The sequence below is a fragment of the Porites lutea genome, chromosome 12 (assembly GCF_958299795.1).
Source record: "Porites lutea chromosome 12, jaPorLute2.1, whole genome shotgun sequence".
NCBI classification, from domain to species: Eukaryota; Metazoa; Cnidaria; class Anthozoa; order Scleractinia; family Poritidae; genus Porites; species Porites lutea.
Genome location: NC_133212.1, coordinates 228,701 through 370,004, shown reverse-complemented (window position 1 = coordinate 370,004; position 141,304 = coordinate 228,701). Strand labels below are relative to the sequence as shown.

At 37.1% G+C, this 141,304-nt stretch overlaps 10 protein-coding genes and 1 long non-coding RNA gene across 14 annotated transcripts in view; 6 read left to right on the top strand and 5 right to left on the bottom strand.

Moving 5' to 3' along the window:
• LOC140953535 (intraflagellar transport protein 74 homolog) overlaps nt 1–9,610 on the top strand; it is a 14,168-nt gene extending 4,558 nt beyond the window's left edge. Inside the window, exons 7-29 of the mRNA XM_073402941.1 lie at nt 8–56; nt 540–638; nt 955–1,015; nt 1,206–1,265; nt 1,373–1,434; nt 1,933–2,011; nt 2,350–2,409; nt 3,104–3,166; nt 3,325–3,474; nt 4,618–4,658; nt 4,874–4,953; nt 5,159–5,212; nt 5,356–5,396; nt 5,712–5,768; nt 5,960–6,013; nt 6,098–6,164; nt 6,630–6,670; nt 6,771–6,833; nt 7,266–7,325; nt 7,739–7,793; nt 8,369–8,439; nt 8,756–8,816; nt 9,183–9,610. Coding sequence (XP_073259042.1) covers nt 8–56; nt 540–638; nt 955–1,015; nt 1,206–1,265; nt 1,373–1,434; nt 1,933–2,011; nt 2,350–2,409; nt 3,104–3,166; nt 3,325–3,474; nt 4,618–4,658; nt 4,874–4,953; nt 5,159–5,212; nt 5,356–5,396; nt 5,712–5,768; nt 5,960–6,013; nt 6,098–6,164; nt 6,630–6,670; nt 6,771–6,833; nt 7,266–7,325; nt 7,739–7,793; nt 8,369–8,439; nt 8,756–8,816; nt 9,183–9,289 — 1,535 coding nt within the window. The 3' untranslated portion in view covers nt 9,290–9,610. The remainder of the gene's footprint in view (nt 1–7; nt 57–539; nt 639–954; nt 1,016–1,205; nt 1,266–1,372; nt 1,435–1,932; nt 2,012–2,349; nt 2,410–3,103; nt 3,167–3,324; nt 3,475–4,617; nt 4,659–4,873; nt 4,954–5,158; nt 5,213–5,355; nt 5,397–5,711; nt 5,769–5,959; nt 6,014–6,097; nt 6,165–6,629; nt 6,671–6,770; nt 6,834–7,265; nt 7,326–7,738; nt 7,794–8,368; nt 8,440–8,755; nt 8,817–9,182) is intronic.
• Nucleotides 9,611–11,663: 2,053 nt separating this feature from the next.
• LOC140953543 (neo-calmodulin-like) lies at nt 11,664–17,261 on the top strand. Its single transcript, XM_073402951.1, has 5 exons — nt 11,664–12,002; nt 14,331–14,358; nt 14,861–15,004; nt 15,440–15,682; nt 16,340–17,261. The coding sequence occupies exons 1-5, from the start codon at nt 12,000–12,002 to the stop codon at nt 16,381–16,383; spliced, it is 462 nt and encodes a 153-aa protein (XP_073259052.1). The 5' UTR covers nt 11,664–11,999; the 3' UTR covers nt 16,384–17,261.
• A 47-nt stretch (nt 17,262–17,308) lies between these two features.
• LOC140953542 (calmodulin-alpha-like) lies at nt 17,309–21,384 on the bottom strand. Its single transcript, XM_073402950.1, has 5 exons — nt 21,298–21,384; nt 20,099–20,126; nt 19,068–19,211; nt 18,349–18,585; nt 17,309–17,782 (listed from the first exon to the last, which is right to left on the bottom strand). Exons 1-5 carry the CDS (start codon nt 21,298–21,300, stop codon nt 17,619–17,621), a joined length of 576 nt encoding a protein of 191 aa, XP_073259051.1. The 5' UTR covers nt 21,301–21,384; the 3' UTR covers nt 17,309–17,618.
• A 19,304-nt stretch (nt 21,385–40,688) lies between these two features.
• On the bottom strand, nt 40,689–46,083 carry LOC140953546 (uncharacterized). Its single transcript, XR_012167463.1, has 3 exons — nt 45,948–46,083; nt 41,136–41,245; nt 40,689–40,795 (listed from the first exon to the last, which is right to left on the bottom strand). It is a non-coding gene; the product is annotated as an uncharacterized lncRNA (long non-coding RNA).
• Nucleotides 46,084–49,118: 3,035 nt separating this feature from the next.
• On the bottom strand, nt 49,119–54,750 carry LOC140953545 (target of EGR1 protein 1-like). The gene is made up of 7 exons (XM_073402953.1): nt 54,622–54,750; nt 54,190–54,230; nt 53,147–53,435; nt 51,163–51,425; nt 50,878–51,040; nt 50,038–50,164; nt 49,119–49,653 (listed from the first exon to the last, which is right to left on the bottom strand). The coding sequence occupies exons 1-7, from the start codon at nt 54,739–54,741 to the stop codon at nt 49,244–49,246; spliced, it is 1,413 nt and encodes a 470-aa protein (XP_073259054.1). The 5' UTR covers nt 54,742–54,750; the 3' UTR covers nt 49,119–49,243.
• An 87-nt stretch (nt 54,751–54,837) lies between these two features.
• LOC140953541 (U2 small nuclear ribonucleoprotein A'-like) lies at nt 54,838–61,226 on the top strand. Its single transcript, XM_073402949.1, has 9 exons — nt 54,838–55,064; nt 56,385–56,425; nt 56,717–56,823; nt 58,060–58,138; nt 58,304–58,350; nt 59,175–59,277; nt 59,800–59,876; nt 60,041–60,128; nt 60,550–61,226. The coding sequence occupies exons 1-9, from the start codon at nt 54,986–54,988 to the stop codon at nt 60,685–60,687; spliced, it is 759 nt and encodes a 252-aa protein (XP_073259050.1). The 5' UTR covers nt 54,838–54,985; the 3' UTR covers nt 60,688–61,226.
• A 1,041-nt stretch (nt 61,227–62,267) lies between these two features.
• Nucleotides 62,268–69,611, bottom strand: LOC140953539 (uncharacterized). 2 transcript variants are annotated; one of them, XM_073402946.1, is made up of 5 exons: nt 69,331–69,611; nt 68,868–69,245; nt 65,371–65,655; nt 64,396–64,692; nt 62,268–63,603 (listed from the first exon to the last, which is right to left on the bottom strand). In XM_073402946.1, the coding sequence occupies exons 1-5, from the start codon at nt 69,389–69,391 to the stop codon at nt 63,509–63,511; spliced, it is 1,116 nt and encodes a 371-aa protein (XP_073259047.1). In that variant the 5' UTR covers nt 69,392–69,611; the 3' UTR covers nt 62,268–63,508. The 2 variants fall into 2 exon arrangements, with proteins under 2 accessions (XP_073259047.1, XP_073259048.1); XM_073402947.1 differs by having other exon boundaries at nt 62,268–63,600.
• A 12,877-nt stretch (nt 69,612–82,488) lies between these two features.
• On the top strand, nt 82,489–109,168 carry LOC140953533 (receptor-type tyrosine-protein phosphatase S-like). Its single transcript, XM_073402939.1, has 28 exons — nt 82,489–82,790; nt 87,488–87,751; nt 88,156–88,428; nt 89,022–89,279; nt 89,916–90,176; nt 90,642–90,935; nt 91,931–92,230; nt 93,221–93,610; nt 93,987–94,213; nt 94,666–94,741; nt 95,646–95,754; nt 96,436–96,584; nt 100,787–100,902; nt 101,311–101,398; nt 101,520–101,596; nt 101,728–101,764; nt 101,911–102,008; nt 102,234–102,353; nt 102,912–103,075; nt 103,355–103,490; nt 103,568–103,717; nt 104,086–104,176; nt 104,909–104,985; nt 105,477–105,611; nt 106,263–106,391; nt 106,839–106,990; nt 107,352–107,487; nt 107,709–109,168. The coding sequence occupies exons 1-28, from the start codon at nt 82,640–82,642 to the stop codon at nt 107,781–107,783; spliced, it is 4,533 nt and encodes a 1,510-aa protein (XP_073259040.1). The 5' UTR covers nt 82,489–82,639; the 3' UTR covers nt 107,784–109,168.
• A 717-nt stretch (nt 109,169–109,885) lies between these two features.
• LOC140953544 (ATP-dependent DNA helicase PIF1-like) lies at nt 109,886–114,443 on the top strand. The gene is made up of 7 exons (XM_073402952.1): nt 109,886–110,700; nt 111,327–111,595; nt 111,892–111,998; nt 112,124–112,370; nt 112,706–112,793; nt 113,359–113,504; nt 113,948–114,443. The coding sequence occupies exons 1-7, from the start codon at nt 109,920–109,922 to the stop codon at nt 114,182–114,184; spliced, it is 1,875 nt and encodes a 624-aa protein (XP_073259053.1). The 5' UTR covers nt 109,886–109,919; the 3' UTR covers nt 114,185–114,443.
• Nucleotides 114,444–114,459: 16 nt separating this feature from the next.
• LOC140953538 (alpha-1,3/1,6-mannosyltransferase ALG2-like) lies at nt 114,460–117,759 on the bottom strand. Of its 2 annotated transcripts, none has more exons than XM_073402944.1 (4): nt 117,299–117,759; nt 116,200–116,502; nt 115,585–116,012; nt 114,460–114,891 (listed from the first exon to the last, which is right to left on the bottom strand). In XM_073402944.1, the coding sequence occupies exons 1-4, from the start codon at nt 117,753–117,755 to the stop codon at nt 114,781–114,783; spliced, it is 1,299 nt and encodes a 432-aa protein (XP_073259045.1). In that variant the 5' UTR covers nt 117,756–117,759; the 3' UTR covers nt 114,460–114,780. The 2 variants fall into 2 exon arrangements, with proteins under 2 accessions (XP_073259045.1, XP_073259046.1); XM_073402945.1 differs by having other exon boundaries at nt 114,766–114,891; nt 115,537–116,012.
• A 136-nt stretch (nt 117,760–117,895) lies between these two features.
• LOC140953536 (DNA methyltransferase 1-associated protein 1-like) lies at nt 117,896–128,899 on the top strand. Of its 2 annotated transcripts, none has more exons than XM_073402943.1 (18): nt 117,896–118,114; nt 118,285–118,376; nt 120,841–121,036; nt 121,811–121,849; nt 122,609–122,679; nt 122,871–122,928; nt 123,114–123,173; nt 123,522–123,635; nt 124,044–124,177; nt 124,413–124,482; nt 124,740–124,805; nt 125,759–125,831; nt 126,228–126,279; nt 126,556–126,627; nt 127,157–127,200; nt 127,608–127,642; nt 128,063–128,128; nt 128,729–128,899. In XM_073402943.1, exons 1-18 carry the CDS (start codon nt 118,034–118,036, stop codon nt 128,792–128,794), a joined length of 1,389 nt encoding a protein of 462 aa, XP_073259044.1. In that variant the 5' UTR covers nt 117,896–118,033; the 3' UTR covers nt 128,795–128,899. The 2 variants fall into 2 exon arrangements, with proteins under 2 accessions (XP_073259044.1, XP_073259043.1); XM_073402942.1 differs by having other exon boundaries at nt 128,060–128,128.
• The last annotated feature ends 12,405 nt before the right edge of the window (nt 128,900–141,304 follow it).

The window sequence follows — 141,304 nt, the reverse complement described above, 5'->3', positions numbered from 1 at the left end:
CACACAGGTCCCCAAAGAACAATCTACGATAAGTCTTACTACATGGGACAGATCCGGTAAGTGTGGGTAAAGATACACCTGTCAAGACCGTGAGGGAACAGCGCGGGGATACCGTAAAATTCCGGAAATAAGCCCCTCCATGTATAAGCCCCTCCAAATATAAGCCCCCCAAACCGGTAATGCAAAAAATCCTCCATTAAATTGCCCCTCCAAATATAAGCCCCCCAGGGGCTTGTACTTGGAAAATTGCCCTCAAATACAAAGTAAAACAAAGCAAAAACGGTAAATTTACTTCCAACTATAAGGCTAGCCCAGTGGATTTTGAAACACAAATTTCCCTCCGTAGATAAGCCCCTCCAAAAATAAGCTTCTCAAAAAGGGCCTTTGGGTTATTTGTAGAGAGAAATCTTAATATAGGGATGAACTCATGAACCTTCCTCAGGAGTCATATATAATGGAGCTACCTCTAAACAGTACACTCCATCAGCAATAGAAAAGATTAATACTTGAATGTACATGGTATCCTTTTTCATTTTCAGAGCAAAGATGATTGACTTGGCAGCAGAGATATCAAAATTGCAAAAGGAAGTTGACTCATTTAACCAGGAAAATGCTACATTTCTCACCTATGAAAAGCGGTAACTAAACATTCATAATTGTTTGTTGTCTGGTAAAGTAACAGTAAAATCACATGTACAACAGAAAAGACATTTAGGTGAAGGTTCAAATGTGCTTATGCTACATTGAGACAAAGTCATGCATGATAAATATTATTAATAGTTTTTTCAGCAGCTTGCTTGCACTAAAATAAATGGTCAGAGCCCTGTAGGAAGATTTGTTTGAAAGAGCAATGCCAATGTATTTTGTTTTAGAATTTTCATTTATATTATAATTTATTATTTCTATCTAATAGTTAAAACAGCAATACATGTTTCCAAAAATTATTGCTTGCAGAGCGGAGGGCTTGGCAAATGAAATCAAAGAACTTCAGGGACAACTAGCTGACTATAACACGGTAAAAATTAAAAATAAGAAATAAGAACAAAAATTTTCATGAATTCCCAATCTTCAAGCCTGCATTTTGATCTTCTTTGAAAGTTTCATTTTTTTCCATTGTTATTCACAGTCATGTCCTCTCTCTTTGTCATTCTTATTTTTATGCTTATTTAAAATCTCATTATTGTTATTTTTATCTTTAATAACAGCTTTTGGACAAAATAAATACAGATACTGAAATGGATGATATTATTCAAGATTACAATGCAGTAAGTGTTTTAGGTCTTATTTGACAGTAACCAAGGAGTCTTGGGAAAAAATTGTCTACTTTAACTTTACATGTATCAATTGTTTTTTGTTTCATCTTTTTTTATAGCTAAAAATGCAGAATGAACGTGAACAGAATTCTATTGACGAACTTTTCACTCAGAGACGAGAGTAAGTTCTGAAGATTCTAGGTTGCTTTTACTTCAGATGGAGCCTGTTTACTGCAGCCAGACTAAATGTACATGTATGTTAACTGCACGCATGGCACTCCCCCTATGACTTTCTTCAAGTGATAACTTGTGGATGAACCTTGTGGACATTGAGGATACAAAAACATTGTTGGTGATGCAATGAAAATATTTTTGTGTAAAAAAAATTTTCTTCTGAATCCTGACCCTTATTTACTTAGACATCTTAGGATGTCTTGCAAACACATGTAACTTATTGTTAATAGCAACCTTTTGTTATGCAACAATACTTTTAAATGAGATGACCAGTAGGTTAGAATGACATCAGGGCCTGATTTCACTGGAGATGGTAATTGTTAGCAAGAGACTAAAATATTGGAGCTGATTTGTATAATTTACATGTACCTCAACTCATGAAATTTGTTTATGGAGTAACAGTGTCTAGTAATTCCTTGTTATTTTCAATGTTTTCTCTTAAAAGCAAAGAACACCAAATTAAGCAGCTGGAACTGGAACTTGATCAAGAAAGAAGAATGGCAGAGAGTTTAGTGGAAGACATGGTAATTAAATAACATTGCTTAACAAAAGTAGTGGGTTTCACCCTACTTTATTTTTAGAACACACATAATATTTATATTACCTAAATTATTGAATACAGAGGCCAACTTAATAAAACTTTTGAAATTGTAACCACTGTTTTAGAGTCTGAAAATAATAGCTACACTTGTAAAATCTGTAAAAGTTTTATAAAATTGATGCCAAGTTGGACTGGCTACTGAAACTAACTTTTTATGACACTAGCCTTGATGTGGGTGGATAGAATGATCACTTCAGCAAGTGGGAAGAAAAGAGTTCCACCAATGCTAACAGTTGTTGATAACTTTTTTGTCCATTTTAGCCTCCTGATCAAAGAGCAAAGTATGCTAAACTAAAGAATGTTAACAATTCACTCCAGTTGGTAAGTTTTTTTTCTTTTCCTCCTTGCTTGGTTTCTTTTTCCCTCCACTTCTTTGTTTGTACCAAAGATGAGTTCAGACTTCAATAGTAATAAAGACAAGGACAGGTGCAATAATGAAATACTGACATGGACATTGCTTCCTTCTCAAGACATGAAACAGAGGGTTTTGAGAGGCATATGTAACTCTCCTAAGAGGGCCTCATTTTACATGTAGTTAAGATTCTTTTAAAAAAGAAAACAGCAGCAAAACTTTGTTAGCGCATGGCATAGCAATTGGAAATGGACAATAAGGTAAAGGCGTACACAAGCCAAAGGCCCAAACGGCCGGAGCTTATCCCGGTTTCATTAGCATGAAGCACCTAGGAGTATTGCTACTCCCCCATGGACGGAATGCTAGTCCATCGCAGGGTTACCCCCCAGCATTATGTCGCCCGTACCCATTAATGTTATACACTTGGGTGAAGAGAGACAAAGTGGAGTAAAGTTCCTTGTCTAAGGAAACAACGCGACGGGCGAGGTTTGAACCCCAGACCTCCAGATCCGGCATGCAAGGTGTTAACCACTCGGCCACACACGCGTTCACAAAATGGACGATTATTCTTAGTAATTCTTGTTGATTTTGTTGATTGTTTTTTTCTTATACTCTTCCATCATTGTATGGTATATTATTACAGTATATTCATTTCCGTTACAGGATCTTGAACGAAAGCAACAGGAATTAGATGCGCTTACAACTCGCATTCAAAACCTTGAAGATGTAAGTAGTAACATTTCCTAACTTCAAAATGAAGGGTGAACAATCTTCTGATACAACATTGTGTGCCTCTCTACATGTAGCTCATTGATTCTACGCAAACAGTTTACCTTTCTCATGAAGTATAATTACTTGTAATTTTTGTATCAAATGTGTAACAGGAAGTGTCCAGCTCTCACATCAAACAAGAAGCAGTCACACTGTATGAAAAACTGAATGAACTTGGAGAAAAGAAACAGAGTTTAGTTGATGAGATGGAGAAGGAAAATAAAGGAACTCCTGCAGAAGAAAGAGAAAGACTCCTAAAACAGGTACAATAGTTAGGATCATGAACTGTTTATCAATTATTATTCCTCGACCCCGAATGGGCTCTAAGTCAATAGCCCATGAGGCCGAAGGCCAAATGAGCTATTGACTCAGAGCCCATGAGGGCAAGAGAAATAATTGTTTTAGTAAAATCCAACTAGTTGGTCAAAAATATCAAGACAAAATAACTTTAGCAAGCAAAACGTGATTCAGCCGCCATTGTTTTGGTTTTCAAAGCCAGTGCTTTTTGCTTCTAGTGGGCTATAACATATAGCCTAGTAGTAGCTCAACCAATCAGAACACAGCATTGATAATAGCCACTACTTGGATTTTGGTAAAAATTACAAAAATGAAAATAAAAAACCTACATTCTCAGCAGATCAAAACAGGGCAGTCGCATGTTTTCCCCTTTTGTACAAAATGAAATTCTCAGTTTTCGCAACTTATTCTTGATGGCTGTAACTACAACCGTGGTCAAAACGGCTTGGGACACTTGAGGAAATTAGGCACAAAGATGCACTTTGCTAAATTAACTCATATTCTACCTCTTAAAAAGCTTGGGGATGTTGTTATAAGGGGCTATTTCTGTTCTCCCCCTCTCCCCCAAACAGCGTTGATTGTGTTGAATTAAAACGTGAATACATAACGTCAACACTGCACCGAGGGGGAAGGGGGAAGGGAAGATGCCTCAATTTGACAAGCTATTGCGTTAGTGTCCCAAGAGTTTTGACCAGGGTTGTACCACCCTTGTTGATATTGTTTTTATTTCTCGTCACTAAGAAATGTACACCGATGATTATCTATCAAAATAGTGGTCTAAAGGACTAGCCGTCCTTTAGTCATCCATTACGATGCTTTAACTATAACTGTTAGCAGCATTAGTTAGTTCCTTCAGATTTACACTTGTGAGAGCATTGGTTGTAGAAAATTTAAGTGTTAACTGACATCCCATCATTAATTAAAAGCATTTAATTCTAATAGCGTGTATCTTCCATTAGTTCTGTGAGGACCATTGCTGAAGAAGAACATCACTCCAGTGCTTAGTTTAATATCTCAATGTGGTGTGGACTCTGGAGTTAATGGGAGAGATAGACAAGTCATGTAGTAATTTAATAATTTATTTTTTAATTTTATTTCTTTGCTTAAAGGTGAAAGAAGACAACCAGGAGATTGCCAGCATGGAACGAAAGTATGTGACCATTCTTTAATCGTTTTAGTTTTCACAGTTTATATTAACAGTCTTTTGTAGAAAACGCTCACCCAAAAACAAAAAACCTACAATGTTGGCAAAGCGCTAGCTTGTAAGATAGTTTTCAAAGCTAAAATCAATAAATCTGTCTTTGAATCCAAGTAAAAGAACCTTGCATACAACGAGGTTTTAAAGCGTTTTTGTCGTTTGTTTAGGACTGCTGAACTTAGAGAGAAGATTGAAACATTGAATGGAGAGATTCAACAGTTGGATATGGACCTTGAAGAACACCAAGGTAAACATTTATCATTGCAGCTTGAGTTTTCTTTGTTCACTACAGAAAAAAGAATATGATTTTTCAAATAAATGAAAATAAATGTCAAAGTAGGTAGCTTGCAGGAAGTCGTAGCAGTTAAGTTTGTTTTTTCAGTGAATTACATGTAGACAATGCTTTTTCAATGCATTCAAGTGAATTAACAAAAAATTATTTTTCTTTTCAGGTGAAAGAAATGTCAAGTACAAGGAATTAAAGAAGAGAGAAGAAACGATGGATGGTAAGTCTGAACTGATCAGTAGTAAAAAATAAAAAAAGTTAAAGTTTTAATTAATTTCAACCTAGCCATTTTCTGCAATTCAAGATTTTTATGCAATTAGGAGAGTTAAATTTGGAAACGAGTTTGTTCTGTTTCCTTGTCAGATTTTCTGGATACATTTGAAGAGGTGAAGGCAAACGAACAGGTTAGTCAGCAAATTATTTCCTGGTACCCAAAAATAACTTTATTTTGTCTCCACCATTTACCACTGATTTTTAATGATAATATCATTTTAATGTGTGCAAGTCATATGTGTCATGCAGTTCCCCACCACCCTTCCCCCTATGTCCATCACCTGTGTTACTGGTTTAGCCTAGTACATCATGTGTTAGAGTCCATCCTGCTGTTTTTCCACCAAATGTGCCCCAAAGTTGGGGGGGAGAGTTAGGGGGGCTTTGGTCAAAGTAAATCGTAAATGGCCATAGCGTTTGACTTAGCTCTCATGACCTTCTTTTCACAGACGAGGAAGCAACAATTGGAGAACACAATTGTAAACATTCTGGAACACATCAGCAGAGTAAGTAAACTGTTGTATCTTCATATTAAGTACTGAGAAACAGGCGTCGGAAACTTGATGTCCATAATGCTCTTAGTCTTTTAAGTCAGGCAGTTGCAGTACTTGCAATTCACTTAGTGGAGTGTTCAAATAAATACTACAAACGTGGAAATCAGATGCCAAAGTTTCATTTATTGTTCTGTTTGTTTCAGGGAATGGTACGAACGAAGCACATGCCCAGTCCGGCAGAACTTCAACGAATGAAGGTACTTTCTCAACAGACTAGGAAAATGAGAGATATCATATTTGTCACCATCAACGTCATAATTTTATTTTCTCATTAACTTTAGGATGACTTGAATTTTAAAGAAACAGAGATGCACAAGTCGCAGTCGACTGCTGCCAGTTTAGGTTCAGGTAAGTCCTGCCTCGCTTACACGTAAGAACTATTTCACTTTTAATTTGCGATTTATAGCAACAAGATGAAAGTTATTGCAACTTCAAAAACTCACGCCGTGCTTTAGAATGGTCTCGTGAAGTACAATCACGTAACGTAGATCTAACGTTTGGATATGGTGCTTTGGAAAGGTCTTGTGATGTAATTATGTGTCCTAGACCTGTTATTTGTACACGACGCTTTGGAATGGTCTCATGATGTACGAGCACGTGACCTAGATACGGCGCTTTGGAATGGTCTCGTGATATACACTGTACAATCACGTTACCGATAAGATCAACCGTCTGTGGAAGACGTTAAGATAACGCCAAAGTATATCGTTTCACTGACAAAAACTTTGCTTCGAGTCCGTATTTTTTCATTATTTAATATATTAATGTAACTTGCGGTTCGTTTTTATATTCGTTCTTTTTCCCGGTGATCAGAACACACCCGGCTGCAGATGGATCTGGAAAAAGTTGAACAGGTTAGAATTATATTGTAATGCCAACAAACACTTGTTTTTGTAAAACTTTTGTTATAATAGCGGTATTATAACATGAACTTTATTTCCACTCATTTAACAGTTAGAAACAAAAATAACAACGGAACTGGAATCTTTGAAAGAGAGGATCGACACAATGACTCAGGTGAAGTTATTTTTTCAAAACGTTCTTCATATAACATAGCTTTGGTGGAGGAAGATCTACCTTGGGTTCCAGAGGCTTTGTCATGCGCGGTTTCCGGTTTCGGTCAAGTCTTAAAAAGTGACCCGCGCGAAAAGCCTCTGGACCAGAGCGCCATCCCTTTGATAGCGCCGAGCCAATTACAACCCTACGTACACCAAAACATCCAGAATCTGGATGTTTTGCTGATTGGTTCCTTGGAGATATCGAATTTTTCAAATGCTCTGAATGGATTACAATCACAATAGGCGCGTGCTCGGAACGCGGCACGTCTTTGGCCGAAGGCCGAAGACGTGTTGGCCTGTGGCCGACGAAGCTCCTCGTCGCACGCGAGAAAAAACCTCTGGTACCCATGGTAAGGAAGATCAGATTAACGTTCCTTTTTTTACTACTTAGGAACTTGAGACGTACAGTGACTTGGATACTCTAAGAGAACAGTCTGAAGAAAAGAAACGGGTTAGTTAACAATCCCTGTGTACGGCTGTCTAGAAAACAACCGATTTTGTAATGTAAGTGTTAAATAATCAATCCATAATTTCCTCCCTCTTAGCTACCTCTCTTACCGTGAATTGCACTCGGGGGAGGGGAGGGCGGGGGGACACTGGACATTATTTAGGGGAGGTTTACCATCGATAGTCGAGACTACGTGTCACGTATCTTTGTTGTGGGCCAATGTTATGTTTGGTTTAAATTCTATTTTGGGGTATAGTATTGTTTGATGATAAGAACAAATGAAACAAATACGAAATTGGACCACAAGTGAAAAGAAAGAGGGATTTAAATTTGGATTTAAACGTCAAGGTTTCAAGGCCTTACGATCAAGGGTTACTTAGATTAAATGTCTTTCAATTTTTTGATTTCTTTGCCAGCGTCTGTACGAGGAAAAGAAAGTATTGTCATCAAGAAAGGAAACATTTAAACAACGTAAGTCTCCGTTGTTTGTTTTTCTTTTTCTTCCGCTTTCTGTTTTCAATCGATATCTGTGGATGAATATGGTCGTTTTTCAGGGCAAGTTGATGCTGGGTTTTCAAAGAATCAATCTTTTTCACGTTATGTTAAGAAACTGTCAATTCAAGTGCATTGCATCATGGATAATCCATGATTGCGTGTGCCTTGCTGAAAGCATAAATAAATGTGTGGAGGGGAAATTTTACATTTATCAGAAAAAAGTTCTGGAAACCTCGGGCTGTGGCAACCATGTCTGGGCAGCCTTCGATAATCATTATTTAAGTAGGAAGTTGGTCGTTCTGAAACTCGTTAAATTTCAATTTCATTGCACTATTGTTGTTGTCAGGGTGAAGTCCATTGTAAATAGCCTGAGCTGTTTACGTACAGTAGTTTAGGGTTCGGAGTCAAAAGGGTACGGACGATAAGAAAGTGATTATCGTGAGGCAAACGATGAACTAGACTTTCGTGCATGAAACACAATATTATTTAAAATAAAAACTTTCGTTATATAAAAAGGAGATTTATCAGTCCTCTTCTTCTGTATCATTCAGATGTCCAGCGACTGTCCTCATTCTATGATGCCACAAGAAGCAAACTGATGGAAAACGAGACACATTCCCAGGTATTTTTTTGTAGACGAGACCAATCATTAATTTTTGCATCAAGCGGTGTTGACTCGTATGATTAGCTTATGTTCCACAGTAGCTTGGATGCCATGCTTCTTTTACCTGCTCAAATTTCGTGCTCAACCTGAAGATCTTCTTAGTCTCTATTGTCTCTTTAAGTGCAGTACTTCAATAACAGTCGCTTAAGCTTCGCAATATACCGATGTTTCCCCGCCAGCAGACTTAAAGAGTAACAGACAAACCTGTTCGTACTGGTTTGTATTGTATCCCCTCTTTTCAGTATCATAAACTTTATCATCGTCTTGTTTTCAGCTTGGTAATCTGGAACGGAAGTGGCAGCATCACGAACAGAACAACTTTGTAATGAAGGAGTGTATCCTTTTATGTGTCTTGAACATTGTCACCCGTAAAATAGGTGCAGGAAATCCGCGTGCTGTGATTGGTTTATATAATGATTATAGTTTTTATTACACCAAAGATACACCTTTGACGTTATAGTTTTTGTATGGTTTTCGTTCTGAAACTTTTGGTGGGAAACAGGCTCCTTTATAATTGTCATGTGATTTTTAACTAGCCAATGAGAGCGCGTGGGGAGGGATTTCAGCTACCTAAACAAACTCTTTAAAGCACAAGCCTATGTTTAAGTTGTACGCGAGTCGTGCAGACATCGTACATTATCATGTTATATACCATGAAATAAAACAGTTTTTTGAAGTATAAAATCCTTAGCTTTGATTAGTTATCGCTCAAAAGAGTATGGAGAGCGACTATCGTCCCATGAAACAAAATGTGACCGAGCAGTTGGAGGATATTAACAAGCTTTTGATTCAGTCTCTCTCTAAATAACTCAGCGTAAACACACGGCTTACATGTTATAACTCAGCCTAGTTGGAGGATATTAACAAACTTTTGATTCAGTCTCTCGCTAAACAACTCAGTGTGAACACACGGTTTACATGTTATAACTCAGCTTGAACGCGTGCTTTGTACATATTATTTAAAGAGTTGTACGTGTTGTGTCATGTTACTTTCGGCAGTTTTGTGGAGTCGAAAGCGTGTTTCACCTGTCATATTCAGTTGTATATATCGCATAACATCCTGTCATGAATGACTTTGGCAACGTTTATTAAACTTTCCTCACTCCTACAGCATAAAGCGTGTATTTATTTGTTGTTGTTGTGGTTGTTTTCTTTTCTACAACTGCAATTAGGACTCTTCTGTTCTCTACAATTTGTATTTGTATCGTTTTTCAGTGGGTGAAATTCGCAGAAAGAGTTGTCTTGAATGTTATACACTTAATGTCAGGTCCCAAGGGAAACAGTTAGTTTTGTTTTCCCGAGAGTCCTGATGTTTCCCGAGACGAAGTCGAGGGAAACATCAGGACTCGAGGGAAAACAAAACTAACTGGTTTCCCGAGGGACCTGACATTAAGTATTTTGTTATATTTCTAGACTTTCACTTCAACAGCAACAAAAGAATAACCGGAGCGAACCAAAACAGTCGACTCGGTACTTATAACAACACAAATTTAATTCTCAAAACCACTGAATGAATGATTTACAAACAAAAGTACTTTCCTTATATTATCTGCATCTTTTTCCTCCACTAGCTGCTGTTTTTCTTCTGCGAACTTCTGGGATAACTTTAAAAATCGTTGCTTTTTAGCTTGAGGCTTCGTGATTGTGTTGTTGTGTGCATTCACGAAAAAGAAAACTGGCAGGACCTGGCGGTGTTTTTGCCGCCTTTTGTCACGCCACTTTCCACCATGCTTTGATCACGTGCCGCAATGTATCCCGAGCGGGGTACATTGCTTAATGTATCACGATCGGGATACATTTGATTTTAGTCAAGGTCATGTGACCAAGAATCAACCAATGGCAGTCCCTGTTTAGTTGAGTGAAAGTCTAGGAATATAACAATAATGTTTGTCCCTTGCGTGTAACGGGACCTACCACCGGCTTATGGTTGCCATATACTGTGAGGTTGAAGTGGCAGCAGTTGTTACGGCATATATCATCATCATTACCATCATCATCATCATCATCATCATCATCATCATCATCATCATCATCATCATCATCATCATCATCATTATTATCGTCATCATTATCATATACTTGGGCCGTAGTTAATCCGGGCCAGCAAAAAACTAATGTGCAAGCATTCACCCTTAAAACATGCTTGGCGTTCGGAATTCAATAATTGACTTACTTTATTATGAAAACAACATAATTTATGAGCCGGCAGCTACTTAGAGGCGCATAGCGCTGGTGCTTTAGAGTCCGTTTGAAGGTTTTTGGCAAAATTATAAACAACGCTCAGGAGATCAAGATTGTGACTAATGACTAGTAATGTGTCCGCGTTATGTTTGATTTTATATGAAGGGTGCGGGGACAAAAATTGAATGCACATACAGGGCTAAGCCCCACCTGCTTTCAATTAAAATAAATACGTACGTGCCGAGTGTTTTTATTTTTCAATCAGTATTCATTTTTCAAATCCACCGAGAAATGATAATTGCGTGTACAGACCGCTTCCTAATTTGTTATGAGAAAAACAAAATTGGGAATCCTCGCCATTTTCACGTTTTAACTATGTGAGCATACATTCTACGAAAAAACATGTGATGCCACACACGAACCGCAGTTTATTTTCATTGTTATTTTAAATCTATTTTAGGCAATGAAAAAGACTTCATCATTTCATGCACGTGCTTTTAATTAATAAGCCTTTAATGAAGTTGCCAAGGGGCGTCCGTCAGACGCCTTGTTTTCCTCAAGAAATCACTAAAATACTTGCTTCTACGGGAAGAGGTGAGTTTTGCATCCTTTGCATTAATTTTAAAATTTGCTCCTTCACTCTTGATCTGCTATGTAGCCGGCAAATGTAAGAATTGCTACACTTCGAAACAGAGAAACAAATAACGTAACAATACAAAGCCGCAGTTAGAAACTAAAAAACTGCAAATCCCATAGCGGAAACATTGTTCGAAAATTTTTCACAAGAGAATGGGATTAAATCGTCCTCAACATAGCCGCCTTTTTATACGTTAATCATTGGGAGCTTAGTTTTGTTCTTAATATTAAATCTATTTGTTTATCTGCCATTTTTAATCTTCAATTATTGTACAACGCATAAATACTTATTTTAATATTAGCTATTATTTATTTTTAATGAAGTATTGGTTATTTTTTAAGATATCTTCTAAGATAAGACTATTACAATGGTTTTAATTGAAAAAGACGATTGACACCTTAAAGAGGCGATAACGTAATAGCTATATCTATAATTATACCATTTCGAGGCTATATTGCTTTTATCGAGTGCACAACATTAAATGAACATCAACTGTGGTCTGTGTTAAAGACGATTTACACCAACCAATTAGAAAAGCGAGTAGCCAGAGGGTCCTGCCGACTTCATATTCGGTAGAAACACTCAATTCTTTCATGAACGCTGCTTACTTTGCACCAACCTTTAAAATATTGCTGGTACTAACCAAATTTTTCCACGAATTATTAGCTTCCTCTTGAACACCTCGAGGAGACACAACATCATGGTAAGTCTCCACGACAGTGTGGTAAGCTTCAAGTATGTAGATAAGCAAAGTTATGTTTAGTGTTTTTCTCCTCTGTCGAATGCGTTTCATGATACATCCCTCGCCATGGTTTTAACTTTTGATTCTGTGGTCGTTAAAAGGTAACTAGGGTTTAGTTCTGCTTGCTAAAGATTGTTTATTACAGGTGATTTTGTCGTTAAGTTTTGGATGTACGCTTTACAAGAACAACTTTCCGTGCATATGGAAATGAAACACCCGTTTTGTGGGGTAGCAGAAAAAAGCGTTTCACGTTCAAAAACGTAACAGGGATATTATGTCATATTTCTAATCCGCTGATTTTGTTTTTTACTATTTTCTCAACTGTCCAGATAGAATTACGTTTTAGACCATCAGACACAATAAATAATAAAAAACATTCTCATTCTAGAAGAATTGCGTTTATTGGAAGTGAATCCTTGAATGCGAATATTAAAATTCAACGTGTTTAATTTGATCGATTCACTGCTTGTAACAACCAAATTACTCACTACCCTATGATAAGACGTGTTCACGGCCTACCTCACCCAATATAAATTAATACATATGCGATGTTAGATAAAATATTTTATTTTTTTCCCTGCCTAGTTAATGCTAATTTTGTCATGTTTCAGAGATCAACGGAACTGTGACGAACTGCCAATCAAAATCGAAAGCAGATGTAAAAAATCAAACTCTAAATTCGTCGTTATTGTGTTTTTTTTATTACTTTAACAACAAACCATTACTGATTATAACTTCGCTTTGCGTGGTACTCAGAGAGTTAAAAGTTAATTTTCTCCCTCTTTCTCACTCTATCTCTCTTTCCTTTTGCCTTAAGCGCTTAAAAAACTAAGTTGCCGATTGCTATGAACAGCTGCCTGCGTAAATGGAATATGATTATTTTTCGAACGATTATATGGTCTCGATGCGACGGAAATTACCAAAGAAAAAAACGCATTTTCGTCATAACGCATTCAATAAGCTTACAATTAGGGCACAGGATGGCGGCCATAAACAATAATGTCACTTGTTTTTGTTTTGTTTTGTTTTGTTTTGTTTTGTTTTGTTTTTCGTCTTCTTTTTTATTGCACGCTTTTGAGTATAACATGTCCTACATACTATATTTAGGTATAATATAAGATGCGAATGTAAGTGTTAATTTAAAATTTCAAGACCAGTCAACCAAAATATTATAATGAAACAGCATACAGAATGAAACATTCAGTAACAGAAAATTGCCATTTGATCATTTCACGCACAGCAATAACGGATCCCTGCCAAATGTGTATTTGATTAAAACCATGTGCATATTAATTAGCTAATTAACTTAAACAGGGTGGATTTCCACTGTCAGGTCAGAATGTTTATGCGCGTACGCGCAAAAAAGTTTTATACGTAAACAGAGGCCATGTATGCGGTAAGGTCGCGCGCAAACGTAAAAGTTGACCGAGCAACCTTAAATAAATCGTTGAATGCGTGAAAAAAGTAAACCATAGTAATTCTAGTTGCCTTAGATTTTAAAACTTCTTTTGTGTGATTCCATGAATGCTCATTCTTGACCATACTTTTCTGTATTATTAACACAAAAGTAAGCTTGGTGTAAGTGATCTTTATATCTGCTTCAAGTGAGGTTAGGATTCATCTCAATATTATCTTGGTTTGTATGAAATAATAGCCGTTGACGTGAGAGAGCTGGCGCAATGTCGTATCAAAACTAAATCAACCTCAGCGGGCATTTTAGTAGCCTCCCACGCTGACGCAGGAACGCGTGTCAACCCCTAAGATCGTCTGCGTGGGAGGCTAGCTTTATAGTGGAATCTTATGCGCCATGTAGTCCCCTTTGCTCTTCTATAAAGAATAGTATGTTTTACCCCCGATCGGGGCATCACGAGATAGAATTTCCCATCACCACCCTTTGCGCTCGGTACATAAGTGCGTTTTGCAAAATTTTAGCCACATTAAATTTCTGTCTTTCGCACGTTTTCGCGTCGCAAAAATGTTTCATTCTCTCCGCCTCAAGATGCAGAAGGCTTTCGCGCTGTCTGCCAAACTTGTCCAGTTTTATGGTGCTGTTTCTGGCCATTCCAGCTCCTTGAGTCTGTCTTTACCCTTTCTCTCTCGGAAGTCCTCCTCCAGGTCGTCATCGATCTTCCGGTCGCTTCCAACGTAGCGTTAATACATAATCGCGATGGTTCTTAAACAAAGTATATTACTTGCATTTAGGCAGATGATGACTAACTGATACTGGGTAATTTTATAGCAGCCATTATTATCTTTGTACATAACTAACGTAATACACCTTTTATTCAGGAGAGGCTTTCTGATGAACAAATTGAAGGTAATGTCAGTAGGAGTGAGCCGGCCCCAGCCCTCTCCCTTCCTTTATCTCATATGAGCCCTGGACAACGAGTTAGATTATCAGGTTATGTACAAGTTGCTGGTTTGTACATGACGTCATGGCGGCCATGTTGATGGTCAAGAACAAAAGCATTTCTTTCCTCTGGGAACTAAACTCTATTTTCATATAAATTTTTTGAGAAAAAATTCTATTCTACTGTATTGACCCCCAACATGGGCACCTTGTCACGTGGTTGCAAACCAAGAATACGTCCTTTTCGTGAAATGAACTCTCAGCCAATCAAAGCAGTGAAGAAATTCGAAGAGTGGAGTATAAGATCAGTGAAGTTTTTAAGATTTCATCAAGATAATATTAAGAAAGGATTTAACAGGGATTAGGCAGAGATAAGTCACGATTGGGAAAATAGTTTTAAGTGTGTGAAAGTCTGCCTTGAGGTCGTTTGTACTGTCATGATGCCAATAAACATTTGCCATTCACTTAGAATACAAGGACGCCTTCTCGTTGTTCGATCGAGATCAGAATGGCATTATCACAACGCGAGAACTTGGTGCCATAATGAGATCCTTGGGATTCAACCCGACTGAAGAGGAATTACAGACGATGATCAACGAGGTCGATTATGATGGTGAGTGAAGGGTCAGGTCTTTAACTATACCAATCCCCCTTTCTTCCTTTTCTACAAATACTTTACGAGTGGTATTCGTTAGTAATGGCTCAGCACGGAGCAACTGTCTTAATAAGAAAATCCAACTTCGTCCAAGACAACCTTTTTATATCTTAACTGTCATTCGCTCAAGTTGGTAAACTCGATCTCTTTAAAATAAAATCTCTCATGCGGTGTTGGCAGATCTAATCTGAAAAAAGATCTTACTCGTGTTTCACTTTCAGTTCCGCGTACGAGGGGAATTTTTTAGTCATAGTAAGGCTTCGATATTCTAAATCGGGAATGTGGTTTTGTCTCGATTATTAAACCGCACCTATACTCTGAGGAAGAGGTATAAACAGGAGCATGGCATGATTACTTGAAGATAATGTTCATTAGTTTAACTTTTTGTATCAGGAAACGGAGTGATTGACTTTCCCGAGTTTGTGAAATTGATGGAAGATCAAAAGAAACCAGACGAACGAGAAGCCGACATGATGTTGGCGTTCAGAGTGTTCGACGCCGACAACAAGGGGTACATCGAGTCAGCGGAGTTACGCTACATTATACTAAATATGGACAAAAGAATACCACGTGACGAGCTTGACGAGCTTATAGCAATTGCTGACTTAGAAAGAGACCGAAAAATAAGCTATCAAGGTAGGGGAGCTTAATAATCTTATAATTATTCATAATGTTTTTAAACTAGCACCTCATACGTTCAAACTTTGCCTCTAGTTCACAGCGTCACAGTTTCGCCTTAAATCTGACGTGCCATTCGCCTTTAACCATTCGCGGACATTTTTGATCGCCGTCAAAATGCTGAGAAGGCCTGAGCACTAATCATTATCATTACGCCTCCACAAAGATGTTCGCCTTAAATCTCTTGTACACAGTAATATTTGTTTTTAATTTTTATGGTTTTTAACTTTTAGAATTTGATTTAAGGGCCTACTGGTAACCAGACAGGTAGTTAGTGTTGACTGGTTCTTTCAACGGTTATACTGAAACCAAACTAAATCGTGATTGGTTGACGCGTGTTTTTCTCCCGCTCAAACAAGGGAGTGTGCACCTGTTTTGAGATGTGACTGGCTCATTTAATAGCCAGCACGTATTGTGCTTGACCAGATATTACTCTTGGTTTTAGTTTCCCAACGGTCAATAGAAAACCTTTATTTCTAACCAAATATGGTGAACACCCTTGAAGGTATTGGATCCCAAACACACTGTAAACTACAAAAAAAAGGGTGGCAGTTGGCAGCCTGCAAATAAACTTTGTATATTCCTCTTTCCTCACTCTCATGATAATATTTGCAGAATTCCTTGATCTGGTAGAGAACCATAGTGGAATTTTCACCTGATTAAATTACAAGACATCGCCCGCTTTACAAAGCCTACTGATGGCATACACAAATACTGCGTCAAGCCTAGAACCGAACAAGACAATTGGTTGTATATAACGATTTCATGCTTCCGATACAAAGAGCGACTTTTTCACCCAAAAAAGACACTCTAATGATGTCTTACTTCAAGTCTAAAGTAATGAAAATCGCCCGCTGACTAGCTCACGGATCCATGACGTGTGGTCCTAGCTAATTGCTGCGATGTCTACCTGAGTGTGTAACTAATGCATAGTATCAAACTGCGTGAAAAAGTATGGGGTGCTACTGGACTAAGGCATTGATAACATTGTCATTCAGAAATCGCTGTTTCTGGTTAATCTTAAGAAGTTTAGCCCGGTGCCATACATACTGACGTTGTGAAAATACAGCGTTTAGAGGTTCTAGTACTCAGAAGAAGTATATTCAGGAAATTCTATTAATTTACTCCGCTCACGCCAAGAAATTCGTTTGCTTCTCAACGCATCTGCTGCATCGTTTTCTGGAACTGACTGGTTCGGCCTAGGAAGCACTGTGCGATGCATCTTGGGAAGGATGAGAAGTGCTAAGCGAGCCCACTGTAGAGACAATATCCACGCAAATCGCATAATAAAATGAGCGAGGTCATGCGCCGTAGAGAGAAGTGTTAAGTTAACCGTATAACTGGACTAAAAAAAGTGTTTCAAAACAATCTACACAGCCGCTGCTGATCAAAATACTTTTTGAATTTGATCGCTTTTTTAAGCTTTAAAATGTCGTAAACAGTCGAATTCATTTCAATACATGCTAGAGGGGAGATATATTCGGAGGTAGGAGCTTATAGCCGGATGTATTTTTTTGTTTACGGGTAGATGGGCCTATAAATGGGGGGAGGATTATAAGTAGCGGGGGAGGGGGTATAATCGGAAGTTTACGGTATCCCATATTAAGATTTACCGCGTTAGAATCTCCAAATGTGAAGATTGGATCTCCCTATTTCTGACTCTAGAAAAGATGACTTCCGTAATCGTTGTTTTCACTTTCTTTCTCATAGTCCAAGTAATTTTCATGACAAGAAACAACCATAACAGAGTTTAATTTATTAAGAAGCTGAAAAAAAAAAATACAGGCAAGTAAAAATACCCGACAACTTCAGCTGCCTTAGATTTACTTGTTGTACAAATATCTACACTTTTTAGTAACAACAAATGCTCCAAAAAACGTAATAAATATTTAATTTATAACTTCGTGAGTGAACTTTCTTCAGAAGCACTTTCTTCGGAAGAACTTTCTTCAGAATAAATAATATTGTCTCTTGAGCTGTGCCAGCTCCGTCTGTCGCCATGGTAATAGCGGCCTCTTTTTCTGCTGAAGATGAGTGGAACAAGGAGAGCGGAGAACTCTGGGTAATGGAACGAAAAAAAATGTCTCGTGGTAAGTTTATCTCAGAGGATGCGTAGTAGAGTGGATGGTAAGCATGAGGAAATGGTGGCAAGAGACTTTTTAGCTTATTTGTTTTTTTTTTCCATTTTAGACCACGTGATGATACCCCAGAGAACACTTTCTATTAAATGTCGTCTCATCCACGTACATACGCAGGGGCGGATCCAGGATTTTTTTTAGGAGGGAGTGCACTCGCCTCTTGCTCTACTTCAACACCAATAAACCACATAGTTTTTGGCAGAATACTAGTTGTATTAGAAAACCGCAGGTCATCTCAGGGGGGGGGGGGGGGCGCACCCCCTGCACCCTCCCCCTAGATCCGCCCCTGATATGTATGCATAATTTTATATGAAAGGTCAAAAGGCGAATTCCCTGAATTCATCTGCAGCTATCTGATAGTTCTTAAGCTACAACTCGAGTAAAACCTTTAAAACTCTTTTTAATGGATTAAGCATTTCATTCACTTACGCTCTGAAAATAAAGGATCAGCAAAACATTAGTTCTGGTTAAACAAAATATCCTAACCTTCCAAAGCAAATTTTCTATCATCTGTGATTCTTGCGTTTTGTATTATGTCTTCTATTTCATCTGGTGGAACATCGACTAAACTTTGCAATGATCTTTTGATGTGTCCTCCGTCAATATATCCATTATTTTCAGGATCGAAGACGCCAAAAATCATGAACAAGTTTTCGTCTTCTTCGATGCTGTTTTCGTCCTCAATTATAGTAACAAATTCGTCAAAATTAATAGTACCATCACCTGTCGTTTAAACAAAAATTATTGTAGGATAAGTGCAGAACAAAATCGTAAAAGAGATGTACGTCTTGCGGATTGCGATCTTTTTCTTTACTGATGTAAGGTGGATAATTCTGGAATGAATTACAGAATTATGTTGAGGGGAAAGGGTTATATAGTTAAGTTAATCCTTTTATACATAGTTTGTCACCTCACGTTAAACTTCAAACACTAGTCTTGGTGTTTCATAGCTTGTAAAAAACATGAAGAAAAAAAATGAAAAACACGAAACCATAGCTTTGAGATTTTTAACACTGTGATGAAGCACTGTGACCCGTGTTTCAAATAACTTCTAAAAGTGATTTTGAAGGAAGAGTTAAGGATTTGAGTCACGTATTGGCTAACTTTGTCTGGCTTTTAAACTTAGCTTGAGAACGTTATTATAGGGCGTTTAGTGGTTCCAATCCCGTCACACGGTCAAACAGCACTGCGCTGTCGTATCTTACCATCAAAATCCTTGGCATTCACCAACTGCTGTATCTGAGTATCTGTTGGGTTTGATCCGAGCATGCGCATAGCATACTTAAGTTCCTTAGTTGACAGTGTTCCATTTTCATTGAGATCAAAACATTTGAAAGCTTCGCGATATTCTAAAAGAAAACAAAATAAGTCTGAATCAAGAACTTAGTCATGTATTTAGTGAGTTGAGAACTGTTCATTAATGACAGTATTCCAGAGCAGGACTCCTGATGACAGTAATCGACGTTTTGTCAAAGTGAATGAAGACCCCAGAGTTAAAAACTTTGATTAAGATTTAACCATCAAATCCAATGGCTAAACGTATCCAACCAAATATTCTTTTGGCAAATACGTAATACTCCTTTATCCAAATATTTGAACCCTGTAGACAATGGACATTTCTCGATATTACTGACATTTTTCAGGATATAGTTATTATGGAATTCCCATAAATTTGGTATTTTCAACGTATTTTTCTTATTTAATGGCGACATGGACCACACAATGAAGCGTTGGATACTTAGCAGCAAGCAGGCTATCCAAGTTTCCATGTTGTCCCTGACGAAATGCGAGCGAATGTAACAAAAGGCAAGAATTTGTAACGATCTTGTAAAGGACAAGATATATAATGGACGCGTGTGGTTTAAGGAAATGAAGTCTCAAACATGGCAGTAAAACGATTAAAATCATAGTCAACTAGAAGAAAAGTATTTGAACAGCTAATTTAAAACGTTCCTTCACTGCCACGAGAATAATGACAAAATGAAAAAAAAAAACAAGAAAATGTATTTGTTGAATGAAACAGGCGATAAAACAATTGAAATTCCTTAAGCATATTCACTGAAATGTGGCTTGAGATCAGTCAGGTTGTGCGATGTTTACCCGTCAATACAAAAAATAGTAGGGGTCTGTAACTGTGCATCTTAAACTATACACAGCGTGAAATCGTTGAAAAATAGACCAAAATTACTTCAAAAATAATGGAAAATATTCAGAAAAACTATACATTTTCCGTTACCTCCAAGTTGTTCTCGAGTCAAGGTATCCTACGAGAGGAGAAAATGAGTAAATGAAAAGTGGTAAAAAACTACATATAATTCTATTCGAATCCCTTTGTAGCTTGGTTAATTTGAATAAGGATGAGCTAAAAATTGTTACAAACACTAAGATAAGTAGCTTATTTTTGCTACATGTTGATCTATCCAAAAGGTTATTTTTGTGCAAAAGAAACGTGTTAGTTTTTTTGCAGTTATTGACTTTTATAACGTCGAAGCTTTTTCGTGAATGTATTGTAAATAACGATAGAAAATACCCGAGCTGATTGGGCGAAAAGGCCCGTTGCTATTTTCTGGAAATAAAGCTGTCACTGAAACATCAATTATTAATTACGGTCGCAGTATTTTAATGTTTTTATTCCAAAGCACAGTTTGATAATAAATCGAGGCAGTTTTTGTAGCTAGAAGATTATCCTTTATAGTGAGCGTTTATTTATATGACATTTTTACGACCCAAAAAAAATATTTAGAATCTCAAAACATAAGGATTTTGATCGATTCATTCACTGACAAGGAACTTTAAATATTTTAATTTTCGATTTGCTGTGCACAGAATTTGATGTAATGAATTCTATGCATTTTAATCGGCCTTAATTATGGATTTTGTGTTCCGGGTAAATTAGATCTTGTTAACATGAACACATTCAAAGAAATGTTAGAGCATTTTTAGAAGACTGTGAACTTTTCTTTGCACTTCAATTAGCCTCTAGAACCAGCGAATAGTTTTATATTAGCCTACAAATATAAAAAGGCTATGATGAGTGATAAACGAACGTTGTTCATTAATGTTCGTAATAGTTGAAATATTAAAATGCCTCGATACGTGTCAAAAGATATTCTCCTAGCTAAAAATTTGTTCTGCAACCAAAGACGCTTTAACCTGTCTGAAATATTCCTTACATAACTTGTTCATCATCCGGGTTTTGAGTCATGATTGTGCACAGTGTTGACAAGACATAAACCTAAAACGACGTTTATGTATTCATTGTCCTCCTACACGACATGACCTAACTTGCTAACCATTTTCACCTTTAATTCTCAAAGACAAACCTGTTTTACAGTGCCTAATCATTGTACAAGCCTTTAATCCTTTCAAGTGCGAGAATCACCCTCGAACGTCTCAGTATTTGTTTAAAATATACAAGAAAATCTATAAACTTACCATTTTCAAGTGAAATTCTGCTTGTTAACAAACAAAGAAAAGATTGGCCCCTTGAAAATGTTAATAAATATTCTATTTCATGGCACCTGTTGTGTTGGCCCCCTTTATTGCTATGGTAACGGCTAAAAGGAAGTGTTTTTAAATAAAGATGCCAAAATTCCCACCATGACCCTATTTACCTTAATAACAAAACATGAGCGATTGGACCACAACATCAATTTTGTGTCATGGAAAATGATAGATTCTTTCTCAATCCCGCCTTTCCTTAGGTCTTATAACTTTGTAAATTTTTAAAAATTGTCTGAAAACTGACTGATTGTACATTATACTTTCTGCCAAGAGCAACATGGCCTGAATGCTCAGACAGGTCTATACAAAGCAGGCAATTACGGGATTTATTAAGTAGCCAACATTTCCATAATCTCAATTCCAATTTCCAAGTTTCCATAACCTTAGCTGTACCCACTGTATTTTTAGAAGTGTAAATGTGAACGAAATGCTAATTTATATCTTTTTCGGTTTATACCGAAACAGATTTAAGTTCCCATTACTTGCCAATTCCAATCACGTCTAAAGCGAATATCTTCAACAGAGTCCGAGATGTCTTACTATGTAAGCGGAAGACACAATGCCTCGTAAAAAATGAAATTAACCTGCCTCCATTGCTTGTTGTCATCACAGTCGATTAAACTGATCTTTGCGAATGACGATAGTTAACAAAATCTTCCTGCGGCAGAATTTTTTAAGTCGAACATTAATGATTCCATATTTCTTGATTTATTTCTTTGTTACATCGGACGTTTTTATTTTTTTAAATTTAAAAATCCCTAATTGTTATCGCAATGTACGACAACAAAAAGTATTGAATCACCTGTCATACATTTGAAAGAGCGTTACTCTCTTGAACGGATGATTGGCACCTGTCATTTCGAACTCAAGAAGTTTGAAAGGCAGTCCAAGCTTGTGAAACGACTCGTAGGCTTTTGTACACTATGCTTTTGCTTCCCTACTAAAATGCTCCACCTTAATGCTCCATTTTTCCCACTAAAATGCTCGGTCTCCCCAAAAAAGTCACTAAAATGCTCGGATAATGCCATTATACAAACGGTTTTTTTAATTAATTTCAAAGTTTACACTTACAAAAACGTGCAAGTGTTGAGAGTTACAACGACAACGTGTACTAGTTCATAAATACAGCCAAAAAAAACAGCTGTATTAGGTTTTTTGTGAATTTTGAATTCTAGTCTTCATTTTGCATGGGCTCCTGAAAAAAGTTAATTTCTATTTTATTTTCTCGGAAAAATTAATTTTCCGGGGAAAATGCCACTAAAATGCTCGAATAATGCTCAATGCTTTTGCGTCACTAAAATGCTCGAAAAAATGCTAGCATAATGTACAAAAGCCTAGAAACGAGTCCCTAAACAGCTGTTTTAATTCAGAAAATACAGAAATTATTTATAACCAACGTTTATGAACGATTTACTCTTGACCACCGCCTAATATCTCTGGCTACAGTCGTTTGTCGTCTTGGTTTAGTGTTGCTTCTCTTTGGATCTTGATTTACGACGTTATGGTACTGTCGCGCTCTGTTGAACATCCCGCTTTTACCTGGGTGTCTTTCGGCTTCTATCTTGCATGATGATTCTTCCATTGACGTCTGTGGTAATCTTTCATTTGATGGAAGTTCTAGTAATAAAAGGGTAGCAACAAAAGCAAATAAAGAATTAGTGTTTTCGCTTCTTCTCCTTTGCGTGTTTTAATTTGATTATGGGATAGAAAAATTTTTAGCCATCATAAAATTCATTAGATAGTTTTTCCCCTTGTTTTGATAGGTTAGTACCACTTCTAGAGATACTGAAGAACTCGAAATAGTATTTATCATCATTGTTTTTGTGCTTGGCCGGAAAACCTGGAACTGCTACAGTCTTTTCTTTTTCTCAAAGGCTTGCGCTCTAACAAAAATAATTTTGTTTGTAAACAGTTGTCATCTTTGTGTATACGTTGTTTATCACCTTGAAGGTTTTTCTTGCAAAAGATTTCACCCGAATGTGAAAGCGCCCTGCTTCTGATGTGAAGGTGTTCAGCTGTGTCTCCTTTATCATTCCATGCTGAAAGGCGTTGTAGATTTCTGCGACAAGTTTCTATTGCGGTCACTGACTGAGCGAAAGGATCCCATGGTAGTCCTAATTTTAACTGTCCACTCAAGCACTCTTGTGACAGCGTTAACGTTTTTAAGGCCACTTGAACTAAAGTCATGGTGTGTCCCTTTCTTCTTTCTCGTGAAGTGCTAGGTACTGGAAGAGAAAAAGAAAAAGATAGAGTATATAGTCATTAATGCCTGTACGTGTCTACCTAAGCGCCTTACTTAAACTGATACCGTATGGTGACAAAAGAGCAGATAAAAGAACAAATGGCTAAAAAATGTTCCTAAAGAGACATAAGCGACTATGAGGAGGTGAAAAATATATCTTTTAATAAAGGGATGCTCATGGTTTCCCATTCTTTGGGTTGCTTTCGAGCAGGTCAGTGAGAGCCTTTTATCTAGCTAATATTTGAAAATTTATGTGAAAATTAATGCATGCTCACACATGATTATGTACATACCAGGAAAGACCATCGCCAAATGTTCATTAAAGAGAAGTTTCTCATTCTCCCATATGCTTTGGACACACTGCGATAACTTAGTAGCGCGCGCGTGGGCGGAGCCCCATAGCTAAGGGAATCTACCCATCGAAGAAAATTTGGTAATCACGTGACCGTACACCGAACGAACGAACGACCGACCGTCCGTCCGCACCACAGGGCAACCAATGTTTACTCTCACACTGTCTAGTGAGTTTGGGAGCCCAGGAAAAAACTAATTGCGCATCAATGTTGTGATCAATTAACAGCTGTCAAAACAGGGTATCCGCTGACCAGTATCACCTGACCGTACCGCGGGCTCAAGTGTCGACCCATCGAGGTCGAGTCTTTTTTTGCAGTTATCCGTTGACAAATTACCAGTTTCAAATGATCGCAGGCTTAAGTTTATTTTTTCCAGTGATTCACACGAAATTTGTTGTGTTTATGTCATTATGGCCCCGTACTATTAAGATTTTGATTTCAAACTGACCTCGGACGCGAAAATTCAGCCAGTTTTTTTAAAAATACAGGCGGAGAAGACCTTTCTTACCATGGTCACGCGTTGGTCACGCTCTACGTCGAATTTTTATGCTCTGATTGGTCAAAGTTTGACAGGTGAGTTCATGCGGAAAATTTATGCAGCATCTTGAAAGTTGTTTACTTTAACAGCTGAACCTGACAGAGTTTTGTGTCAACTTGTGATGTTTTTAACTGCCTTTTTAGACCGGATGTACAAAATGAAATACAGCTTCTATCAAGAGTCTTCTGTTATTCATGGCTGGTTTGTTTATTGGGTTTTTGGTTGAGAAATGCGTCGCTTGTCAAAATTCGGTAATTCGATTTCGGATGGCATCGTTTTTGTTTTTTACCTTGCTTAACGCGTAAGAGGGTTTAAAAGTCTCAACCAACTGTGGCCTTCCTTGATAGCTTTCAGGAACTGAATCTCGAATGGTAAGCCTGAGTTATTATTGTATTTGATGTTTGTTTTTGTTATATCTAATTTCATGAAGTCGAGCACAGTTTATGCGGCAAGTTTATGCACGTTTGTAAGATTTGAGTCAATGATCTGACATAGTCTCAGGTTTGATATAAGCTTACAGGCAGGGGGGGGAAGAGACGAGGTCTGGGACCGAGAAACGATGTTCTCACAACTTGCAAAGCGGTCACCCCACGTGGTGGTCAGCGGAAAATTGCAATACTTTTCCCACAGTAAATATTTTTAGACTTTTTAGAAGCAAGAAGCGACCGGCAGAGGAAATCAGAAATGCTTACTGAAAAAATAAAAATTGAAAAAAAATAATATCATGCATCTTTGTTTTTCTTTCATATCGTATTTGTCTTTCGGTACTGAAATTGCGGGGGAAACCGTGTTAGATCTTAACCAACAACAATGCGCTCGATCGATTTATAGGTTACATCGTTTTTGCCGGGTAAGGATAACTTGATGCTGATAAAAATTACTGGAGAGAGTGTCAAATTTATCGGAAGCAAGTAATTCAGAGAGCTTTATAAATATGAGCTTACAGCTCTACAATCATAACTGAATAAACATTCACACTTCATATCATTTCACTTCGTTTATTACGATCAGTCAACACCTTGAATCCAAAGTTAAAATTCAAAACGATCCTAATAAACAAATCACAACTACTACTGAAAGCTCTGTACCTTGAAGCGACTTTAACTTTCCTAAGGTTTGCAGCAAAATACTGCTTGATAGCTCAACTCTAGCTCTTCGGCGGTTCTTATCAGCTGTACGGATCGAGCTATAAGTTGCATATTCCAAACTCTGCAGAGGGAAAATGTTTAACAGAAAAAGAAAACCACACACTATGTCTGAAAAGCGACATAAAATCAATAAATTTGCGAATTACCAAAATATAATCGTGAGAAACAGTCCCGCCTTCGATCGCCATGTTTTTGTTTCTTCTCAAGACCGTTGATCTATGGTTTTTGACGTAATGCGCATGATCAGTACACAAATCCGCTGGCAAGACCTTTGCTGATCGCTTTGCAAGTTGTGAGAACATCGTTTGGATTTCATTTAAGAGAATGTATGGGAAGTAGCTTACCCCCCCCCCCCCCCCCCCTGCTTACGGGACTTTAAAAGGCCTTCACAATATATTTTCTCACCGCAAATAGAAAGAAAACGATCCAAAGAATATTTAGTTGTAAATTTGGCTTTGAAAGAAAACTTTGAGCGATTTTCTTGCTTCGAGGAGTTCACCTTCGAAAACAGTAAACACCGCACCGGGAAGCCGGCTTAAGCTTTACGCTTAAAGACTCAGGATTTTTAGAGACACTTTAATACTTGTCTTCGTGAATGAAAATTGTTGCCTCTGTAAATGTTTCACCGAATTATATTTTTTTTATTGATTGTTAGTAGTCTCTCTTGCAATTTTAATCGCTTGTACGTGCCGGTTGTTTTCATCGTTCATGAACATCGCTTGCAGGAGTACTAAAAAATGTCGCGCGTATCAAACGCTTTACAAGATTACACATCGTTATAACTGAAATCATTAAATAACAAAAAATAATAATAATAAATTCGTTATTATGTTGAAGCGTAACTCTATTAAAGTTCATTCAAAAACTCGACCACACTGACAGCTCGCACTACAAATGCCGAGAACCGGCTGGCCGTATGGGTGATTTGAACGGTTTCGCTAAAAGCCCACGATTGATCGTCCTAAATATTGACTAAGTGCAATTTGTCTTGAAAAATTGTGAAATGCCGCATTCTGTCCGAGGTTCGTATGATAAAGAGTATTGTTTCACCTCAGATGTGATGTATATTAAAAGAGTATGAAAGGTTGGTTTACACACCCTTAGATTTGTTGGCAAGAATTTGTAAAGTAAACCTGTCCAACGCAAAAAAAATTCGGGCTGATTTGTTTTCCAAGAATTTGTTTTCGAGGCCTAATCTACTGTGATCAAGAGCTATTATGGCTCTTGAATGTGATCGAACATGTTTGCTATTTTTTGGGTGTACATATAAGGCTATCAACTCGATGTAAGATGTTTCACTCTAAAATAACTTAGCCTTTCCCTCAAAAGTCACATGAATGTGCCCTTAAGTTAACCGATTTGTGGATTACAAGTTTATTGTTTGATTCAAATTATAAATTTATTAATGGGAGCTTCGCTTTTAGCCCTGGCTAAATCTATATATTAGGTGTCATTGGTTGGCTGCAATAGGAAAAAAAGGCACTGATTTTGAACTTACTGACTAAACGTAAACATATTTGAACAAAGGTAAGATTTTTTTCAGTTTTAAACGCGTTTTAGGGTGTTGAACTGCAAATGTTAACTTGCATTGGGCCAGAGTAACTTGTTGTTGTGTCGAATAAACTCTGATTACAGTGACTACCTTTCAATGTCCGTCGACAAATTGAACTTTTCCGAAGCATTGATAAACCTCCTGCTATTTTCGTCAGTAACGAGGAAGGTTGGGAGGTGAGATGGAGATCCTAATAGCTGTTGTTCCTTAACGAGATCTTCAATTTTGGATTATCTTCTAATAATCAAAAACAAGTCCCATTATGGCTCTTGCCAAAAATTGAGACGAAGCAAAGGAGATAATTTTTATCTATCTAGTACAGTACAAGAGGCGTTGTTATGAATGTTAATTAATGAAAACATTTAAAGTTACCCCTATTCAGTGTCACAAAGTCATTCTTTTTAATTGTGGTCTTCGTTGTGTCTGTAGCTATATCTTATCCAAAAAGGGTTCAACGTCTTCAAAAGCAATCTGACCCACTTATAGTAACTCTGATTTTTCTACTGGAAATGCATGAAATATAAGTAAAGGAACCAACTGCTGAAAGAGTTTCTTTTTTTGAGTATTCTTGGTGAGCTGAATAAACAGAAGAATAGAATCTTCTGGCAAGGAGCGAGGTGGCTGAAACAGGTCACTGTTTTGCTGGTTCGACGCATTTACCTTTAATCTCGTATCCAGATGTCTTGTTGACGAGCCGAAGGCGAGCTTTGTCAACAAGATATTTGGGTACGAGATAAATTTACCTTGGGAGATTTTTCTTCTGGAGAGGGTTTCCTTCCCTGTCCAGTAAAAGAGGATCTTCAACAGGTTTGGTTTTTAATCTTGAACATAATGCCTTGACTCTAGTATCCTCTAAAGAATCTCATATAAATAGTCTATGCTTTCCATCTCCTCTAATTTGTCTTTCATGGCATCATCTGTCACTGAGACAACAATGCACAGAATATATAAATATAAACGTTTGCCGCTTTTTAGACCACGCGCTAGATATAAAGGAGGAGAAATATTAACATAGGCAAATCAAGTTCTTGCTGGGATCCTTTCTGCCTTTGCAACAGAACTCACCGACTGATAGGTCATATGCAACGCTGTCATTAACAAAACTACATGTTCTTCTTTCGCAGGGGCTAGAGCGCTGACAACGTAGTTTGCAACCTCCTCTTCTAGATCGGACCACAAATCGAAAGATACTAAAGGGTTTGGGCTTGGAACTATATCCTCAACGGTTCCGGTTTGTGAACTGACGGCTCTGGAAGTTGAACTGAGCCTGTGAGCTGTGACAGGTAGTCTACATGCTGTTTACTGGACAGCTTAAAGGCGCTTCCTGAAAAACATTCAGGACTTAAATTCCAGAAAAAATGAAATAGCATTGATGTCGTTGAAAATCTAGTTTCCAAAATGTGTAATATATCTTGCTTTGAATTGTTGTTGCAGTTTTCTAGAATTTCTTTTTCCTTTGTGGATGTAGGAGACAATCATTTCGTGTAAATGAAAATTCATGAAAGTCCAAAGCTTTTGATAAAGTATCTGTTCAGTGGAGATAACGTAGTTTACGAAAATCAGAGCCGGTGTAATTCATTTTTCACTTTCTTTGTTCTTTACAAATTTATTTAGATATTTAGTCATGTAAAATTTAGATGAAGAATGGGCGAAAATAAAACCCAGATACCCCCTCCCCTAGATTAATAGAGATTTTAAGGAACGACACGGTGATGGCAAAAAGAGTTTAAGCTAAGAGTCAAGCTAGATAAAAACATCACTGAAACGAGCAGCCTATCTAGGTTTAAGTCTCATATTAGATGTAGGGATTTTACTGAACTGATAAATGGCATCTTTAGTTGTGCCCGTGTTCCTAGAATTGTTTTGATTATTTTAGCATATTGTAAATGCATATAAAATATTTATAGGATTATACTATAGCTACTTTTATAGCTTTTTTATTTCTTATCTTTTATTTAGCATATTATTCATTATTTACTTTATCTTTATGTTGTGTCCCCAATTAGCGTCAGCTAAATACATCCACACATGAATAAAGCTAATTATCATCATCATCATCATCATCATAATCATGGTTTTGGTCAAAAATTGGCCATTTTCCCATCTTTTACTTTCCGGCAATATAAACCAGGAAAATATCTTTTACGATTGTCTAGAACAAAAAAACGCCTTTCTAGGCTATAAAAACAAGAAGTTCAAAAAGTCGAAAAACTGAAATTTTTCCAAATGGATTAACCGATGGTTTTGGTCCAAAATGGCCATTTTTTCCAACTTTTTTTTATAGGCAATATAGGCCAGGAAAATGTCTTTCACCATATTCTACAACAAAAAAGCGCCTTTCTAGGCTATAAAAACAAGAAGTTCAAAAAGTCGAAAAATTGACATTTTTCCAAAGGGGTTAACCCATGGTTTTGGTCCAAAATGGCCATTTTTCCAACTTTTTTTTTTAGGCAATATAGGCCACGAAAATGTCTTTTACGATATTCTACAAAAAAAAAACGCCTTTCTAGGCTTTAAAAACAAGAAGTTCAAAAAGTCGAAAAATTCACATTCAGTTCCAAAGGGGTTAACCCACGGTTTTGATCCAAAAATAGCCATTTTTCTACCTCTTTTTTTAGGCAATATAGGCCAGGAAAATGTCTTTTACCATATTCTACAACGGAAAAACGCCTTTCTAGGCTATAAAAACAACAAGTTTGACAAGTAGAAAAATTGACATTTTTCCAAAGGGGTTAACCCATGCTTTTGGTCCAAAAATGGCCATTTTTCCAACTATTTTTTTTAGGCAATATACGCCAGGAAAATGTCTTTTACCATATTCTAGAACGAAAACACGCTTTTCTAGGCTATAAAAAAAAGAAGTTTAAAAAGTCGAAAAATTGACAATTTTCCAAAGGGGTTAACCCATCGTTTTGGTCCAAAAATGACTATTTTTCCAAACTTTTTTTTTTTAGGCAATATAGGCAAGGAAAATGTCTTTAACGATATTCTAGAACGAAAAAACGCCATTTTAGCCTATAAAAACAAGAAGTTTAAAAAGTCGAAAAATTGACATTTTCCAAAGGGGTTAACCCATCGTTTTGGTCCAAAATGGCCATTTCTTCCACCTTTTTTATTTAAGCAATATAGGCCAGGAAAACCTCTTTTACCATATTCTACAACAAAAAACGCCTTTCTAGGATATAAAAACAACAAGTTCAAAAACTCGAAAAATTGACATTTTTCCAAAGGGGTTAACCCATGGTTTTGGTCCAAAAATGGCCATTTTTCCAACTTTTTTTTTAAGGCAATATAGGCAAGGAAAATGTCTTTTACCATATTCTACAACGAAAAAACGCCTTTCTAGGCTATAAAAACAAGAAGTTCAAAAAGTCGAAAAATTGACATTTTTCCAAAGGAGTCAACCCATGGTTTTGGTCTAAAAATGACCATTTTTCCAAACTTTTTTTTTTAGGGAATATAGGCAAGGAAAATGTCTTTTACGATATTTAAGAAAGAAAAAAAGCCTTTCTAGGTCATAAAAACAAGAAGTTCAAAAACTCGAGAAATTGACATTTTTCCAAAGGGGTTAACCCATGGTTTTGGTCCAAAAATGGCCATTTTTCCAACTTTTTTTTAACGCAATATAGGCAAGGACAATGTCTTTAACGATATTCTAGAACGAAAAAACGCCATTTTAGGCTATAAAAACAACAAGTTCGAAAAGTCGAAAAACTGACATTTTTCCAAACGGGTTAACCCATGGTTTTGGTAGAAAATGGCCATTTTTCCAACTTTTTTTTTTAGGCAATATAGGCCAGGAAAATGTCTTTTACCATATTCTTCAAGGAAAAAACGCCTTTCTAGGCTATAAAAACAAGAAGTTCAAAAAGTCGAAAAATTGACATTTTTACAAAGGGGTTAACCCATGGTTTTGGTCCAAAAATGGCCATTTTTCTACCTTTTTTTTTAGGCAATATAGGCCAGGAAAATGTCTTTTACCATATTCTACAACGAAAAAACGCCTTTCTAGGCTATAAAAAAACGAAGTTTAAAACGTAGAAAAATTGACATTTTTCCAAAGGGGTTAACCCATGGTTTTGGTCCAAAAATGACCATTTTTCCAAACTTTTTTTTTTTTAGGCAATATAGGCGAGGAAAAGTCTTTAACGATATTCTAGAACGAAAAAACGCCATTTTAGGCTATAAAAACAAAAAGTTTGAAAAGTCGAAAAATTGACATTTTTCCAAAGGGGTTAACCCATCGTTTACGTCCAAAATCGGCCATTTTTCCAACTGTTTTTTTTAGACAATATAGGCCAGGAAAATGTCTTTAACGATATTCTAGAACGAAAAAACGCCATTTTAGGCTATAAAAACAACAAGTTCGAAAAGTCGAAAAATTGACATTTTTCCAAAGGGGTTAACCCATGGTTTTGGTCCAAAATGGCCATTTTTTCAACTTTTTTTTTTTTAGGCAATATAGGCTAGGAAAAATTCTTTTACCATATTCTAGAACAAAAAAACGCCTTTCTAGGCTATAAAAACAACAACTTCAAAAAGTCGAAAAATTAAAAAAAAACGCCTTTCTAGGCTATAAAAAGAAGAAGTTCAAAAAGTCGAAAAATTGACATTTTTCCAAAGGGGTTAACCCATGGTTTTGATCCAAAAATGACCATTTTTCCAAACTTTTTTTTTTTAGGCAATATAGGCGAGGAAAAGTCTTTAACGATATTCTAGAACGAAAAAACGCCATTTTAGGCTATAAAAAAAACAAGTTTGAAAAGTCGAAAACTTGACATTTTTCCAAAGGGGTTAACCCATCGTTTACGTCCAAAATTGGCCATTTTTCCAACTATTTTTTTTAGACAATATAGGCCAGGAAAATTTCTTTAACGATATTCTAGAACGAAAACACACTTTTCTAGGCTATAAAAAAGAGAAGTTTAAAAAGTCAAAAAATTGACATTTTTCCAAAGGGGTTAACCCATGGTTTTGGTCCAAAAATGACCATTCTTCCAACCTTTTTTTTTTAGGCAATATAGGCAAGGAAAATGTCTTTAACTTTATTCTAGAACGAAAAAACGCCATTTCAGGCTATAAAAACAACAAAATAGAAAAGTCGAAAAATTGACATTTTTCCAATGGGGTTAACCCATGGTTTTGGTTCAAAAATGGCCATTATTCCAACTTTTTTTTTTAGGCAATATAGGCCAGGAAAATGTCTTTTACGATATTCTAGAACGAAAACACGCTTTTCTAGGCTATAAAAAAAAGAAGTTCAAAAAGTCGAAAAATTGACATTTTTCCAAAGGGGTTAACCCATGGTTTTGGTCCAAAAATGGCCATTTTTCCAATTTTTATTTTTAGGCAATATAGGCCAGGAAAATTTCTTTTACCATATTCTACAGCATAAAAACGCCTGTCTAGGCTATAAAAACAAGAAGTTTTAAAAGTCGTAAAATTGACATTTTTCCAAAGGGGTTAACCCATCGTTTTGGTCCAAAATGGCCGTTTTTTCCAATTTTTTTTTTTAAGCAATATAGCCCAGGAAAACCTCTTTTACCATATTCTACAACAAAAAACGCCTTTCTAGGCTATAAAAACAAGAAGTTCAAAAACTCGAAAAATTGACATTTTTTTAAAGGGGTTAACCCATGGTTTTGGTCCAAAAATGGCCATTTTTCCAATTTTTTTTTTTAGACAATATAGGCAAGGAAAATGTCTTTTGCGATATTCTAGAACGAAAAAACGCCTTTCTAGGCTATAAAAACAAGCAGTTCAAAAAGTCGAAAAATTGACATTTTTCCAAAGGGGTGAACCCATCGTTTTGGTCCAAAATTGCTATTTCTTCCAACTTTTTTTTTTAAGCAATATAGGCCAGGAAAGCGTCTTTTACCATATTCTACAACAAAAAACGCCATTCTAGGCTATAACAACAAGAAGTTCAAAAACGAGAAAAATTGACATTTTTCCAAAGGGGTTAACCCATGGTTTTGCTCCAAAAATGGATATTTTTCCAACTTTTTTTTTTTAACGCAATATAGGCAAAGAAAATGTCTTTCACCATATTCTACAACGAAAAAACGCCTTTCTTGGCTATAATAACAAGAAGTTCAAAAACTCGAAAAATTGACATTTTTTGAAAGGGCTTAACCCATGGTTTTGGTCGAAAAATGACCATTTTTCCAAACTTTTTTTTTTTAGGGAATATAGGCAAGGAAAATGTCTTTTACGATATTTAAGAAAGAAAAAAAGCCTTTCTAGGCTATAAAAACAAGAAGTTAAAAAACTGGAAAAATTGACATTTTTCCAAAGGGGTTAACCCATGGTTTTGGTCCAAAACTGGCCATTTTTCCAACTTTTTTTTTTTAACGCAATATAGGCAAAGAAAATGTCTTTCACCATATTTTACAACGAAAAAACGCCTTTCTAGGCTATAATAACAAGAAGTTCAAAAACTGGAAAAATTGACATTTTTCCAAAGGGGTTAACACATGGTTTTGGTCCAAAAATGGCCATTTTTCCAACTTTTTTTTTTTTAGGCAGTATAGGCCAGGAAAATGTCTTTTGCGATATTCTAGAACGAAAAAACGCCTTTCTAGGCGATAAAAACAAGCAGTTCAAAAAGTCGAAAAATTGACATTTTTCCAAAGGGGTGAACCCATCGTTTTGGTCCAAAATGGCTATTTCTTCCAACTTTTTTTTTTAAGCAATATAGGCCAGGAAAACGTCTTTTACCATATTGTGCAACAAAAAACGCCTTTCTAGGCTATAAAAACAAGAAGTTTGAAAAGTCGAAAAATTGACATGGTTTTGGTCCGAAAATGGCCATTTTTTCAACTTTTCTTTTTTTAGGCAATATAGCCAAAGAAAATGTTTTTTACGATATTCTAGAACAAAAACACGCTTTTCTAGGCTTTAAAAACAAGAAGTTCAAAAACTCGAAAAATTGACATTTTTCCAAAGGAGTTAACCCATGGTTTTGGTCCAAAAAAGGCCATTTTTCCAACTGTTTTTTTAAGGCGATATATGCCAGGAAAATGTCTTTTACGATATTTAAGAAAGAAAAAACGCCTTTCTAGGCTATAAAAACAAGAAGTTCAAAAAGTCGAAAAATTGACATTTTTCCAAAGGGGTAACACATGGGTTTGGTCCAAAAATGGCCATTTTTCCAACTTTTTTTTTTAGGCAATATAGGCAAGGAAAATGTCTCTTACCATATTCTACAACGAAAAAATGCCTTTCTAGGCTATAAAAACAAGAAGTTCAAAAAGTCGAAAAATTGACATTTCTCGAAAGGGGTTAACCCATGGTTTTGGTCCAAAAATGGCTATTTTTCTAACGTTTTTTTTTTTAGGCAATATCGGGAAGGAAAATGTCTTTTACGATGTTTAAGAAAAAAAAAACGCCTTTCTAGGCTATAAAAACAAGAAGTTCAAAAACTCGAAAAATTGACATTTTTCCAAAGGGATTAACCCATGGTTTTGGTCCAAAAATGACCATTTTTCCAAACTTTTTTTTTTTAGGCAATATAGGCCAGGAAAATGTCTGTTACCATATTCTACTACGAAAAAACGCCTTTCTAGGGTATGGAAACGAAAAGTTCAAAAACTCGAAAAATTGACATTTTTCCAAAGGGGTTAACACATGGTTTTGGTTCAAAAATGGCCATTTTGCCAATTTTTATTTTTAGGCAATATAGGCCAGGAAAATGTCTTTTACCATATTCTACCACGAAAAAACGTGTTTCTATGCTATAAAAACAAGAAGTTCAAAACCTCGAAAAATTGACATTTTTCCAAAGGGGTTAACCCATGGTTTTGGTCCAAAAATGGCCATTTTTCCACCTTATTTATTTAGGCAATATAGGCCAGGAAAATGTCTTTTACGATATTCTAGAACGAAAAAACGCCTTTCTAGGCGATAAAAACAAGAAGTTCAAAAAGTCGACAAATTGACATTTTTCCAAAGGGGTTAACCCATCGTTTTGGTCCAAAATGGCGATTTTTTCCAATTTTTTTTTTTAAGCAATATAGGCCAGGAAAACGTCTTTTACCATATTCTACAACAAAAAACGCCTTTCTAGGCTATAAAAACAAGAAGTTCAAAAACTCGAAAAATTGACATTTTTCCAAAGGGGTTAACCCATGGTTTTGGTCCAAAAATGGCCATTTTTCCAACTTTTTGTTTTAAGGCAATATAGGCAGGGAAAATGTCTTTTACGATATTCTAGAACGAAAAAACGCCATTTGAGGTCATAAAAAAACAAGTTTGAAAAGTCGAAAAATTGACATTTTTCCAAAGGGGTTAACGCATGGTTTTGGTCCAAAAATGGCCATTTTTCCAACTTTTTGTTTTAAGGCAATATAGGCAGGGAAAATGTCTTTTACGATATTCTAGAACGAAAAAACGCCATTTGAGGTCATAAAAAAACAAGTTTGAAAAGTCGAAAAATTGACATTTTTCCAAAGGGGTTAACGCATGGTTTTGGTCCAAAAATGGCCATTTTTCCAACTTTTTTTTTTGGGCAATATAGGCCAGAAAAATGTCTTTTACGATATTCTAGAACGAAAACACGCTTTTCCAGGCTTTAAGAAAAAGAAGTTTAAAAACTCGAAAAATTGACATTTTTCGAAAGGGGTTAACCCATGGTTTTGGTCCAAAAATGGCTATTTTTCTAACGTTTTTTTTTTTTAGGCAATATCGGGAAGGAAAATGTCTTTTACGATGTTTAAGAAAGAAAAAACGCCTTTCTAGGCTATAAAAACAAGAAGTTCAAAAACTCGAAAAATTGACATTTTTCCAAAGGGATTAACCCATGGTTTTGGTCCAAAAATGACCATTTTTCCAAACTTTTTTTTTTTAGGCAATATAGGCAAGGAAAATCTCTTTTACGATATTTAAGAAAGAAAAAACGCCTTTCTAAGCTATAAAAACAAGAAGTTCAAAAAGTCGAAAAATTGACATTTTTCCAAAGGGGTTAACGAATGGTTTTGGTCCAAAAATGACCATTTTTCCACACTTTTTTTTTTTTAGGCAATATAGGCAAGGAAAATGTCTTTAATGATATTTAAGAAAGAAAAAACGCCGTTCTAGGCTATAAAAACAGGAAGTTCAAAAAGTCGAAAAATTGACATTTTTCCAAAGGGGTTAACCCATGGTTTTGGTCCAAAAATGGCCATTTTCCAAGTTTTTATTTTAGGCAATATCGGCAAGGAAAATGTCTTTTACGATATTTTAGAACGAAAAAACGCCTTTTTAGGCTATAAAAAGAAGAAATTCAAGAAGTCGAAAAATTGACATTTTTCCAAAGGGGTTAACCCATGGTTTTGGTCCAAAAATGGCCATTTTTCCAACTTTATTTTTGAGGTAATATAGGCCAGGAAAATGTCTTTTACGATACTCTAGAACGAGAAAACGCCCTTCTTGGCTATAAAAACAAGAAGTTGAAAAAGTCGAAAAATTGACATTTTTCAAAAGGGGTTAACCCATGGTTTTGCTCCAAAAATGGCCATTTTTCCATTTTTTTTTTAGGCAATATAAACCAGGAAAATGTGTTTCACGATATTCTAGAACGAAAAAACGCCTGTTTAGGGTATAAAAACAAGATGTTCAAAAAGTCGAAAAATTGAGGTTTTTTCAAAGAACTTAGTCCATGGTTTTGGTCAAAAATGGGAAATTTTTCCATATTTTTACTATTGGCTAAATAGCTGAGCAAAATGTGTTTGAGAGTATTCTAGAAAGAAAAAAAGCTTTTCCAGACTATAAAAAGAACAAGTCAAAAAAGTCGAAAATTTTGAATGTTTTTATATAGGCAAAATAGCTCAGCAAAATGTGTTTGAAAGTACAGTGAAAAGAAAACAATTCTTTCCAGACTATAAAAAGAACAAGTTAAAAAAGTCGATAAAAATTGGGATTTTTCCAAAGGGATTAGTCCATGGTTTTGGAGAGCGTTTCTTTTCTATCTAGAACATTATTCAACATTATTTCTAGCGTTATTTTGACCAATAACAAATAAAGAAAAAAAAAATTGAATTTTTGGGAAAACCATGGGTTAACCCCTTTGCAAAAAATGTGATTTGGGGGACTTGAAATGTTTATCGCCAAAAAAGGTTTTTTTTTTTCTATCTAGAATATTATTAATCATTATTTCCTTTCTTTTTCGACTTTGAAAGATGGAATTTCAAATAACCAGCCCAATACGATTTGAGTTTAATTATCATTTCCATGATATCTCGTACTTTGTTTTGTTTTCTCGGATCTACATGGACTGTTTTATGATCTCGTCATGTGATGTTTAGCACGATTCTCTCACGCACTCTCTGCAAAGTTCGCAGTTTAAAGGTTTGTTGTTTCGCAAGATTACAGGTCTCACATGCATAGTTGACTGTTGGTAAGATCCATGCTCTCGCGCGAGAACGTGTGTATGTGTACTACACAACAAATGTATGTTGTGGTTCAAATTTATCCTTGGTTTTACTCATTATCATACATGACCACTGATACCCAACAACAAAGGAAAATAGAATTTAAACCAAGGATAAAATTGAACCAAAACATGAACACCCAAGAAGGAAAACAGCTTTTATTTCAATTTTCTAAAGTAATGTACAAAGTTCTAACTGTCAAATAATGGTTATTTTAAATTTTGACTGTACTACTTAGCAACAGACTTAGTGTGTAAGCAAAGGACGGCTTGGACAAAACCATCTCTGCGAAGTACATACAGCAACTAGTAATCTGCGACAAACTATTTAAAAGTCAAGTATTAAAGGGCATAACCCTGACTGGAGTTGTACCACATACAATTCTAGAGCTAATCTTGGGTTAGCTAAAAAATGAAGCAAGACTCTGGGAAATTTGGCAGAGCTGAGCTACCGCTTACAACTTAAATAAAAGCGTTCAGACGAAGGCCGGAAAAAAGCTTCCCATAAAATCCCAAGGGGAAAAATGCGGGCAGGAAATCTGGATAGGAACCAAGGCTCAAGCTCCAAAGTCCTTCCTACGGGAGTTTTACATGGCAAACGAGAAACGACCACCTGAAACGAAGGCTGGTTTTGAAGGCTAGTGGAACAAGCCATGATAAGCGCTTCACCTTTTATTATCCTCTATTTCACGAAATGGTGTCTGTAAAAGGGACTTAATCTTGATCGTACATCTGCTGATATGGGTTTAAAGAGGAGATAAATGCTAGCAGCATTTCAATCTGTTTAACATTCAGTGCTCTGTTCTTACAATCCATTTTTTTTTTTTTTCACAGAACAACAATTCAGATTTCCGCTTCTCTGTAAGGCACGACACTTTGTTGGGGCTCTAGGTTCTCTTCCTCTGTTAAGCTGTTAATTATGAGCAAGAAATTTAAAATTCTCCATTAATTTATCAGATGTAAATGAATGATTTTTCAGTAATAGGAGACGCATGTTTTGCGCACAGGATTATGGGATCGCTACGGGGCAAAAATTGCGAGTCGCTGCAAAGAAATGTATGGCGTGGAGTTGTTTCTCCGTTAAAAAAAAGTGTCTTTGGGCATAGAATGTTGTTGAAGTCCAAAAAAAACATCTTGATGAGATATTGCCTCTCATAAAAGGCCAGCCGTTGCTAAGGGAAATCGTGATAGTATATATTGTAAAAGACCTATCTAAAAAAGAAATTTATTACGTAATATACTCATACCAGCCAAACTTTAAAACTCGAAGATACAACAGTTCCACCAAAAGCAGCCATCTGTGGTCACTCAGGATTCAGGATTCCAAATCTCTACCTAATAATTTTAGCTCCAATTATGCACATCCTCGCTTTGACCTGGAAAGACTGAATAAAAGCCGCTCTAAAACAACAACACTAGAAGCAATGAAGGAAAAAGGTTAGAAACCCTGGGAATAAAATGTTCTCAACCATTACCTGTAGAAATAAAAAGAAACTAGAAAGTTAGAATACGTTTTTGCGTTGGAAAGAATCTCAATGAGAGGGGTATCTTATGGTTATTACATCTCCAGTATGAGTTTCCAATTTGAAAAGTACCGAAATTGGAATGGTATCCCTACGTTTCTCTGTTCCCTGATTTATTGTGTAAATTCGGTTTGAGTGTCAGCGGTTTACGCAAAATAAGTCTCAACGTCTATACATCCCGTCGAATTTCAACAAAAAATCAGTTCCCAAACAAACCAGGATTCCCGTTGTCCACGTTAATAATTTTGGATTGGTATCCCTACGTTTCTCTGTTCCCTGATTTATTGTGTAAATTCGGTTGAAGTGTCAGCGGTTTACGCAAAATACGCCTCAACGCCTATACACCCCGTCGAATTTCAACAAAAAATCAGTTCTCAAACAAACCAGGATTCCCGTTGTCCACGTTTATAATTTTGGATTGGTATCCCTACGTTTCTCTGTTCTCGGATTTATTGTGTAAATTCGGTTGAAGTGTCAGCGGTTTACGCAAAATGCGTCTCAACGCCTATACACCCCGTCGAATTTCAACAAAAAATCAGTTCCCAAACAAACCAGGATTCCCGTTGTCCACGTTAATAATTTTGGATTGGTATCCCTACGATTCTCTGTTCCCTGATTTATTGTGTAAATTCGGTTGAAGTGTCAGCGGTTTACGCAAAATACGCCTCAACGCCTATACACCCCGTCGAATTTCCACAAAAAATCAGTTCTCAAACAAACCAGGATTCCCGTTGTCCACGTTAATAATTTTGGATTGGTATCCCTACGTTTCTCTGTTCCCTGATTTATTGTGTAAATTCGGTTGAAGTTTCAGCGGTTTACGCAAAATACGTCTCAACGCCTATACACCCCGTCGAATTTCCACAAAAAATCAATTCCCAAAGAAACCAGGATTCCCATTGTCCGCTCTGATAATTTTAGATCGGAGTAATGTGGACCTTCTTCTCTTTAAAAAAGAAAGCGAAAAAAAAAAAGAATCATGGTCAATACAGTTTGCTTGGCGATCCCAAAGCGTGCTACCATCACCTGTAGAGATAGGAAGAAACTAAGAAGTTAGCATAAGGTTCCAATTTGAAAAGTACCCGAATTAGCGTTGTATCCCTACGTTTCTCTGTTCCCTGATTTATTGCGTAAATTCGGTTGAAGTGTCAGCGGTTTACGCAAAATACGTCTCAACGCCTATACACCCCGTCGAATTTCCACAAAAAAATCAGTTCCCAAACAAACCAGGATTCCCGTTGTCCACGTTAATAATTTTGGATTGGTATCCCTACGTTTCTCTGTTCCCTGATTTATTGTGTAAATTCGGTTGAAGTGTCAGCGGTGTACGCAAAATACGTCTCAACGCCTATACACCCCGTCGAATTTCCACAAAAATCAATTCCCAAAGAAACCAGGATTCCCATTGTCCGCTCTGATAATTTTAGATCGGAGTAATGTGGACCTTCTTCTCTTATAGATAGGAAGAAACTAAGAAGTTAGCATAAGGTTCCAATTTGAAAAGTACCCGAATTACCGTGGTATCCCTACGTTTTCCTGTTCCCTGATTCATTGTCTTCATTGATTCATTGATGGGAAAGAGAGAGTCTCCAGATTTTAGATTTCCAGGGGTTGGCATCTCCGCGGCCAGTGTGGTGCCTTGGTTGATGGCTTCTTGCAAGGTTCCTATGGATATATATGTTGTAGTTAATTTTTTATCTAAGGTGATTTGTATTTATTTTTCTTTTGTTTTAACTTTATTAGCAATACATTAAAATTTCCCCCCCCCTCCACCCCCCCAAAAAATTACCTGAGATAAACTATTACTTACAACGTATACATAAATTGGTCTACATGTTTTTCACTGAGTGTTTATCATATAGTGAATTGTTTAACATCTGCATCATGCATTCTGCTTGGTAAATGTATCAAGGCATCAACAGCAAATTTGTTTTCAAGATAGCATTATTTAGTAACAGCCTCGGGGGGGGGGGGGGGGGGTTGGTGGTCTTGCAATGTTACCTACCTCTTCAGCTGATTAAGGCAAACTTTCGGTTCAAGTTTTCATGCCCCCAGGTGGCCTCTGAGGATTACAATGAGTGCTTCATGTTCAATTTGCCTTGCACAGATATTTTTCTGGAAAATTAAACGTGTTTTGTTACTATCAGACTATAACTTCTACTTACACTGTGGTTATCTGTGTTAGGTTACAATGACTAAGAGTACTAAATAAAAATATTGTTTTCAAGGCAACTCAGGTTTCTGCATCGCATTTGTTCTGTTTATCTAGAGAACTACTGTAGATGACTGATTTGTGGCTAATAATGATACAGTATAGTTTAAAAGTTGCTTATCCAGGGTGGGAAAAAAAATTAAAACCCGGCCACCTGTCCACGGTAATGTGGTCATATATGTCATAAGTCATATATGTAGATATTTTGTGCAAAATTAGTATAGGTAATAACATGATTTGTAGTGATTTTTGGCATAAATACCACAAGTTAAATTTTAAAACAATTTTATTGTTATGTTTAATTTCACAAGCTGTTAGGCGAGTGAAATTTGAGACAATTTTGAAATATCATGAGTGGTATTTCATGCCTTATACTACTACATCAGAAATTTCTGCAATTTGATTGGCTTAGAGCAGTGGTATTTCAGCTTAATTTGAAATACCTACATGTGAAAATTACAAACCTTTTGCGGGTAGTAGTATAAACAAATAATGGCATGATTTGTACGTGATATTTGGCATAAATACTACTCGTGATATTTTAAAATTGTCTCAAATTTCACTCGCCTAACGGCTCGTGAAATTACGTATAACAATTTCCAAATATCACTTGTGATATTTATGCCAAATACCACTACAAATCATACTATTTCCTATACTTATACTACTACATGAGAAAATTCTGTAATTTGATTGGCTTAGAGCAGTGGTATTTCAGATTAATTTGAAATATCCACATGTGAAAATTACAGACCTTTTGCGGGTAGTAGTATAAACAAATAATAGGATGATTTGTACTAGATATTTGGCATAAATACCACTTGCGATATTTCAAAATTGTCTCAAATTTCACTCGCCTAACGGCTCGTGAAATTAGGTATAACAATATTTTGAAATATCACTCGTGGTATTTATGCCAAATATTACTACAAATCATGCTATTACCTATACAAATATCATGTACAAATCTTGCTATTATTTGTTTTTCCCGGCTGGAGTTTTTCCAAGTGACCATGCTTGCCAGGCAGCCCAGTGAATGAACCAAGCGAGGAACATGCACACTGCTTCCAATCTCTATATAAAGCTGGCCACTCCGGGCTGGCCCTATTCATGCAATACCAGGATAAAAGTTACATCAGCAGAGCTATCCAGTCCGGCTCATGTGTTCAGGCCCCTACTGTGAGTTGCATTGTAATGCCGTTTGCATGTGAAAGCTTTGGAATTTGCCACTTTTGTGGTTCATATATGAGAGAAATCGACTTGATCTAATTAACCTACAAGGGTTTAAAAAATAACTCTCACGCAAGCAGTTTGCACGTGTTTTCTCAGTAAGATTTTAAGAAATCACCTGCTTTCTGAACATATGCAATGAAATTATGCATTCAATGTTCAAGTAACAGGCTAATGTCTACCAGCTCCAAAAAAAAATTATCAAACTCCCGAAATACTTTATACGTGGCCACTCATCCCATCCTCATTTCCCCCGCTGAAACAATCTCATATTCATCTCCTGCACGATCACGGAATTTTCCGTCATTGCATGACATCTTCTTTGACTCTTAACAACTGAGGGCAAAAATATTGTCAAACTCTTGGCTATAAGCCAACACCCTTATGAGTTTCTGGCCAAACCCATCAATTCCACTGTGTGATTTAATTCAATGTTTAATACTACCAATGATTCAAAAATATTCATTACTTCTAAAACTCAAACAACACATAAAGCAATTGCCAACGGATACAAATACCCAAAAAATTGACCTGGTTAAATGATAACATCATATCAAAAAACAGAGCTATTTCCTGTAATATGATATTTGAAATGTCATTCCTCATGAATGCATTTTTAGAAACACCTGACAGAAAGTACAAAAATGGCTTAAACTCTTAGGTGTGATCCAAACCTGTTTTAAATTCCAAATATTTTGGACAGATTTAATCCCTGGATTTAATACTTCTAAATTTCTGATAAAACCAGCCGTAATAAAAAAGGTAAGCTTCAGATTAAGTTCATCTTTTCCTACACATTGAAAATTATCCCTGCGTTGCTTTAACAAGTACATCCTTTTAATTCCTTTGTCCACACATTGTTGGGAATTGCTTTTCTTTGTTGCAAGGTTTTTGAGATCGTAAAAGTGGAATCAAGTATTTACCCTGTTAGCAGAGCTTTCTTTTCGGTATGCTTTTTATCTTGTACGAGACATTCGCGTCGCTTGGCTTAGTTACATTCACATGTATTGCGTGCCTATTGGAACTTTGAATCAACACAAGTGATCTCGATTACTTTATTTGGGCGACGTGCAAATAATAATTAACGTTCTTTCTCGTTCACTATATTAAACGTCTTCGAAAATAAGAAAGGTATCATTAAAATTCTAATTTATAGTTCTGTCATCGATATTAATCAGATGGAATTTAAGTGATTTTTGCAGTAATTATAACAGGCAGTTAGGGGCGATTTGTGTAGGGTGCCTCATGCGTTTTGATCAAATTATTACAAATTTCCCATAAATATGGTATTTGCAGCTTGGAAATGGAAAATAAACTGGAAATACAATTTTGGTGTTGTCCCGGGGTGGGGCATTTGTACTCCATTTTTAAGCCCCATTGCGGGGAATTTGCAGCTTTTCCAAAACAAGATGACAAATACTCGACAAATGCCCGGGGTGGGGGGGGGGGGGGAGGATTGGGCACGCTTGGAAATGACTGAGCTATTAATAGAGAATGTAATTTTGCCAGGAAAGTTGTCTATTTTGTGTGATATACAATATGTAAACAAAACAGCCCGAAAATCGTTCAAAAATATAGAGCAACTAGGAATTTTCTACAAAGTTATTTTCTGACGCTGTTACATAATGCTAATGAGATTTAGGTGGCTCCCTAAAGTAAATTGGCCATGCGCAGCCTGAGCACTAGTATGGCGCGAGCTTTAAAATCCGTGCGACGTCCACGCAAAATTAAAACAAACATGGCCTCTCAGTTTCGAAATATTCTCCCAAAAAAACTTTATTAACTTTCTATTGAAGCTCATTGTGCAAAAAGTTTGATTAGTGTAGGTCAAACTTTTATGAGAGGAGACAATGTTAAACCGGTTACAAGTCGCTATCGATCTCCAAAAGAGTAAATTGTATGTAAAAACAAAGCAGAAATTTTCCAAAGACATCAATTCTTTTGCTTCAAAAGTAGACAAACGTTAAATAGTCAAAGTAAATGGACAATGTTTTTGCACAACGAGAAATAATTTTTACTCACAGATTGACCCTAGCTTGACGAAAGCAATAGTATTGTCCGTCGAGACCTACGTTCTTGTACATGTAGCTGAGGACATAATGTACGATTTATAGATCGGCGCCATCTTTTACAGCAGAATTTTAAAGATAAACTTCGCCGTCGAAATTATCCCTAAAGAAGAACAAGGTTGAAAAAGTATCCGGAAGTGGGCTAACATTTGAAGATCTGCAAACAGTGTACAGCAGATTAGGAAATGAAGGGCTTATTGCGATCCTTGCACAACCACCGTCTTCATCGCCGACGATCGCCATCCTCACGAGTAACCACCACGCTTCAAATTTTAGCTACAATAGTCAAGTACTTCGAAGAAAACATCCTGTGTTAGGTATAAAATTGAATCCGCTATCTCTCCTTTTTCAACTGGCGAGATATCGCTGTAATAATACTAATAAACAGCTTCAAAAACAATGGCTATCGTACTCTTCAAAGAAACCACATGTTTTCAGTAGCTTTGTGCATTATGTGCATGCGGACGTGATGGCTTGAGTGCGTATTTTGCTCATACGACCCCGAACCACGCGTGTTTTTCGGATTTTTGTGACGTCAACGTAGTTAATTAACAGTGAATTTTTCGCGTTTCCTTCGGTAAATTTTTTTAAAAATCGCCTCATTTCTTGACAGTTGCAGAACCTTTGTACCGTCCTATTTTTGTTAAAATCTGTTAAAGCTAAATTCCTCCATTAAGAAAAATTACAAATTTCAAAATATTGGCAAAACTGTCTTAACGACCCCATGTTTTTTCCACTTTAAAATGTTAAGCAATATCGTTAATAGAAAGTGGCAAAGTTTAAAGACATTTCACTGAGGGAAATAAAAAAATATTAAGAAAAAATGACCAAAAATGACAAAATTACTGCCTGTCTAAGGATGTGATGTTGCCATGGCAATGGCCTTAATCCAGAAAATGAAACTTGATAAAGGAGCCTTCTTATATGGGTAACCTTAGCGGTGAATCTCGTGAACAAAATCGCAAAGACAAAGTGACTAGATTTCGTTCTGTAAAGTATGCTAGATAGCTAAGGACATTAGTAAATACTCTAGGGAGCCACCTTAAAGCTAATTAGCATAATGAAATTCAACACTCGTGGTTTGCTGTTTATCTTTAAAAGACGCTTTATTTTTTAGTTTTTCATCGAGATATCGGGTTAAAAACAAGCATATATGAATTTACAGATAGAATTCATCAAAATAAGCAAGGCTTTGAAGGCAAAAAGCTACGCGGGAAGGAATTCGTCGCGTTTGAAGAGTATCATCATAGAGTATGTGTGTGTGTGGTAGACTTAGCCGTCTCGGCGATTCTTACTGTTTTCTTACCTGGATTTTCGCGTTTATCTTGCTTGTTATCCTCCAGAATCCTTTAAAATAATTTGCTTGACTTGTATTTGGTCTAAATTCGTCGATACAAGCTTTCCTGGTTATTCTTCGCAAACCCCGCAACAAAATCCTTGCCGCATTTCTGATTTTTCAAAAAAACATGGTTGCGTTACGCTAATGACCGGCCGGGAACTGGAACTAGCCACATAATTGGGCAAAATTTATGGGCCACATTTTGTTCGTTAAAGCGATTTCCGGAAATTTTGGTTGAATGGATCGCGCCCGGGGGGGGGGGGGGGGACTCCCATATAAAACAGACGGGGATGCTCGTCGTCTCGCTTAGGGGTGTAAATTTTGGATTTTGGTCTCGCTTAGGGTGTTCCGGGCAAAGTGCCAATATTTTAAGCCGCCAAGGTCTCGTTTACGGTTCCGCGAAGAACTTGAGATTTATGACAATGCTTTTAAAAACTACTTATAGATAAAATCATTCGATGATTATGTCTTTATATCATTAAAACTCATTGCATCTCGTATTTGTGTGTTTTTAAGCGGTCTCTTTTAGGGGTCAAAATTTGCTTAAGCCACGCCCAGATTGGTCTCCTTTAGGGATCACAAAAAGCTTGAGCCACGCCCAGATGGTCTCCTTTAGGGGTTAAATTCAAAATTTCCGACGAGCATCCCCGTCTGTTTCATATGGGAGTCCCCCCCCGGGGGATCGCGCCCTAAGGAGAAGGTTTATTTCGAGTTCATCTTTTTCGTTGTCGCTGTCAGCTCAGTTTTGAATTTTTTTGCCTACAGTGTTGAAATAAATTTGTTCCAGTTGTCACCACCGAGTCTTAATCGCGTTAATTTCCTTTATTATGAAATTCCACCTCCTCTTTCGCTTTAATTTTCTTTCTTCCATCGAAAGTCGTTTTCCATTAAATTCGCGTTAATTTAAGTCGCGTTAATTTCCAATACCTTAATTTCATGGAGCGTTAATTTCCTGTAATAAGGTAGTCCTAGTGTGACTTTTCGGAGGGACCAGAAGGAGACGTTTGCAGCAAAGGTAGTTTTGCGTATTGCCGACTGACTTCACCAAAACAAAAATTTCATTATATAAATATAAAGCTCCTATCTCGATTCTACTGAAAACTGATATATCAGGAACTACATAAACAAATGTGTTATTCTTTATTCCACTAACTTGGAAGTCTCCCTCGCAGCCGCTTTTTGGATGTCACGCAACGCTCCGCCAAAAGAGGGGAGCGTTGCGTGACATCCAAAAAACGACTAGACTACTAACATGGCTAACATGGCTGTGTTATTCATTATTCCTGATTTCCAAACCCAATTATTCATTATTTAGCAATTAATGAATGATACTGGGTAGAATATGAAGAATTAAGCAGATCAAGGAGGGTGTTATCCACAGAGGCCGAAGGCCGAGGTGGATAACACATTCATTATTCAGCTTTCACGGCCACACCCGATTGGACAGCTGTGCTAATGGACGTATTTGTAAGTTGAGAAATAGAGGATGTTAATGGCATCGGCGGTGGTTTTAAAAAAGAAAAAGCAATAAAGATTAGCATTTTTTGCAAGGTATTTAATTTTAGTACTTTAAGCTTGAGGTCGTGATAATGCTGTTTAAATATTTTCTAGATAGACAAGAGCTATTTATTAACCATAAAAAATTCAGTGAGAGTTGAGTTGATGAGAAATACGTGTTGAAAGAAATTTGGAATTTTTGGCCAAAATCATGGATTAACCCCTTTGGGAAAATACATTTTTTGGTCCTAAAAGATCGAATTTCTTATAGTCAAAAAATGTTCTTTTCTTTCAAGAAAATAGTCAAAGCGTTTTTTCCGAACAACTTTGATGAAAAATAAGAGTTGAAAAAATTTCTAATTTTTGGCCAAAATCATAGGTTAACCCCTTTGGAAAAATGCATTTTTTGGTCCAAAAAGATCGAATTTTTAATAGTTAATGAATAGTTCTTTTCTATCTAGAAAATATTCAAACAGTTTTTTATGAACTATTTTGATGAGAAATAAGGGCGGAAAAAAGTTTAAATTTTTGGCCAAAATCATGGGTTAACCCCTTTGGAAAAGTGCATTTTTTGCTCTTAAAAAGATTGAATTTTTTATAGTTAATAAATGGTTCTTTTCTATCTACAAAATATTCAAACAGTATTTTATGAACAATTTTAATAAAAAATAAGGGTTGAAAAAATTTTGAATTTTTTGAGAAAATCGTGGGTTAACCTCTTTGGAAAAATGCTCTTTTTGGTGCTAAAAAGATCAATTTTTTTATAGGTAAGAAATAGTTCTTTTTTATCTAGAAAATTTTCAAACAGTTTTTTTATAAACAATTTTGCTGAAAAATAAGGTTTAAAAAAATTTCAATTTTTGGCCAAAATTATGGGTTAACCCCTTTGGAAAAATACATTTTTGGCTCCTAAAAAGATCGATTTTTTTATAGTTTAAAAATATATTTTTTTTTATCTTGAAAATTTTCAAACAGTTTTTTATGAACAATTTTGATTAAAAATAACAACACGTATTTGTCAAAATAGGCCATAAAATAGTGTTTGACTTTGTTCTAGATAGAAAAGAAGCTTTATTGCACTATAAATTTATCGATCTCATGTAGGCCAAAAATTGCACTTTTTTAACGGGTTAGCTGATGAGTTTGGCCAAAAATTTGAAATTTTTTTAATGCTTAGTTTTTGTCAGAATTGGCCATAAACTTTTATTTGATTATGTTCTAGAAAGAAAAAAATATATTTTTCCTACCGAGCTAACCTTTGATTTTTCATGAAAATTCAAAGGTTTAAAATAGTGTTTGAGTAAATTCTAGATAGAAAGAAATCCTTTTTAGAGTATGAATATATTGATTTAAATTGTCGAAAAATAGGAGTTTTCGAAACGGGTTTATTTTTGTTTTTTCTTTATTTTTTAAGAAAAGAAGGTAATAAAATAGTGTTTGAATATGTTTTAGATAGAATAAACGAAATAAAATTAAGACATGTAATAGACGTTTCCTAAACCTTTGTGCACCAGCTATGGAACGAAATTGAAGGGAATTGGTTAGTTAGAAGAGTACTGGAAACGAGCGCTTAAAGTTTCTCCAGGTCCCTCGAAGTTATAGTGAAAGTGCGCCTTAAAGACTAAAATAATTCCGTAAAAAGACTTTTGAAACATCTTTAATTCACTAAACAAATCTAGAGTTTGTCCTCAATTGACAGTTCAAAAACTTGGATCAACATCCATGTCCATAAATCCGATTCTGACTTGAGGTGCAAACTGTCCAAATTACTGGTCCAGACTTTGTGAAGCGCAATTTTCTCTCAGTCGTTTTAGTTTTTCTGTGTGCGATGGTGAAGGCTTGGAAAAATGACTCCGCGCAATCTGCAGAGGGACGTCCTTCTTTGCGAGGCTCAATTTGTTTGCAATTTCCCCCAGCGAGGAGAGGCTAAGTTTATTTTCGTCATTTTTCTTGCCAAGTTGAAGAAGATATGTCGTCATACAATAGCCTGTCATAAAAGCATCAAATCCCGCCCTGTGTCCGCAGTTACGAGTCTTTTTGATGGATTGATTCACGTGGCCATCTAGCGATGACGTCACGCAACCTTCCTGCTTATCACAAGTGAGTGAATGCTCAGATTTATCCTCTGCCATCACACTGTTATTGCAGGTCGTTTGTGTGTCATTTGCATTATTGCCTGTGTGAAAATAAATTCATATATTAAAAAAGACTATTACATGGGGTTAGACTGTAAACATTTCCTATTGATTGGATTTGATAAGAAGTCGCCCATCAATCGATTAAACTACAATATTTGAAAAGATTATTCTGGGAATTTGTCAAAACCAAAGAAAAACGCGAAAACTAGGTTGATCATTGATAAAGTACATTTGCTCTTTAAAAAGGCTAAGACAAACGAACTGATGAAGGTCTAGTGCTGGAAAAGTCACCATATTTTTAGTTTTTGGATCCGTATTCATATGAAGTTCTCTCTTTATGTGCATATCTTTGTTTACTTTGTGTTTCATATTAACAGAGAAGGGACTGTTAGGCACATACACATGCACGCCACATCCATCACCTGAGCTTTTTTGTTTTCTTTTCCTTTTTTGTCTCTTTGATTCTCTTGCTTTCCATTCTCGATCCAAAACATCATCAACATCATGTGAAAAGGGGCAGCTTTTTTCTCGAGGGCAAAATCCATGAGCCTGTGGAGAATCAAAAAGAAGCACTTCCTTAAGTCCTTTCACTGAAACAGCAATACTCTACATAAACAGCTTACGTTGATAAGCGTTTATTGCTCAAGCAGGAAATAGAAGCTTGAAATTCCTGAAAAGCCTGAACATTAGTACTATTTCAGTCATAAAATATGACTCCCTAAACGGAAGCTGAACAGATGCTTATTCCAAACTACCGGTAGTTGAAATTTCAGCCATCTCTTCATGTAACCCCACCCCCTCCCCCCAAATGGGTTACAAGACTAGGGAGATTGGCCACCCATTGGGGGGTGGGGGGTGGGGCGAAGAGACGACCAGCATTTCAGACTAATGCAAAACAGCATCTTAGAAAATATGTCCAACAGTTCAAATTAGCAGTCTTTTTCAAGTGAAACTGTCCAGACTATAAGTCCTGAAAGTGCTTTTTGGCAGTTGTTTTATGCTTATTGACACAAATTGTGATGGCATGGCTACAAAAACTCTAACACTTTCTCGCGAGAAGAAACACATTCACCAAGGCCAATTGTGACTTGCCTACACAAAAGTATCTGAAGTATTTTCCTGCAACAAGAGGTTAGTATTCTTGTCAAGATCTGATGGGCATTTGATACATTGTCCTGGCATCTTGTTTAGGCCAAAATAATTTTTTTCAAAAATAGGCTGATGACAACAATCACTTGAAAAGTATTCTATGATAAACTTACTGCAAACTTCTCACAGACAGTGAAAACATTAGGAACAGCCTCAGTTTCATCACGTGCGCCACAGAACAATTCCTCAGTAAAACATAAAAGTGAGGCTTCTTCAGGAAATTTCAAGCACACGTGTTTTTCCTCATGCTTTTGGCTGCGCTCATTACATCGCTGACTACAAAGCAAAAAGAAAAGATATATGGTACTGCAAAAGATTCTCAGTTACGTCAAAAACACAAAAGACAAAAACAGTATAGATAAAATCAAAAAATATTATTATTAAATACATATACCTACCACTTTTTAAAGAGATAAAGCAGATATGAAGCTGATTCTCGGATACTGTACTCAGATACATATTTGGTGTCAAATATTCCAGCTGGAAACATGTCGGACACATCAGCAGTAAACACCTGCAGTTTGTCTGGCACTTTGCAGTAGAAATTCTCATAAAGGAACACTAGGTCTAAGAATCCATTGTGCAGAATAAGTGGCTTATTTGCCATGACGAGTTCACTGAAAAGATTTCTCAGAGAATGTTCTGACATATTGTTGACAATCTAAACAAGACAAACAGAAAAATGTTTTGTATTCATTTAAAAACATCAAAGTCTCTACAATGTTAATAATGACAAGCCGTACTAGCAGGTGCATAATGCACAAAAGGATTTTTCCAGGCCACTTCATTTGTGTGCATAGCAGATTGTGTAAACAAATAAGGTAAAAGTTACATGTATGTGCAGACTGCTTTGAAGAAGTGATTGAAGGGAAACCACAGTAATTCTAATTAATTTTGTTTGACACTCTAATAGGTTTTCAAAACACATTTGCTGACAAAACTGAGGGTGTGCACATTTTTCACATGATCATGAAATTTGGTTATACATCAAAGAAAATTAATTTACTAGTATGTTATAATATTAAAGATGCCATATTATTTAACTAAAGGCTTGACCATGAGCAGTAATATTACTGAGGCCCTGTTACGGTAAAGATTGCTTTAACCCACTGACAGCCAACTGACCCTACAAGGCTGCTTTAAGACATTTGCAGTTTTCTCGATCACATGAACATTGCCTTAACTGTCAGTTCTGAGCATTGAGTAGAATGTCCTTAAAACTGCGATATCCAATAAATGCTAAAAAGTCAGCTTTTTTGTAAAATATCACTTTTTGAATTTGGACAAGAACAAAAATGACCATTTTCAAAGTCATAGAAAAACGACAAAAATCATGTTTTATACCTTCAGGTTTTCTACAGAGATCATCATTGCAAAACCAAAAGTTGACATTCACAGTAAGATTCAGTCCTTGTCTTAGCTTAGAAGTGCCTTTTTTGTTCTTAGTCGTTTCCAAGGCTGAGCTACAACCTTTTGTTCTAGTGCATCCTGGCCTTGCCTCCATTTTCAACATTACGACTGCAATGCATGCTGGGAAATAGCCAGAATTTTTGACACAGTTCATTCCTTCCCCCACTTTTTCCATGTTTATACTAAGTCCACGGCCACTCCGACCTACCACAGAAATTTCGCAATTGTTGTGATTTCCAATGGTTGTAAGTTCCAAAATATGCAGTAGCAGGTCAAGAAATTCATCAGTAGTTAAGTCCCATAGCAACTTCAATTTGGAGGGGCCATTTTTCCAGTTACACGAGGAACAAGCCAAATTTGCAAACAAAGTACATCACCTTACTTGCTTCTTTGAGAAAGTGGACTCTTCACTGCCGTCATGCTTAATGATATTTATCAGGCAGCCACTAAAGATGAAATTGACTGTACCCTTACCAAAAATCGCATACAAACCATATACTTGAGACATTATTTTAGCTCAACAAGGCAAAATGACTACATCATAATGACATGGTCAGAAAACTCGAGCCTTCAACGTTTTAGGACAGTACCACTTTCCATGGTAGCCCCAAATTTGGAGTCACGAAATTGTTTGGATTGTGTGCATGTAGAAAATCACTCGAAAACATAAAAAGTCCTGGGCGTCAATGGGTTAAAACAGTGACAAAAGAATAAAATTAATAAAAATAGCCACAAATGAAACAAAGATAAAATTGAAGCAATGAAAACAAGTGAAACAGTAACATACTGACCGACAGAATACAAACAGGTTTCTAAAATCAGACCAGATGCATCTTGCTCCCCCCCCACCCCCAACACACACACACATACTAAGAGGGCACAATCAATAGGGAATCAGGATATGCAAGTAAGGTGTGTTATTGTTGCACTTTTAAATTTCTTTCCAACCTTCTGAGGAAAATACACACTCACCTGATCGTCTCCTCTTCTGTAGGGCACTCCTCTGGAATACTGTTTGTTAAAATCAAATCCATGCTCAACCAAAAACTTTAACGAAGCTGGTTCCACAATAAAATTTTCCAAACAAAGAACAACAATATTAAAAGTGTTGACTTTGACATTAAGTATCTCATCTGATTCCTTGTGTTTTGTCTCCTTGTGGGGCTTTAACTTCTTCAACTTAAAACAGGAAATTCCTAGAGAAAGTATTGCTCTGGATTGGGCAACTTCACACATGTATTTGTACCTGTCCTCAATAAATCTGTGGAATAAAAAATTAAAAACAAGTTTATGAGTTTCATTGAGCATAATGCATGTTATACAAAGAGGGTTTTCGGCCCGGGAGGCGGGGGGACTCCACATATGAAAGGGGTGGGGATACTTGTCGGAAATTTTGAATTAAAGCCCTAAAGGAGACCAATCTGGGAGGGGCGCAAGCTTTTTTGACCTCTAAAAGAGACCATGTTAAAACACAGACAAATGAGAAAACTTGGATATTTATATATGTGAATAGAGTAAATGAAACAAATTTAAAATATACATATCAAATATATATTTTTGTATTTTTTCGCGTGCAACCCTAAACGAGACCTTCATGGCTAAATATGAAGGGGGTTTGCCCAGAACACCCTAAGTGAGACTAAAATCTGAAATTTACACCCCTAAGCAAGAGAACAAGCATCCCCACCCCTTTCATATGAGGAGTCCCCTCCCCAGGGTTTTCGGTAGCATTTGGGGGTACTGGATGCAGAGTGCAAACATTGAGTGCTGGAGACACAAACTTGTAGGGCAGTCCGAGGATATGTTCCCCCAGGAAGGTTTCATAACTGTTAGCCACTGTTATATGCATCTGCCAGTTCATACCCACCACAATAGGGAGAGGTGGGGGGAGGTATTAACTTTCTTCCACTGAAAAAAGGAGCTTGTTAGAGGGAGGGAGCTTATTTGAGGGGGGGGGGGAGCTAATGGAGGATTTACGGTAAGATTGATCATGACGGTTTTTCTTTAGTACTCACTGTGACATAAGTTGCTTCCTGTCTCCAATACCACTCATTTCCTAAAGGAAGAAACAATGAAAACTTAAAAATAAGCAAGTTAAATTTATGATATATAAGACCTTCAGTATATTATCTTTCCAACTTTGCTTGCCCTTATAGGAAACTTGATCCAAACGAACACTCTAAATTCGGAATTTCTTATTTTAAGAAAAAAAATTAAAACAAATCATAGAATAAGATTTTGTTCTCGTAAATTCAAACTGCCTGTTTAAATTACAGAAAAAATAGTTCTTATCCTATGATTTTTTTTTAAATTTTCCTCATAAAAAAAGAAAACTTTGTCTTAAATTGAGAGATTCGAAGCAATCTCGAATTTTATAGAGTGGAAACTTAGCTGTAATAAAACTATGTCCTCGCAAATCGCGTAAAGTCATTCCCCTTTATACGTACCGTGTCCACAGCCACGAAGGAAGATTTTTTTATCGCGCGAAGCATGAAAGGCCACACTTCTGAAAAGTTGTCAGAAGAAACTTCCACAACAGGAACGTACTCAAACCGAGTGGCAGACATCTTGACTTCTTATGACTTGGTGAATTACTGCCAGGCGTTCTATTCTCTCCAGCAAAGTACTGGGGCGAGCAACGTTCACGTGCCGTATTCCTTTCCAACATGGCGGTTTGCTAGTGACAAACTGAGTTTACTCGCAAAGACAGTGTTTGTAAGTGTTTCTCTTATTGAGATAAAACCAAAAAATTGTTGAGTAACTTTTTGGTTTCCCTTGTCGGTATTCCACGTAAAGAAATTAGCTTTAAATATGAAGCTAACAGCTGATCTTATTCTGCAAAGTCCCCAATACACAAACGCTTTGCGAGACAGAGAACTCGATTTACGTGGTAAGTTTTCTTGTTCAACATTTACTCTTAAAGGATATTTACCTTTGATGTCCAACGTATCCCCTATTTCTTTTGTTTTTAGTGTAACGAGAAACTGTATTTCTAGACTGACTATGACTCTGTTATGAAACAGACCATCCTGCTTTTCCTGTTGAAAACGCACTGGTCTGCATCACGATAACAGTCATGATTTTAATTTGTAAAACAGGAGGAGTTGTATTAAAACAGTGTCCTGTTCAACCTAAGTTTGCATTAGTCTCTTAGTGTGGGTACTAGAAAGTCAAACGTACACATAATGCATAAAAAGAAACTTATGTTCTTAGCAGTAGCCCTTTTGGATAGCACTCTAAACATCAGCTTCTTAATCTTTCTGCAGTGGCCTGTGTATGTTATCGGCATTAGTTGGCTTAACTGTAGAATACCTTGCCACCTTAAGGCAACCCCTAAAGATAGGTGGATACGCGGAAACTCAGTCACTACGTATCCGCGTATCCACTTAGTAAATATCTTTCAATAATAGTCACTGGGTATCCACATTTTCATGTATCAACATCGATATACACTTAATAAGGCTTATAGTATGTCTGTTTGTCATTCTTAAAGCTACTGAAGGTAGAAAAGTGTATAAAAGGCACAACTGCATATTCATGTATCTAGCTCTTCCAGGGATACAGCTTCAAAGTGGCAGGGTATTCTGCAGTTGCTCCTGTATTTGATAGAATCATGTTTTGTTGTCCTTCTGAAGGAACAACAGCAACCCTTGTTCCTGTAATAGAAAGGTGGTGATATTGGTTTCAGTAAAAACTACTGATAAGTTGTATGCAGAAGTCTGTTCGAACTCAAATGGTTGCCTCCTTTAATTGGGTTTTTACTTCAGTTCTCACCCAAAACAAGGCTGTGCACTACCAACATCTGTAGGGAGCTTAGTGCTCTAAACCTGCAAAATCCAGGGTGCCCACCATATCATATCACGAAAAAAATTAACAACTCCTAGTCACCCAAATGCCAAAAGTAAGGTTTCGTGGACCACTTGGATCTGCTAGAGTACAGCCTGAAAAAATCTTCTTTGCTTCAAGCTTCAGCTCAAAACAAGTTGCTTTAACCTGAGATCAGGCCCAATTTGAGCGGTTCTAATGGCTACCGCTGCGTTTCGCCATGCCCGCCGAAATGTTATTTACGAAGCGAAACAAAAATAGAGCCTGATCTCAGGTTAAAGTTGCTTTGACACGTGCTACAAAAGTAATTCCTGAGTAGTAATCCAAGAATGGCTATAAAGGACTATCTTACTTGTTCTTACTAAGTTTTCTTTTTTCCTTTTAGGTTACAAGATTCCAGTTATTGAAAATTTGGGAGCAACTCTGGTATGTGTCACTGGTATTATAGAGGAGTTTACTGCTAAGCAAAAATTGGTGTTGGTGTTTGAACTTTGTGATAGTTTTAATGTTATTGGGTATTTACAGTTTACCTGAGGAATTTAAATGTATCATTTCTTAAAGGAACACATACATACATGTAACCATTCTCCCCCTGTGGGTATAACTGAAGGGAAAAAAAACTTTGATGAAACATCACACAGTAACTTGATCAATAAAAAGATACAGTTTTTTAAATTAATTTAAAGCACAAAACATTTTTGTTGTTCTTCATTTTAGGATCAGTTTGATTCTATTGATTTCTCCAAAAATGACATCCGCAAACTGGAAGGGTTTCCACTTCTTAGGAGGCTGAAGAGTTTGCTTTTAAACAACAATAGAATATGGTATGTTAGTTTCTTTACTTCTCTCACTTGTTTTCTTTTTGCTGCAGGGTAGAGCTTGTTATCCCTCCCCCCCCCTCCCCCCAACTCCACTCCTTCAGGACAGGAAGTGAAATTTAATGTAAAACCACTGGGAATATTTTTATCCTGTAGACAATCTACTATGATTAAAACATCAGTATTTTTCTCATTGCTGAAATAGTTTTAAATTTGTAACATTGAAGATTCTTAACTTAATCCAATGAAAGTAGAAACAACAGTTTTTCAGTTCACGATTAAATGTAGTAATGTGTATAAAGAGGCTAGCTGTGTCGTCAAGACATTAAGAGCTTGAATTATGGTATATGCTTTATTAATGATATTACTGTTACTATAATGGTACTGATTATCACTGCACATCAAGAAATGTTGTGTAGTGTTGGTATACAATATCTAACATTTTCTAATATATACATGTATATGCATATCATTGGTAAGTTCAGTGGAGCAGTAAAGGAAAGAGGTAAGCTGGTAATATTATGAGTTGAAAATTATGGCGTCACCTAGATTTACATGTAGTTATCCTTAACAAAACTTAAAGGTAAGATCTAACAAAATCTAGGCAGAGTGACACACATGTAAATTTTTGCTTTCACAGGCAAATACCTAGCTCCTTCAAATGCACCTAGTCTTGGTCCAAGTTAGAAGCATCCACTGCATTTTTGTAACCTCCCATCCACATCAAAGCTTTTGATGATGACAAAATCTTGATGCTTGTTTTAGATTTCTGTGTATCTTTGTATTTATTTAAATGTGGGATACTTTTCTGTCATTTGGTGTTGGAATCAGGCACATTTTATACCTGACGCAAATATTACAAGTGAAATTTCTTTATTTGTAATAATAGTTTAGTAAGTAACCAGAAGACAAGGAAAAAGATAAAATAATTAATTTAGTGCTTGACAGTACATTTCCTTTTTTGTTTTCTTTTATCTGTAAGTAGTATGTTGTGAAACAGTAGTACCATTCTTAAAAGGAATGGCTGAATAACTGAAAAAAAAATGCTTTTGTGGTATAGTGTTCTCTTATGTGCATCTCCATGTAGCACCATCATTTAGTTTAAATTCATTGATTATAATTTTTTACCATATAATTTCTCAAGATATAAAATAATGCTACTTAAAAAGTGTAAAATAGTACTCTATTATCAGCTTTGCCCAATATTACTAAATGACTTTCTTTACATTTTGTCTCTTTTAGTCGAATTGCAGAAAACATTGAGGAAAGCCTACCACAGTTAGAAACAATAGTTATGACTTCTAACAACATGCAGGAATTGGTAACCTTATTTAATTATTGACTTAATTTTGTTCTCATATTTGTAGTAAATCTGGTGTCACATGTAACACTCAAAAATACTTGTAAACTGTCTTTTTAGGTATTGCAGTGTGAATATGTCTATCATCGTCTGTTTATAAGTTGTTTGTACATTTTTTTTTTTCAGAAAGATTTGGACCCACTGAAAACTATTCAAAGTCTTAGATACCTCAGGTAATATTTGTTTATTTTTGAGTATAGCCTTTGTTTTTTTTATCAGAACCCTGAGGCTGATCAGTGTGTTGTGCTGAAAAGTACTTTTACAATATGATTTATACTCTTTTTCTCTCTCCAACCTCTCCGGAAGTTACAGTGTAATACACAAAAATTATTATTTCATAAATTGAAAGTCAGAAATGGATTGTAAGTAGAAGAGAGGAGAGGTTAGGGGAGGCAGTGTGGCTGAGTTGTCAGGGAGTGGGACTCACAGTCCAGCAGTTCTGGGTTTGTGTCCTCCTCTAGCCACTTGCTGGATTTGTTTTGGGTTGTCTCGAGTTGAAATACCAGGGTTCACACACACCTTGAAAGTCTTTGAATTTTAAAATACAAATTCATGAATTCAAGAACCTTGAAAGTGCATGTTGGTGCAAAAAATTGGTGCTAACTTTATTCAACCCAGATTCTCAAGTGCTTAATATGAGCAAACACAGAAACACGTTCAGAAAAATTGCTCATGTTGCGGAAGAACTAAAAAAGACATAGACTCAAGGCTCTTTTTCTAACTGAATGGAGTCCTTGAAAAATGGGTAGTGTGTCCTTGAAAAGTCCTTGAATGTTTAGTTCAAAAAAGGGTACAAACCCTGTAATACTCAACCATGCATGTAAATAGCCATTTGGTTGCCTTTTGCCAGTTGGGGCAAAGGCTAAGAGACAAAGTAAATTGAGAGCTAATGTAGGTAAAATATTTCAATAGGAAATTATTTAATTTTGACCTATAATATATACACTGTTTAAATTGTAGTACAATCTTTGTACAAACTGTTAATATTTCTTTGTAGCTTGCTTCGGAATCCAGTCACAAATAAACCACACTACAGATTATATGTAATCCACAAATTGCCACAAATAAGAGTGCTGGACTTTCAGAGGGTAAAACAAAGGGTGAGCTATGGTGTATTACATTCATTTATTAACAAGTCAAAACACTCAATTCTGCTAGTTCTTGTATACAGCAAGTTTCAGTCAAAATATAATTTAGTATTTTAAAAACTAGACATAACTGCACCAGTGCTTTGTTTTTGAGTCTCATATTACTATGTGCAAAATTGTGACAAGGTACATGTAAGCTTACAAGTGAATTTTGTTAATGGAGAAGGATAAACCCCCTAACATGTACACATACTATGAGCCCTCCCATTGGAGAAGACCCAACAGGGAGACAGCGGAAGTCCTTTTTGCAGCCAAGTCCAGGAATGGATCAACCCCAGTAACCATTTCTCTGAGGATGACATCATGTACACTGCCCTAGAGTGAGCAATAGCTGATAAGGTGACACTCGGTAAAGAATAATCAAAAAGTGTCAAATGTTTTCAAAAAAAACACAAAAGAGTGAGCAAGTTGGGGATGGCTTGCAGTTGACGGGTGATGATGATGATGATTTTTTAAAATTTCTTGTACCTGTAGGAAAGAGAGGCTGCCAAACGGATGTTCAGTAGTAAAAAGGGTCAAGAAGCTGAGCCAAAAGGCAAAAAAGCAAAGACGTAAGTTGTTATACATACATGTACATGTGTATGTGTAAGTAAAATATGCAAATAAGATAAAAATAGTTGCGTTTAATTATTGAACAGTGATGACAATGCTTAGAAAGTTGCAGCCAGTGGCAGATATCAATATTTATCTATTGTTTTTTCTATCTCTTTGCTAGGTTTGTCCCTGGAGGCCCCCCAGTTGGTACAAGACCAGCACCTAGCAAGCCTCTCCAACAACCTACAAGAGACATTGCTGCTATCAAGGTAAAGGACAAATGCAAGTCATGTGTAATTCTTACTCACAGATAACTGCAAACTGTGAAATGTGTACTGAGGGACAGGTTTGCATAACAGACTAACAGTTTGTTAGTTCTGCATGGTGAACTATGACCAATGGCCTAACATAAATATATGGTTGTAGATGTATAGACTGTGGACTACAGTTGTGTCGAATACATGTAAGCAACTGTAAACTTTGGACTGAGTCTTGCTTCAAAGAGTTGGGGGGAAGAGTGGGTAGCTCATATTTTGCATTGATTTGGCGCATTGCTACATGATTGTGTCCACTTTGTAAAAATTAATATTAAAAGTTATAAATTGACAAATGGAGGTTAAGAGAACTGTTTTTGTTATAAAGAGATCTGTCAAGTAAGGTTTCACTATTGTTTTTGATTTTAATCTTCAGGCAGCGATCGCTAATGCACGTTCTCTGGATGAAGTACAAAGACTGGAAATGTTGTTAAGAACTGGTCAAGTCCCGGGCAGGAACAAACGTAGTGCTAATGTGGATGAAGAAATGGAAGATATGACAAATGGCTCTTAAAATATAGACCCAGTTTTAACATTTGTTTTAAATAACCAAAGAAACAAGTTTTTCCATCATTCATCACCTTTCACAGCCAGTCAACAGGTTTTGCTGAAAAGCTTTCATGTTCATCAATACTATTACATGTCAAGATTTAAAAGTTATCTTTCAACACTGGCTACTGCTTTGTGCATTTAGAAACACCATTTGACAATGCACCCAGCATTCTCTTTATACAGCTGTACCATGCTACTGTGAATCTCAATATAGGTTTGGCATTTGTATATTTTCTCAACATTAACACCCTAGATCATTTAATGTCAAACAAACTAAATGATCCTTTCCATTACATGTTTCACAAGACATTCAATTCATTTAGGAGCTGAACTAACAACTTTACAGCCAAGATAAGTGAGTGAAATAGTTTCTCTTACTCACTGTTGTTCTTTTACATTACTTTTTTGTAAATGTATCGTAATCCAGACTTTTCTTGTTTTATGGAATATTATGTAGAAACATTTTCTTTTTGTAGAAAATAAAACTATTTAAGTACAGAGGTTCGTATTTGTGTCATTTTTTTTTTTAACATCAACTCTGTCAATGTAAGTTGGCTTGGGAAGGATTGGACAGTTCTTAAAGTTTACTGTAATAAAGGACCAGGGGCCCGTTTCTCGAAAGTCCCGGTAACTTAACGGGCCCGGAATCATATTATTTTTTAAATCAAAGTCTCAAGAAAAGTAGGGTGTGTTCTGACCTCTAATGAAGGCCATTTTGTTTTGTTAGCTAATAACTCTACTGTATAATTTTCAAAACTTTTAAAACTCCCTTCTAAAATGGAAAACAAAACAGCTTAACGGGCCCGGTAATTACCAGGAGCTTCGAGAAACGGGCCCCAGCTCTCAAAATAAGCCACAGTGAATCACTGATTTGCCAGCTAAAGCTTAACAAAATATATGCTACTACAAATGAAGGAGTCCATGGAATAAAGGCTCTAGGTGGCTTGATCTTGATGTAATGCATTCTCCTTTTGTTTCAGAAACATATACGAGGCCACAATTTGTATATGGAATCTATTCAATAACCAGGAGGAGTCACTTTGAAGGAATTTTTCCATGCACCCTTCACATATAGGTTATTTTGAGTTGTGTTTGACCTGGTCAGTGATGAGTGAAATGGTGCTATGCTGGGCGGGGACTTTTCTCTGTGAACTCCACTGCTTCTTTTATTGGCTATAACAATGTTGCACAAGAGAGTGGCGCAAAAACAGTTCCACAGTGTAAAAAAGACAACACCATCCCATCTCAAGCACAACTTCAAAATGGCCAATAAATAATCGGGTAAAATTCTGATTTCTTAAACCCTGTGTTTCTGGAACCTCCCAATAAGTTATTCAAACCAAAACTGACCTCCCTGTTGCAGTCAAACAGTACACGGAAGTTTTACCCTGGAATGTTCGCCCCACCTGATAACTTGAAGCTAATTGTTGTTTTCCCCAGAAGGTTGACAAACTCAAGAGTCCTCGGTTATTTTATACAGTTTATCTCTCTGATAAAATTATTTCCAGTAATGAAATGAAAGAATAAGGACTGACACAATACTGTTTTTTCAGTTTTGTGAATTTATTACTTGAAAACTATTACATCAGTAATAATTTACTATAATATTTTATATTAAGTACCAAATTTATAGAGTCTGGCCTCATAATGAAAACAGCAAACTTAAATAGAAATAAATTTCTAAACAACCTTTTCAACATTTTTACACTTTTTTGTCAAAAGAAGATTGCTCTTCACTGTATAAAATTGATGCTGTCGCCATTAAATATTAATAATTTATTGAATAAAAATTAGCTGCCCTAAGGACATTAATTTTTGTTTTGGTATTTTATTAACAAAATGGAGTTTGCTATTAATGTTGCCATCGATATCTACAATGACATTGATAAATAATAAGCATGATTGTGCAAAGCAACAGAGTTCTTAATCACCATAATGCCATATTCGCCTCTGAAAAAATTTACAAGATCAAATTATATTTAAGTGATATGTTAAATACTTTAATTATTAAAATTTATCAATACAAATATAAATTTATCATATAAATGCTCAAACTTAAATATACTTTCAACTAAACAATAACATTGCTATTAGCAATAAATTACTTCCAATACAAGAAAGAATCCCACATAAAGTAAATGATAAACTTTGAGCTGTTGTTAGCAGTATGTAGTAGGTTCTGTATTCCTTGCAAATGAATGAAATATTATAGAAAAACAACAACTGGATAAAAAAAAAGGTACACCTTTTTTGTTCATAAAAATTGTAAAAAATGTTAACAGGGTTTTTTGTTAAAATCTAACTTTCTGGTTTATAAAGAGATAAGGCTGTCACAAACACTTCCAATTGCTGGCCGGGTAGACGTACTTGCTCGGCAGGGAATTGAACGGTTAGGAAAATCTTTTGCTTCTATTTTTCTTTTGTTTCCAATGAAAATAACCAGGGATCATGCTCATTAGCTAGCAGGGAGCAAAATCCCTCGCCATTTCAATGACCTTGTACTACAACAGTCTGAAAATGTACCAGGAAACAGTGTCAAGCTCATAAGAATGGACTAACACACACAAGAAAAACAAACCACAAAAGTGAAGGGGAAGAGAGGAGTATTAAAGGAAAGTGTTTGTGACAGCATGCCTCTTACACCTGTGAATGAATTATTAATAGTTTCCCTGAACTGCTCTTACAGAAGCCCAGGCTACTCTGTATTGACGCAGGCCTTAACTACACGTATAAATCACACTGAAGAGCTTGGCGCACGTGGCATTGTACTATTTGTCCTTTCTCTATAGAATCCAAACCACAAGGTAAAACAAGAGCAAACAAGCATCCAAGTGATGAAGAGGCATACCAGATCTGGGCATCAAATATGGATAATCTTCTGGGCATAGAGAAACAGTTAACAATTATTAACACTTGTCATATTAAAATTAATGTTTGTTGAGTCAATATCTTTTTAAAAATTAATTTTAAAAAAAATCATGTAAATTTCCTGTAGGGTATCAAACTGCAGTTTTTTAAATCTTTTTTTTTGGTCAAGGCAGCAGAATACTTCATAAATTGCTGCAGTTTGAAACTTACACTCAAAAGTGTGAGTGGGGGGTGTTCGTCGGAAAATTAGAATCAAAACCTTTAATAGAAGACCAATTTGGTCATGGGTCAGGCTTTTTTGGGAGCCCCCTTTTAAATTTAATATATACATATTTCTTTATACACTACCCTAAGCGATATCTGGTTCTCCATCCAGAACACAATAAGAAAGAAGTCTGCAATTTACACCCTTATGCAAGATGACAGTCATCCTATTCTTCCCACCTCCACCCCCTGGGAAGAACACCTGCTTTTAGTGCAAGTGGGCTAAATCTTCAGACTAGTTGGTCAGAAACTAAATTAATATGGTTCTTGTATGGTTCTTGCATGCCTTTAGCTAAATTTCACTATGTTCTTAACCAGCAATTATTTCTTTATATCCCATCTTTTTAACGAAACACACAGGAACCTGTGCGTCATGATCCCCTTGCTAGCATTAAAATACCACAGGACACCCACAGTCTGAGGTTTTGGTCTACATTTTTTGGTATACATATTACTGTTGTATAATTATTAGTTCTCATAGTTGGCATTTCCTTAAATTTTATGAGATAGACTAATAATATTCTACTAATTAACTTACCAAGATTTAATTCAATCTCATTTGATGCTGGACCAACACCAACCTTGTTCCTGGCCCTGACATTTGCGAGATATATGTCACCACTTTTAAGTTTCAAGTTTAATTCCTCACTTGTTGTCGTTTTTGTTGTTGCATCTTTCCAAGAAAGTTTTTTTGGTACATAATGAATAGTGTACTCACTGATCCCAGTTCCACCATTATCTTGAGGAGGCTCCCAGTGAAGTTTAAAATATGTCTGGGCATTCTTTGGATCAAAAATTGGTTCTGACTTGAGATTTCTTGGTTGAGATGGAGTGCCTAAATTGTGAAAGAAATCAACTTTGCGTTAACCCTCGAACTAACTGAGGGCTGAAAAATAATAACAGCTGGTAATCGGACAGCAAAATCACATGGCTAACAAACAGTTGCCCATATCTAAAGAAATTTCTACCATTTTTGTAGTTAGACACAATATTATGTATGGCTCTTCGCTGGTTTTTATATTAATTTATAATAATCCGTAATAATTATTGCATGGAATCATAGATGTGTTAAAATGAAGGAAATATGTGATTTAATCATGTTTCACTTTTTTTCTGAGCAAATTAAACTGATCAGCCCGTACAAGAAAGAAATCATAATAATCAATTAATATACAGCCCTAGACTAATATTAACATCATAGAAGTACAAAATTGAAAAATGCTAGAGTCTTTTTGGAAAATTGTTCTACAAGATCCAACTTCCCCCACCAACTCTCTCTCAGTAGATTAGTAAGGGACTAGGGGACCCTGGGGATTTTCACTGGCCTCTATTGTGAGTATGACCCCTGACAAGTCTTTATGGAAAGAAAAACAAACCAAAAGAACTTCCGAGCTATTCAATTCCCATTGACGACCAATTGCATATACTTGGCAACTTGTAACTGAGCCAAACAAGCTTATAAGGACATTTTATTATTCTCTAATAATGATTATTAATCATAATTTCAACTTACGTAGCCTCGTGATGTTAACAACATGGAATTTCACAGTGTTCTTGGTCTCTGCCCTACACTGCAGGGCCTCAAAGTCTTTATCATCATATGTGGTTATCATCAAGTGACTTTTACTTCCTAAGTCTTCATGGTGTTGCTTAGCAACACTTTTATTGGATGGAATGTGCATCCATGAGAACTTGGCATTTGTATCTGCTGGCACCTTAACTGCACAAGTGACCTGTATTTTGTGGCCATCCCAGGACTCTACAGATAATGATGATCTAAATTTGTCGATTAAGAGGTCTGAAAAGAATAAAGCACACAATCGTAGCTAGTAAGGCTAATATTTGTTTATGTATCTAATCATAGGAAAATAACATACCAGTATGAAACCCCAAAAGTCATGCTGAACTTAATCCACTTCCCTACTGACTCAACTGAGCACAAAAAAATCCGATCACTAAAAAATTATCGCCACACAAAATGGTTTAGTAATTACCACTGACAAGAAATCAAAGATAAAGATCTATTTATGTGTAATTCATTATATTTTAATGTTACATTATTATTTTAATATGTCATCTTAACCTTGATCTTTAAAATCATGTAGCTTAATCAAATGTTAGATCAGTCGAAGAATGCATAAATAAACCCACTGCAGTGAATCTCCTAACTACCACTTACCGGTAATCGAAAATAATTTTCAGGCAATTATATACCACCTCAAAAGACTTGCCTTGGTTCTATCAAAAAAGAACTAAACTAGCAAATTTAATTTCATAGAATCTTGCACTCAGACTATGGAGAAAATAAAAACTTGGTATGCTTGAGTTTCTTTAGTTTACAGTTCCCTCTCTACCTGAGTCATCATTTATAATCTCCTTTTAACTTTACTCTTTTTATTATTATTTCATGAAAATCTCAAATTTTTCATATTTGATGAATACTTTGTCACCATCATTTTTAATACCTCGATCAGTAGCAAGGAGAAGTTAGATTTTGGTCAATATTATGGAATTATGGATAAAGTTTTACTACATTAGTTAAGAATATTATGGGTTGGTGCTATTTCATTCAGGGCTCGATCTTGATTACAATAACCTCATATCTGCCAACCTCCGGAGATCTAAAATCTGGAGACTCTCTATTTTGCACTACACCCTCCCCTCCACCCTCGAATGTCAACAGCACCAACACCCCCCCCCCCCCGCCCGCGCGCCAACAAATTGCCTTAGGACATTATATGACATCTTACATGAAGTACATGGAATCATAATGCACTTTCATCATTGTAATGACGAACTAATCTTTGTCATTGACTAAACATGTGCAAAAATGTCCCTGAAACTGTACAATGAATACAAAAAGTTCGAATTTTGTGAAAAAATGGACTAAATTTCAAATTATAGCACAGAAATGCTTAAAAGTCCATTTTATGCGGGAGATTTGGTGCTCTAACTGGGAGACCGGGAGATTTGATGAAAAACTTGGAGACTGCCGGGAAAACCGGGAGAGTTGGCAGGTATGTAACCTTAGCATTTAAGTCCCACAAGTGATTAACATTAGTTTTCTCCTGACAGTATATTTGTTAATTATGAAGAAAAAATGTTATAAGAATTAACAATGAAGACCACCTTAAGAAAAATACAGGTAAATAACATTGATTTTAAAACAAATTCTCTCAACATATTGTGCTTACTGGTTTTGTAGCCAGAAAGCATTATATTAATGTCTGTGTAAGTCTGTAAGTCCGGAGGAGAGGTACTGGGTTCAATACCCTGCATCACCCATATTTTCTTCAACAAATTTCATAGATTCTTTTCTTGTTCTTCCTTTTTTCTTTTTTATGGTTACTGAAGTAAAGACTATTCATAACCAGTAAGCACATGTCCTCTCAGGGGACTATTTTTCTATCAGAAACTGTATGGAGGTCAGAAAAGAGAATTTAAATTTTTTATTATGAGCATCATATAAAGTAAGGACAAGCAAGAGGTTTTGTTTCCAATTTAACTGTGCTACTTTTTTACTTTTTTCCTGCCCACTTAAAAAAAAAATGAAAATGGCAGTTTGTCTGGTAAGCCATTTCTTAGTTCATACAATAACTTTTTTTTTTTAAAGAATGATAATTTTCACTTTGCACTAATGGCGTCATTAATGATTATGGTTTCTATACATAATACATGTTTAACAAATAGATACATCCAGATAAATAAACATTTCATGAAATTGATGCTTCTGTTTGACTTCCATCTCGCCATATTACAACTTCTGCTTTCAAGTTCTATTTATAAGAATTCCAAAGACAATTACTTTCTCATGGCATTCTCAATAAGTCTTGATTAATTTATTGACATATCCCCCACTTTCATGATCAAATTAGGTAACAGACACATCCAGTGGGGTCTTTGCTACCCATATGTCTAACATGAAATTAAAAAGTGAAAAATACTTTTGCACAGCTGTATGCAAATTTGATGAAGCTGATGAAAACAGGATAAAATGGATTCATTGTGGTCAGGGAGATTTGGCACAGAGCTGGAATTTTCTCTTTGGTAAAGAAAAAATTGTGGCAATTTGTTAAAAAGTACCAGAACAAAAAACGTTTTGTTCTTAATCACTTGTCAGAAAAGCAATTTGTCTTGACAGTTTAGGTTAAAAGCTAAATCCATGGATAAGTCATTAAACGTATCATAAAATAGATCTCACATAACTACAAGCTACTACAGTTTCTGGCAGCTGTGCAGCGATTCGATCACTTGAATGCCTTTAAATCCACAAATAAACTGATATTTCTTTAAACTGTGTAAAGACAAGCGGCGAAATGACCAGGAAAAACACTCCCTGAGTTACCAAGTTGATTAGCATGGCGTGACTATGTCTTAAAAGGCGTATGTAGCAGGTGCTTGTGTTCACAAAATATTCATTTTCGTATCAAGCGAGAAACAGTTTAGAACGTCTATCCCACAATCTAAACAATCCTGAATTTTCTCGTTCCCTCTAATTAACAACTGGCTAATATAAGAGTTATAAGTTTGTATTTTCGTGATCGTAAAACCAACCCCTTTAAATGTGTTCTAAAAAACTTCGAGGAAAACGGGCCAGAATACCATTACTGAATAAACAAAAAATTCGCTACATAGGCTTGCATACAATTTGTTGAACACGGAATTGCACAATAGCTAGTACTTCTCCCGGAGACAGCTGATTTACCGGCATATTTTCCCTTTTCAATAGAAAAGCTTTGTTCAAAGAGACTTCCATAGAATCAATGAGGCGGAATTTTAACTTTTTGCTAAAATATATATCAACGAATCAACATATTTAAAACTCGGTTTCACCTAAACAAAGAAACCAATAATTACGTCGTTCACTGTTCCTCTCGTGAACCATTACTATCAAAATATAATTTACACCAAAAAGACCCAAAAACCTGGTGTCACATCACCCCCATCGAACGCTAGCTGACCATAGCAAAATTCATAATTAGCGCGCACACTAATAAACGGAATACTTACCCACAACAGTCATTTTCACGAACGAGATGATATCATCCAGTTTATCAGTATTGACGAGCGAACAAAAATAGGTCCCTCTGTCACTCATTCGAACATTTTTAATTCTGAAACTTGCTCTTCTGTCCGACACGACTTCAACTCTGTCAATATAGTTCTTGATTTCCATGTTCCTGTTGTTGAAAATTGTCGTCCTATCTTGACTATCTTTAAGAACAAACTTGCAAATGGTCACCGCCGTATTATTCACTTTAACCCCAAATCGAACTTCACCAGTGTCGTTTTTTATGTGGTCCCAGTCAAACTGTATACTCTCGCCAACGAAGACTTCCTTGTCTTTGGGTTTCGAAGTGAAACCGTCATTATTGGCTGCTATAACCACTTTAAATATTGAAAGAAAAGGAAATGAAAATTAGTTACCTTAAGTACCTCATCGTTTACTTGGACAACTCTTTCGTTGACTTACCGAATAAATTTACGAATAAAGAGCAAATTGTCTTGGATTTAGTCAACACAATAGATACCATACTGCAGAAGCAGCACGCTACAACGAAAATCAAAGAATAACGAAAGCAACAACTTCTCAAACAGTTCTTTTGGATTTTACAATCGGGTTCACTCCTCTTCGATCTCTAACCATGTAACTGCCGGTCAAGACAGATACCAGCCTTTCTCAGATTTAGCTATGAACGGGCATGCATTCGTAAAACGTGCTTTCTTTGACCCCTACATCACATTTTGTCATTGTGTTTGTCAAACAAATGACTCGTGGCTGTTCGTGGCCTGCTATTTATAATAACGTGAGTCACGTGAGCCGAATTTTTGGCCGCAGGAAAAACGAATTAACGCAATAAAAATTTTTAATATTCTGCTCAAAATAGGCGCACCTTTTGAGTTTTAAAAACGCTGATAAAAACCCAGATGAGACAGAAGCATTAAATCGCTTATTTTGATCTTTAAAAGAGGCTAGACGTTATTAGGAATGTCAACAAAGGGCAAATTTTCCCCATAGGGGTTTTGGACTGAGAGCATCTCCATCAAAATAAAATATTCAAATGATTTTTTACTCTAAGAACTCTTAAAGCGGGGTGAGAAAGGCCTTAACTCATCACTTCATTCGGGATTTAAAGAAGAGAAAATCTGTTTTTAGTTTTGCATTTATAAATGTTTAAGAAGCAAGATTTGCTTGTAGATTTCACACAGCGGTTTTTTGTTTCCCATAAAGGCGTTGTCATTTATTCTAGCAAAGAGTTGCTAGTTAAAACATCATTTCTTTTATCTTTGAAACCAGCACTTTCCCCCATCCCTTAAATCGCTAGTTTATTTAATTATCAAACAGTGTTTTAAGACGTTTTCAAAACAGATTAAGTTCTGCTAGAGTATTAAAATTCGCAGATATGTTAATTTTAACTCCATTTTCTCATATACCATGCATGCAGTAATGAAATCAGGCAGAAAAAGAGTCGTCTTTCTTTTTTCTCCAAATCGGTTTTTCAAGGCGCGGAGCGCGAGAACGCAAAAAACGGGCTGTTTTGCAGGCTATTCCAAAATAGCCCCGGGTATAGATTTAGTTGGAACAATCAAAAAAAGAATTTGTTACACTTGCGAGGGCATTGATCACATGGTAACGGCAGAAAAGCTCTGATTGATTAAAACATATTGATACTTGATGTATGCCGGTGAAAGTGGTGGTGTTTGTTTCTAAAGCGTTTGTCGCCAATACGTCTGATGGTTTTAGAAATACTAAAGATGAGCTCTTCTAGGGAATGCAAAACATAAACATTATCCACCCTACAAAAGACATAACAACCGGCCTCCCTTAAAAAAATCTAGTTAATGAAAAGTGAAAAGTGAGTGTAACAGAAATTGACTTTTAAAACTGGAAATGCATCATACAAACGAGTGTCAAGACAGACTGTTGTTGAGTAAAACCATTACTAGCCTGTCTACAAGCTGGAGCAGTCGACTTTAGGAAGAGACTAAAAAAAATCATGTTCGAACGATAGGATCCCGTGCTTGCGATGAACAACTTCTCCCTCGTCCTCTCCCCAAATCTTTTCCGTTAGTTTATAATAGCGCCACACAGAGTTTTAACAGTGTGTAGGCTTACCACGAAATATCAACCAAGTTACCAAGGGCAAAACTGAGCGGTTCAGTTACTCTGACGCCTGGAGGGGATCAATACGGCACTGAGCGACAATGCATTCGATCACGGCATCCAGCAAGATTCCAGAACCGTCAGAGAATGCCACAAAGTTTCGAATACCGTGTGCGAACGGTACCACGCGGGCAAATCATTCTCTTATCGATGAACTTTTATAAGACCATTTTTGTCTGGCCTCCCGTTGTCTTTTAAAATCAGATGTTGTGTGTGATGTATTAGGAATTAAAAGATAAAATTTCTTAGTAGTTTCTGTTATCGATACCAATGTTTCACAATCAGGTTGAAGCAGTTTAGTTGTTGCGAAGAATTATTTGTTTGCAAGCAATAAAAAAGAGAGTAGAAGATGATCTTGCAGAAACTTCAGCTTGGAATAATTATCATACAAAAAAAACTATTTTTTAAAAAAAATCATGCAGGGTTTGTTTTCCTTTTACAGTTTGTACTGGGGCTCCCACATGGATTTATCTTGATTTCTAACTGAAAACTATGGAGCATTTAATTTTGCAATTTAGGTCACTGATAAAAACTATTAAAGAATTGGTGTCCATTTTATAACGGATAACGGAATAGCGACGATTTACTAGTCTTAAAACATTGTATAATATTATGCCTCTTCGACTTAATATCAATGCATTTTGTCCTTGGCTAAGTCAAAAAAAGAATATATCAGCTCAGAATTACTAAGCTTGCTCAGCACTGGAACCACGATTAACGCCGACTATTCAAGCAACTTGGATTTTTCCCATAAGAAAATGCCTACAAATGAATTTATACAATGTGGACAGACTTGGTGAATTGCTGTTGAGCTGTGGACAGTGGTGGAAGACAAACGACTAAAAGAGTAAATAATCAATAATAACAACCACCAACATGGTCTTAAAAAGCATGAGGGCGAAACCTAATTTATGAAAATAATTACGGCGGTGAGATGATAAAAACTGGGAGATTTTAGAAACAAAATTGTCAATTTGGTCGCTGTCGATGATTGCTTGATTGGCTCAAATTTCCTGATCCTTTCAAAATGCTAAACCTTACCACGACTTTATTTGCGGTTGTCTCGTAATCTCTGTTTATCTGTGTATCGATTAATTAGCACATAGTATTACTTAGATAGTCAAAGATAACAGGTAATATCTTGATATTTACTGAGACAAAAAGCAGCTGTACTGACCAAGAGAGCGAAATTAGTAGCAAGTTAGCTGACGCGAAAACCTCTAGTACTTTGTAGGGGATTAATTTAATCAGCTGTGGTGGGAGGCATGATATGAAGGGATTTTCTACTCAATTTTTGGTGATAGGAGACACCATCTTGGAGGAAAAACAAGCAAGAACAGATGTTTTGTAGTTTTTTAGAAGTTTTATTCCCATTTTTGGTCAAAACATTATTTGCGGAGCTTAATGCGTTCGCTTAATTCATGTATTCAATTCCCGCCAGAAAGAAAAGTCAAATGCTATTTCAGGAGAGAGAAAACGAAGTAAACAAATTATAAGAAAACCATCATGTATAGTCGGGGTATTATAGTCCACCTATAAAATCAGTTAGATGGTGCAGCCAGAAACTTTCAGTTCCTTCGAAAAAATTTCTTCGCATTCTCTCTGATCCAGGGTTTAGGAGTTTCTAGGTGATTTTTCGAAAACCATTGGTCCGAACTCATGGAACGCATGCGCCATATGGCCCCTGTTAACGGTTGTCTCCGACCCCAGTGCTGGGTCGAGATTGTCTCCGCTGAACAAAAGGATCACAGCCCCTAAGGACAAGACGACTGGGCTCAAGCTGTATATATTTACATTAATACAGGAAGCTGATTTGGCTGAAGTTATTTCCAGGAATCAATGAGATAAGTTTCTGTGGTCCTGGATTTTTAATTGTTGGGGATGTTTAGCCTCCGACGAAGGTTTTAGTTTTCAATTCCAGCATCGGGCACTAAACGTATCTAACCGCGCGGATACAATATTTAGTTTTTCCTCTTTAAGATAAGATAGCAACTATACTAAGAAGATGATACAGGGGCACCCAACGACAATTTTCGGAAAATGTCTGTTCGGAAGACGATTTGAGACCTAGAATTTTCGGAACAATTGTTGTAAAATGTCTTGCTTGCCTGCCTCTCCGAAGATTTTCGAACATCTACATAAAAAATGGTTTAATTGCCCATTTCTAACGGATTTTTACCCTTAAAAGGTCACCTATAAATTTTCGGGAGCCTTTTTTTCTGGCTGAAATTTTCGAAAAGGTAAGTTTTGATCCCTATAATTTTCGGATCACTACTGACTTTCAGCTGGGAAATCCGAACAGATCAAAAATTTTTAGGGGATAAAAATATGCCTATATCTACCGTTTAAAAACTAAAATACGTTTTAAAATGCTATGTTTAAGTGGTTTTGAACTATATTCACGTTGGGTGCCCCCGATGATAGCACGGTCCTGTTGGTAAATGGGATATACTGGTAAACTTTAGGCTTCCAAAGTTAGTGTTCTTGGTTAATACCTATAACACTAGTGTAAAATAACAAGCAAATTTTAAAATGAACTAATACTTGTAGTTAACTGAATTTTCTTGTAAGGACAACATCGACGACATTCTCGAGCACATTCATCAGTTTTGCACGTGCGCGAATAGTTCAGTCAGCGAAGCAACAGTTAGCAACGAACTGAAAAGACATTAGTTTGCAAGAACCAATTTAGCACTTGCGAATAGGTCACGTGAGTAGGTTTGCGCAAAACAGTATTTTTGCACATGCACAAAAGCTAGCAAAGCAAACCAACACGTGCGCAAAAATAGTCAAACTGAGATGGACCGTAGTTCACTTATGTAATATTTACACTAATTTTTTAGAAGGCAGCCTTTAATAAGAATGAAACCAAATAAATCTTCGAGTAAATATATAGATTAATTAGTATCCAGGAAGTCTAAAGCTACACTGAATCGGGCAACAAAAACGAGCAACTTCGTTTAGCATGATTAAAAAGCGATGTTGCTCGTTTTACCACTAATCTTCAAATCTATCTTGGAGCAAATCAGGTTTTTGTAAGTTGCGTGAATACTGACTTCTCACGGGATAAAATTACGTGGGGGTCACGCCTAGCCTGAGTACAGACGTCCCCCCTCCCTAAGAAAAAAATGAGGGAGGGGGGATGTCTGTACACAGGCTACGTCACGCCATACATGGACCGGTTTGGGAGTTGCGCTACCCAGGCTGAAAAAACAAGTTTACCTTGGACCGTCATAAGTTATGGGCACCTGGTATCCAGCAAGTTCAATTTCTCGCCCCTTTCTTTCTTGCGTTCATTACTTGCAAGCGCAGCCTATATCTTGATAATTGCGCAAGAGTGTCTAGATTTAAAAAGTAACAAGGCTCTTGAAAGTATACAAGAAAGCCTTATATAACGCTGCAAAAAATACACATAGAAGCAGTGTGCATAAGAGCCACGTGGCTACGCTGACGTTCTTAGAACTACCTTCTTTCTGTTCTTGGGGAACAAACGCGTGACCACGCCCTAAGAAGGTCAGCGTTGGAAGCTCGGACGACTTCCTCTCAGGACCTCTCTCTCACAAATGTCAAGAACAGTCGATTGGGATTAGACTAAAAAGTCTCTTGCTTTTCTTAGTACGTCGAACGAAACGTGCGACACCCGAAAACGACCATGCGCGTGATGACTGGGTTGCTGCCCTCCTTTCTCGCGAGAGACAGCTCGCAATCTAGGTTGGGATCGATTGAGCGTCCCTCAGCACCTGAGGGCGTGGCTAAAGCGTTGAGCAAATTACGTATCGGCCGAGAACGTGCCATTTTTAAAATAAAGGGAACTTTAATATGCAGCAGCTAAAAAGTAATATCTAATTAATCTTTTTGCTGCATTACGAATAAACAACAGACAATGCGACTTTGTGCATTGGGTCATAAAGGTAAATTAAACAAAGAAAGTTGTCTCAATCTTATCTCATCCCATGGTCAGCTGGCCTGTGTGTTGTTTCTATAAATTTGCCCACCCGGGTGAGCCAGCTTATAGTCAGCGAGGTCATTCTGACTGTCGATGAATGATTGAAATGCAAAACAAACATACCGATATAGGTATAACATAAACATCAACATCAAAGTAATAATAGGAAATTTCACTTTGACACTTAAAAAAGTAAAGCGGTAAAACTTTATTCTGTCTTTGAAGAACTTCAACTAAAATGGGTCCTAAAAAGCATATAAGACGTGATTGCGGAATACAGCCTGTACTGCTACCGCAATTAATTAAATGATCCCGGATAATGTGCGCAGCATTTACGGCACTGACGTGAACCAAACTCTCTCAGACTATAAGATCTTGGTGCCTAATGACCTGCGATCACACGAACAGGGGGAGGCTAAGAGCAAATTCAAGATTTCTTGCCCCCGCCGTGATCGTGCTTATTTTACAACTTAGTTAAAATAACAAATACAGGATACAGTCAACCGTCTTTCTTGACAGTTATCAAAAGGAAAAAACCCTCAGACCGACCAACCTCGTCCCCAGGGCTTTTCCCGTAAAAATGGGAATTTTTTAAAGGAAAAGCCCTGGGGACGAGATTGCAGACGAACCGGGGGGGGGGGGGGCACTCAACAAAGTTTTGTTCTGGTACGCTCAGCCCTGAAGTCCAACTTCTTACTCTGTTACATACCATTTTTGAGCGAAAAGGACCATTTTAGTAAAACTTCTATTGACGGCAAAAGCAGTGTACCCCTTTCAAATACCTACGTACAAACACTGTATCCTCTATAATTGCTCTAACTGTCTTTTAATTATATTAATTGCTGAAACATTAAGTCTTTTTGCCTTATTTAGAGCCGTAAAATGCGTTTGTTTTTTTAACTGACCTTAATGAAAAGCAATTACACAGCAGAAATGACAGATTCCCCTACTTTGTCATATACTTCAACTCCAGAAATCCCTACCCCTTAATAAAGTCTATATACAGTTAAGCCCCGGAACCCGGAAGCCCCAAAAAAGAGCTCATTTCGGGCGGAGCCCTCTGTTTAGGCCATTATAGGGAGTACATCCCCAGACAGACGGACACTTATTGCTGGTCATAGGGGTGTTCATCTAGGTATCAAGAGCCTGGCGCTGCGTTAGGCTCCAGCTCATTCTCTCGTGTTGCGGTATATTCTATATTTCAGAATACCCAGATATTATAACTCATGCCGTTTTCCGCTCTATTGGTGTTTCTGAACCATGGAACAAGAACTCAACCTTTCACCTGTTAAACTGATTGCAGTTTTCTAAGATTGAAGAAGCACGGGTAGACTTACCACAACGCGCCTGCGTGAGCGCCGAAGGCGTGAGGGACGCTCGCGAAGCGAGCGTAAGCGAGTGACGAAGTCGCGAGACGAGCGACGTAAGTCGCACCACGTAGCCAGATGGGCTTTAAAGGAGCTGTGTCACGAAATTCAGCCAAATTAGGTTATTGCAAAATGTTCGTTAAAATAAAAGAAACATAAAAATAACCGCTTAAAACGTTAAACGAAGGTTAAAATAACACAACAGATACAACAGCTGCCACGGATGACCAAAACTGAAGAAAATTGAAACGGATTGAAACTGTTCAGCCTAACAGTTTTTCAAAGTTTAGCTCTGCTGTTTGCAGCTTCAAAAATAATGCTCGGGGGACATATTTGTTTGTCTCTAATCTCTGATTTGTCATTTACATGTGATTTCTTTGCCTACTTTCAGTTCCACAGCGATTGAGGGCGAGTAATTGGCAATTAAAACAAAATGAACTGGACTGCCGTGACGACACAGGATGTACATATACTTACACATTGCCACTTACACAATATCCCCCGAATATGATTTCAAATGACCTGAGCTAGAGTGTAAGTGTTTTGTCAAGCTATCGGGATCGATCATCAGGAACGGTTTAGGTCTGCGGTATTGTTAGCCTGTTCCAGGCTCTCAGATAGTGGGGAAGACGCGAAAGTAAAAAGCACGCGAAAAGTTGACGGGGCGTTTTATTTTCGTCTTCGCGCTTTCTCAATTCAGCGGGCCCGACTATCTCGGAGCCTGGAAGAGGCTACGGGATAGTGGGCATTTTATCTTTTGTGGAACATACAGGCCAGGGGATCTTTGTTGTCATGTAAGAATCGAAGTACAAGGCTAGTCTCACCTTGCGGACACCTCGCTATTACGGACACCCCGCTAATACGGAGAGCTGCTAAATCCCCGTCGAAAATTACAGACATTTGACTGAAACAAACTCGCGCTATTACAGACTTCGACTCGCGCTATTACGGACTACGGACACCTTTGTACCTTTGTATCCCGTAGGGAACCCGATAATTTTAGGACTCTGTTTGATTTTTAAAAAAGAGGAAAGTAAGCACTCTCTTGTTTCAGATATGGTCCTGGTTGCCGCATAAGACCGTGGGAAACATTATGAAACATTTCAGTCTGGATAGGAGGCCCTGGTCTGAATAACGGTATTGTAAATACTGTATTAACCGTGTTGAAATACAACAATGACATACAATTTTAGAACCCCTGTCTGGGTGAGAGCTGTCTGGTTCGCATTTTAATTTGGTTAGACTGCTTCTTGCCCGCCTTTTCTCTTTAAATCCGTCTAGTTCTTATCTCAGCCAGCGCGACTGCAAACCACGCCGTTAGGCTTCGCCGCGCCGCTTGGTTTCGCGTACAGTAACTTTGCAAAGAAAAATAAGAGCCTGCTCGTATGCCCGGGGGAGGGGGGGGGGTACTCGATATATCCCTGGGTGGGGAGGTGCGGCGCGGCCCCTCATACCCTGACCCTGTTTAAGACAAATATCGCTGATTTTCCTACCCTGTTTAAGACAGAATTCCGATTTTTGATACCCTGTTTAAGACATTTATCCTGTTTAAGACAAAAATTGATAAATCGATACCCTGATTAAGACAAAAAAGGTAAATTCGATAACCTGTCTAAGACAAAAAATCCCGAAAAACATACCCTGGCTGGCCGCACGTCCCCATAAAGCCCTTATAAGGGAGTACCCACCCCCCCCCCCCCCCCCCCCGGGCTCGTATCGTAGTCTTAAAAATTTAGTAGGCTGCGCAACAGGCGTTATTGGGGGCGGGGTTTGGGGCGCCCCCTCTCTCCCGCTCTGCTCTCCCCCTCCCCCTGAGTGCCCTTAATCTAAAGACGAAAGGAACCTGATCTCAGGTTAAAGGCACAGAGGAACTTCACCACACAGAGCCACGCTTCTCCTACTCCGTGTCTGCTATATAAGGCAGCAGATGTCCTGTGTGACGCTGATGCGATTCAGTAGTAGTACTGTGTATGTTGTAGAGACGACAATTTGCTCACAGCTCCTCACCAGATGTAGTGAGTCCCAAGGAAAGTGTTGAAAGCTGCATAGAGCTGGAATTTCAAGTAGAATGATATGCACTTTGAAAATATAACAGTATCCCTTCTAATTTATACTGTAACTGCGGGATTGGCCCCAAATCAAGAGTGTTTTCACGTTTACGTGCTATACCAGCGGAAGTGGCGCATTTCTAATTCTATGAAGGCATGATGAAATGTTTACAACCTGACCTTATGTTGCAGAGACTCGTATTTCTTCTGGCTACAGTCAGAGCTACAGAAGGTGAGTGAGAAATTCTAAAATTGATAGTCGACCAGTTGGCGGATGCATGTGCTCAGTCAAACAAACTAATAATCAGGGAATGTCAGTATATCTCAGTCATCTTAATCAAGACCCATATACTCGATAAGTGGGCTACAGGACGTCATTGCATTTAGTATATAGAAATGACTGACTGCCATTGAGACACAAGCACATCCACAGGGCCTACTTGTTAGGAAGACTAAAACTACAGGGCCAGTTGTTCGCATTACCGAGCGAGGCCTCGTTACTAAAGACACTAAAGGAAAAATTGTAAGTATCGAGTGAGGGATTTGTTATAGAGGGGGTCATATAGGTTTCTGCACGGAGAGGTGCAAATGTTATTCTTTTTGCGAGGTAGTAACGGCATTGAGTTCAAAAAGGGTTGATCACAAATATTCCGCTATGTAATCCGAGATTGTTAGTTTTTTTTATACAGTATTAATTTACCCGCAACAGCTTTGAAAACTCAATGGCTTTGCGGTTTTTATAAGTAAGTCAGTAGTGCGAAAAACAAATACCAAATGTCATTTTTCAAGCAATCTGGAACTGAACACCGCCGAAGTCTATGCAAGCTTTGCATTTACAATGATCACTCTTTACCTCAAATACTTCATCCGGAAACTCCCAAAAATTGAAACCCCAAGCTAACTAAGTGGAGATAGGTCTCCTAATTGAAGCACATTCACTATTTATTCACTGACTTTTCAGCTGATGTCCATTATGAGCTGAATCCTTAGAGTCTGGTCAAATGTCATTTTCTGCATTTTCCCACGATCTCTGTTTTATTTTCTGGTTCTTTATCCGCCTAAACCAACTGGAGCGCAGAATCTTAATTTCCCGAATCGTGTGAAACTGGCCATAAGATTGATATTTAGTCAAACGAAAACAAATCAAACCTACTTTTCTGTTTTCAAAACATTCTAAAAGAAACAAAATACACCCTGAGTTCATAACTGTGTAAGGAACGGAAGTTTTCCATTTATCTGTTTATTTATCTATCATAAATGCAAGAGTTTCCCTTCGCGCTAATTATAAAAATAAATATATCTCATGATATTTTTTGGTCATCGACAGTAATAATGATAGTTCTGGGAAGGAATATAACTCATTGCGGATTCTATGACATAGGTTGTGTTACTCAGATGTTAAACAAATTGTAAAAGTTTTGGTGTGTCATTTATTACACGTTTTGTTTAGTACCACCGGATGATAATTATTTTTCTTGTAATAAGTACCTATAGCCTGCATTGTTTTTGCAAACGGAGATTTTATCCTGTGCAGTTCTTTTTTATGGATTAACAGAAATGAAGCTAGAAAACTAGCCTGCGTAGCACAACTTCCAAGCGCCTGCTACGGCCACTAGAAAACAAATCATGATAATCTTTTTATAGTATATTGCATTATCCAAATCCGCAAAGGCTTAAGTGACGGAAACGTAGGATCTATGTGTACAGAATGCCAAGAACGACATATCTCTTTACGTAATGACTTTGTATGAAGAGCTTTGAGGGTGCGTTCTTCGAAGTAACGTACTAGGATTTAGCAGTCTCTGGGATCATGGTGGCCCAGGCGCACCAAAGGTACTGCCGCTACCCTGTGAATGCTTGTTCAGATGGGATAAAGCTGTCCCTTTGATGTACCATGATCAGAGTGACCTTGGATCTTAATTCTGATCAGGAACATTCCAAGAAATGCACTGTCTCAATCCTGAAATCAGCGTAAAAAAGAGAACGAAACAGCTTCCCATGTGGTCTTAAAAATGAAACGGCCGTATTTTTGTGTGTGTGTGTGTGTGTCGAGAACGAAATTAAACTGGAAAACAAAGCAAAAATAAGCAGGCGAGGCAAAAACAGGAGGAATAGCGACTGTATCAGCTCTCTGAGAGCTATCAGATGGCTTGCTGGATGTTATAAAGACTCAGATAGTGATACCGCTATTGATCTGACAAGAATTGATGATATATAGCTAAAATCAGAGATATTAATTGACTCGGTTAGGTGCCTCATTCGTTAAGGACTCCAGCTGGAAATTGATAAACTTGTATATCATTTGAGAATGTTAAATGTTCAGATTATACACTTTTTTTCTAACGTATTTGATTTGGCACGATTCCCCTTGTTGAAGGGACTGCTTGACAGCTTTAATTTGTGATGACAGTAGTTTACATATCGCCCACCTTTTGTCTACGATGATACGTGTATCGCTTTTGAACTGTCTTGAGGGTTGATAACTGGACATATCAGACCTATTGTAAATAAAGATTTGGTGCGTGAGGCCATTGTAGGAGCGGCGTGAGCTGATAAGAGATCACTGTGTTTTTCATTAAATTGTAATAAAAAAATTTGCTTGTTTATTTTGTGGACACGTTATTAGCGTTTTGAGCTAGAAAGGTGTCCTTTCTGTAATTATTATTGAAAACTATAAAACCGCTAATTTATTTCCTCCACGGGAGACAGTTTTCGAACAATACCGCTCATTACCGCTTAGTGCATAATGCAATCGAAAGATACACGACAACTTTTTTTTACATCTGCCATTATCGGAAGGAAGTCGTAAGCTTCCTGAGCTTCTGTAACCAAACCGACTTGTTAAAATAGTTTTTGCTCACGCTGGTTAACATAAAACCCCGGGTGGTACTTCTGGGAATTCGTGGTGGGGGTGTACTGCCTAGTAGTCTAAATTCTTACCCTATTTCAGACAAAACTGAAAAATACTATTTTCCATAACCATTTCCGTACCCGTTATTGCTCTTTCTTTCCTATTCATTTGGAGTTGAAATGACGATTATAAAAATACACTCTCGTAGTTCTCTCGAAAATCATCCCCGATTTCAGAATCAAAAGCACATACATATGTGGCTCAACTCACGGATTACCGCCCGAGACATAAAAGAATCCAAGAAGAAAGAGTTTAAGCACTTTGGTCGTCGATGAAACAGATTAATCAGCATTAGTTTGTTTTGACTTGTAATTTTTGATAATGCCTTTTCAATAGCAAAGATAATCTTCATGCTTCAAGAGTGCAAGAATATCAAGAATGTTGATTTTGTATAAAAGTTAGCGCTTTCGCAATTCCTTAGTAACATAAATTGTAGCTGATGTATTTGTTTTCCACTTAATCCGAGATTCACAGAACGCCATTTTGGATCTCCATTACCAACTCCCATGAGAGTAATTTGCGTTTACAGTACAAACTATTAAGCATCTTGCCAATATGGCTAAAATTATGTTTTTATACATGATTAGAAGTATTCATTTATTTGACTATCAAACAATGGCTTTTAGCCTTTTGAATTTTAATCAAGTTTCGTGATTGGACAAACTTTGGCGGTCATGCTAATTTCAACCATTCATAAAAGACTACTCACTCATAACGCGCCCACGTGATCAGACTGTCAACGAAGGAATGTAATTGACATCGAAGAGGTTACGCGCGAGACCGCATAGAGGTTCAAAGCATGCAGCATAAAAATATCCTTGATCTGTCGCGTGGATTAGCGAGAAGGGAAGGTGATCAGCTGTTCCACGTGTAGTGTTAGAGAGATGGATATGTAGTCATTTGCAAAATCCGATTGTCAGTTTGGGTTCTCCAAAAACTCTGTGATTTCTACTGCTATGCTCCTCTGCAAAGTACTCTTGTTTGGACTTGCTCAGTTTCTAGGTAAATTTCTCCCGGTTATATGTTGTCTCTTTGCGTTATCTTTTTGAACTTCCTTTAAACCCCCTGTATATATTTTTGTCTTGCTGTTGAGTGTTTGAGTCTTTCAGGGTTTGATCCTGGTTATTTTTTATCGTTAGGTGTTGCAGTTAGTTCATTTAGGCTGACTAAAAGCAAAGACGTAGTAAAAGTGAATGTACGACAAAATGCTTCTCTACAATGGACCTACGAAGTCGATGCGGGAGAAAGTTATTCTATTGTATGGGGAACCAGCCAAGATGGGGTAAATGTCCAGCATAAATTGTATACGAGAATAAAAGGACAAACAGCACAACGTTCGGCGCAAATGCCGACAAAGTTTGTTGACAGGGTGAAAATCATAAAGCAAGCCACTTTATTCATACAGCGCGTCGATTTGTCAGATGAAGGTTATTACATGTGTCAGATCAGCGGAGAGTTCCTTACAAACAGGGAACCGATTAGACTTGAAGTGATAGGTGAGTGTAAAATTTTAATTTTCGTTTTCTTTGAATTGCGTGCAAAGCCGAGCGCAATCCGTTTTAGTTATAAAGCAATTTATGTATGCAATGATCAAGGTCGCGGGCCTAACTGCACCCTATTTGCGTATTATATAGAGCGTTTAATTGCGCTCTTCAGAGCACTTTTGCAGCTTTTAGTAAATATTATTTACCATATATAAGGTAATGAATGCTTTTATCGTGCTTTCTGAATATTTTGTTCAAACAAAGCAACCGAGTAGCCTTCCAGATTTTTTTGGATGCGGTTAATTCGGTTTGGACGTGGAAGCTAACTTGATTGAGATCAACGACGATCAGATGAAGATAAAACTGATCTCGCAGAAAATCTGTTACCTGAGGGAAAGCTTAGGCATAAACAATGCGATCAAGGAACTCTCTTAAAACCACTATTTCATTGCCACGATGTTCTTGGGCATACGTAGTTGTTCGAAAAATCTGAGACAGTGTTCGTTTCAGCGAACAGTGTCTTCCTTACTAATACCTCTAGTCTTTAATGTTCGGACGATTTTGGCATTTAATTTTGTGTCAACATGCAACAGAACATAACTGATTTATCTGGGCCCGATTTCTTTAGCTTGGCGTCAGATTACCAGCATAATTGTTACCCAACAGATTAACAATTTAAAATCGAAAAATCGCGGTAAAAAAAAGTCAGTCGAGCGGATATTTCCAATCAAGTATCACCTTAAGACAGGACATTACAAATAGCAAATTTTGGGAAACAAGGGTTCTCCAAGCTTCTGTTGTTTACATTCATATCAGATCAAATTGTTTAGGTTTATAGTTGCATTACCCTAGCGATGTAAATATAGTTATCCGCCGTACGTAAGATCTAGCGGACAATTTCTCTCTCTAATATTAGTAATGTTTTTTTGTAATCTATCTTTATTATCCCGGTGTACAATTCAAATATTCTAAGATAAGATTATTCTGTCGCGGTAACGTGGAAAACGAGGGCCAATATTTTTTACGTGCTCTTTTATTCCGAGCAGAAAAGATGCGCCTACAACACTTGAATAGTTTGCTATTGTTCCGTTTAAATTTATGTCACCCACGTACATTTGAGGCGTAACTTTTCTGTGGGTTGGAAAATCATTAGATGAGAAGTGTTTCAAATGAAAATGTCAAAACCCACTTAGGAAGATATTCATTTTGGTAGTAGCTTGTAATGAGGGGAGACGGTGCAAAATTAATTTGTAATGAAACGATAAGAAGTCAAATGGCGAGCACTTTTTGTTCGCAGACATTTGGGACTTTAAAATGTGATAAACTAGAGGATTAATGTTTGTTCGTGACTTTTTTTAATACAGATCGCGAAGGACGCAAGAAACAGCCCTGTAGGTTTTCACCTCACACAGTGCAAAACAAAGCCCTTGCGACCAAATCTCACGTGTAGGGCATTTTAGGAATGGCTTTACACTGACTCACTTCTTTGTTTTAAAGGAAACCGAAATTGGACATTTAAAAAACCCAAGGATGGGGCTATTACCATTGGTCTGAGGGTTTTGTTTTGTCTTTACCGGAACTTTGAACTATTTTAATGACTGGTTGTCTTTTCTTTTTGAACAACTTTCAGTGGTTAATTTTTCATGAGACAGCTGGCAGAAGTGATAATACCACCCCTAGTGGGTATTTTGTTGACAACCTGAAAATTATTTGTCAGTCTGAATAATATATTTTTAGAGAAGGTACTAGTTCTGTTAAAGTGACGTCTAAAATTGTTTCGTATTGGGACCGATTTCAACAACAACTGGATAGTTTGGGTTTTTTATTAACTTTCCTACTCTTGAGACCTCAGTGTACATTTATAAAACTTTTAAATTTGCTTTTAGTTATTGAGTGTAATTTTAATGTTTTTTTTAAAAACATTTTTACTGAATTTCAACATTGGTTATGGGAAATGAAATTTATTTTATTTATTTGACATATTTTAAAGTTAAAACCTGACCGACATTACATTGGCATTTTGTGACTACATATATCAGACAAATCTACTTTATTGAAACAGCACATTAAATTTGAAATATTCTGAGTACACATTTGGGATCTCACTGACTTTGTGTTTGTAAATCTCAGAATATTCAGTTTCACATGTTAATTGTATCTACATATTTAATTTAAAAAAGGGAGATAGAAATGGATCATTTGTGGCAAATAAATGTGGCTAAACTCTTAATAATAATATATTCTGGTTTGCCTAAAGATATGTTCTTTCCATTTGACAGAATATTTGCAAGTTTTAATGCAAAACAAAACCTTGTGTAAAATATATTTTACTTGGTGATTATTTGGAAAGTTTTCGTGACATTCACATAGAGTCAATAACTAATCATCAGTTTGATAGCCTGGCTTGTGAAAACTAAGAAATGGGTTTCTTGCTTCTAATGTGTGTCACATACCTTTATAATTAAAAAAGAAGAGTTAAGCTGACGGTAAAAAGTATAGGGACAAATCATGCCGTGACAAGTTGTACTTTAAATTTCTGAATTAATTGTTAGGAAAATTTAGCACCCAAAATTGTAGAACAGTTTTACTGATTGACATTAACTAATGTTACAAGGTGACCTTAAATGCCTAACTCTTATGTAAATTATGAAGTAGGTGCTCAAAATGTGTTTAATTATGAATAGGCATCCCTCACGTACATACAGTGACATCATAGCTATTTCATAAATGGTGAAAATGACACCCACTGTGAAAATTAGTGCATGGAAATATATCAAGTTCTAGCCTCCAGCCAAGCGTATTTTTCCATTGTTTAGTTCATTCTCTTTTCATAAAATTGAACTATGTAAATATATAGTCCCTTATTATTGTAGGCTGCAATATGGTGAGAAATAGATCACATGCTATTTAATTTTTATCTTTGACTGCCTTTCTTTTAAAGTTCAAAAGCATCTTATGACAATGATCAGAACAGGTCATTAAGAGCTGGCAATGGTGTTAATAATAGTTAGGTGCAGTGTTGATTCAATCGTCAAGTGATTAAATGACTTTTTGCATGCAAAAGACTATCATTTTATCTTCTTTACAGCTGCCCTTAAATGTATTCAAGCTCCCAATGTATTGATCTTCTTTAAGTTTTGAGACGATTTTTTTCAAGTTTGGATGAATGTATCTTACTGCTAGCCTATGCAGCTGTTTTCTCTATGAGACAAACTTCCACACTGTACTTGCAGAAAACAGTTAATTCACAAAAATACAAAGACTGATCCCCTAACCAAAAGTTGGGCTACAATATGACATATTTTGTAGCCTTGTAATTTTGCCTGAGCCTATATATATATATTGTAATATATGATCAGCCTTTTTGTGATACAGTCAAGTTACCTGGAGTGAAAACAACTGATAGACCTGTACTTTTCAGTATTGTATATTACAAGGTGGGTTCCATGAAAGAGATGGTACCCCCTGTAATCTTTGATTTTAGGTCTTAAAGCACTGGAAGGGAGAATTCACAAACAAAAAGTGGACTCATAAAAAGAAACATTTTTTATTGCCTTTAACTTACTGATAATAATATGAAGGTTTAGATGACAAAAAAAAAAAAATTTAAGCTGTAAGCCTTGAACATGCAAAATGAGTTTTGAGCCACTAAACACTAGTTTTGGCATCATAGACTGAAACTGCAATATTTTTACCTAACAATATTATTAATTTCCTGTGTCTTATTGCCACATACTTCCAACTGAGTTTGACAAGGAATTCTAGAAAGTAACAATTTTGTCAAATTACAGGAATAGTAAAATATGTGTAAGAGGGATCAGCAGCTTAATGCATAATTGTTTTTTTCTAAGGGTAAGGTTATTTTTGTTGTTATCTTAAAATTTCGGAATTTTCTTCTCATTGTGATAATTCTTTATGAAACCTTATTTCTCCTCGATAGTAACAACATTTTACTGGTGTATCTGCCTTAACTCTTAGAATTTGTGAAGAACATCAGAACTATTTTAGCTCAGATAAGTTTCAATCTTCATTTTTCAATTTATTGTGGTTAGTCCATGCTGTGAGCATGTTGATTGAATATCTCATTTCCTTAAGTCATAAACATAACATACCGGTAATTTAATTTTGTAGTGAGCCTCATAAATTATTACACACAGGTAGGTACAAGACAATCATGGAGGAACCATTCTAGACCCCTACATTTCCTGTGGTTACTTGATAAGGAGAATATATTTAACAGTATTTTATTAGTAAAACCCTTTTCACTTGCTTATCATTTTTATTTATTCCAATGACCATTGTTTGATGGTAAGAGAACTGGATGCCGGTCACTCTTGAAGTTCAGGATTTCCAGTCTTTCTAAAACAAGGCAGTTTGATATCCAAGTAATTGTCATGTCAGGTGGAGCCTCTCAACAAGTACTTACAGGCATTCTAGAGACTTTTTTCCAAAAATGGTAACATAGCGTACATATTTCTGGTAGTAATCTTTTCACTGTAAATTAATTAATGAACAACTTTCCCTTCTAAATCTGGTATGGTGTGGCTGAATCATCTTAAATCAAAAGATTACCATTGTTTCAAAACTTATTGTTCAGTTTCCCACTTTATAATATTTATTATCATTTTGGGGTTACAACAGAGAAACACCCGGCAATCAGTGTACCTTAACTTAAGTATGCAATCTTATAACATTTTCTTTTCTTGCAGATCCTCCAAGAATTCTTCCATTGCTGCCAGAAACAGAGGAGTGGACTGAAGGTGAAAAACGAGAGCTTGCTTGTCACACAGCTGGAAGACCAAAGCCTAAAGTAACATGGAAAAAAGGCGATCAAATTCTTAAACAGGAGAGAAAAGTAGCAGTGACGAAACTAGATTTTCCATCTGTTACCTGGAGAGATGCTGGGTCGTATGTTTGTCTGGCAGAGAATGCTGGCGGCAGATCACAAAAGCAAGTTGAAATCACTGTACTTTGTAAGTTCACTTTTTTGGAATTTTACAGCACTTCTTCCACCCTCAATAAACTTTCCCCTTGTCACACCCCATCACTGCTTAATTGATGCTCCCCTTATCATACAACTTTCACTCATATTGGACTCTCCCTGCAGCTGCAGCCTTTGCAATTTGGACCTTGTCAGACTGCGTTTACCCTCATTTACCTCCCTCTGTCCCATATGCACAGTGTTACTATATATCTCCAGCCACAATTAGAGTCCTCGCTATCACACTTCTTTCACCTACATAATATGACTTCCCCCAAGCTGTACCCTGTGCTTTCTGCACTTAGCTTAGTTGTATTTGAGTATGGTGAGGTACATAAACTAGGATTTCAAGTATCATTCTGTTGAAGCATTGTGTCATCATTGTATTGCTTGCAGATGCACCTAAAGACACAAGCATCAAAACTGATGCACCACAGGACACCGTTAGTGATGGCTCTTACATTACCATCACTTGTGAAGCCCATGGAAATCCTCCCCCACAATATAAGTTTTACATTGAAGGTCAAAGTATAAATGACAGAAGCGCACAAAGGTCTGGGGAGTTAAGACTGACAACAGTGGGCTTTTCGCAAAGTGGAATTTACAGCTGTGAGCCTGAAAATGATATGGGAACAGGTCCCAGGAAGGACATCACAGTTTATGTCCGACGTGAGTAAAACTTTCTTTTTAAGGGTGAATGGTGTCTCTCTGTGTCTCGGCAGGATTTTCATCTGACTTACTACACTAAGTCATAAGATGACTCTGATTGAGTTGTGGGAGAAAAATTGTATCTTAACCCTTTAAGCCCCAATATCCACAAACAAATTCTCCAAACTGATCTCCATACATTTCCTTCATGAATGAGTTGAGAGAATTTGATAAAAGATCAAGGCATTTTCCCTTAGGTGATCATTTTATTAATTCTCATAACCTAATCTCTTGACATTGTATGGATATCGTTAGGAGAAAATTGATGTTAGTCACTAGGGTTATTATTGGAAATATTTGATCTAATTTAAAATCTCATATAACATGTTTGTGGTTTGGATCGAATCTCTAAGTCTCGTTTTCACTTGTATCTTATGCCTTTAACTGTTTGCTGACAAGTCTCAAATTTTCAAACATGGGTCTAATAATGGAGTAGCAGCTAATTTTCAGGTTTTTTCCTCATTCACAATACTCAAAAAATAGCACAAAATAATCTAACTGCCATTTTGATTCTAATCTTTCATGTTAACTCCTTACTACTTTTATGCTAACAGATTCACCACAAATTGATCTTCGTCCTAAAAATCAAAAAGTTGATGAGAATGGACAAGTTAGTGCACGTTGTGAAGCCAAAGGCTTTCCATCACCTATAATTAAATGGGTGAAACTCCTTGGTAACAAACTGGTTCGTAATGGAACGTCATCATTGTTCATTCAAAATGTGCAGCGATCAGACCACGGATGGTACAGATGCATAGCTAGTAATGGTTTTGGTGATGATGCCATTGCAGAATTTGAAATCAATGTTTATTGTAAGTTAAACTGATAAAGTATCATATATCAGTAAGTTATTGTGCAGACACTTGAACCGTGAACACTTTTTTGAGCTTTTTTGGTGAATGCATTGTTTTTTTTTCATAGTAAAGTAAAAATTCTTTGTAGTGAACAAAAGGGAAATTGATCTGTTATAATGGAAACCATAGCAGAATTGGATCTCATTATTTTAAGCTATTTAGTTCCACTGATGAGCCTCCTATGTGGCTTGCAATACAATTCTTATGTTATTGTTATTATTATTATTATTATTATTATTATTATTATTATTATTATGACATGTTGTGGGCTACACCCGTTACCAACAAAGTGTCTTGAAGTAGCTATATGTCACCAACAAACTATAAAGATTGGATTTCACCCAATAGCAGTATACATGTAATATGTAGTTAGAGTTTAGTTTGTATTTTAACCTGGGCATATCCCATATTTGCATGAGTGCCCTCTAGCCCAGCTGTTATCATAGCAGATTTTAGCATAGCAAGACCCATATTTCTTAACCCTCCCTTCCCTTGTATCCAGCTAAGTGTGGTTGTCTGACATTATTCCATTGCTTTTGACTGACTGTTGATCAACACAAACAATATCATCCTGATGCATTACTTTAATATAAGATGCCCCGAGGATTAACAGAACTGCATCAAGCCAAAATGTCCCTGCATGGTCAGGAAGTACAGCAGACCTATCATGTGTGGCTGATGGTAACCCCGCCCCTCGATACACTTGGACTAACAGCTCTGGCACTGTTGCTACTTCCGAAGTGAGTGGATTACTTCGGGTGACTCCTCAGGGAGCAGATGGATTTGGTCCTTACACATGTACAGTGGAGAATGACAAGGGAACTGACAGTCTGGCCATAAGCCTAGTGAAAGTTGGTAAGATTTAATAATAAGCTTCTATGTTTTATTGAGAGTGTTACCTCTAACCTATGATCTTATGGCATGGCAGCTATGAATTAAAGGTCCTAAAAGTAAGTGCGAGACACTTTGGTGACAGGGTCTTCGCTCATGTTGGCCACAGTTTCACATTGTGAAACACTTCTCCTGCAGCTATGAAAATTAAGTATTTAGAATGTTTAAGGTTTTATGGGCAGGGTATGAAGAATTTTATAATTCTTTTGGCATTTGGCCAATGAATCGTTTCATGCTATAATTTTGTTGTCAAGTGATTACATCATTTTATGACACCAATGATTTATAATGATAAGGCAAAATTTATACCCATTACTTAAAGTAGAATTGTTTCCACTTGGAAAAGGAATGGATTCATAAACTGTAATTCAACAATTTGTTATAACAGTGGATATCATGACTAATATTTCTCTGTGTTTTTGTTTTTAGATCGGCCAGTGGTGGAGTTGAAATTTCAAGGCAGTTCTGATGATTCTATCTCCTTGACTTGGTCACTGTTATCAGATGAGAAAAGCAATGTCTTTTTACAGCACTATATTTTGCAGTACCGGACAACGGACAGTAACAGCTGGATTAAAACAGTTCCTCGCATTCCTCCCCAAACAACTAGCTACCATCTAAGTGGGTTGAAACCATATACTGAATATGAGGTACGGCTGTATGCAAGGAATCAACACTTCACAAGTGATCCATCCTATTTTGTAGCAATGACTACTGCAGCAGGTAAGATATCCTAGGGTATTGTTTAGCTTAGGAGATACCAGGGGAAAGGGTGGGATTATGATGCTTATCCCTGGGAATGGGTGGATAAAGATGCATTATTATCACTACATGTGGTCAAATGACAAACTGCCCTCTCTAAAACGCTCCTCTTTGCTGGCCAAACGGCAAAGTGCAAGCGGTAAATGGAATTTGCAGCCCGCAACATGATTTCATGTTAAGGATCTTTCCTTATAAAATAAATTTGTACGATTTGGCCTTGTGAATTGATAACAATAACAATCACATGACTTTTGTTGGCAAAAGAATGTCAGAAGGTGAGGAAGTCTCAAGAAGCCATGAAGGCTTAAATAGGTGAGACTTCCTCTTTACATTAGATTTAGTTGTTACTATAGTTATTCATTAAATATATACTCATACAAATAATGTGGCCCTCCACAGGATTTTGATGCCAAAGCTGAAAGCATGCTCACGACATGCTTCCACTTTAAAGCAAATTAAATTTGTCTCTCTCCCTTTATGTGGCATGAATGGGGTATGGTGATTAGCACACTGCACACTGAGCTTCAGATCAGAAAAACATTTGTTTGGACTCTTTTCTCTTAATTAATGTGTATGTGCATCCCATCAAAGGGAAGCTCAGGACATTATGTTCCATTCAGATCCTTGAATGAATGAATGAAGCTTTATTTAATCTCGTCAAAAGCCCCGATAATTAACGGGCCCGTAAAGCTGTTGTTGTTTACGTGCAAGATAGAGGTTTCAATAGTTTTGCATCTAACATGATGAAACTATCAGTTAATGCAACAAAATCGAGTAGTTTGCTTGCCAGGACCTGCGCTCTTATTCTTTATATTTCGATTTGAATATTTGATTTCGGGCCCTAAAAGTTACCAGGACTTTCGAGAAATGGGCCCTTGGCCTAATTGGTGATTATAATTATGTTCTACACTTTATACCAATGATTTATTGTCCAGTTGTTGCCATTTTTTCAATAGAACCAAGTCCTCCGCAAAATGTTCAGGTGTACCCAATTAACGGCACAGCCATGCATGTAAAGTGGGATCCGCCACAGTACCCTAATGGACCACTGGAATTATACAGTGTGTTGTATTCTGAGTCAGACAGCTACGTTGGCGATGATTTAATGATGATGATTGTGACAGTTATGCCCAATGTTACGGAAGCTTTCATTGGTGGGCTGACCCCATTTACAAACTACACCATCAAAGTCAAAGTAGAAAACACTGTTGCATTTGGAAGCAGTAAGCCACTTTATATTCTAACAGAGACAGCAGGTAAATCTGACCTTTAAATGATTACCTGATTACAGGAAATTAATGCATCATGACAATTTCTTTGTTTGATGCTTTTTGTACATTTTGGGAAAGTACAACAAACAAAGTTTTTATTTTGTAATAATTTTCTTCATTTTGAAATTGTTACCTTCTCTTTCGCAAGAATTATTTCCTTCATTCGAATGCTGTTTTCCACTAAATTCGCATTAATTTAAGTTGTGTTGATTTCCAATACCTTAATTTCATGGAGCATTAATTTCCTATAATAAGTAATGGTAAACAGCACTGAGTGGAGTCCAGTTTGGTCTGTAATCATGCGAGTGATTAACAAAATCACGGGAGTGCGATCTGTTTAATCTTGAGTATGATTGCAGACTAAATTGGTCAACACGAAGTTCTGTTACCATTTAATCATAACTTTAACAAAATTTATGATATATAAGGCTCTTTTTTAAATCAAAACACAAGAAATTCCAAGAGTTTTTTTTGCTAGCAGAGAAAAAAAAAACATTTAAATGCATACAGGATGGTGTGTACTGCCCAATTACTTTGGCATTTATGACATGTATTGTCCCATTAAACTGTTCTATTAAGGCTGAAATCAAGGCAGTTGATAGCCAATCAGATTTGAGAATTTTGTCATAGTTCTGATTAGGAAAGAAATGTAATTAAGAACTGATCAATTGTTTAACACCCAACATGATGAACAAAAAAGAGAAATCTTCTTACTGCCCTTGAGAAGGTTATAAGGCATTGTGGCTTTTTTGTGACCTACTCAAGTGCTCTGTTGAAGAGTTTTACAAGCTTATAATTATTCTAGCTAAGATGAAATACCCTGTTATGTTTGTGACCAAGCCTGCAATGGCTTAGAAAAAAAACAGATGTCCAAAACAGATGACAGGTACATACTAACTTGCAAAGGCCCTACACAACTCTGTGGTGTTGACAGGTATGATGTTAATAGTTATTTTCATGTATGATCTGTTTCAGCTCCTAGTAAACCACTTGATAATGAGGCTAACAGCACTGGTCCTCACAGTGTGCGACTAAAGTGGAAGAAACCAAAGGACCTTAATGGTGTAGTGGTACTCTTTAAAATCAGGATGCTTTGGAGATTCAAGAATGTAAAGGGAGAGTATAAAAGAACCGAACTTACAGTTCCTGCCAAAGTGACTAGAAGGGCAAGAAAACGGAGATCTGCCAATGGAAGACCTGGCTATACAGTTTTGCAGCTGGAACCTGAGAGAGAAATTGAGCTTCGAAATATACAGCCATTTGCTATTATTTCAATAAGGGTGGCTGAAGGAACCAGGGATGCTCAAAATAACGTTTTGTGGGGTCCATTTTCAAACAATCAAACTGTTGAGACTGAAGAAGGAGGTGAGATCTGGCTTTAAGTACTGACCCTCCTAGATTTACAGTCAAGATGGCGTTACATGAAATTAAGGCACAGTAATGCTGTGCACAGTTCTTACTGACCGATGAAATCCTTAGATGTTGCCAACCTTTTAAATGAGGGCTACTGAGAGGGACCTTACCTGTGGGGTGATTATTATAAATTATTGGACAATCACAACCATTTGTTAGTTGATGATAATGACCAAGAAAAGAAAGGAAAAAAAGACATCTCATAGTTATATAGGAATAGCTCCCAGGAGTGAAAGGCAAAAGCATATGATTCATTGACATACTTTAAATCTCTGCCAGTTTCTCTGCTCTTTATTAACCTATTTCTGATTGGATGTTACCTTGCCAGCTCCCAGTGCACCACGTAATGTTGCAGTCACCGACAAAAAGCCAACATCTGTAAAAGTCACCTGGCTGCCACCTGAATTCCCCAATGGAATTATTACAAAATACAGGTTCCTGTACTCCAACAATACTGGAAAAAACTATACAGTAGAGGTTACTAAAGGATTAAAGAATTCATCCTTATTTTATGTTATCACTGGACTCAAGAAGGATACAGACTATTTAATATATGTGAGTGTTTTAATTTGACAGTTAAATTAGTAAGACTCATATTAATTATTACAATATTGCTCTCTGATGTTGTGTTTCACCCCCTGATGACATGGATATGGTTTTCCATATGTTTGCTTTAACATGTGGCTGACAGGTTTTTAGACCAGTCTCGTTCCTCAGTTCAGAAATTCATATATTCATCAGTTCATAAGATCTGTGTGTTACATATATTAAATCTTAACTAAGGACAAAGGAGTCCCAGTCACCATCTAAAATGTGTTAAGACCTAGAGGGATATTGCTAAAACAGAGAGTTATAAGCTATAAACGAAAAACATATATATTTTTTAAGCTGTCAAGATAGTTAACCTGCAATAACATTGAGGCTTGAATACTGGATAGTTGGAAAATGAAGCTTGCTGATCTTGTCTCTCTTACATTGCTGTACTTTGTTCACCATGTCTCTGCCAGGTTCAAGCATTCACCAGCAATTATCCTGGAAAGGTCAGTTCTCCAGTGTCAAGGATTGAGACCACAAAAACACCAGGTAAATAATCAATCAATCATTCAAATAAACAAATAAATAGATTGAGGGCCACATATTAAGATCCTGAAATAACCAGTTGCTTGATGAGCCCATGGCCAATCTGAAAATGTATGGCAATAGGGCATAACCCTGCAGCAGGACAAAAACAAGGGACAAACTTCCATTGGATATTAGGCAGTCATCATTGGTAACTGTATTTGAAACTAAGCTCAAGACTTATCTTTTTAAGGATGGCTGTTCGATTTGAAATTTTTAAAAAGTTTTATCCTTTGCCTGAAAAATATGGTACTTGATTTATTGTTTAGATAATGTAGTTTTATTAGTTATATATTAGACAATAAGTGGAGTATGGCACTCTATAGATGCATTTAATTTTAATTTTAATATCTTTAAGTGCATAATAATTAAATGCATTACAGGGCTTAAAATAATTTCTGGATAGTCTCCAGACACCCTGACACATATCGTTTCTGGCCGGTCAAATTTATAAGATAAATAACTCTTAAAACAGGTGTTATGTAATTCCAAAAAGTCATTGCTTAGAGCTTATAGCACGTATTGTCAACAGTAAATATAAGGTATTACAGCCGCGAAGTGAATTGTAAACAATGGTTCTCGTTGCATTTCACCTGGGATTTCAGATCAAAGTTCTGCAATACACAGTGACTTGCTTCATACTGATAACAACTGAAAAAACTGAACAGCATGGAAATTTAAATTTATGTCATTTTCAATACAATCAAATGAGACCGGTCACCATGTACGGCAAGACGAAAGTTTGACCGGTCAACTTCCCAATCAATCTGGACATAATTGTCCATTGACCAGCCGTTATTTCGAGCCCTGCATCATAATTGACCCTTGTTTAATGGATTATAATATTATCATTTTGGCTTTGTTTTAGGAGACATAGCAGGACGTAGCAGTGTTGATAATAGCTCTCTTTATGGCGGAGTCTTTGCTGGGATAATTGTTTTGGCATTTGTGATTATCATTGTTGTGTTAGTGATAAGGTAGGTATATAGTAATTTACACATAATAATTGCTTGTGCAACGCAAGAGGAAACAGTGTAGTGAGAAAAATGATACATAAAACTGGACTTCAAGAATTTTTCTGTTTTACTGATCTTTTGATTGTTTGTGTGTCTGCTTTTCTTCTGTCTATGTGCAGGGTGTCAGTCTGTAAATTTCTAACCCTGATAAATATCTGATTTCTCCCTTCCTGATCGTCTTGACCTAACGTAAAGGTCACCACCAACCAAATGTTTTGATTTTTAAACAGATTATTTAATCCGCATCATATAACTGTTTTATAGTAAATAAAAAGAACAATTTTTAAGAACGTACAAAGTATTCAAAGGGGACAGTTTACGAAGATTTGTGGCTCCTTCAAATATCCAAATGCAGTAACTTTCATTGGGAGGATATGCTTAAAGTGCACACAATATTCTGCAATATTTTTATTTTCAGCTCCATTAAATTCTGTGCTTTTTCTACCTTAAGGTTCAAAGGGTTATGTAGATATGAATCCACTTTCATGATAGAGATTGTCATTAATGTATATGCAGATTTGAATGTTTATGTAACGTAATGCTACTTAAATAAGTAGGTGTGGTCACAGTGAGACATTAATCTTACATGGTCTGAAGATTAAATACATTTCAAAACTGAAATATCTCTTACCCCTTTGACAGAAAACACAGAAGACGGCATGATTCTACAGAACTTGACGGCAAGGGATATGCTGTTGCCAATTCTAATGATAGTGGTATTGGAGACAAAGAGTCATTGGACCGTGTCCCTGGAGTTAAATATTTACAAGGTGTACGACGAGGATCTGAAGGTTCGGAGTCATGGGTTTAGTTAGTATGGACTGAGCACCTTGGTATCTTGGTTCTAAAAATTTTGCACCACACAGCCCTCCTCATGGTTGTCTAAATTTGTAGTCTTAGCCTTAAACGAAAAACTGTCACCACAGCTACAAATAAATTTAAAGAGCACTGTAAGATGAAGAAATCCACTAATCTGGGGCCTCTTCTAAAAAAATCAATGACCTGCTGGTCTGCTTCCAAACAAGATTTGTTCACCTAAATTACGAGAATTCATTATTTAAAGGCACTCTTTTTTAGTATTTTTTTTCTGTTTGATCTCCAGTTAAAAATTTTGAAATTCCATGAGGTGGCTTAATGATAAACTAATAACTATGTGTTATTTTTACGGTGTGTGGGAGTCAGTTAAAAAAACTTAAACTTAAAATTCAAGGCTTGAACTGGTATCCAAGATTAGCCATTTATTAAATAAACCACTGGAACCTAAGAAAAATTCAAGTGGTGTGTTAAAAATATTGAAGAAACTTATATAAATGTAAGAAAATATAATGTGCAAACAAAAAAAATTCAAATTATTTTAGAGTTTTTAATATTTATTAATATTTAAAGTCTGAGAAAGACAAAAATTCCAAAGAAATTAGACATTAGACTATTGTACATGCATTTACATATGCTGCTTTTCTGTGTATATAAATAATATTATATTTAAACTGCTTGAATGAACAAGCAGCTATGCTCAGGATATGACACCAGTAAGTTTAGTCCTTTGTGCAAACCATTTACTGAGTCAGTGGTGAATGAAGAATTAGTAAAATGAGCCATCAGCTGCAGTAATTACAGTGAAACTAGAAAAGCTGTGAATTTAGCTGTGACCCAGTTATTAACGTGCAAGACATTTTAATGCAACAAAATGCAAAGTTCTAAAAAAAGAATAAATAAACGTTGATGGTGAAACTTGCTAGCCTGGGGGGTATGGAGGTGGGAAGGGAAACACAAGATTTTTTCCTTCTCTTCTTCCCTCCTGTTCTTCTTCTTCTGTTCTTCCTCCTCCTAGCTCACAGTCTACTTGTTGTGCAGCTGCACAGCAAAATTTCCAACTTAAATAAAATTGCACCAAACGTTGCATAGCTAGCACAAAAGCACCTTAACTGAAGTGAGTTTTATCACTTAAAGCACCAGAAACGTTCTAGATATAAATAATCTTTGTATTCACAGTTTCTCTGGGATTATTGTTAACACAATGTACTATATGTAGAGTTCTTTAGGATTTTTTAACAAAATGTGACGCAAATTTGTTTTGGCTCTTTAGACCTTTTTGAAAATTACTCATTTAAGGCATTATACTGAACAATAAGAATATCTTGTTGAGCTTGCAAACTAGCTACTAGTATTGGAACAAAATTGAAATAAACAGCCAACTGTTGCAAATCACATTTTCTATGGAAACAAACTGCAAAAATATTTGCAGTGGTAACAAATTAAATTATAATAAAATCATTGTAGACAATTTTTGGTGTAGTAGTTAAAGAGCACCATAATGTCGAATAGACAATAAAAGACTGGTCATAATATTTTAAGTACAAAGTTTTAAAATTGCCATTGTTACATAACATTTTTTTAAGTTGATTTTCATTCCCATTATTACTATTTTTATGGATCAATATGGTGTTTATTTACCTTATTTATGTCTTTTCAAAATTACTGTTTTGTTTTCTACTTTTTTGATAACCATTAATTGGTGGCTTGGAAATTGTAATTTTCAATTTGTTGAGGTATTTGGTATTTTTTTGGTTTTGAAGTAACAAAAATGTTCAGTTCTATCATTGTATTTACATATATTTACATAAACTCTGAACAAACTTTAAAATTTTGGCTTGGGTTCGCCACTCAATCTGGACGGGAAAACACTAACTAATTTTTAATTATCTTTTTCCTTTAAAATTGTTTTATCGTCATTCATATTTTCTTTTTTTGCTTCATCACAAACTATTCTTGATGTTTTTTACAATTTTTTATTTGTCTTGTTTCCTCAACTCCTTTAGGGTTTAAGTTTCCTTCGGTTTAATTTTTTTTTTACGCTTGTATATTGATTTTTTGGTCGTTGTTTCAACATGCAATTAAAGTTATTTTTCTTGATCTAGAAGTCTACTTTGTTTAGGTTTTGGCTTTGCAGAAAAATGAAAAGTTTTTTCTAGTTTTGTAAGAAATCTAACATTAAGTTGTTATTTTGTATTTAACTCAAATACTCAACGTCCATTAACCTTGAAGCTGTAAATATGAATAATATTCTTCTTGAGTATTTCCAGAAGTAATTTATGGCTGTGAATAAAAAATAAACCTGAGATTTATATGATATGAAACGTCAGGTGAGATGCCTGAATTAATGACTAAATCGAAATAAACTTGCAGTTTTTCACCTCCATTGGTCAAAATTTTAATAAGTGTTTGAAAAAATAAAAACAATTTGACTTGTGTTTGAAAACTTTCTCGTTTGTCACAACGTGAATGCTGACCAGGGTGTAATCATTTGGAGTGCTCCAGCTGGCTTCCACGAGTTGCTGCAATTTGTTTTGTTACATATGAAATGAGTTTTATTATGCGAGATTTTCTAAGGTGAATCGCTTTCTGTAAATGAAATTTCCAAAAGCTGACGTGTTGAGCGATAGCCCTTGGTCAAAAGTTTTCAAAGACAAGGCGAATTATTTCACAGCAGCACCATGAATCAAGTTCCTCTCATCAAGTGTTGTTTATATGTGCCATATTTTAAGCGCACATCTTTTAAGTTGGCACCGCTAGGAAATAAATATTAATAACTTCCCAGATCTAACGTTTAAGATTTAAATAAACCTTTTAGCACGATATTGTCAACAAACACGCTGTGCTTTGGAGTATAAACTGCCAAGAACTTCTGAAGACGGGAAACCCTTTACAATGAGCTCTGCAGGTGATTGCATGGCAAACGACTAATAGTAATCGACAGTTAATGAGTAAGCTGACATTAGCCAGGTCCTTGTTTTCCCTACAAAACTCTTGTAAACACCTAATTCTTAATAAACCAAGGTAAGTCCTAAAATTTTCCTTAACAAAAAAAGTCAACACCCTTGAAAACAACTGAATTTCTCGATAATGTGCTCCCAACTAAGTTTAATTCCAACTTTTTTAGCGTAGAGGTTTAAATTAAAACTTCAAACGTGAATGCTGTAATGGAGTAAAACTTCTTGATTAATTCACAAATTGTCTTAATATGTTAAACCATAAAACCTCTTAACTGGAAAATGTTAATGTTCTCACCTGATATCATGGAAGCCCGAGATGGCGAAAGATGGCGGCATCTGAGCAAGATGACGATGTTTTGCCGTGACGTCAGAGTATTGATGTAATGAAATTCCTTGATGCTTTTTCCATAAAAAATAGAGTCTGATTTCAAGTTACATTATGCTCTAAAATGATACAGTGCTGTGGTTTAATTTTGTCTATGGTTCATTTTCTGTAGGTTTCAACACGATTGTCACACATTACCTTCACCCCTTTTTCAAAATGAAAAGGAAAATGAAATTTGAACCAAGGATATAATTTAAGCGCAACAAATGTGTATTTAACGGATTAGTGATCTATCCTTACAGTTTAATTCCGATAAATTTGGATCTGTCAAATTTTTAGAAACTTGAGGGGGAAGGGTGGCAAGGCTCTACGCTATAATTCTTACTTTTACAAGTATGTTGAGCATGATAAGCTCTGGTTATTGACCCGATAGGTCAATTAAGTCGCGATGTTATAACATCACGGTTTAACAGGTGTGCAATAACATTGCGACTTAATTGACCAAACTTACATGATACAACTCACTTTGACCCTAAAGATAACTACCGCACAGGTTGTCGAAACGTCAGTCACTGTCAACAACAGTCCTATTCAGGACTACGTTCACCCGGACAATCATCCTCAACTTACTTATGGAATGACTCCTAGGTTCAAACCTTACAAAATTCTTAATTTTGTTGTTTTATTCTATCGTGCTGATTCAGATCCCTGTAATGTTTTCGTAAATGTAATAACATTTGTGCGATGTTTTTTTTTCTTCCTCGGGATGCCTGTGGTTAACTCTGGGTATATTACTTTCAAAGAGTCAAAGTAAAGTAAAATCCCTTGTGGGCTTCATGCAGTTTTAAGAGGGAAGTGCAAAGACTTACCTTCATGACTGATTCTTCCTTTTTAGATGTGGTTGGTCCAGGCAAGTTTGTAACCAGTAAACCAATTCCCACAGAGAAGCTTCGGGAATATTGTGAAATAAACCACGCAGATAACAACAAGTCTTTTACAGAAGAGTTTGTGGTGAGTAAAGTTTGGAATCTTCATACATGAACACGGTCCAACAACCAACTAACTAATGTCTCAGTCGGATGAATCGTCGTTCAATGTGTAGCAGACTCAGTTTGGTCATGTACTTGACAGATTTTTCCAGTAGAAAAGCTATTTACGTTTTAAATCACTGGATTTAGAAATTCTGCATGGAATTGAACGGCATATGTTTGACAGGACGGTTATCACGTGTTGTTTGCAGGTGTTTTGGTGCCGTTCATGCACGTGCATATGAACATGCTCGTGCATGAACTGCGCGTGTGCTTCATGTGAGATGCTTAGCTCAGATAAAAACCTTCTTTCAAAACAGTCCGACTCTGATGTAGCTTAGATGCTTACTTCCGTTGTTTCATGTTGTCACTTGTCTTTATCACATTTTAGTCCATCAGGGTTCCTGGGCATTTTACATGGGAAAACAGTCAGAAGCCAGAGAACAAACCCAAAAACAGATACAAGAATATCATTCCATGTAAGTAAAGTTGTTTCATTTGTACGATAAAAGATCTTGGTTGTTCTTTTAAAATTGCATGTGTATTTATTTTGCCAGCGTTTTTTTAACCCGACGTTACGGTTTTTTTACGTCTCTACAGATGACCATACCCGGGTGACTTTAGCTGAATTAGATGGCTGCCCAGGGAGTGATTACATCAACGCAAACTTTATTGATGTAAGTGCGCCGTCATAAATAAGACGTGCATAATCAAAGATTATTTTCGTACGCTGTCGTAAGACCACTGCCTTAATTTTAATAATAGGAGGTGAAGCCTTATTTTGAATGTAGTTTGATATTTTTGACAGGGCTACAATCACCATTGCAAGTTCATTGCCACGCAAGGTAAAGAAGTTGTGTTTTTATTATTCAACTTTATTTTCCCTTCATTAATTTTTTCCAGAAATAAACGGGAAAGTACTACTATCTTTTTTTTCACCTCTAGAGTTGTTGAGTGTTATGACCTAATTTTGTTCTGATTTGTGTTTCAGGTCCTGTGGAAAACACATTTGGAGACTTTTGGCGCACGGTCTGGGATCAAGGTGTTTGTGTCGTTGTCATGGTTACAAACATCGTAGAAGGAGGACGGGTATGTTGGCCCTTTATTGACCAATATCACTTCAATGCGGGCGACAATGCGGGGAACGCGTTTCAGTGTTAATTAATGACTACTTTTTTAAACATTGAAGATAGGTGGAAGTAAGGAATGAAATAACAGAAACTATTTAGGCCATATGGTAATTCTTTTACATCTAGTACTACTAGGACGTCACGAGGATCAAAATGCATGATTAAGGCTTCTTTGCATGTGTAGATTAAATGTTTGAAGTACTGGCCGAGTTCCTCCCCAGAAATGTACGGCCCAGTGTTGGTATCACCCGGTGGCGTGGAAGAATTGGCAGATTACGTTGTCAGAAAGTTCTCTGTGCAGATGGTAAGAGATTTAAACATATTCAGTTATTTATTTACTTGTTACTTGTGGGTACATTTGTTGTCAAACGACCAAAACCAATATTTTTTTAGATGATTTTTTTCAAAACACTTTCGTTATGGTTTATGTGATTTTTCACACCTCATTTTGAAAAATCTTCTCTTTTATAAACTTACCCGGATGTTTATTTCATCAGTGATTCATTTCACGTCACACGTCCTGTTGGGAACTGTTGTATAACTTATCTTACGTGATTACCATATTATTAGCCTGCGTAGCGGGCGCTTGGAAGTAGTGGGCGCAAGAGAGAACGGGCGCCCGCGAGGGAGACACGCGAGGGATGAGGGAGCTCCCTCTCCCCTCGCGTGTCACCTCGCGCGCCCGTTTTTTCTTGCGCCCACTACTTCCAAGCGCCTGCAACGCAGGCTACCATATTATAAGATTGTCAATGTGTGTGTGGTGCAAGTTGATTGACTTCGTGTTGTTTGCGTTGAGTGATTTGTATTGCATGACTACCAAACGTATCACCTTCTCTAAGCAGCTCATTTCTTCTTTCTTTAGACATCAGACACAGCGGAGTATCGCGCTCGTGAAGTAACTCAGTATCACTTCACAGCTTGGCCGGATCAGGGGGTCCCTACACACGCTACTTCCCTGCTAGCTTTTCTAAGGAAGGTCCGCTCTTCCATACCAGAGGATTCAGGCCCCATTTTGATCCATTGCAGGTAATCTTACATAACATAACATAACTTTTCAATTCTTTATGATGGTGTGCGATGTACTCATTAGCTTTCAAACCAAAAGGGTTAAACAAACTAATTGTTGCCTCAAAGGTTTCAAATGATTGGACTGGATCTACTGCCATAGGGGTTAGAAGATCAACTTCCCAATGGCTGTTTGTTATTTTCTACATAGAGTTTTTTTTTCTAGATAATTGTCTCCTTACTTTCCGTAGTACTATTTTTTTGAAGCTGTAACAGCAAATGTCTCTCTTTTTTCACCAGTGCTGGCGTGGGCCGCACCGGTACGTTCATTGTCTTGGACGCCATGATGGACCAAATAGATGCAGAGGGAGTGGTAGACATTTATGGATTTGTCGCTCACATCCGTCAACAGAGAAGTGCTATGGTGCAAACAGAGGTAATGTGGGACTTCTTTTTTTAGTGACAGTTATCGTGACATATTAGCGTGACCAAGCGTGACATTTTTTTAAACAGGCACAGTACATATTTATCCATGACGCTCTGATGGAGTTCGTGACATGCGGTAACACTGAATTTCCCGTTCGTGAACTACCAGAGAAGTTACGCGTGTTAAACACTGTTGATCCCGACAGTGGAGACTCACTTCTGGTCACCGAGTTTAAGGTACGTGAAGCAGTGTGAACGCGCTGGCATGCTTGCGAGGTGAACATTCACGGTTTGAATGTACGCAGTTACTTGCAAAGGTTATGAGTTTGTGGTTGGACTTTTCATACGCTTTTACTCGAGAATAAAGTGGTAAAAAGGAAAAGCGTTTCCTGATTGTTAGTCTTATATTCATGTATTTTATCAGCGTTACTTCTCGATACATCAGACCTTACTTAAAGTTAGTTGTCGCACAGGAATCCCATTCTGCGGGTAGAAGGCCATACTCTTTGGTTTGCTTATGACAGTGTTTAGTTGTTTTTAAAAATGAGTGAATTTACTTAAAAGTTGTCTACATCTAACAATGGTGTGTCAATCTTGCTTCATAGAATCTTTGTCTAGGCGACTCTGATTACGACTCGTTTATCAGCGCATCACAGCCGGAAAACAAATCCAAAAACAGATTCGCAATCCTGCCATGTGAGTGTTTGATTCTTGCGTCTGTCTGAATCTTATTGTTTGTCTCCAAGTCACTGTTTCTATGCAATAGGTTAGAAGGCACTAGAAAGGCATGACCCACATTAGAACCTGCTCTATCTCCAGCGCCAGAGCAAGGTATCCTGCAGAAAAGGTTCTATTGTTTCGCGTTTTTTTAGCCTCCCCTGTCGCGCATGTCTGTCTCGCGCTTCTTGTCTGCCTCGTGCCTCCGCTTCTGCAAGCTACGATCGAGGATGAAAACTGAACCTCAAAAGAACGACTGGCTAACGGACTAACCGTTGGCGTATCCGCGGTGTAAAACGCACCAATGACATCAGAGAGACCTTTGAAGTAATTTCGTCTTTTCATCGTAAGGTTCTAATACCACTTCGGTTGTCGGAGCCAAAGACCGGTGATTTCAAAGTCTCAATGGTAAAGGGCGTTTGTTTTTGGGTTTCATTACTCTAATCGTTTATATAGAGAAGCAGTGTCCTATTCAGTTGTCAGTGATGGTCGATTATATATGTGAGTGTAGTCTTCAACAGGACTGTAAATAACAAACTGTAGCACGTGCCGTGGAAGCATCAGTTTCTGTTCCTTTCATTGCTGTTCAGCGCTGGTCTCACACGGATGGCCATGTTTGAACACTGACAGAAAAATTAATATGAATTTTTTTTATTCCGTCGCTTACCGATTTTTAAGCAACAAATTATTATTATTTTTTTGTCTGTTTAGTTGACCGATCAAGAGTGACCTTGTGGCCTTACACAGGATTGGTTGGATCTGATTACATCAACGCTAGCTTTGTTGACGTAAGCAGCCATATTTAATATTGTCTCCATTATATTTACCCACTCTGGTTGTTTCGCTACTTTCAGTTAGTTTCCTCTGTAATACTTGAATAAACTCAAATTTTCTATCCATAGCAATCTCTTCTACCAATGTTACTCATTTGTTGATACAACGCCCAAGGTTCTCCATGATAATCTGGTTGGGGTGTGCTGCTCTTCCAACAAAACACTCATTTTTAAGAGTAACTGAAAATAGGTTGACTTGCTAACAATGTTGAGACCTAACAGCTGAGAAATTCACAACTTACCTCCAAATCTCATCACTTTAAGATAGTTACTTGGTTCTGTCGTCGTCGTGGTTTGTTTAAGTGTAACCTGCGATCAGGCGGTCCTTCTTCCCTTCTGTTTTGGAGACGAAAAAAAAAAAACCGCCTGATCGCAGGTTAGTCTAAGTGCCTATCGCTACTACAATTTGCCGAGGTAAAGCATAGTTTTTGCTTTACTCGTTGCAGAGCTTTCAGCAGCGCGAAGCATTCATCGCTACCCAGGCCCCGCTAGATAACACGGTCGTGGATTTCTGGAGGATGATTTGGGAGTATGAGGCCTACTCCGTGGTGATGCTGTGCACCATGAATGAAATTGAACAGGTGTGAAAACTAATAACGTGACTAGTTAGGGTGGTGAACATTAATATTACAGTATTAGAGTTTTATGTCTAGGTTTGAATAAAAAGTCTTTGAAACAAAGATCTAGACTGCAAAATTAGTTGGGAAGGTTAGCAGTTCATTTTAATGTTCAAAAGCGCTAGTTTGCCCTTTTGCTAAATACCTCCAATGTTGGGATATAACAAAACAAGTGCGCGCACAAAAACTTTAATTTTGTTTAACATTGGGACAGGGAGCGGGAAAAAAAGTAAAAAGAGTTAAAAAGTAAGAGCCTGCCCAACACTTTTGACGATGATTGCATCTATTACGTCACAGTCAATATAGGATTATTCGATGTTATCAATTGTGCGAATCTTAAGAACCCGGTTAACTGATAAATTCCTCGCCTCTCTCTTTTCCTTCCCTTAGAAAGAAAAGAACACGTCTGTTGACGCTAAACCTAAAGTCGTGATACTTGGTTTTGTTGTTTAAGAACGCCGCGCCCTCCCTTCCTCCACTCACGCCCAAAAAAAAGAAAAAAAAAAACAAGGATAGCCAATTCTAGTGATGAACGTGAAGTGTGGATGAACATTTGATAGCGTCACGCTCTTAGGGGAATGGAAAGTAATTATGAATAATTTTGTTTCCTTACAGGGGCAATGTGCGTATTATTTGCCCCGCAAAGAAGAATTCATTGTTTTTGGTTTGCTGATGATTGAAGTCGAGTCCGTAGAACAGAAAAACGGTTTCTGTAGGCGAAACCTCAAGATAACTAACACAAAGGTAAACCAATCGTAGGTATATTATTCTCGAACATTTGTTGTTGTCGACTGAGCTAGCGTTTCGAGTATTAGCTCTGCTTTAGATCTGTAAAAAGTTTGAGTAATTGTTGTTACGTATTATGTAAGACTTGTCCCTTCAGCAGACATGATATAAACAGGAGCCCTCATAAATTAAAATTACATGTATAAGAATACCAAATAAAATGTCAAAGTGTAGTTAGTAGCAAAACGAAATCACACATACTGTTGTACGTATACAAGGAAATTACAAATGCGGTTGTTGTTAGCGTCACTTTGAACAGAGGAAACGATTTGCACCGCTTTGCAGCATTCGGGAGCTCATTCTAAGAGTTTGCTCCTTGGTTCGCCATGGCCTTTCTTCTAAACTCAGTTCTTACAGCCGGAATTACAACATTTCATTTAAATAACAAATCTTTTTATTTAACAGAGTGGTGAAATTCGCAGTATTTACCATTTCCACTTCACTGACTGGGCGGAGCGTTCCGTTCCCCTCAACGGAGTTGGCCTTCTGGATATGATGAAATGCATCACGCGCGTGCAACAACAGACAGGCAACGGACCAATAGTCGTCCATTGCAGGTATGACGTTATCGTTTGCTCTAACGCGAGCTTGCAAAACGGGCGCGAAATTTTGTACGCAAGTTTCATAATTTTGGGGGAAAAAACAGACTTGATGTTATATATGTGGACTATCTACTGAAACGATATTTTTAGGCGAAGAAAGTCTTTTTCGCGTATTCATGAAAGATAAAGCTGCCTGGTGACAATGTCTTACTGGTATGAAGCTACCCGTTTTACTTTTCACCTTTACACTGACGAGCGAAACCACATAAGTCTTACGTCTGTACCAAAACGTCATCCAGTCCTTTGACCTGAGGAACATCTACATACTTTACTGGGTCTCGGCTTTTAACGTCTTTCTTTCTTTGAATTCTCCTAGTGATGGAAGCGGCCGTACAGGGACGTTTTGTGCAGTGAACATCGCCCTGGAGCGAGTCAAGTTAGATGGAACAATAGATATGTTTCAGAGTGTACGGCGCCTGCGCACTCAAAGACCTCTTATGGTCCAAACAGCGGTGAGGAGAATTTGCGTTTGTTTGTTCAGTTTATTAGTTGCTTGCAATGTGTTTCACGCAGCACCTTAAAACAGATTACCTTAAACCATTCATTGAAAAGCCCCACGTTTGACTCATGTCTTTTTTTACGCTAAGCATTATATGCTTAGCCTCTTCTATCAAGTAAGTGTTGTGAAGTGGCAAGAAGAATTTTTTCCTCATCCCTTGTTTTTTTCCAACAGGTACAGTACAAGCTCTGTTACGAAATAACTCGCCTGTTTGTGGATTCTTACAGCGATTACGCAAACTTTAGGTGATAGAAAAAAAGTTCAAGCAACTTCCACTTTACTATTAATGTATGGAATGTTCAAGTTCATTTCTACGAACTGAACGCAAACTTCACGAGCAACTAGTTGCTGAGTGATATGACGTCACGGCGATGTATTTATGATTCCACTTTCAAACCGAAGGTTTCGGCGAGAGCGTGCTGTTTTTCATTGGATAGAAAGAATCGAAAGTTTTGCAGTTCAGCCCCAGACATCTGACGTCACCGAAATATTGAAGATGAAAAAGTCAATTTGGAACAGGAGCTAATTGTTCCTTTTCATCGCCGAGGAAATTAAGGACTTGTACACATCAAGGATACAGGATACTTTGTTTCAAAAGAAACAAACATGCGTATAGCAATTGTAGGCTATATTTGTATAAAGGACAAACGATTCTCGTAGATTGCGAATACTGTAATTTTCGCCTTGTAAGAAGCATGTTTAAAATGCTTGATAATTGTAGATAGTATATATTTTTAGAGCACCTAAAGTGAATTTGTTAGAAATTCGTTTTCCGACCTTGAGATTATTTTTGTATTATATCAGGACGATCGGGTGTTGGGCAGCAGACAGCTGTGTACAAATGTAATCTCGTCCCCAGAGCCCCCGCTACTTTTATACAGCGGATAGGGTAATGTTGGTGATCCCCGTCGTTGTACAAAGGGATCGCGGCCTCTGGTAACGAGATTGACAGCTGTGATACAATCTTTTCAGCAAGAACGGCAGCCATAGTCACTACAGCCCGCCAGCTCATTCAGGGTAGAGTCACCAGTGTCTTCCAGCCGTAAATGTTTGAATATCATACAAAATTTCTGTCGTTACCCAGCATTGATCTTCAAAACGCATTGCCAGTAGTCTACATATAATCTTAGGAGACGTTTAGAATCGTTTACAGACGAAATGTTGTCTTTGAATGAATTGAACCTTGAATATTGCCTTTAGATATATAAATTGATTAAGCTGCGATTTTCCTCGAACTGTTTTCATACCCTGATCACCAATATGGAGCTACTCGTAGCCTAGAAAGTACTGTAGAAATGTAGGAAAGAAACAAATGGCTGATTTGTCATGCTACAAAAAATAGGAGAGCAGCTTTTCATGACATTACTGCTCAATATTTCTAGTTGAATAATATTAATTCACGGACTAGAGCATTTATTGTATAATCTTACAGTAACTGCCTAACAGCAAGTAAGCCTGATTACAAAGGCGGTATGCGTCCTATTTATGTTTCAGTCGTGAAATTTGTTTGGTTCTGTTCACTTGGTCCAAGAGACCAAAACCCACAGCTGACAAGTTAGTACCTGATGTAGGTAGTGTAGAAAGCTTGCTAAACGGACTTTTTTCCACTCAGAATAAAATGTTTTGAAATTTTCTATCATGTTTGATTTATTATTAGATGTTGTCAAGAGAGTAGAATAGGAAACTTAAGCAAATACGTTTTTGAACGACGCACGTCAATCGGAAGTGTACTTTTTGCATTCTTTGGCAGTGGATCTGCCCACATTTCCGAGCAAATTGTCTCTACAAGAGTAAAGAAATCTAGCAACGGTTGACGTGCGTCGCACAAAAACGTGCATGCGCCCTGAGAGCCAATCCCCTTTCCAATGCGCAGTCACTTAAGATTTTGTTCCCAGGGCCTCTCATTCTCCCGTCAATCCGAGCGAGAGATGATAAAAAGATCCACTGATTATCGTTATTGCAAAGCGATTTTGGGTTTCACTGTTTTTGTTTTTTGTTTTTTAACTGGTGGATACACCACTTCCACATTTCCCATAATGCACCTCATTCCCCCCCCTCCCCACCCCTACCCCAAATTTGCATAACCTTTGTTTTTTATTTCTCCTGGTTATTACAGCCGTCCCAAGAAAGAAATTGAAAACAACGCTTGTGCAAAATTTTGGGGGCAAATAATAAGGTGCATTATGGGAAATGTGGAAACAAAATGTGGAAATGTGATACAAACTTAGTCCCAGGGAATCTCAGTCACTCTTCTCTTTGCGGTGGTCCTGGGAACGACGGTGGGACGGGAGCTGTGATTGGACAACTAATTCAAGAGACAAAATTTAAAGTTCTTTAGATGTTCGATTAGTCGTTCCATATTGGCAGCCGGCGTTTACATTAATTATGGAAGCTAGTGAACTAGAATGCTGTTTGACGGTAGAAAGCCTAAATGCAAATGGAATAGTCACAAAACGACGAACGTACAAAAACATAACAGTCGTAATTGGCAGGGATGAATTTCGTGACATCGCGCTGCGAATTGTAAGCACCAAATCACCGCTTGGTAAAACCTTCCTCTTGAAAGAAATAAGCATTCACAAACGCTTTTTACAGGAAGGGAAGGCGTCGATCAAGCTTTTAAAGCAAAAACTACAATTAATGATCTCCAACTGCCCTCCAAATCAGCTGGGGGCTTTTCTAAAGTGCTTATCTTTAAAACTTGCTCAAAGCAAGCAAACTGGACTGGCTAGCAACAGGCGAAGACTCCTAAGCGAAAAACCTCGTTCATTTGAAAACGTAAGCCCTTTAACAGACAAGGATTTTACTAGTCCCACGGGCTGCAAGAAACGACCTCTGGACGAAAATAATGGAAGAACTCCGAAACGAATAAAGACAGGGAAAGAAAACTTGGCGGGTGATGTAGATGGTATTAAAAATGGAGCTCCGAGGAGACGCCTCAATTGTCTGAGTTCCTTTCAAACGAACTTTACAGCAGAACAAATGGCAGTTCTCAATGCTGTAAAATCAGGAAGGAGCGTGTTTTTTACTGGAAGCGCAGGAACCGGGAAATCTTACCTCTTAAAGCGTTTGATAACTATGCTACTACCACAAAGTACGTTTGTAACAGCAAGCACTGGAGCTGCGGCTTGTCACATTGGTGGAACAACATTGCACGCTTTTGCAGGTATGTTTACATTCTCCTCGCTATTAAACCTCGCGTTTGTAATACTGCACGTGCAATCTGTAAGAATGGTGCATGTAGAAAACACTTGTCTAATCAGATTAAAAAAATTAAGGCTTGTGCCACTGTGTCGGTCAACTTCCATGTCTGGAAATGCTTTATATCAATAGACCTGTATTAATCTGAATTCAATTTACAGTCAACTCTCTCTAAGATGGACACCTTTGCGAGCATCACTTAGTGTCCATCTTCGAGAGATGTCCGTTTCATAGAGAGTCAAATAAAGGGAGTAAAGAAAGGCATGGACCAACTCTAGGTGTCCATTTTACAGAGGTGTCCATCATAGAGGTGTCCGTTTAGAGAGTCGACTGTATTATTCAAATTAGTTTAGGACACAATGAACTCTCTAAGACCCTGTCCTCACAAATCTGGGAATTTTGAAACTGCCTATTTTTTATTACCCACATTGGTATGACTAGGATGTTTGAAACCATTCTGGAGAGCGGTTAATGAAAGGTCGATTAATATAGAAAAAAATATCATATGTGGTTCCAAAAATATCTTCATTAATGTGGATTTATAATTCGTTATTTTTGGGTAAAATAACTATATTTTCTTATCCTGTTCAGGTATTGGAAGTGGCAGTGCACCTCTTGCACAATGTATTGAACTGGCTCTACGCCCAGGGCGGGCTCAGCAATGGAGACGCTGTAAATACTTGATCATTGATGAAATCTCTATGGTAGATTCTAACTTCTTTGACAAGCTTGAGGCTGTAGCCCGAGCTGTCAGAAAAAAGGAGATTCCTTTTGGTGGAATTCAGTTGATTTTGTCTGGGGATTTTTTGCAGCTACCCCCTGTGGTAAAACAAGCTGAAAAGAAAAAGTTTTGTTTCCAGGTAAGAAAAAGGAGGAGAACAGTCCTAAATGCATAACTGTGCTTGGAATTGAAGCATTGGCATTTGAATCACTGGCGGTGAGCAAAAGCATCGGCCACATTGCTTGTAGAAGGTGGAAGTCTGCTTTTTTTTCATTATCTTATGCTGACCTCTTCCACGAGTCTTTATATTTAGTAACTTGTGTACAGTTAGCTACTTCTTTTTGTTTTAGTAATCTAATAATACATTACTATATTGTGTACCCGGGGATTGTGTTGTTCATGACTTTGAAAAAAGATATTTTTTTCACCTAAAAGGCAGACTGCTGGAATGACTGTGTTCATACAACCATTGAGCTAAAGAAGGTTTACAGACAAAAAGATCCTCTGTTTATCTCCATTCTACAGAATGTCCGGGTTGGAAGGTAACTGACTCATTCTGACAAAATAGTGATATTAATGGTCATATTATTGAGGGCTGCATTTTTTTTTATTCTTGTGCTGTCTTGGCCTCTGATGTTTAATAACATAGTTATGATTTATTCTTCAGTTGCCCTGATGCACTTGTCCAAAAGTTAAACAACACAAAGAACCAAGTGATAGAACAGGAAGGAATATTAGCTACAAAGCTTTGCACTCACAAAGAGAATGTCAATCAGATTAATGAGATCCACCTGTCAAGATTACCTGATGAGAAGAGAGTGTTTCAAGCCATGGACAGTGACAGCTCAATGTGCACCATGCTGGACAGTCAAGTCCCTGTTGGACAGACACTGGAGTTGAAAGAGGGTGCACAGGTAAGATCATACAACAATGTGTATTGATGTGTATGTCCAGCAACATTCTGCTGGGGATGGAACAAAAATCTTATGTAAAATTATACAGAACATTATTATTATATGCATAATTTCCTCTCAGAATTAGAACTTGGTTATAGGCTGGGGTAAGATAGCCCTGGGTTAGTACAAAATTTGAATTCAGAGATGAGGCTTTAAGCAAACACCCTTTGACCACAATTTGTTGATTGGATGCTCTAAAAAGAATACAGCTTCCAATTAAAAACCAAATCACAATATTTATTTATAATAATTTAAGTAAATTAACACAGTTTTAACTCTCTCTATAAAATTAGGTCATGTTGGCCAAAAACTTGAATGTATCCAAAGGACTTGTTAATGGTGCCCGTGGGATAATCAAATGCTTTGATTCAGGATCTGCTGGTATGCTATTTTGCCTACGATGCAATTCCTAATGACTAAACATGCATCCATGATAGATATATCCAAGTAAAAAGAGTAAGGAAAATAATCATAATAATAAACTGATGTAAGCCCATTAATCTTTTTATTCCAAGTATGGTGAAATGCTTTCCATTCAAACTGTTAAGAATCCTGCATTGAAAAAAATTAATATCATGCTATGGTACTATTACCGGATAAAATGGCAGAACTTTCACATAGAGATATTTATTTCTATGGTTTTTAGAAAAAGAAATTTGAATTTTTTGGTACATTTTTCTTTTCGCCACTGTTAAGAGTAGAGGAAAGAAATAAGCAATAATAAAACCTTCTCCACAACCTCCTGTGTCACCTTCAGAACAAAGGGAAATGACAGTTGTGAGGGGATTTTCTGTTATTAAAAGAGTGTATTAAACTATGTGCTAGGGAAGACAAAAGTGACTGATGTAATGTATGAAAAATAAAAAAACTTCTTAATGGTGGTATTTTTCAGTCTGCTCTATAATGCACTTGTCTGTTATTGAAGTTGTGTTGTATGTCATGTTAGGTTACCCAGTGGTGAAGTTCATGTCTGGTTCAGAGCAGGTCATTGGACCTGAGAAATGGGTGGTGAAAACAGCTGGAGGGGGGACAGTCACTCGACGACAGCTGCCACTCAAACTAGCCTGGGCAGTGTCCATACATAAAAGCCAGGTAAGGTGAAGAAGGTGTTGCACTGTCCTAAACAAATCAGGGAATTTGGGGTAAAACCCTAACTCAAGTTTGCTAAGTCTGTTAGTACCCACTGTTTTGTAGCCTCAGAAAACATGCCGACATCTCACAATGCCACCGCTTATTTCCCTGCAAAATAACACCTGAAGAACAAGAGTTATAGAAATTTCATACTGGTGAAATGTCACTACTCAGATCTGGGTAATGCTTCTGATTAATCACGCTGATGCTTCAACCAATCAGAAGCACTACCCAATCTGGGTAATGACACATCATCAGTATGGAATTTCTGCGCTTGTTGCTCAGGCATCATTTCACAGGAGAACCAGTGGTAGCTTTGCAAAATGTTGGCTGTTTTCTCAGTCTAAGTGAATTGTGGCTGCTAGTTAGGTAAGCTTGATGACTTCTTTACTGCACTGTTTTAGGGTATGACATTGGACTGTGTTGAAATCTCATTGTCAAGAGTATTTGAGTATGGACAAGCATATGTCGCCCTTTCACGAGCAAGAAGCTTGCAAGGGCTCAGAGTTCTGGACTTTGACAGCAAGTGTGTGCGAGCTCATCCTGATGTCCTACGTTATTATGCACGGTTACAGAGAGATACAAAATTGATGCAATGCAATTTTCAGAATGAAGATAAAGAGAACATCAGCCCTTCGTAGAAAAAATCCTGCCAAGGACCTGAAATAGTACCAGTAATAATCTTTTAACACCATCACCCACTGAAATGTGGTTTAAGTTACCACCTGAAAGTCTCAGAGTCAAAGAAAATCCTGAACACTGTTTTGAAACAGTTGAAATGATACTGTTTTAATTTCAACAGATTTAGCATTTTAGTAATTATTTTTTCTATCCCATTTTAGAATGAACGTTATTACATTGAATTCATATTTTACTGGTAATATATTTTCAAGGAAATATGTCAACTTCAGACAATACATTGTACAGATTATGTCGTGGATTATGTTGTAATAAAGTTACTTTACCCACAAGTCATTTCTAAGAGTGTTCGTAACGGTAATTTAACTGACTTTCATCTTTCAATGTAAATCATGAAATTAATGCCAAAATTATTTCCCCACTGGTAATCAAATGATGATGCTGCACTAACTCTACCTGTATCCATTCTTAGATGTCAAACCAGTGCATTCCAATAACATACAGCCTTGGGACCTAACACTAATAATAATTTATTTGATTTATGATACAGCTGTACTAGGGAAAATCCTTCTAGTTTCCTATTGAAGACACTTGTCAGTCATTGATAGAAATAAAGCACCCATGCGCAGGCTACTGAGAATACAATGACCATTAGAAAACACGTTACAGCCACTGACCATGCTCTTCCAGCCTGTTCTCCATCTGTGACCTGTTAATTAAAAAATAACGACAACAGTGACAGTGAAGAAAGCTTTCAGTATACCATATAACATGAAATATTTCAAATACTAAGCCTAACTGAATATACTTGGACCTCACACTCGGCTATTTTCAGTTAACTAAGTCAAACCTCCGTAATAATAGACACCAAAGGAAAGACCCAAGGTCTGTATTACAGAAGAGAACTGTCTTTATTATAGAGGTACATTGCAGGAAGAAAAATGAAGTTTAGTGTTTTTGTGAGTAAGTGTACTGTCCGTCCGTAATAGAAATGTCTGTAAGGAGAGGTTCTACTAGAAATAGTTCTAAAACAATCTGAATGTATATATGAGCCTGTCTTGTGGGTAGGTGCTTTAGATTCTGACTGTAACTTTGTGGTCAAATGAGAAGAATGATCAACAGATTAATTTTGTAGACTTGGGCTTTCCACAAAAAGCTTTAAAGAAAAATTCCAACTTCTCATTTCATAAAATTCTGAAAATCAAAAATTTAATAGTTCTGAGAGAAAGTCCTGCAAAAGACATTTTATTTAAATGGTAACTATAAATGTTCTTTTGCACCTCAAGGTTACAACTACAATACAAGACTGTATGTATGTAACTGATGTTCAATGTGGAAAAGCAAAAATTATAACCTAGTCAAGAGGATAGGCATCAAACTCCAACAGGAACAAACAACATACAATGTTATGAAGATGTTCTGCAAAGACATCAAAAGAGAACTTCTTGATGACATTTTCTTTTCCAGCCTCACCCAGCACTAAAGAAAGGGATGGATCCTTCACAAACTTTTGCATAGCAAGAGCGAAGGACTCTGCATCGGGATTGCACAAAAACCCTGTCACACCATCTTGAACAGTCTCCAAAGGACCTCCACTATTGACGGCAATGACAGGTCTCTTCATGTACATGGCTTCAATAGGAACAATACCAAAGTGTTCATGACTCGGCGTATAAAGTAAACACGTGCAGCGATTCAGAAGGGTCAGCTTTTGTACATCACTAAATGACCTCACAAATGTCACTTTGGTGGTAAGATGGTACTGGTCTGCAAGTTTGCGAAGTTCAAGATAATGTTCCTTGTTTTCTACAACCCTGTCATCATAGCCACCTGAAATAAACATATGAAATGTTAGAATAAACAAAGTAAAGGCATTTTTATTTTCCTTAGAGTAATACATGTACCTGCATTGAAATAATTGATAAATTGTACAATGAGGTAGGTTGATTACTTCTCTTCCAAAAAGAATAGTGCACAGTAATGTTCTATACTGTAAATCAAAGAATAGAGACCACACCTGCCATAATTAAATGAACATCCTTCCATTCTTGATCAGTGACAACATGCTTAAGCCAGTCCAGTGCCTCTAACGCCAACTTTAAGTTCTTTTTTCTCTCATAACGGTTGATAGACAAGAACACAATCTTTGCTTTAGGTGGTACAAGGTCATCACTCTCATCAGACAAAACTGAGGCATCAAATGATGAAAAATTTAATGAAGGGTACAAGACACGAGGTCGATTGCTGCGTAGACTTGTAAATGTTGATACAAATGTATCTGCAGTGAAATTGCTGTTAACCAGAACAACATCTGCCATACCTTAAGAAAACAAAACAATTAAATAAGAAGAGTTAAAACAAAGAACAGTAAAACTTGGATCATAGTTATTACTAAAAAAAAGGATACAAGGGCACTTAACCTTTGAACATGCAAATTTCACAATATCAGGAGCAAAATAACTACAGTAGAACCCTGCTCTATGGACACCCGGATAATACAAACACAATAGCATGTCCCCCTAACCGGGTTCCACAATCCAACAACATGGAGACCTGCGCTGAACATAATACGTATTTAACAATTATTCCTCGAGCCCGAATGGGCTCTTGAGTCAATAGCACATGAGGCCGAAGGCTGAAGGCCGAATGGGCTATTGACTCAGAGGCTGTGAAATAAAAAGTAAAATCCAACTAGCTGGTCAAAAATATCGAGACAAAACAACTTTAGCTGGTTAAAGCTAGACTTTAATCCTTTTTTGCTGCCAAAAAGCCTGCGCTTTCACTACTAGTGGGCTATAACATATAGCCTAGTAGTAACTCAACCAATCAGAACGCAGCATTGATGATAGACCACTAGTTGGAGTTTACTAAAAAGAACTATCCTGAGGTTGGTGGGGATCTCCCTTATAAAACTGATTGTGCTTGTACCAAAAGTCAAACCATTGAGTAACATCAAAATAGTTCCAATATTTTTTTGGCTCCATATCTTTTGCAAGTTCCCAAAAAGTACCACAGCGACGATTACCCGCCATTTTTATTTTAAAGGGAGTATTCCCTAGGAAGTAGCTAGACTGCCCCCCTCCCCGCATACGTGCACATAAATTCCAGAAACATACCAGTAGTAACTTCCTCTAGCCAATCCAAAGGAGCACGATACAACTTTTTCAGGAAACTCTTCCGTTGAGTTAAAAGCATATCCGGAAAATGGCAGTAAAAGACCACAAGCGCTTTGCTGAGTTTTAAAACCGGTACGCACACAGACACTTGATCACAAATGATGACGTCCGTTCGCCATGAAGAGAAAAAGATAAGATAAATAGCCACATAAATCATTCTTAGGTAAGCCCAAAAAGCATAGAAGCATCCAAAAAAGTGTCTAGGAAGCCAGTCTCCAACACTAGTAACATTTAAGGACCCATTTCTCGTTTCTTCGAAGCAGTGCGATTTATCATGGTGTGAGGTAAAATAGTGAACTTCGTGTCCACGCGATTTCAAGGCTAAACCAGCGTCCACTACAAGACGCTCTGCTCCTCCAATTCCAAGATCAGGATGAATGAATGCCACCCGAACCATTGCAGAGGCTGAGACTAACCTTTCAGACTTACAAAAATAAAAGATTTCCCAAGCTGATTGCAAGATCACTCGAGAGAGGAATTTATGCACGCGAACTTGAGGCTGACCGTGAGGATCTGGGAAAGAAACCAACACAAAATGGCGGCGCACAGATAGTTTTGGTCATCTTCTGCATCATTCGAAAGAATATTGTTTCTCGGCAGTCCTAAATACTTTCCCATAAGATCCTATACTTTTAAATATCTATTGGTAGTTATTACACCCGATAGATTACCAACATGAGTGATGTCCGAGACATTTTGGAGTTAGAGCAAGGCGCTTCTGTTCCAAGCAAAGAAGCTATTGTTGGAGGAAACAAGGTAATGAACGCACCTCAGGTGACGTATAAACGTTTCTGATTGTGGGGATAAATTACTAGTACTTCGTATTATCTTATGCAGTGAAGAATTGCAAGTTATTTAATTCTGCTGTTTGTTTTAGTTTCTCTACAATTACACGTAATTCAGTGATAATTTTATTGATTTTACAGGCAAGAAAGTTAAGAAGGGCAAACGAATCAAGCTTCAAACGTCCAGAGGGAATGCACCGAGAGCTGTATGCTTTGTTGTACAGTGATAGCAGGTTAGAGCCGTGAACAATTCAGTCTACAGACTGTTGTCAAATTTAATATCAGTACACCCAGCTAATCAATTAATTTTAAAACACTACAGTATGTGGTCCTTGGTCCGCGTCTAAAAGTCATAAACTTGAATATCTTACCCGAATCTTCACGTAACAAGGTGAAATACTCGCTGAAGATAGGTTTTATGTTCTTCTCGATAATCCTGAAGTTTCAAGTTCCAGACTTAAATATTTTGCTTGGAGTTCGCGAAAAAAGGCGACCATTTTCGATGGTCCTTGGTCCGCGAAAGTGATCCTTAGTCCACGTCTCAGGTAAGCAGCACGAAAAAAACGTTAAAATTGTTATAGTTTCCACAGGAAAATGTCCTTTTCACAAATTTCATGTATTTTTTTTTCATTTCTTGATGCAATTAAGCTTAAGTCTTTTTTCAGAAGATGTTGTGAGTATAAAAGAATCTGCTCTTCTTTCAAAGACTTCAGACAACAGTCTCCTCGAGTCTCCCACACGTGCGTCGCGAGCGGTTTTCAGGGGGGTCGAAAATAATTACCAAAAACTCTGTATGTATTCGAGGTATTAAAAAAAGAGAACTTGTAGACATGTATAGGGACGATTTTCCAAACATTCTTCGAAAACAAGGGCCGTCGCTTTTTATTTTGCAAAGTTTTATTCAACCAGGTCATACGTCGCAGACCAAGGACTGCTAAGCGAAATTTGGTGATATTTTTCAAGAGTCGATAAAACAAAAATTTCAGAGTCTACAGCAATATGCTTCCAACAGCAGAAAAAAGTGGATCTGAAAACCTGTTCTTTAAAAAGGCACGTCTTCCCGTTGTGTTTTATTCATTCGCAGGCTAAGTAAACATGACCATGTAATTTACGGTGCAGCAAAAATCTAAACTTCAAGAAAGACAAATAAACCTACCTGTCAACAAACTTTAATTTCGCGCCTTCACCCACAGCAAGAAAGCCGAAACTTCGTTATATGAAAGAATGCTAACCAGTAAATCACGATATCTTTCATTATTCAACGTATTTTTTGTCTCGACGAAATATTTTATCATTTTCGGAGAAGGCGCGGACCAAGGGCATCGCGGACTTGCGCGGACCAAGGACCACATACTGTAGATGTCGAGTACAACGAACAATGTTAATGGCCACCTAAATACAATCCTAAGTGGCTAATCATTGGGTGATCAATTGGAATAGCTCAAATCGTTTAGGGTAGTCTTATAATCCAAAATGTTGTAATTTGTCAGTTTGGCAGACTTGTTGTAAGTGGGCTTGTTGCAAGTGGATAGCAAATTGCGATTACAAAATTACCATACCAGGTCAGCGTTGTATGATCCCAGTCAATCCAATTTGCACCTGTTTGTATGTGATCAGGTTTGAAAATTAATGATTGTTTATGGAGAGTTACAAGTAAAAACCAGGGGTTTCAAAAATATTTATATTAGGTGGGTAGATTAATTAGAAGGGCCAAAGGCCCTTCATTTGTAGGGGGGTCTGGGGACATCCTCCCCTGGAAAATTTTTAACTTTAGCACTCTTGGAGATGCATTTTGCTTTATTCTGGAGCAAAATTTGAGGCTTCTCTCCATTTTATTTAAAACAGTGATCTATTTTCAAAAAATCTTAAACAAAAATTAGCATGAATGCCTGGACTGACCTGTATTTTATTTTTCAATCAACGCATTTTTTGTCAGACAAAATGTGTACTCTAAATATTGTTTATTTCTGCTGCAAAATTGTGCTTTTCAATAAGTAACTGACAGTTATTTTTACAGCTTAACAAATGGCAAACAGTTTTCACAAGTAGAGTTCAGTTGTCTTTTTCATCTTTACTTTCAAAAGATGAATCATCTGAATCATGATCGCAATATTAGCGTGCAAAAAATAGGAAATTGATTTACAAAGTCTAGTCGTACAAAAATACTCTTTTCTTTCTTCTGTAACTAACCTTCTAAAGGATTGATCTGCTTTGATTTCTTTTGTTGAGGTTCATGACCAAAATGTGCAAGTAACGAACGCAATTGCCTTTTGTACTCCATTACTATTCATGAGCTTAAACCCAGTCTCGCTTGATCACAAGTAGGGTATGGGCCTGGCACATTTTGTTCTGTTTGATTGTTATGTTTTTCGACTTTTTTTATTCGCATAGTGTTATTACTTTAACTCACATTTACACCTCAGATGGGCAGGACTACATTTTAAACCTTTTAATTACTTTTATATTTCGAGATTGTGGGGTTTTCCTTCATGAAATGACTTTTAAGTAGTGATGACCTTTATCAGGCACTTTATCATCCTCCATCACACGATCTTCAGGCAGGTATTCAGTTTGTCACAGGCGGGTAGTTCTACCCGCTAACCGGCCATTATTGAAACCCCCTGAAAACAGTTCGACAAAATTAATGTTGACGTGTTAGTTAAAAAGCGATTGACAGAAGGTATGTTCTCTGTGTAGGGATTCCCCACCCCTTTCGTCAACAGATACAAGTCATGGATATAAACAGATGAAAGCAAAGCTAGGCAGACGACATGTCAGAGCTTGGAAGTGGGTGCCTTTTACCAACCCAGCTCGCACAGATGGCGCAGTGTTGTATCACTGGAGAAGAGCAGCAGATGAAGGAAAAGATTATCCATTTGCTAGGTTTAACAAGGTAGGGTTGACCTTGACTCAGGGTTTTCAATAAGATTTTAAGTAGGTGGCAAAAGTTTTGGAGTAGGTGGAGAGGGAAAAAACTTCCAGCAAAGGCTTGAGTTTCTGGAAAATTTTTGAAATCTGGGCCTCCTAGAATACATTTCCAGCATTCTGGGGCAAAAATTAGAGTGTTTGAACAGAACACAGACATCATTAAATTTTGGCTTTTTTATTCAGTGACAGCACATGAATACTTTATTTAAACTGGATTAAAAAGAAAAAAAAGTAGGCGGCAAGTTCATGTAAAATAGCCGGCAAACTTCGCCGGCCACCGGCTCTTATAATTGAAAACCCTGTGACTGCGTGCAATAATGACTGTAATATTACAGTCGACTGTCTGCCTTACAATTGTATCTGCTGAGAGGGAGTAGACTGTTTTATTTTAAAAAAAATGATTATTAGATTGCAATCATCAATCATCAATCTATAAACACTGAGTGAGGGTCAAGTAGGCTGTCTCATAGAAGTTGCCAGCTTATTAATAGAGCTTTGGCGAAAGTTGGTACAAGCAGTGTCAGGGATACTCTGGAAGCAGAGGCCCTTCAATCATCCTGACTTACAGTGCTGTTTCTAGGGAATTCTAGGAAGTGATGTTGGAAGTGATATTTAGATACCGATCAACATTATTTCTTATTACAGAAAGTTAAGTTACAGTTACTATGAACTTTGACATCTGTCTATAGAGCAGAGGATAGCCATAGACATTTGATAATTCTTTTTCTTTTTTTTACAGAAAGTTGATGTTCCAAGTTATACAGATGAAGAATACCAGGTTTGACTCAAACAAACTAGGATTCCCAAAATAGGTTCCTTGTTGCTTGGGTAAATTTCCTTTTCTGGAATAAAAGATGAAAATGTTAATATAAAATGAAACGTGTAAGTGTCTTGAGACTGCCAATTGACATTGTACTTGCAGGTACACCTTTGTCTCACTTGCATTGTGCTTACAATGAACCTACAGCATAAATTCTGTCATAAAGTACCTTCCTCTGTTGTTGGTTTCATTCTGTTGATGCATTAATGTTTAGTCTCATCTAGGCTCATTACTTTAGTTTCATTTACATGTAGCCTCAAAGTTACCCCAAGCCTGTAAACTGTAATATCAGCATGCATATTCTCCATGCCCTATTCTTTTTTTTTTCTTGTGCTGTTGAGGAGAATTTATTCTATGATTAAGATTCTTTTTACTTTGTCATTGTGTCCTCAGAACCATTTTTATTTGATTAATCAGTGAGTTGAAAATGGGACATTAGAGAGATTAAGATTCATGTTTACTGCAAACGTCAATTGTCAGACTCAAGTTGAGAATTTCTCAAAATAGCAAATAAGCAGATAAAAACAGTCCCAAACAATTCCTGTGGTTAAAACTGGCATAACACTACTTATTTTTGTGTAGAAGCAATAAAGAGTAAACCGAAAATAAGGGGAAAACTTGGTCACGCGGTAGAAATTCACGTCTTAATCTCTCTATTATGTGCGACACTTACTCCTAGGGTTCAATGATTAAACATAAATTTTTCAAATTGAACAGATGTGTCTCCATGATGGACCCCCCTCAACATGGACACGAAGTGAGACTGATCACTTGTTTGATCTTTGCAGGTGAAAACAAATGAAATATTACTTTGATATGGAAACATTAAGGGCAGTTTTTTTATACAACACTGATATAAACAGTTGTTAAGATCTAGAAGCAAAACTCCTAGCTCTGTAAATGTTGCATCTGGTTGATTGCCAGCCAAACAATTCAGTATGTTCTATTAATTTCTTTTCTTTTTTTTGTTTTCCTTCAGACGATTTGATCTTCGTTTTATAGTGATACATGACCGGTTTGACAAGGAACAGTATCAGGTATTTTTACTGAAATTATAGACTGTTAATCTCTTTCATTGTAAGTGTTTTACGCTTTTGCACTTTATTTTCCTTTACAATCCATTTAGTAACCTTTGTTGGAATTGCACAGAACAGCAATATTACATTGATTGACATTGACATTGACATTGATTTGAACTGCATAACTTATATTCTTGCTGCAGGCTAGAACCATTGAAGAATTAAAGGACCGCTATTATAGCTGTGTTACAAAACTTCTTAAGGTAACTTGGGATCAGAGTCTAAAAATGTAATTACAAAGGGCAGCAATCGCAAGCTCTCAAATAAACCACAGGAGACCCAGTCTAGTAGTATGTGAAGCATCTAGGAGAAATGCTAATCCTGGTATTGAATGCTATTGTATTGCAGGTTTGCACATTATTTTATCAGCTTTCTGTAACAAAGATTGATATGGAGCATATCTTCTTTCTGGATGGGATACTGGACCATCCCCAAATTTTTCTCTCTCCCCAGCATTTTAAAGAAAACATTACACTAATATAATACAGTTTTTATTTTGGAATCAAATTTTTAGCAATAAAAACTTCATGGACAATTTATTGTTCCTGTAGGCAAGAGCTCCACCTGGGCAAGAAGCACAAAACTTACCGTCAGCATACGACAGCCAACATGAAACAGAAAGAAAAAGACAACTTTTAAAGTTGTTTAACCGTACACAAGAACAGGTAAATTTACAGCAATTTATTTTTTTTGTTATAGTGGAAGTTTAGGATTAGCCACATCTTTGTTCTTACTGTATTTTAATGTTACTTGTAATGTTTTAGATGAATACTTCAGACACATTGCAAAATGAATGGATTTAGGTTGTCTTCATGCCTTTTTCCTTCTGTTCTATGTGATTTATGTTTTGTGTAAGAAGTTTTAACCAGTGGTAATGTGTTCCTAGAAAAACAATAATTATCCATACCTACAATGTACAACATGGAGGGTCATTGCCAATTCTATGAGTGAGGAAGGGTCTTCAAGTTCTAAATTTTTAAACGAAAGTATGAATCTGAACTGGAATTTCCAAAGGGGAGGGGGGTTCAAACCAATATCTGGAGCATTGATTTTTCTGAAACAAATTTTTTTAGGTCCAAGAAGAGGAAATGCTTGTTGCGGAACTGAGGAAAATTGAAATGCGTAAGAGAGAGAGGGAGAAGAAACAGCAAGATCTACAAAAACTTATCACAGCTGCTGAAAATCAGGCTGACTCGTACAGATTAAAGTAAGCTAAGTGTTTTTGGTCATTCTAAAGTCAAATTGAAGTGAGATAAACATTTGCTTTAAATGTTATTTACGCTCTGTTTACTTTCTAATTTGCTTTTGTACAGAAGTGTTGTTTGCTCACTCTTTTTTTCCCATTCCCCTCAATATTCTTGTTTTGTAAGCTATTATCACAGTTTAAGGAAACCAGTAGGATTATGGTGCATTTTGTTGAGTCAACCAACTTTATTTTTCAGGAGAGACAAGAAACCCATCAAAAAGAAGCCAACCAAGAAGAAAGGAGAACTACCAGACAAACCAACTAAGGTGACTACGGTACCTCAAGATTGTTAACAAAAATAACTATTATTTTAATGTTCTTGATGATGTTTTCTGCATATTCCTACTGCTCATACAACCTGTATTCAGCAAGTAGATAATAACAAATGCGAAAAATGTTTTGAGGACATACTGTGACTGAACTCCAGTCCATTGCAGCAAATCATGGAAACTAACATTACAACATAAATGTGTTCTGGGATATTACATTATGTAAATCATGACTTCTGTTAATTGTTTTGCAGGCTGAATCATCTGGAGTCAAATTTCCCGAGAGTAAGGGGGCTGGTGTGTACCTACGCAGTAGCAGGGTAAGAAAATACTTATTGCAGTACCTCTCATCTTACCTAGAAGAATGGAAGGGGGACGGGGGACGGGGGGGGGGGGGGGGGGGGTGGTGCACTCCTCCTCCTGACTTTGTGATAGTAGGGAGCTTAAGCAACAATGGCGGCAATGGCTACAAAAATGTTACTTCAAAGGTTAATTCGTTCTGCTTCAAACTTAACCTCACTTATTCCATCAGCATCTCATTCAATTCAGCAAATAATGGCGCATTTTTCTGGAGTTGAATTCTAAAGGACTATATTGAAGTTCAGAGGAAGAAAAAGGAAATTGCTGTCGTGTGTTCCCATCCTCCATAAAACGTGAAATTAGGCATTTTCACGTTGTAGTCATGCAAGGACAGCAAAGAAATGTACAAAAACACGTGATGCACATGCAGAGTTGTTGTTTTGCTAATCTAAGGCTACTGTTTTTTTGCCGCTCTCGTTGTCATTGCCATTGCTGTCGTCGTTGGTTAAGCTGCCTAGTATCTAGCATGAGAAAACTACCAACATTTCATTACGCCACTGATGGTATCCCTGCAAAATGACATCTGAGGAACGAGCACAGAAATTCCATAATGATGATGTGTGACTACCCTGATCTGGGTAGTGCTTCTGATTGGTCGAAAATTGGCTTCAACCAATCAGAAGAACTTTTCAGATCTGGATTTCTGCACTCATTCCTCAGATGTTGTTTCACAGGGAAACCATTGGTGATATTGAGAGACTGATGCACAAGTGCAAGTATGTTTAAATGGGTTGCTATGGTAGAATTCTTGCTAGAAGGGATGGGGAAAGGGGTGTTGGCATTGTAATGCTGTCACAGAAATGATTCTATCTTCCTAATGGATTCTACAGCCTTTCTTGCAAGCAAGGCTCAGTTTAAATGTTTTGGTTCTGGAACCTTACTGTAGTGTCTATCTGTCTGTTGTTCTTTTCAGATGAAGATGCCAGGATCTGTTGGAACCAAAAAAGCTAAGGCTGTTGAACAACTACTTGAAGAGTTAGGAGTTGGTGAGTGATTGATTCCAAAATGTGCTTAAGGAGAAAATAATATTCTACTTCTCTCTGTAATCTCTCTAATAAGCCTCCTCCCAAATCTTCTCAGCCCCCTCTTGAACTGTCTTAATCACATTGTATTTTATTAAGCCTCTCCCCCCGTCTCATCAGGGTTGGTAAAAGTAGCCGGCTGCCGGCAAAAATTGGATGGATTTTTTGAAATAAAATATCCTGGGACTGGCTGCTTACTTTGACAACTCAGCCGTCTACTTCAAAACTTTCTGACAACCCTGTCTCACAAGTCCCCCTCGTCAATAAGCCCCTCCTAAAAAACGGCTTGTTAAAATGAGCCCCGGAGAGGTTGCACTATATTTATTTGCACATACAAACACTGTCTTGTTTTCTTGTCAGATCTTATGCCAATGCCAACTGAACAGATATGCCATCAGTTTAATGAATTGAGGTTAGTACCTTATTAATAATTATCATAATATTACAACATAAATTGAGAGAAGTATTACAGCCTATCTTCTTATTTTTTAGTTAATATCCATCATCATTAACAGAGATTACAATTTTAAGGCAATTTAAAGTAAATGAAACCAACCACATGTTTATTATTTTTTATAAAGGACAGGAATCTCTATGCTGCTGTTGATGAAAAGGGTGATAATGATGAAATTGACGATAATAGTTATGATAATTATTGCTGATGATAAATATCACTTTTTGCTCCCAGGAATGAGATGATTCTGCTTTATGACTTAAAGCAGGCAGCTGGAAACTGTGAATTTGAAATCCAGTCACTGAAGTAAGTGTGACAGAGTATCATTACTTTACCTGCTCTGTTTAAACCCTGAGACTTGCTATGCCATCATTCTTATAAAATCTCCAAACAATTTTGTTACTGCCAGAAAAAAAAAAACATTAATTTTTGCATCATTTAATCTGAAGTCTGTTGACGAAATCTTCTCAATGGAAACTCAGAGCTGAACAGCCCTCTCCTGTGGCACTGTACTGATTATTATGCTCCACAAGGTGTTTTTTGATTGAAATCCTGGAGTGTGACCTTTCAAATGAAAGCTACCGAGCAGTACTTTCTTGTGGTACTTATCATTGTGCTGTTCACGGTGGCTTTAGTGTTTGAGTCTGTGGGTGAAATTCCAAAGTGTGACCATTTGCATGAAAGCTTTTGTGAAGCACTCTCCTGGGGTATTGTGTATTACTCTCAATTAATCCCCAGCAAAGATTATTTCTTCTGTGAATAATCCAAGTCACTTTTTTCAACACGACATAAAATTTTTGTAACTCTAATATTAATTTATTCCTTTTTCCTGCAGACATCGTCTTGAAGCCTTAGGAAAAGACATATCTACTATAAATGGTAAATTGATGTTTATCCGTGTTGATCCAGTTGGTTGAATCAATGTCTTGCTTTGAGTATTTTGGTGGGCAGTTTAAAGCCAATTGATTTTGTGAAAACATGAAAATGGCCAGAAATTAGTGGAACCAGGTTAATAAAATGTAAATTACTTGATATACTGTAGTCACAAAGAAGGCTTTTTTTAGCCTGGTGTTACTGGTCACTGGGGCACCCACTGAGTTTTGAACAAAACTGTGATGTTTAAATTCCAACAATTACAGTGTAGCTTCTCCTTGAGTAATCACCACAATCATAGTAATAAAAAATTTAAATCACCTTTCATTTCAATTCAGCCCTGTAGCCTTTGGTTTTTGTATCTTTACATTTATCTTCATCCTTTGATAGCAGATTTCTCTTTTTCTTTGTAGTTCCTGTTGAAGCTGTTTCCATTGTTCCTAAAGTGGTTAGTATTTTTCTTTCCAATCAGTTTTGTTGTTGTTGTTGTTATAAACTTGAGCTACAAAAAACCCAGTGGCCATTTCAAATGTGAGACGAAGTTCTTTTCTGAAATTTAAATAAGTTGTCATGAAAAACGATCATTTATAAAGAAACCGTTCGTCACCTTAGTGTTGATTTTCCAGATAAAGTGCAGAAAATCCTTGGCCACGCCTATATTATAAACAGAAAATCTGTATGAAATTCAACTCTTGAAAGCCAATAATTTCTATGCAGCTATTTTACAAAAAGTTGTTGTCAATCTTGGCACATATTCTTCACAGTGTATACCATATGAGATGATAGACATGACTCAACCAATCAGTTTAGTTTCTCTCTCTGATTCCCCACTCATTTATTTATTAAGTGTTTTTGTTACATTTAGCAGGTCACATCTACCTCCTCGACACCTTTAATAGATGCAGTAACCCCTTCGCCAGGAACTCCAAATGCAGTAAGTTAAATCTGAACTATGTGTTAGCCAATATGCTTTAGTTACATGTAGCTACAGTGAAAGCTGCACCACTTCCTTCCCTTTAAAACATCCCTACTTAAGTCTTAATGCTGCATAACATGGCAGTTTATGCCTCCCGCTGCATTATAGCTTCTCTAATTTATAAATACTTAAACAGGACCTTTACTCTTACTGACATTTATTCCTTAAAAAGAGTTTGGTTCCTTTTACTTCTACTCTCATGTTCTACTATGCTGTCACATCAAAAAGGAATAAATAAAATGAAATAAAAATAATAATAAAATGGAAAGTTCAATAAAACAGCTTTAAGACCTTTGCTTACATAAAAATTAAATTTTAAGTAGCTCTCAGCTCTTATCTTGATTGGAATGAGGTTCCAGTCTTGTATAGTTGCGGGAAAGAAAATGAGCAAGTAATATTAGTGACATGTGCTAGGCTGACTATGGGCCAAATAATTTCTGGTCACATGTTTGAATCCGCAATAAGATGGTATTAATAGTGCAGAGTTATCATTGATTTCACAGTACATTGTTCGTAGTCCACTGAATCCGATAACCCATAATCGTTTTCCTTCAACAGAGAAAGAGGAGAACAGCTGCAGCATTTTTGGAACAAAATCCTTTGAAGAAAACTAAAAGACCCTAAACTAACGGTACCCCACACATTGTATGGCTTGCATGTGTACTAAAGCAATTATTTGCAGGGTGGCCAAACATAAAAAAGAGCTTTTGTAAATAAATTAAAAGAATTCATGAATTGAGTCCAATATATTTTGTTCCATCAGTGAAGGCGTCTTTAGGTTAAGTCGATTTATAAATGACCATGGATACTCATTTGAAACGAAAACAATGTTTATTATTATTCTCAATGGTATACACGTTAGGATAACTGATTAAAGCCCCCTGTTAAGGTGCAAACTCTATTCTAACAAACCCCTAGGGTTGTACTGTTTTTCTAACAAACCAATGGGATAATACTACTGATTTTCATGGTGTACATGGTAGGAGATCTTATTAAAGCCCTCTGTTAAGGTGCAAACTCTATTCTAACAAACCCCTAGGGTTGTACTGTTTTTCTAACAAACCAATGGGATAATACTACTAATTTTCATGGTGTACATGGTAGGAGATCTTATTAAAGCCCCCTGTTAAAGTGCAAACTCTATTCTAACAAACCGTCGGGGTTGTAATGTTTTCCTAACAAACCGCAGAGGATAATACTACTGATTTTCATTGTGTACATAGTAACGTAGTAGGAGAACTAATTAAAGCCCCCTGTTAGGGTATAATTATATTTTATTCTATTCTAATAAAACCCCCTGGGATTGTACTATTATTGCCATAGAAATAAATTGAAGGAGATCAACAAGTTAAAGTGTATATCCAACACTAACAAACCTCTTGGGTTATACTACTATTTCTGCATGTATACATTTTAGGAAATCTGATTTTATGTCCTCTATTAAAGTTTTAGTACTGTTTAATCGATAAATGCAGAACCTTTAGGCTTCTAACAAATTCCCTAAATATGTCATTGATTTGAATGAAAGAAGAATCTCAAAAACGACAAATGTTTTATGCGCTTGAGGTTTTTGCTCTGTGGTGGATCCAACCTTTTTTTGGCCATTTAAAATTGGTGGATATAAAATTGGCGCCAGATGTTTTAGCTAAATTAAAAGGCATAGCAATGTACTATTAAAGCAATTACGATAACCTATCGCTTATTATGTGGATAGTTACCTATCCTGTGCATACAGAGTAATTCGGCTTTTGAAAAGTAGAGGACAAGTACAGATTTTATCTCGTACATTACACAGAAATAATCGTCAGTGCTGATGTCATCTTCGTAGATTCCTCATCTGTGCTGACAATTTCTTGACATCTTTTTGATGTTCCTGGACCACTTGTGTCTTGATAAAGAGAGCTGACGTTTTTCTCTCCGGTTTTTTCTTTTGGAGATAAGTGGACATTCTGCTGGGTTAAGCGCTGAGTTCCAGTCTTCGCTGCCATGGACTCCCTTTCCCCCAATTCATATGCCTGGGAATGGCCCTCAACGTCTCCAAAACAATTGACTTTCTTCTTGGGCGTGGTGAAACTCTTGGGGTGCTTCCATGTTGTCCTTGGTCTTTGCATTTCCTTTATCCCCTTCATTTCTCCAGTCATGGATTCTCCGCGCATGTCAGGTTTTGCCGTTTGCTGTTTGCTGATGATAGGAATCTGCAGCTGGGGACCAAAGTTGTGTGGTAAGGCGGCGGCTTCATTGTCGTTTTTGTTGTTCGCTAGCATCTCTTTCCTTCCTGCTCTGGGTGCAATCGCATTTGTGTCCGATTTCTTGATGTTTAGCATCTGTAGAACAGTGTTTCTAAATCGGCGATTTCTGTAGAAGTACAAGATTGGGCTCGCGCAGGAATTCAACTGGATTATAATGACACACCAGAGGTACGCATCTCTATCTCTAAAGCGGGTTAGATATGTGACAAAAAGCAACACCAGAGTAGGGGAAAAGAAAACCAAGAGACATAGGGTTAAAAGGACTGAGGTTTTGGTGATTTTCCTTTCCAAGGTAGCTCTTGCGACCTGGACACTTAAGAAGGTTGTTTTCTTGGCCTTTCTCTGGAAGCAAGACATGGCCGCGTAAAAGTAAACTATAGCCAGTAAACAGATGGACAGCGGAATTGTAAATACAATTGCATCAGCGATGACCCAGAGCTCTTTGCCAACAATGCCTAATGTATACAGGGCAGATGGAACAGTTGAGAGGGCAGTTAAAACCCAACTGGTTATAATACAGGCCTTAACACGACTTTTAGTGACAATGAACTTGTAATTAAAACCCTTGGCGATTGCAATGTACCTCTCCCAGGCTATGAAAGTTAGTTGATAGATGGAAGCACTTTGTAGGTACATTGCAAAGAAGCCTGCCAGGATAATGGTACACATTTTCTCATACTCGCCCTGCAAGCGATACAACCCTGCGCTCAGAAACAGAGGCTGGGCCACTGCGCCAATGAGAAGGTCGGAAGCTGCCATACTGGCCACTAGGATATTACAGATGCTCTGAAGCTTCTTTTTCTTCAGGACGGCAACAATCAAACTTGCATTCAGCAGAATAGCCAAAGGACTGGTGATGCTTATAACAGTAGTGGATCCTATGGTAGATGACCAACTCGGGTTCCATTTTAGTATGGTACAAAAGGCACGATAAGCTTGGGTTGAGTACTCCATATAGTCAAGAGGTAGTACTGTAGGGAAAGGAATAAATTCGCCCAGATTAAACTTAAAAGCCTTGATGTTAAAGTGGGTGGGCTCACTCTAAAATCTGTGGTCAGAGTTAGATCTAACTTGGCTCCTTATGGTTAGTGTAAGGCTTGTTTGTGAAAGTGACTTGAGATCTTCAGAATGCGGGCAATTTTAAGGTTTTCGCTTTTCTTGAAGATTTTGCAAAACTGGGCTTAAAGCTACCTTAAGCTCTTTTTATATCGACTGTGACAGAAACATCACTTGTGCTAATCTAGAAATGAGCTTGTTTGCCATATACCTTGAAAATTTGATTTTGGCGACTGATATAATAAAGATAATTGGCCATCGTAAAGAGTTTCAAAAGCGAACTTTTCGAGCGCCTGCCCTTCGTCTGGGCGAATCATTTGCCCATCAACAAGTTCAGCGCCACACTTTCTTTAGAACTGAACCCCCTTATTCATCTGACTTGTCTTTGTATAATTCGTCAAAAAACTTTCGATAATAAACTCCTTCAATCAGAATAGAATTGGAGTCCGAAACTTACATACGTCCACAGGTGATTTGGATAAATCACTTTTGTGTGATATTCTTTTGTAGTGTATTGATTGGGACGTGGGGCTCTCCAAAATCTCGCGAAACGGTATCGTTTAAGGAAGAGTATCGTTTTGAGAATCAGTCTCAAATGATAAGACGATTAACAACAACCTTGCGATTGATTAAATCTAATCACTATTAATTTTCATCACTATAAGGGTGCAGAGAAAACTTGTGATTGCTTTGCATTGACTTCGAAACAATGTTGCATGTTACAACAAGAAAACTTCTCTTTGTTTCATAGCATTATAGTTAAACAATCTTTAAATTTCAGCTGAAGATTTAGACCGCCGAATTTTGCTGTAGCCTGTGAAACTTCACAAGCGACGAGGGCGAGCGGCTGTATTCGCGGGCTAATTTTGCTCCTGTGGGGTACAAATGTGGCAAAATAAGTGTCGCGAAGCAAATTTGAAACAGCAGCTGGTCTTACATGTAATTTTCGGAAACCAAAAGTATTTTTAATCGGTGACGTAGGCACAATTATTTGGTCATAGTATTCAAATAAGTCCACGACACCTTTAAGAGGAAACTTTTTTTGCCTTTTGATTTACTGTCCGAACTGTAATTTTATTAATCAGGGAAATATCAATCGAAGAAAAGCTGTTTTAGGATCAGTTTTGTGGTAGCAAGATTCTTCAGCCCACAAAAATTCATTTACAGAAAAGATTAAATCGTTTGTTGTAGATGTTTTTGCGATTTTATTAGGCCCGATTCACACGCCGAACTGTCCACGAGCCCCCGAGAGCTTTCTGTACATTCAAATAAAAATTCACTGGCGTCATTCAAGTTTGCGCTCTCTTATCAAGTTAGTACAGGTAATAGCATGATTAGTAGTGATATTTGGCATAAATACCACCAGTTATATTTCAAAATTGTTATACTGCGTAATTTCACGAGCCGTTAGGCGAGTGAAAATTGAGATAATTTTTAAGTATCACGAGTGGTATTTATGCCAAATATCATGTACAAATCATGCTATTCTTTGTTTATACTTCTACCCGCAAAAGGTCAGTTTGTAATTTTAACGTGTAGGTATTTCAAATTAAGCTGAAATACCACTGCTCTAAGCCAATCAAATTACAGAAATTTCTCATGTAGTAGTATAAAACGAAAAACCCAAATGTATTTCTAAAGTTCTCTCAAAGTTCAACCACAAACTTTTTGGCCAATGGTATTAAATCAATTTGGTTTTCATTTTTTACTTCAGTCTACTTTATTTATTGGAGGAGTTTTAGCAGTAACATATATTCCAAGACCGATGAATTATCGTAAAATTCCGAAAATAAGCGCCGGGGCTTATATTTTTCAAAAGCCCTTTTTGAAGGGCTTATTTTTGGAGGGGCTTATTTTCGGAGGGGCTTATCTACAAAGGGAAATTTACGTTTCAAAGTCGATTGCGCCAGCCTTTTAGCTGGAAGGAAATTTACCGTTTTTGCTTTGTTTTAGTTTGTATTTGAGGGCAATTTTCAAGTACAAGTCCCCGGGGCGGCTTATATTTGGAGGGGCGATTTAACGGAGGGTTTTTTGCGTTACGAGTTTGGGGGCCTTATATTTGGAGGGGCTTATACATGGAGGGGCTTATTTTGGGAATTTTACGGTACTGTTCTATAACTATGTAAAACGGTTTTTCTTACCTCCAGTGTACGTGAACTGTTTTGGTTTCTAAGAACGAAAAGGCCTTCTGATAACACTGAACTTTGTATCCTTCTTTTAAGTGTTCTGCTTTCGCCACAACCGTTTTCTTCCCACGTACTTTTTTCATCGCACACATTCCTGCCCACTTACCATTTTAATAGACTGCTTTTTCTAACATTCTTTGAGTCCTCTGTTCTACTTCCATCAATTCAAAATGGACAGGACTGTATGCATGATGTGATTGGCTTCCAGGCACTTGCCTTTAATACTGGCAAGACAAAAAGTTCCTTAACTATTCATTTCACAACAAAATTAGCTTTTCTCGCGCCTGAGAACCTTCGCGAAAATTCGAAAGAACTTATCAGCTGCAACGAAGAACCGACTATTCTTGTGCTTTCGATCTACGTTTTACCTAATTTAAATTCTAAAACGAGTGGAAGACTTTTAAGAACAAAAAGCAACGCCATTGAAACATGACGTTTGAGCGAAGACATGTCACAACGGACATGCGCAGTCTCTCAAAAAAACTAAACAGCTGTACAAAAAAAAAGATTTTCGATTAATTTGCGCCTGGCTGGGGCTTGGACGAGTGGAACTACAATGTAATCCCAATATTGCAAACTCACTTTATTGATGTCTTTATTCCAAGCACGTCGGGGGGAGGGGGGGGGGGGGTATTTGAGAGGGAGGCTTACTTAATTTAGCGAACAAGATGTTATCAATTCCCCATAAAGAATAGGAAGGCAAAGTAATCGGTAATCTCATATCCCATATTTGTATTTCTAAACAATTCTTGATTTTCTCGGCAGAATGTAGCACAAATTTGCCCCCCGATTACTCGAATCTTGCGGAAAATGCAGGAATCACATTAAAGAGCTCTTAAAGTTACATTTTGTACAGGTTCAAAGGTAAAATGCTATTCTTACATGCAAGAAACCATATGATACAAGTTGTAATAAAGGCCTCCTCTTATGGCATTTACTAATTAATTTGAGCTCAGAGGATATGAATCATTGGCCAATACTTTTTTCACTGGTATTCATTTATTGAGAATGAATCAAAGCCTTTCCTTAGGTAAAACTGCTGTTTTCATATGTATATACAGTAGGAATACTAATGAGAGCCAACAGTTAAAGGAATAAATCCAATTATAATAATTCGCTGGGGTAATACAGTCGACTCCCGATAACTCGAACCTTCAAGGGAAATTGAAAAAAGGTCGAGCTATCGGGAGCTGGAAGAAAATAGCCTGAAGCAAGGTAAAAAACAGTTTTTACTGTACAGTGAACATTTTAATCAAATTTTATGTTAAGGGAAAATTGAAAGATACTTTTAGGTTATAAATCAGAACGTAACGTAACAGAACATGGCCTAAATAGAGCATCCGTTTTTACTGTTTGATGGAGGCGATTATTTTAAATATTGCCTTCAAAAGAGGGCGATTATTGGAGGGAGGCTATTAATCGAGACACAGCTATTATTCGAGGAAATACGGTAATAGTGAATGGAATTCATAGAACGAAGTCTGATCACGGGCGTTTGGACCTTCTATTACTGGTAATATGATTACGCGCATTTTGACCGTCTATCACGTGAAATTACTCAAAGCACAGCATTGGAGCAAGAGCATTTGCATTGATCTTGTCCGCACTCCCTAATCTTTGGTCATTTTTAATACTAGTGTAGCTTAGATGTACAATAATCTGATTCAAACTTAAGGATTTAAGAGCCGTAGCTAGCATTAGGAAACGCGCCTCGTCTAGGTTTCATGCTGCATACTCAGCTCACTGTTCACACCCTTGAACACTTACATGTCTTGTCCAAGTGTCCCGCTACGACTAGAAATGGTATATAATCGAAGACTGTACTCCTTCCCTTGTCATCAGGCGAAATCGGGCAATCACGACCAAAAGAACACGCTCGAGATAAGCCTCTTAATCTATTTTGATTACGATTGAGTTGTCACTGTTATTAAGGAGCAACGAAGTTTAGGTTGTCAATTTAAAATCAAATGAAATAAAGGAATTTTACTTTGAAATTTTACTGTTCATGCAAGGTCTGGGTGGCTCTTTTTGTCCTCTCTCTCATCTGCGTAAATTCCACAGAAGGAAGTGACATTCGCAATTCACCTTTGCTGACAATTTCTTGACATCTTTTTGATGTTCCTGGGCCACTTGTGTCTTGATAAAGACAGCTGACTTTTTTCTCTCCGGTTATTTCTTTTGGAGATAAGTGGACATTCTGCTGGGTTAAGCGCTGAGTTCCAGTCTTCGCTGCCATGGACTCCCTTTCCCTCAATTCATGTTGCTGGGAATGGCCCTCAACGTCCTCAAAACAATTGACTTTCTTCTTGGGCGTGGTGAAATTCTTGGGGTGCTTCCATGCTGTCCTTGGTTCCTTTATCCCCTTCATTTCTCCAGTCATGGATTCTCCGCGCGTGTCAGGTTTTGCTGTTTGCTGTTTGCCGATGATAGGAATCTGCAGCTGGGGACCAAAGTTGTGTGGTAAGGCGGCGGCTTCATTGTCGTTTTTGCTGTTCGCTAGCATCGCTTTCCTTCCTGCTCTGGGTGCAATCGCATTTGTGTCCGATTTCTTGATGTTTAGCATCTGTAGAACAGTGTTTCTAAATCGGCGATTTCTGTAGAAGTACAAGATTGGGCTCGCGCAGGAATTCAACTGGATTAAGATGACAGACCAAAGATACATATCTCTGTGGTTATAACGAAATAGATAGGTGAGAAAGATAAACACAAAGGTGGGCATGAAGAAGACCAATAGACATACTGTCAAAAGGAATGCAGTCTTGGCGATTTTCTTTTGCAAAATAGCTCTTGCGACCTGGAAACTTATGAAGGTTGTTTTATTCACTTTACTCTGGCGGGTCTTGAGATAAATTTTGATGTAAAAGGTTACTGTAGCCAGTAAACAAATGGACAGCGGAACTGTAAAAAGGCACGCGTTAGCAACGTTCCTAGTCTCTTTCCCGATTAAGCCAGATATGTACAGGCCAGATGGAACAATTGAAATGACAGTCAAAACCCAAATGACTGTAATACAGGCTTTTAGGCGGCTTCTAGTGATAATGAACTTGTAATTCAAACCCTTGGCGATTGCAATGTATCTCTCCAAAGTTATGAAAGTTAGGTGATAGATGGAAGCACTTTGTAGGTACATCGCAAAGAAGCCTGCCAGGATAATGGTACACATTTTCTCATAATCGCCCTGCAAGCGATACAACCCTGCGCTCAGAAACAGAGGTTGGGCCACTGCACCAATGAGAAGGTCGGAAGCTGCCATACTGGCCACTAGGATATTACAGATGCTCTGAAGCTTCTTTTTCTTCAGGACGGCAACAATCAAACTTGCATTCAGCAGAATAGCCAAAGGACTGGTGATGCTTATAACAGTTGTGGATCCTATGGTGGATGACCAACTCGGGTTCCATTTTAGTATGGTACAAAAGGCACGATAACCTTGTGTTGAGTACTCCATATAGTCAGTGGTAGTACTATAGGGATTAAAAAAAAAAAAGGTTAAATTCATGTTTATAGTGGAAGGTGCACTTAGCTAGTCAGCTAATTTACAGGCACTCCACTCAAATATTTAGAAACAAATAATTCAAATACAACATAACAGGATTAAAAACCGCAACTGGCAGAAGGCAACCAGTTGGCTATGTACAAGCGTGGCCGAGAATTTGAACTCGGGACGACGACCGAGCACAAATCCAGCAAGTGGCCAGAGCGGGACTCGAACCCGGGACCGCCGGATTGCGAGTCCGACGCGCTGACCACTCGGCCACGCTGCCTCCTGAAAAGAAGAAATTTTGTTACGAATGAAGGTAAAAGCCGGCTTGATTTAAAAATGGGAGGGATCACCCCAGAATCTGTTGATGTAAAAGTGGGTGGATAGACTGTTGATGCTTATATGACGGTAGTGGATCCTACGGAGATGACAAACTTGGGTCAGTTCATAAGCACCATAAGCTTGGGTTGAGTACTTCATTTGAAATTCGCCAAGGCTAACCTTTTAAAACCATTACCAGCTGACAGTTTCAGGATAAGCCTAATAATGTGGGTTTCATGGTGAGATACAGCAAGATATCGGATCACAGGTGTAAGCTATAAGTCGGGTTTCATTTCTAACCATCATCGAGCTACCAGATAACAATAGTAAGAGCGGGTGGTTTTGATGGGGGAACGGCGTTGTAGCTTCTTTGTGACTTTTAAAAATGACGGATTTTTCAGTTACTTTACAATAAAAACTGCCCTGAAAAAAGCACTTTATATGAGTTTCGAAACACTTTCGTATTTAGCACGAAAGTGTTAATTAGGAACACTATTTTTTTACGTCTCTTACGGGACCGCCATCTTACGAGGTCATCCGAGCCACGCGAAGGTGTACCCGTTTGCAGGGCAAATGAAGTACCTTCATTTCTTAGTTATTTTAAGACCCCGAGTACTGATTGGTCCGGCCCCGGATTTGAAACCACGACCTCCCGCTCTGCAGTCTTGTGCTCTACCGACTAAGCTAATCCTGCCGCGGTTAAAGGAGAAACACCTTCCTGGACTTGTTGCATGCTTCTGGCTAAAAGCCGGAATGTTGGTTACTAAATTTTTGAATTTCAAATTTGTGAAAGGAAGTAGGATTAGTTCGAAAAAACGGGAGTTTAGAAAAATCGAGTATTCGAAAAATCGGGATTCTACTGTAAGATTAAAAATTTCATCGCTTGCTTTGAGTCCTAAGTTCATTACAGCGTGCCTTGTTTTCATGTGGTAGGCAATTCCAGTAAAAAATTAAATAGTAAGAAATTCCAGTTCCCAACCATGTCTAGCACGCTAGTGTTTTCCCTCGTGGTATTTAGGTAAAATTCTTTGGTATCGACAGGCAAGGAAGTTAAAAATACACCGAAGATTGAAGAGTGATAGAAAGTGCTAGCAATTGACGCAGCTCAGTTTAGGTGTCAATATTTGCGCTGTTTATCGCGAGAATGTGCTAAGGTGCTGTTATGAAGCATGTTCTCTGATTTGCCTAGGTAACAGACCCTGTAGGACGAGCAGTCGATATATAGGGTCTTTTACTTCAGGAAATAAACATCTTGTGAGCTCGTAAACTGTGTCGTTTTAAAGTGAGGAAACTAACTAGGATCACGAGAAATGGCTTCGTCCCAAATGACAAAATCGTATTAAACAAACTTAAAATTTTCTTTACAACTTTCTTGTGATCACATTGTCTTAAACTGCGAAAAGTTGATACAACAAGTAGAATTCTCTTCCTCATGTGACGTCATCAGACGACAAAGGTTTTAATTTTAGCTAAAAAATGGCACTACCTAATTTTGCTGCATTGGTTTACAAATACAAGTTAATACGAAAAAAAAATGCTATGAGACAAAGTCGAAACAGCAGCGGCTGGGTAGTTTTAAAAAGAAAGATTATTTTCAATTTATGGTGAAAGTATTGTTTATGTAAACACAAAACTCATAAAGGGAAACTAATTATTTCCTCGAGTGTATTATCATTTATCAGGGAAAATATCATCATCAGAAAAGCTGTTTTGGGAAGTGTTTTGTGGAAGCAATATTCTCCAGCTTGCTCAAACTTTGTCATTCACTGAATAAGGAATTCGGAGAAGTCAATTGTTGTTGCTGATGTTTCGATTTCCATTTGCATCTAACCCTTCGTATTCCAGAAAGTTTCGCCAATCACAATACTGAGGCCTTCCTTCCTGTTTTATCTGAATTTTTTATGTAATTTGTTACCAAAATTTAACTGATTTATCAATTACAATATCATGCTACTTATCGCTAGATAAAATTGTAGAAAAGTTCCTAAAAGATATGATATTGTCTTCAGGATTCTTGATTCCTTAAATTCACCAGTTTTAACCAAATTTAACCTTTCAGAACTAAATTGTCTTTCGTTCGGTGAAAAATGAAACTGTCAACGACTATAAAAAGGTACGCAGGAACGATCACCTAGCAACGCGAAAAACCGTTTCTTTTCCCCTCCCTCTGTTTTCCCTCCACCACCACCACCAGCCACACCACAGCATTTCTATAGTTTTCCTCCACCACACTATCACCATTGACATTCTATATTTGCTCGGTTTCCATGTTTAGCAGGCTCTGGAAATACTTGTCCCGAAAATTCGAATTGGTGGCTTCTTCCCAAAACAATTTCACAGATGAATTGTGAATGATTTTCTCGTTACGGACTTCTGCTCCCACGATGCTTCTGAAATTGATTTGGCTTACTTTTTATATCAATAAAAGCTGACACCAGTAATTTCAGTAAAAAATGTCAGTAAAATTTTTCACTCGTCGCGATCTCTGAAAAGTAGGGTCCACTTAAGCGCTAATTTCGAAAAAAATATTTACCACCTGTAAAATCAAATTATTTCACATTATTGCAGAATGATAGCTGTAGTTCTTCGCAAAGCTTCGTAGCCATTGCATAAAAACTGAAAAGGTTATGACACAAAGTTTGTCATAGTTCCTTGCGCCTGTAATAATAACCTTAAATGTTTGCTCTTACCTTCAATGTTGGTTTGCCCACTTCTTTTTAATGAAAATGACCTTTTCACGAAACAGAACTCTGAATATGTGTTTTGGTCGGTGTCGGTGTGTGTCGCTTGCTTTAAGGTTCCTTTAAGCAATGGTCAACTTTAATCGCATGATTCTTTGACTCTTGTTCTATTTCCTTCCATTTAAAATGGTTTTTACTCTAAGAGTGATATGATTGGCCATGAGACACTTGTCTAAACACTAAAGAGAGAACTTAGCAGCTGCAGCGCAAGAAACTTCTCGGTCTTTCGATGCTGCTTTATTAAATGAGTGGAAATTTCGAATGTGGAGATTTCGTAAGCCCATTGGAACGTTTCAAGTAATTATGATCTACACCGATTTCCTCCGTTTTACGGAAATTGGTCAGATGTTTCCTGATAAATACATATATTGAAATTGAATTTTAAAGTTGTAAATCTTGCAAGGAATGGAATAGCCAATATCATGTCTAACTAAAAATCCCAGAAAGAAGAAAGTGGAAGTTAAACTAAAAACGATTCCCCAGGGGCACCGCCGTACACCCCTAAAATCCTGCGCCATTGGCACTCGTTGTTTCGATCATCGATTACGATTTATGTTAGATCCATGCCCAAGTATATTACGGGTTTTCCAAGGAACCTACAAGATTTTGAAAGAATTATATATAAAAACCTTAGGCTCGACAAATATTTTCAACTTTCCTTCTGGAATAGATATTGACGACTGAATCACAACGTTCACGAGAAACTGAACAGCTGTAGCGCAGATCTTTAAATTGTTCTCTTCCTCCGATGGTAATTTAGAAATTTCGTAGCCACGCGCTTAATTTCACCGGATACTGTCTGTAATGGACATCTAGTTTTCTCGGACATTTAATCCAAGGCGAATTTGAAAATAGAATACGTGGAGTTAGGTTCGCATCATGTTAGACACTAGCTGGGAGGGAAAAAAAAAGGTTTTACTTTTTTCAGGACAGTTACTCAAAGTGAAACATTATTCCTAAATGAACACACAATGGTCCTGAAAACAGTTTCATTCAAAACCACTTTTTAGGTCTGATTAAAACGCCACAAAACACCAACTTTCTAACGTGTTTTGATATCCAGCTATCCACCAATCAACCTGAAATTCAAAATAGGTTTG

What these genes read in the sequence shown, in the direction of transcription:
- LOC140953543 (XM_073402951.1), top strand. An exon ending in CAACGAGGTCGATTATGATG is followed by an intron (nt 15,005 to 15,439) that starts GTGAGTGAAGGG and finishes TTTTTGTATCAG; the next exon opens with GAAACGGAGTGATTGACTTT. An exon ending in CCGAAAAATAAGCTATCAAG is followed by an intron (nt 15,683 to 16,339) that starts GTAGGGGAGCTT and finishes TAATATTTGCAG; the next exon opens with AATTCCTTGATCTGGTAGAG.
- LOC140953541 (XM_073402949.1), top strand. Translation starts at nt 54,986, where the DNA reads ATGAAGCTAACAGCTGATCTTATTCTGCAAAGTCCCCAATACACAAAC. An exon ending in CTAACAACATGCAGGAATTG is followed by an intron (nt 58,139 to 58,303) that starts GTAACCTTATTT and finishes TTTTTTTTTCAG; the next exon opens with AAAGATTTGGACCCACTGAA. An exon ending in CAAAGTCTTAGATACCTCAG is followed by an intron (nt 58,351 to 59,174) that starts GTAATATTTGTT and finishes ATTTCTTTGTAG; the next exon opens with CTTGCTTCGGAATCCAGTCA.
- LOC140953539 (XM_073402946.1), bottom strand. Translation starts at nt 69,391, where the DNA reads ATGGTATCTATTGTGTTGACTAAATCCAAGACAATTTGCTCTTTATTC. An exon ending in CGTGAAAATGACTGTTGTGG is followed by an intron (nt 65,656 to 68,867) that starts GTAAGTATTCCG and finishes TATTCTTTTCAG; the next exon opens with ACCTCTTAATCGACAAATTT. An exon ending in TGTTAACATCACGAGGCTAC is followed by an intron (nt 64,693 to 65,370) that starts GTAAGTTGAAAT and finishes TTCACAATTTAG; the next exon opens with GCACTCCATCTCAACCAAGA.
- LOC140953544 (XM_073402952.1), top strand. Translation starts at nt 109,920, where the DNA reads ATGGAAGCTAGTGAACTAGAATGCTGTTTGACGGTAGAAAGCCTAAAT. An exon ending in AACATTGCACGCTTTTGCAG is followed by an intron (nt 110,701 to 111,326) that starts GTATGTTTACAT and finishes TATCCTGTTCAG; the next exon opens with GTATTGGAAGTGGCAGTGCA. An exon ending in AGTTGAAAGAGGGTGCACAG is followed by an intron (nt 112,371 to 112,705) that starts GTAAGATCATAC and finishes CTATAAAATTAG; the next exon opens with GTCATGTTGGCCAAAAACTT.
- LOC140953536 (XM_073402942.1), top strand. Translation starts at nt 118,034, where the DNA reads ATGAGTGATGTCCGAGACATTTTGGAGTTAGAGCAAGGCGCTTCTGTT. An exon ending in TTGACAAGGAACAGTATCAG is followed by an intron (nt 122,929 to 123,113) that starts GTATTTTTACTG and finishes TTCTTGCTGCAG; the next exon opens with GCTAGAACCATTGAAGAATT. An exon ending in TTTCCATTGTTCCTAAAGTG is followed by an intron (nt 127,643 to 128,059) that starts GTTAGTATTTTT and finishes TGTTACATTTAG; the next exon opens with CAGGTCACATCTACCTCCTC.
- LOC140953542 (XM_073402950.1), bottom strand. An exon ending in GAATGCCAAGGATTTTGATG is followed by an intron (nt 18,586 to 19,067) that starts GTAAGATACGAC and finishes TTTAAACGACAG; the next exon opens with GTGATGGTACTATTAATTTT. An exon ending in TAGAAAATTTGCTTTGGAAG is followed by an intron (nt 17,783 to 18,348) that starts GTTAGGATATTT and finishes TCCATTACCCAG; the next exon opens with AGTTCTCCGCTCTCCTTGTT.
- LOC140953533 (XM_073402939.1), top strand. Translation starts at nt 82,640, where the DNA reads ATGCCGACAAAGTTTGTTGACAGGGTGAAAATCATAAAGCAAGCCACT. An exon ending in CTTTTACAGAAGAGTTTGTG is followed by an intron (nt 100,903 to 101,310) that starts GTGAGTAAAGTT and finishes ATCACATTTTAG; the next exon opens with TCCATCAGGGTTCCTGGGCA. An exon ending in CCCATTTTGATCCATTGCAG is followed by an intron (nt 103,076 to 103,354) that starts GTAATCTTACAT and finishes TTTTTTCACCAG; the next exon opens with TGCTGGCGTGGGCCGCACCG.
- LOC140953538 (XM_073402944.1), bottom strand. Translation starts at nt 117,755, where the DNA reads ATGGTTCGGGTGGCATTCATTCATCCTGATCTTGGAATTGGAGGAGCA. An exon ending in GCTAGAGGAAGTTACTACTG is followed by an intron (nt 116,503 to 117,298) that starts GTATGTTTCTGG and finishes TGTTTTCTTAAG; the next exon opens with GTATGGCAGATGTTGTTCTG. An exon ending in TGTTCATTTAATTATGGCAG is followed by an intron (nt 116,013 to 116,199) that starts GTGTGGTCTCTA and finishes TGTTTATTTCAG; the next exon opens with GTGGCTATGATGACAGGGTT.
- LOC140953545 (XM_073402953.1), bottom strand. Translation starts at nt 54,741, where the DNA reads ATGTCTGCCACTCGGTTTGAGTACGTTCCTGTTGTGGAAGTTTCTTCT. An exon ending in ACAGAAGAGGAGACGATCAG is followed by an intron (nt 51,426 to 53,146) that starts GTGAGTGTGTAT and finishes TGTCTTGTTTAG; the next exon opens with ATTGTCAACAATATGTCAGA. An exon ending in CTGTCTGTGAGAAGTTTGCA is followed by an intron (nt 50,165 to 50,877) that starts GTAAGTTTATCA and finishes GATTCTCCACAG; the next exon opens with GCTCATGGATTTTGCCCTCG.